Here is a 141004-nt window from a genome sequence, read left to right on the forward strand (position 1 = left end):
CTTAAAAAAAAAAAAAAAGTCTGAGGAAGAAAATCTAATCCTGAGAAATGAAAAGTGAAGTATATTATTAAATAAAAATTCTCTCTAGAAGAGCCAGCTGAGGGCAGCAGGTTTCCCATAAACTCTGATTTTATTTTCATGCTTCTTAGATATGTTTTTTTGTGGTCAGCCCAGGTTTCCCTGTACAGAATGAAAGGAGCTTGGCAAACAATCTGAACTTTTCTAGGAGTAAAGCTACACACACTCTAGGGATAAAAGCAAAACTGAAGCAGACCCATTGTAACAAAGCCTAAAAGCAAGCCTCAACAAGACAGCGTTATCTATTAGTAATTTAACTGCCTGCCAGAATAAAACATAACATTTTTATGGAAAGATACAATAATCCAGAACCTCTACAACATATTATTGCAATGTCCAACATACAACAAAAAATTACTGGACATGAAAAGAAGGAAAAATGTAACCAATAATCTGCAAATAAAGCAGTCAATAAAGCAACTTCTTTTTTTATTTGTAGCTACTCCAGACAGTTTCTAACTCCATGATACCCTACAGCTTCTTTTTATACTTTGAGTTACCACCTTAACAACTTTATACCTGGTTAACAGGGTTTTTTTTTTATTATTATTGAAGTATATTTGATATATAACATTATATTACTTTCAGGTGTACAATATAATGATTAGATATTTATATATATTGTGAAATGATCACCACAGTAAGTCTAGTTAACGTCTGTCACCACACATAGCTACAAAATTTTATCTCTTCATCCACTGATGGACATTTAGGTTGTTTCCACATTTGGCTATTGTAAATAATGCTGCAATCGCACACATACACACACACACCCCTTATCAGCCATGAAAAAGAAGGAAATCTTGCCATTTGCAACAACATGAATGGACCTTGAGGGTATTATGCTAAGTGAAATAAATCAGACAGAGAAAGACAAACACCATATGACCTCACTTACATGTGGAATCTAAAAAAAATCCCAAACACACACACAAAAAGAAACTCATAAATAAAGAGACAGATTGGTGATTGCCAGAAGCAGGGCATCGGTGAAATGGGTGAAGGTGATCAAAAGGTACAAACCTCCAGTTATAAAACTAATAAGTCATGGGGATGTCATGTACAGCATGTGACTATAGTTAATAGTACTGTTTTGCATATTCGAAAGTTTCTAAGAGAGTACATCTTAAAGTTCTCATTATAAGAAATATTTAATGAATTTCTAAGTGATAAGAAGTAATGACAAGATGGGCGCCTGGGTGGCTCAGTTGGTTAAGCGACTGCCTTCCGCTCAGGTCATGATCCTGAAGTCCCGGGATCGAGTCCCACATTGGGCTCCCTGCTCAGCGGGGAGTCTGCTTCTCCCTCTGACCCTCTTCCCTCTCGTGCTCTCTCTCATTCTCTCTCTCTCAAATAAATAAATAAAATCTTTAAAAAAAAAGAAGTAATGACAAGATGCTTAACATCATTAGCCATCTAGGAAACGCAAATCAAAATCACAGTGAGATACTGCCTCACACCCACTAGGATGCCTATTAGCAAAAAGACAGCCAATAATTACAAGTACTGGTGAGTATGTGGGAAAAGAAAAAGGGGGAACCCTCATACATTGTTGGTGGTAAGGCAAAATGTGCTGTTGCTTTGGAGAACAGTCTGGCAGCTCCTCAAAAGTTAAACATAGAATCACCATATAACCCAATAATTCCATTCATAGGTGTATACCTAGAGAAACAAAACTATATGTCCACACAAAAACTTGTACAGGAATGTTTCTAGCAGCATTATTTATAATAGCCAAAAAGCCAAAGAGTCAAAAAGTGGAATCAACCCAAACATCATTTGACCTATGAATGCATAGACAAAATGGTATATCCATACAGTGAATATTATTTGGTAAGAAAAAGAAAGGACGTACTCAAGAGGTATACAAATATCAAATCATTATGTTGTACATCTGAAACTAACATAATGTTCTATGTCAATTACATCTCAAAAAAAAAAAAAAAAAGGCAGTACAGGCATACCTCAGAGATATTGTGGATTTGGCTCCAGACCACCATGGTAAAGTGAATATTGTGATAAAATGAGTCAAATGAATTTTGGGGTCTCCTAGTGCATATAAAATTATGTTTACAGTTTTCTGTAGTCTAATAAGTGTGCAATAGCATTATGTCTAAAAAATGTACATACCTTAATTTTAAAATACTTTAATGCAAAGAAATGCTAACCATCATCTGAGCTTTCGGCAAGTTGTAATCTTTTGCTGGTGGAGGGTCTTGCTTTGATGTTGACAGCTGCTGACTGATGAAGGTTGGGGTGGTTGTGGCAATTTCTTAAAATAAGACAACAATGAAGTTTGCGCTGCATCAATTGACTCTTCCTGTCACAAATGATTTCTCCGTAGCGTGCGATGCTGTTTGAGAGCACTACCCACAACAGAACTTCTTTCAAAATTGTAATCAATCCTTTCAAACGCTGCTTTAACAACTAAGTTTATGCAATATTCCAAATCCTTTGTTGTCATTTTGACAATCTTCACCAGGAGTAGATTCCATCTCAGGAACCACTTTCTTTACTCATCCTTAAGAAGCAGCTCCTCACCTGTTCAAGGTATCGGAGATTGCAGCAGTTCGGTCCCATCTTTGGGCTCCACTTCTAATTCTCGTTCTCTTGCTATACCCACCATATCTGCAGTGACTTCCTCCACTGAAGTCTTGAGCCCCTCAGAGTCATCCATGAGGGTTGGAATCAACTTCCTCCAATATCATGTTGATATTTTGACCTCTTCCCATGAGTCACAAATGTGATGAATCCTTTCCAGAAGGTTTGCAATTTACTTTGCCCAGATTCATCAGAGGAATTGCTGTCTATGACAGCAAAAGCCTTACAAAATGTATTTTCTTAAATAATAAAGCTTGAGAGTTAAAATGACTCCTTCATCCACAGGCTGCAGAATGGATGTTGTGTTAACAAGCATGAAAACCACATTAATCTCATTGTACATCTCTACCAGAGCTCTTGGGTGACCAGAAGCCTGTCAATGAGCAGTAATATCTTGAAAGGAATCCTTTTTTCTGAGTAGGTCTCAATAGCAGGTTTAAAATATTCAGAACCATATTGTAAACAGATATGCTGTAATTCAAGATTCATTCCATTTACACAGCACAGGCTGAGTAGACTTAACATATTTCTTAAGGGCGGTAGGATTTTCAGAATGATAAATGAGCATTGGCTTCAACTCAAAGTCACCAGCTACATTAGCCCCTAATAAGAGAGTGAACCTGTCCTTTGAAGCTTTGAAGCCAGGCAGGGACTTCTCTCTAGCTCTGAAAGTCCTAGATGGCATCTTCCCAAATAAGACTGTTTAAAAAATAGTAATAATAAGGTTGTTTTGCCTACACTGAAAATCTGTGGTAGAGTGTAGCCATCTTCCTGAGCTGTCCTAGCTAGACCTTCTGGAGAACTCGCTGAAGCTTCCATATCAGCACTCGCTGCCACCTTGCACTTTTATATCATGGAGACGGCATCTTTCCCACGAGCCAGCCTCTGCTAGCCTCATATTTGTCTTCTGCAGCTTCCTCGCCTCTCTCAGCCTTCATGGAATTGAAGACACTTAGGGCCTCGCTCTGGATTTGGCTTAGGCTTAACGGAATGTCATGGCTGGTTTTATCTTCTATCCAGACTGCGAACCCTTTCTCCATATCAGCAATGAGGCTGTTTCACTCTTTATTCTGGTGTTCACTGGAGTAGCACTTTTAATTTCCTTCAAGAGCTTTCCCCTTGCGTTCACAACTTGGCTGCCTGGCACAAGAGGCCCGGCTTTCAGCCGGTCTCAGCTTTCGACACGCCTTCCTCGCTAAGCTTCATCATTCCTAGCTTTTGATTTAAAGTGCGAGACATGCGACCCTGCCACTCACTTAAACACTTAGAGGCCATGTAGGGTTTTTTAATTGGCCTGATCTCAATATTGTTGTGTCTAAGGGACTAGGGAGGCCCGAGGAGAGGCAGAGAGATGGGGACCAGCTGGTTGGTGGAGCAGGCCAGAGCACACACAGCATTTATGGATTAAGTTCGTTGTCTTATGTGGGTGCAGTTCATGATGCACCCAAACAAGTACAATGGTAACATCAAAGATCACTGATCACACATCACCGTAACAAACAAAATAACCGAAAAGTTTGGAACATTGCAAGAGTGCTCGCTTCGGCAGCACATATACTAAAATTGGAACATTGCAAGAATTACAAAAAAGTGACACAGAAACACAAAGTGAGCAAATGCTGTTGGGAAAATGGCACCATTGACTTGCTCAATACAGGGTTGCCACAAGCCTTCAATGTGAAAATGTGACGTCTACCGGGGTCGCTGGGTGGCTCAGTCGGTTGAGTGTGTGGCTCTTGATTTCGGCTCAGGTCATGAGCTCAGGGTCCTGGGATTGAGCCCCAAGTGGGGCTCTGTGCTCAGCGGGGAGTCTGCTTCAGGACTCTCTCTCCCTCTGCCCCTCCCCCCACTCGTGTGTTTTCTCTCTCTCAAATAAATACATATATATTTTTTATTTTATTTTTTAAAATGAATTCTTTTTATTGCAAACAAACGTCTTAAATTAATTTCTCCACCCACAAATGTGATGTCTACAAAGTGCAATAAAATGAAGTACGCCTGTACTGGTTCGTAATCTACAACATGAGCAGACCTTGAAAACATGATGCTAAGTGAGAGAAGCCAGTTATCAAAAGCCATATAGGGTATGATTCTATTTATATGGAATGTCTAGAATAGGCAAATCTATGGAGACAGGAAGAAAATTACTGGTTACCAGGAGCTGGGGGAAGGGAGCAATGGGGAGTGACCACTAATGGGGTTTCTGTGGGGGGAGGGATGAAAATGTTCTAAAATTAGGTTGTGGTGGTAGATGCTCAACTCTTGGATATACAAAAACCATGGGATTACACACTTCAAATGGGTGAATTTTATGGTATGAAATGATAAGTCTATGTGGTATGAAATGATAACACTATATTTCAGTAGTGTTACCCCCCCCCCAGAAAAAAGCAATCATGGCATTTTCCTTTCATGATAATATATGAAATAATGAAATAACACCTGATGTCATCTTAGCATTGATTAAACATGGTGTTTGGTTTCTTAATTATCAAAGCAATCCTGGGACTTAAGTATTAATATCCCTATCTCGTAGATGAGTGAACAGTCATTTTCCTGGATTTGAGGTCAGGTCTGTATGGTTCCCACACTCTGCCTGGGAAGAACTGGAGTGACTGCAAAGCCAGGGTCAGTGCCTGGCAGGAAGCGGGTTGCAGTCAGAGGAGCCAAGGTCAAGGCTGAGCTGACATGGAAAGTAGAGCTGATCTTGACCCCAGGGGTTCAGGTGGAGGAGAATTAGGCAGGTGCTGATTTTTCCTAGGCTGGACAAAACCATAGCTCCTGGTTATGGGACATGGGGAATGGGGCTGGCAGCAGAGCATAATTATCCTAAACTCAGTCATTTGCTAAAAACCTGCCCAGTGCTAACTCTTCTACCAAGTCAACAGTATGGGATCTTCTCCCCACCCTTAGTTCTTCCTGAGGCTCTGACTCTCCCTGGGAAGGTTTCACTCCTTCTGTTGGAACACTGCAGCCAGAAAGGTTCTGCCCTCTCCCTGGTGCAGGGGCTCTTTCCCTTAGGCAGGGTGTGGGTTCTGTCCCAGGGAGAAGCCTACAGATGCCCTCATAGGTCAGAGGTGCATGGCAAACTGCTGCATGGACAGTTTCTGGACCCTCATTTCAAGTGCTGGCTTGAGATTGGGTTAGAATTTTGGCTTCAGGAGCGCCTGGGTGGCTCAGTCAGTTAAGTGTCTGACTCGGTTTCAGCTCAGGTCATGATCTCGGGGTCATGAGATCAAGCCCTACGTCAGGCTCCGCACCCAGCATGGATTCGCCTTGAGATTCTCTCTCTCCCTCTGCGCCTCCCCCTCCAAATAAATAAAAATCTTAAAAAAAAAAAAAAAAAAGCTTCAGACTCAGGTAGCAAACCAGTCACAAAAGCCATCAGGGCAAAGAGGAGAGAAGAGAAGGTAGATGAGTTCAGTATTGCCTGTGAATATATGGTTTCATCCCCAGATGACGTCCAGGAAACGAGGACCCTCTGGGCAAGACCCTTATTCCTGCAGACTGACAGTAATATGGAAACCCATTCCGAGTCCCCTCTCTTTCCTGCCTTTTCTGGACGGGGTTTCCAGCTTTGACCAGTTTTCCTGTCTGGTCCCCCACCCGCAACTCCCCCCAAATTTGCTGTACCATCTTGTTTTCCTTTCCTGAGGCTCAGCAAGGGTAGATTCATCTGGAAACGGCCATTGCTGGCAGCGCTGCTCTGTCCTTGTTCTTCCCAGCCTGCAGGACCATCCGCTCAGAGCTCCCTGCCCACCTGCCCTTGCCCATTTAACTGTCAGGACTCCGCCACCAGCTGTCCTCATTCAGGCAGAGGTGGGGCTCTCCACCTAGGTTATTTGGTGGGGTTAGAAATAATAGGGTGGCTCAATCAGAGAAAGACATGTATCATATGACCTCACTGATATGAGGAATTCTTAATCTCAGGAACAAACTGAGGGTTGCTGGAGTGGTCGGGGGTGGGAGGGATGGGGTGGCTGGGTGATGGACATTGGGGAAGATATGTGCTATGGTGAGCGCTGTGAATTGTGTAAGACTGTTGAATCACAGATCTGTACTTCTGAAACAAATAACGCAACATATTTTAAGAAAAAAGAAAAAGAAGAAGATAGCAGGAGAGGAAGAATGAAGGGGAGTAAGTCAGAGGGGGAGATGAACCAGGAGAGACGATGGACTCTGAAAAACAAACTGAGGGTTCTGGAGGGGAGGAGGGTGGGGGCATGGGTTAGCCTGGTGATGGGTATTAAAGAGGGCACATTCTGCATGGAGCACTGGGTGTTATGAACAAACAATGAATCATGGAACAGTACACCAAAACAAATTATGTAATATATGGTGATTAACATAACAATAAAAAAATTAAAAAAAAGAAATAATAGGGTGGCTCACTCAGTCCCACAAATCTTGCAGACTCTGCTTTGTCACATCACCTGACTTAGCCTCCTTGGCTAACCTTCTGAAGTCTCAGATTTTCTCTCTCCAGCGGGCAGGGTCCTCCCCCTCCTTCCACAGCCATGTGACTGTATGTCCTGCCTCCGCAGCCAGCATGTCACCCTGTCTGCAGTCCTCCTGTGTCTGGCCCACACCACACACCCAGTCTCATCCTTAGGTAGCTCATCAGTGTCTTTCTTAAATGCTCTGTTAGAACACCTCCCTGTGGGCTCTGCCAGGAAGGACCACCCTAGAAGTTGTCAGCTTTGTATTGCCGATCATTGTCATCAATGTCTACAATTGCCCAAATCCAGGAGGCAAAGCTGGGGGTGAGGGGCCTGGGGGGTGGGGGAGGGCAAAAGAAGCACCAGGTTAGAGCCACCAGCCTCCCTCCTCAGATCTTTGTTACCTGCAAATTCCAGTAGCCCAGTCACCCAGAGGAGGAGGTGAGAGGAGAAACAGTGGAGTGAGGGGGTTAATTATGTGATTTGGGTCTCTTACAGACACGCTGGGCCTCTTCCCCAAACTCTCGATTAAACAGCTTATTTCAATTCAGAGACCAAACTGTCTGAAGTGTGTTCTGCTGGAAGCTGAGCCTTGGTTGTCTAGTTAGTTATCCCTTCCAGCTTTCCCTTGTTTAGGAGTCCAGGCCACCCTTCAGTGGCACCTGCTGCCTGGGGATGGCACCAGCCTAAGAGGGCCCCAGATGCTGCCTGCTGCTGGGCACTTTTTGCTCCAAAGATGTGCTCAGGAAATCAAAAAATGTGATGCAGTCCATCTAAGCATCCTTGACTGGTATGGCGCCCACGTCCCGTGCAGATGGAGAAGGAGTACCACCCTGAAAACACACCTCGGGGAGGCAAATAATGGATGCCCAAGGTATTTAAATCCTAATTCCTGGAACCTGTGAATAGTTATGTTACCTGATAAGGGGAATCAGAGTGCCAGATGGAATTAAAGTTCCTAACCAGCTGAATTTGAGATAAGGCAATTATCCCAGATAATCGTTCAAAAAGTTGGAAAAGGTTTGGCAACCTTTGTTGCCATCAAGTCCCCAGAATACCTTGACCGGTGCAGACGGCCTCCAGCCCTCCTTAGGGAAGAAGGGACCTGGGCTTCTGCCCTAGTCCTGTGCTTTCTTGTTTGTTTTTAAGTAGGCTCCACACCCAGTGGGGAGCCCAGTGAGGGGCCTGAACTCACAACCCTGAGATCGAGACCTGAGTTGAGATCAAGAGTTGGACACTCAATGAACTGAGCTACCCTGGGGTCTCTGCCCTAGCCCAGTCCTGTTTGTTACTGGAAGGGGTTAACGTCTGGGTAGAGGGGTGGTGTGAAGGCATCGGACCAACTCCAACCTAAACAGCACAGACCTTCGCAGGGGTTCTAAACCCACTTGGCCCTCCTGTTTGTCCACAGTAAATGCCAAAGCTGGCCGGGCGTCTTTGCTTGTTACAGCCCAGATCTTCTTTTTCTTTTTCATATCTTTTTTAAGATTTTCTTTTTAAGTAACTCTATACTCAACATGGGGCTCGAACTCACAACCCCAAGAACAAGAGTTGCGTGCTCTACCAACTAAGCCAGCCAGGCACCCCTACAGCCCAGATCTTTAAATTCTGTGTCCTTCTCGTGGCCCGATAATGAATTTCTCTCCTGGAAAAACCATCGATCTCTTCTTTGGAGACTTCTTGGCATAAATGCCAGGTCCTCATTGTCCTCAATTCAATTTGTTTCTTTTTCTCCCCTTTAGCCTGAAGGGCATTTACCTCGACCTGTATCTGGGCTTCTATTTTGGGGAGTTAGTTGCCCAGTAGCTGAAGTTTTCTGGATTTAATGGTCCCTGAAAATTGGTGCCAATTGAACAAACCAATCAATCTGACCCTGAACGACTATCTCATCATCCGGGAGCTTATGTTTTCCATTATAAATCCAGGCTGAAGTTACAGTGACCATAAGGGAAGTTATAGCTTCCCCTTATCGTTGCCCATGGGTACTTAACAGAGAGCTCCTCTTGGGCAGACCATTGTTTCATTGTTGAGGTAAAGACCCACTGGAGATCAGTGCCCTTCTAAGAGATCCAAGAGAGCTCCCTCACCCTCCCACCATGTGAGGACATCTGGAAGACGGCTGTCCTCACAACAGGAAGCTGGCTCTTACCAGACACCAAATCTGCAGGTGACTTGATCTGGGACTTCCCAACCTCCAGGACTGTGAACAATAAATCTCTGTGGTTTATAAGCCACACAGTCTATGATATTCTGTTATAGCAGCCCAGATGAATGAAGACATTAAGTTTTTGCCCAAAACCCTCCCCACTGTTCCTCCTTTCCCACTCACTTTAAGAGCAGACCTTAGAATGAGATCTTGTCATTTGCAACAACGTGGATGGAACTGGAGGGTGTTATGCTGAGCGAAATCAGTCAATCAGTGAAAGACATATATCATATGACCTCACTGATATGAGGAATTCTTAATCTCAGGAAACAAACGGAGGGTTGCTGGAGTGGTGGGGGGTGGGAGGGAGGGGGTGGCTGGGTGACAGACATTGGGGAGGGTATGTGCTATGGTGAGCGCTGTGAATTGTGCAAGACTGCCTGCTGCAGGCAGGCATCTGAAACAAATAATGCAATATATGTTAAGAAAAAAAAAAGAAGAAGAAGAAGATAGCAGGAGGGGAAGAATGAAGGGGGGGAAATCGGAGGGGGAGATGAACCATGAGAGACGATGGACTCTGAGAAACAAACTGAGGTTCTAGAGGGGAGGGGGGTGGGGGATGGGTTAGCCTGATGACGGGTATTAAAGAGGGCACGTTCTGTGTGGAGCACTGGGTGTTATGCACAAACAATGAATCATGGAACACTACATCCAAAACTAATGATGTAATGTATGGTGATTAACATAATAAAAAAAAGAAAAGAAAAGAAGAGCAGACCTTAGTACATCTCTGCACAAATGACTGTCCTTGACCCCAGGGAGTTTCTCCCGCGGTCACAGCCACAGGCGGGCGGGAGGTTCTGTTCTCCCGGTGGTGCAGAGGGGGCACAACCATGCTGTTCTTCTTAGCTTTATGGGATCTTCTCCCCTTCATCTGTAACTCTAGCCACCAACCCAAAACACAGGGGTCTGGGGGCAACCAAGGTCACTACCAAATGCTTTGGCAACCAGGGTCACTACCGTCCCAGCACCCTAATCCGTAGCTGCTTAGTTGAGCTGCAGGGTCACACCTATCTTTTTCCAAAAGGGCCTCCAGAAGAAGCGATGTTAAAATCCAGTATGACCAATGTGTCAGGGGCAGGTGGGCCAAGCCCCACATAGTATGGCCTCTGCGTGGGCTGAATGGCATCCCCCAGAAGATACGCCCACCCTGGACCTTAGAACGTGACCTTATTTGAAACCAGGGTCTTTGCAGATGTCTGTAAGGATCTCAAGATTACATCATCCTGGAGGAGGAAGGTCCAATAACGACAGTCTTCACCAGAGACAGGGAAATGGAGAAAGAGGCACAGAAAAGGAGGCAGAGATTGACCTGTCTCCAGGCTACGGCAGGCCAAGGACTGCTGTCGGCCACAAGCTAGAAAGAGAGGCCTAGGTCTGAGGGCCTCCAGAAGGCACTCAGCTGCTGACACTGTGATTTCAGACTTCTGGCCTTCAGAACTGTTGTTTTAAGCCACCAGGTTTGGGGCAACTGTTACAGCAGCCATAGGAAACTAATACAGACTCCTTCACGGCAGGACGAATGGGCCAACTTTGGCCAACTTTTGTCAAAAGTTACAAGTTTTGAATTACGAACACAGAATTTTTTAGTTTGTAAAAAAACGGCAGTTTTTCCTCAGCTGCCAGAGAAATTCATTGTTTTAAGACACTCTACTTGGCAAGCAGGCCCCGAGTCTTGTTGGGGCTTATTGGTCATAGTTTCTCCCGTTGGCAGGCAGCCAAGGCCACTAAGAATGAGATCTTTAACTTGCTAAACAACAAAACATCATTATAAAGACAAGAAATACCAAGCGTTGGGGAGGATGTGGCGAAAAGGGAACCCTCACACACTGCTGGTGGAAATGTAAATTGGTGCCGTCACTATGGAAAACAATGCAAAGTATCCTCAAAAAATTAAAAATAGATCTATCACATGATCTAGCAATTCCAATTCCACTTCTGGGTATTTACCCAAATAAAATGAACATGCTAACTCGAAAAGACCTGTGCACCCTTCTGTTCACTGCAACATTATTTACAACAGCCAAGATATGGAAGCAACTTACCTGTCCATCATTGATGGATGAATGGATAAAGATGTAGTCTATATACACAATGGAATATTATGCCGCCATTAAAAAAAAAAAATGAGATCTTGCCTTTTGTGACAACATGGATGGACCGTGAGGATGTTATGCTAAGTGAAATAAGTCAGAGAGAGAAAGACAAATACCATATGATTTCACTGTGGAATCTAAAAAGCAAAGCAAATGAACAAACAAAACTCAGACACACAGAGAATAGACTGGTGTTTATCAGAAGGGAAGGAGGATGGGGGTGGGCGCTAAGGGGTCTCAGGTCAACTCTACGGTGAGGAACGGTAACTCAACTTATTGTAGTGATCACTTTGCAGTGTGTGCACAAGTATCAATCCGCTGTATGTTACACCTGGAATTAACATAATGCTCGGTAAAAAATAAGATTACATAATTATGCATGCTTGTTATAGACAAATGGAACATATATAATGTATAATGAAAAAATAAAAACCTTCCTATGCCGAGATTAAAAAAAAAAGATATCATCACAGACCGAAAACCGTGGACCCCAGAGGAATTTTTTAGCAGTTCAAGCATGTGAGACATTTCAATGCCAATTACAACAGTTCATACAATAAATGCGCTGGACCCTTCACTTACAAAGTTATTTCATCTTTATCTCCAGCACCAGCACCACCACCCCCCCACCCTGCCCATGGCTTCCCTGCAAGTTTTTTGCCCAAACTCTATTAGGTGTTTTTTTTGTTTTGTTTTTTTTTTTTACAGAAACACAAACCAAGTAGTTTTAACGCAGGCATCACAGGGGGGTCTGTGTGGTAGCTGGACCGAGAGGGAGCAACTCACACCGGTCAGCACAGCTTTGCACTGCCTTTTGGTTTTAAGTGGCCATCAATTCAGCCTCAAACTCCTTTTTAAAGATTTTATTTATTTAAAAAGAGAGTGTGTGTGAGCAGGGGGAGGGGCAGAGGGAGACAGAGAATCTCAAGCAGACTCCACACTGAGCGTGGAGCCCAACTTGGGGCTTGATCCCACAACCCTGAGATCATGACCTGAGCCTAAATCAAGAGTCACACGTTCAACCGACTGCGCCACGCAGACGCCCCTCAAACTCACTTTTAACACCCGAAGGCACCAATCCTATCTCTACCCACTTACTGCCAAATGTTTATTAACAGGTGTAATCAACTATCAGGTTCCAGAAAATTCTATACACTAACCTGATCCATGACCCTCACAGTTCCCAAATAGGTAGGACGGCTGCCCTCTGGCCCACTATTTAGGTGACGGCTGCGCTACTAGATCCTGGGGCACATATATTATTAAGGGCACTGTACCTTCAGGGGCCCCACACTGGGCACCAAATCTGTCAAGTTCATGCACATATGACAAGCCAAGGCCAAAGCCAGTTCTAATTTGACCAGTAAAGATACAAAGAGCCGCTTGTGAATTTACCGTTGATTACTTACATGGATGGTCAAAAGAAGAATAAGGGTGTTCTAGCAAACCATCAGCTGAAACAGCTTGCATCTTGCTTCATAGGCACCAGTGAAGGTTTCTCTTGCAGAGATGGTAACTGGTTAGCTGTATTGTTAAAGGCACAGGTTCTAGAATCAAACGCTTTGTGGCTTTAGTAACATAACCTCTCTGATCTTCGGAGATCATCTTCATCTATAAAATGGGAGTCACATTCATTTTAGGGTTGTTAACAGCGAGGGTTAAACATTCCATCATGTAAGGCCTTTAATGCCTTCAGTGTGTGTTAAGAACACACTATTTATCTCAACAAACATTGACCATTATTAGCGAAGTATCCACAGGGCTTTATTCCCACGTGTAAGTCACCTTCATGATTTAGGAAACAAGGCAGGGAACAAACATTCACCTCCTATATAAAGCTTCCACCAAGACTGAAAAATCATGTCACAACATGTATCCAATTATTTGGGAAGACACAAGTAACAGCAACACTGAACCTAGCCTAATGGCTTTAACCCACCCGGATCCACGATAAAGCTATTTCAAACAAGATTGGGTTAAGTAGGGAAAAAGAGAAAAGATGTGGCAGGAGAGGAGGGAAAGGAGTGGAAAAAGAGAGAGCCTGGCGCCACTATTCTTAGCAAATACCCCCCACTGTTCCCGGTGGAAGGGAAGGCTTCACTCATCTGCTCGAGACCCAGGGCAGACATACAACCTAAGTGGGAGGGATGGGCCATTCTTCACGTGTCCCCTTTTCACGAGATTTCACAAGACCATCACTGGCACTGGGCCCATCTATTTACTCAACAGCTAACCTAGAATGTTTCTTCAAGCATAGTGTTGCCCAGGACCGCCATGTCATCTTTGAAAGACATGTCAGAGAGGAAAGGGCTGGACCGAGAATCAGGAGAGCCAAGTTAGGAGAGGAGGTTGTGTCCCACGGGGTTGTCCCTCCACCGACCTGACATTCAAAAAAGGAAAACAGGCAAGGGCAGGACCACGGTGATGACCAAAATCCAGGAGGAAGAAGCCATTTGCATAGTTCTTCTTAGGGCAGGTATCAGGAAGGGCAACCCCTCTTCCCCATTTTCCCAGCTGTGGCTGCTCTGCATTGTGATTTTGCAACGTTTTTTCCCTGTGGAGGCCTTATTCCAGCATGCAAAGGAAGCGAATAGCAAGGCACCACCTCCAAGCCACTCCTGTTGGCTGTCGGCTAATTTAAGAAAAATGCCTCATTTGTATTTAAGCGACTCTGGTCCCTGGGAACCAGGGCTCACACATCGAAGTCAGCCACTGAAGGTCAGTGCATCTCGGCTACCAGACCCTGAAAGCCCCCCCGGAGATACACACATATGCACACGCGCGCGCGCACTACACAGCTTTCCATAGAAGTTTCCTTTTATTTTGAAATTGAAACAGCAGAATGAAGTGGTTTATAGCTGAAACAACTTCACGGGAAAAGCTGGAGTGCTCATCCAGCAAAAGAACAAATTCGCAAAGTCTGAGCCACAGCTGCCCCACCTCCCCGGACAGAGTAAAGAACAGATGAAAGGGCAGGAGAAAGGGTACAACCAAAATCTGGTGGTGATGGCTGGCACGTGGCCAGCCAAGTACAATTTTCAAAGTGGCCACAATTACAGACCAGGAGGACAGTCACATGCAGGGGCCCCTCCAGCCCCCACCAGGATTCTTATCCGTAAAAACACACCTTCCACTCTCCTGAGTGAGTGGGGTCTCAGGACTGGAGACCAATTCACTTTGCCTCAGGGGAGAGGGCTCCTCTGACTTAGTCTGGTTTCCGGGACCAGGATGAAGATGCTGGAGAAAGGGGAGAATCCAAGTGGTGGTAGAGGATGTTTATTCATTACGCTAACTCATCATCTGCTGAAATTCATTTTGAACAGCTTTACATTGCAGTGGGTTACATAAAATTTACACAGAAGTGTTACAAGTGTTACAAGCGGCCCCCCAACCCCCACAGGGGGAAATGGTGAGTCGAGACGTAAGCACCCCAACACACACACAGTCTTTATTCTTGGCGGGGGGGGGGGCTGAAATCACCTGGCGGGGGGGGGTTTGGGGGGGGCACGGGGGGGCCTCACGGGGGGGGGAGGGGGGGGGGGGGGGGGGGGGGGGGGGGACGCAAGCCAGGGGGGCGCTGTGAAAGCTGTACCTGTTAGAATAGCACGTTATCTTAAACAAGTGGAGAAACTCGCCAAAGAGTGAAACTTATTTACGGGGGGAAAAAAAAAGAGAAAAGTTTGGGGAATTAAAACAATCCAGTGGTGACTGGAAAATGTCTCCCTCTTTTTTTTTTTAATTTTTAATTTTTTTTTTTTTTGGTTTTTTAAAATTTTTTGGAAAGTATTTTTAAGGTAATATTTTTTTTCCTTTGGAAAAAGAAATCTTTTTCCCCCCTAACCTAAGCAAGTGGAGTTGCCACTACCTAATTTCTCTCTATTGTCTTGCTAAGAGGTAGATAAAACAAAAGTGAAATGGGGCTTCTATGAGGTCCATTAGAGGGTGGGGAGGGGCTGGGGCCGCCCAGTGGACTCCCCGACTACAAACACGCCTGAGCGACCAGAGGACGGGGCCTTGGACTCTCTCAGGACAAAGGATCCTGCACCACCTCTTCTAGAGCCAACTGTCCCCGTGAAGACAGAGAAGGGGGTACAATGGAGGCAGAGCATCTCAAGAGAAACCCTGAAGAGGTCTGAACTCTGGCTTCCCCAGGCTTCCTGACGCTAGGGCTGAGTGATGGGTTCCAGGCCCACGCCCCGACTTCACCTCCAGCCAGCCTCTCTGGTCTAACAAGACAGAGCAAGTGGGGGCGGGGGGCAGGCTGAAGGGAAAGGGGTGACATTGGACCCCAGGGCAAGGAAGGCAGAAAGGGGGTACTTAATTGCCAGACCTCCCAGCCCCATTGACAGGAGTGGGGGGATCCTGGCAGGCCTGCCTGTTCCTCAAGAACAAACCTTTTCTGGCATAAGCCTCAACGCACTTCTCCTGGCTGGGATTCATACCCTCATGCACGAGTCCCCGCCCTTGGTTCCAATCTTATTGTAAGGATTGAGGTAGTTAATCCATTTCTACTCGTAGCATCCATCACCTGTGGTTACTCAAAACACGTGCTCCCGAGGAGCTTCCTGCTAGTTCATTTCAAAAAAAAAAAAAAAAAAAAATTCTTTCATGTCTTGTCAGTCCGGATTCAACCATACTAAAGGCACCCTACTAAGGGTGCCATCATCAGGCTGTGCCCCAAGGAGGTGCATGGGCCCGAGGGTCAAGGTTGGGATCTGGCCCTCACCCTCTACCTCCACCTTTGGTCACGAGGTCTCCTCCCGGCTCCATACCCCGATAGAGAAGCCTTCTGTGTCCAAAGGAAAGAAACCGAAGCTTTCAGCTGGTGTTACTCCAAGTCTGAATACAAGAGAAATGTTCTGCATCGAAGTCATCGAGGGTTTGGAAGGGAAATGGCTTTATGGCCCCCTGGCACTGAGGATATGTCTTCCATCTTCCTGCAATTTGTTAGGCTGTGCTGTCCTCCTTCTACTGGTTTTCAACAAACAGGCAAAATGGTGGCATGGTTTGAATGCCAAAGCCACTAGGATCTCCCCCCACCCCTGGATGGGAGGTGGGAGGAAAGGATTGACTAGAGGTGCCAGCTTCTTCACGAACTGGAAGCTCGGGCGGTCCCTCTGGGGCTCTGTGAGGTAGTTACGCAGCACTGCTGGTTCCCAGTTTGGCAGAGGGTATGTCTGGGGTGGGAGGAGGGGAAGGCACCCTTGAGAGCTAACTGAGGCCCCTCCTCGCTGCCAGTCTGCCAGGCCTGAAGGGAACCCGCCGTGCTATCTCTGCAGTGGGGGCAGGGGACGGAGAGCAGTCCCACGTGGAGGGGCCCCAAACCTTCCCCCCCGTTCCCCAAAGTGCAACCAGGAGCCAACGGACCCCTTTCTCAGCTCCCTACCCCTTGGCAAGTCCCGCCCCCACGTCCCCCAGGAGCCTCAGAAGGGAAGGGACGCGTCTTTAGCTCACACTGTCTCCAGGAGCCCCCCCCCCAGACAGCCCAAGTCTATGTTGAAAGATGGCTACTGCTTTGATTCAGAAGCGGCCTCTCTCAGCCTCTGTCTGTCTGTCTTTGGCACAGAGGAAAACGGACAAAGAGCCACCTGGAGTGTCCCCCCCCCCCCCCAGTGTTCTCTGGGCTTTACACGGGGTCTTTGCTGCAATAGCTCCCAACCGCCCCCCTGGAAGTGGAGAGCTCACGAGGAAAGGAATAAAGACTAACAAGGACCTGGGGTGTGTGTGGGGGGGAGTGGAGAGCAGCAGGGGATAAAATTCCCTGTCCCTCCACTCGGCTCTCTCCTACCCAGACCCCTCCGAGGAGCTGAGTCCACAATCCAAACTGCAAAAGGCAACCAGATCCTAGAGGGGATTAAAGCCATCGGGGTGTTAACTGTCAGATGCAGCTTCAAAGTTAGTGAATCAAACCATTTTGGTTTTTTGTGTGTTCCACAGAATTAAAAAATATTATCTCAAAGAGATGGTCCTTTCTTAAAAATATATATGTAGCGCACACACACACACACACATATATATATAATCTTCGAGTATAAGAAGTGGTTTTTTAAAAAGTCGCTTTTCTCAGATCATCCAAATCTCCCAAGTGCTTTTCACGTTGACTTCTCTCGCCAAGGATGGGGAAATGGAGGTGATGTTCGGGAGGACAAGGAACTGGCCCAAGACCTAGCCTAGCCTAGGGGTCAAAGGTGGGCCCACCAAGACAGGTCCTTATCTCCCCTAAACTTTAACCACCAAACCATATTCCTTCTGCTTCTGGTAGGGTAACTTTCACAACCTTCCTGCTGGGCAAATGTCAGCAATGAGTGGAGCCGTGCTAATTCAACTCATATTGGATAGTCCCTTGCCACACTTCCTGATCTCTTCTGAGAGCTGAACCAGCCAAAGGAAAAGGATGTGGGCTTAAGGTGTGAAGGGAGCAGGATTCCAAGGAAACTGAACACTGCAACAATCACATTTCAGGTACTGTGGGTGGTTTTTGTTTTTTTCCTGCTGGTAGTCTGAACCAGATATTAAAGCATGCTTGCTGTTGGAAATTCGCCTTAAATCACCAAATGGCCGATGTCTGAATGTTATCTGCTTCATTTTGGGATAAAGCAGAGAGAGCCAGAGATGGAAGTTAGGAGACCCCCCTTTTTTTTGTGGGTTAGGACAGGTGGGAAGCTCGTATTACCCCTAAACGCTCTCCTGCATCCTCCTCTCTTTGGGGTAGACCCTTCTGGAGGTTAAAAAGGAATGTCATGGGGACAAAGGGGTAAGACATGAGCGAGGCAGGAACCTGTCCCCAATCACATTCCCATACCTCCTACCCCTCGTGGCCACCCACCACCCTAAATTAGTAATTCCTTTAGTTTCGGTCCACTGTTAAAATCAATCAGATCAATCTAAAGAAGACAGAGGAGACGGGAGCAGTCATCCGAGTGTCTGTCTGCTCCTTGGTCTGTTGACATAGACCAAAAAAGAACAGCAAGATGGGACTGAAATGAAAATAACAAAAAAAAAAAAAAAAAGAAGAAGAAGGAAAAAGAAAAAGATTGCAATGACAAACCAGGTGGACCTCTCTGAAGGTGAGAGAGCAGCTTTGTCTCTCCCACCAATGGAATCTGGCTCCCATATTTCTAAACAGAGAAATAGAGGGTTGTTTTTTTTTTTAAATGGGTATATTTTTTAGTTACTATTTCACTCCTCGATAAAACGGAGGCAATATTTTTAAATATCTCAACAGCACCACTGGTGGGAAAAACTGGCTGGGATGCCCTTTAACCAAAAAGGGAGAGAGGGGGCGGACGTCAGGGGCCGGTTGCTAGGGACTGTTGTTTGCCCCTGGAGGCCTACAGCTCTGCTAGGTCTCTGAATCCCAACAGGCAGATCAGGAGAGAGGCCCCAGTGGCGTAGGAATCCGGGAGTCAGAGATCAGGGCCTCCCCCTGGGCTCTCTCAACCTCAGGACTGCGCGCTCAGCCCCAGCCTCCTCCCAAAGAGCCAGCCCCTCCTGCCTTGCCCACAGGGCCTGTTCTCTATAGAGAGATCCTAAAGGCTTACACTGGCTCGTGTTGTAAGAAATTATGAAACATAACTTTCTCGTTTTTTTTTCTTTTCATTAAAAAAATAAAATATTCAAGACTATCAGCTTCTCTTTTGCTTTGCTTTTCTTTTTTTATATAAAATATCAGCAAGCCGCAAAGAAAAAAAAAAGGTTAAAAAAAAAGGCGGGGGCAACAAAAAGGAAAGTAATTGCTGAGGTAACTTCATACCTTGAGGTAGTTTACTTCGCGCACAGCATTACCTGACTGACTCCGCCCACGTGTCATGGTTGTCTCGTTATTACTACTGTCGTTGTGGCAGTGTTGGAAGGAGGGGACTCCACGCATGGGCTTTTCCACATGCAGAGAGGCCTTCCTCCCTTCCCAGCACACTTGATAGCATTGTCCAAGGTAGCTAAAGTGCACCACCTGGCTAATATGCATTGACAATCAGTGTATTCGGAGGGGAGGCCTAACCTCATTTAACTGATGGCTGCCGTCTTCCATAAGAGCTGAACTTCCAACTGGATCTTATTGAGCCTAGTAAATTAATAAATTAAGGTTATTTACCCCTTTTGTGCATAATGCTGCTGGTATTTTGAATTTTGTTTTCAGGCACAACTTTGGTCATGCCAATGATTGACAGAGGCAGAAGCCATCGGTTAAATACGCCTCTAGGATAAAAACAGAAGCAAATACTCTCCAATTTACTGAATATTCGTAATACATGCCAGATGACGGGCTTCAGCTTTACCGGGAGCTCAGGGTTGGGTTCCACATCCCACCACCACCAAGGGAACAGTGCCGTGGGGGGGGAGTGCCCCGCAACCCCTGCCTCTGGGAACCAGCCCTTATAGGAGCACATGGGCTGGAGTGAGGGCACAGTGGCAGCCTTTGGGGCCACTCAAGTCCTCCATGGAACTGAGACTTTATCAAGGGGAGTCATGTCCCCTTCCCAGTGCTCATATCCAATCATTAAAATAGACTTTAAAAAAATATAAAATCTGCCTGAGAATGATGGGAATCAGGGACAGTACAGTGGTCATCCCCTATCCCGCTGAGCATTCAGTACCACCCATGTGCACCTAGATGGGTAGGAGGACGTGAATGGGGCAGGGAATCTTGGTGGGGATGTCCCGACAGAGCGGAGAAAATTTTAATTGCGCCAATTTTTCAAGATGGTGATCTGGACTAGATCAGCCGTAAGGGCACTCCTTTTAAACGTGGATTACTATATATTTTAATCATATTTCTCCCCCATTCTTTATTCCTTGCTGTTCCTATTGGTTGGTTAGGGACGGAGTGGGATAATAAACTACAGATGCTGGTGTGTCTGCTCCTTTGAATCAATAACGTAAGCAAAGCAATGCACTGGTTCCCACTTTTTCTGGTAGCAGTAACAGAACAATTCGTGTGAATATAGGAAGAGGCTATATAGGAAGAGGCTATGTCAGGGCACGAGAGTAGAGGTATTTTAATCAACGGACCAAGCAGGAGAAGGTTGGAAGGATTTTAGGGTCAAGAAGCAAACCATCCTTTGAGGCTGATTAAAACACCCCTCTGCATGATTGAAAAACCTGAAGGAAATTTTATTTCTCTTCCCACTGGGGTCTGACCCACCCTCTCGGTGGGACCTGGAGAACTTACTTAAACAATCCACGTTTAAAAGCACCCTGAGCTAGAAATTTCCATGGTGACACCCTGAGGGGTGGGCAGTGTCGGGCCAATTGGTTGGGCGTGTGGGGCCGAGGGATCAGGGTTCCTCACTGGAACGTCTTTTCTCAAGCAAGTGGGCAAACCTGATCTACATCCCGGCCCAAGTGTCCCTGATTCCCACTCATTCTCAGGCCTGCTGGGGAGAACGCGCTCTCGATTTCAGCCCGTTGTCCTTGAGTCGACGTGATGAGGAGGGGCTGGTCACTTCCTCCGTGCCTGGGCCTGGTTACTCTGTCCCTTTTGGTGCAGCTGTTTAACTTGGGCCAGGATGTCTCGTATTTTCCTCTGGGCCATCTGTGGGAGAACCAGAGAAGAGGCAAGAGTGAAGATCCCCAAAGGCAAGGAGAGAGACTGACCCCAGGGGAGAGAAGCCATCGGGACCTAGACACCAGCAACAAACACAACAGAGAGAGAGAGAATGAGTGGGACCTAAAGTTTGTCTGCCTCCCCGTGGGTCCTGAGCAGCCCCCACCACGGTGGGGAGGCGGGGAGCGGACGGAGTACAAACTCATTCACCAGAATTGAAAAATTGACAAACTTGCTACACAGGCTACTGAGCTCAAAATAAAACCCCTGGAGTTTCCAGGTGTATGTTTGGTCAGAGGATCATCAGGTAGGAGACCTCCTCACAAATCAGAACTCCCAGTGAAGGGGATGGAACGTCCAGACACAGACTTACAAACAAGCAGTGAAACCTAAGCTCCACCGTAAAACATGGACAAAATACCCAAGGATCTGTTTCTTTACTCTTTCCTTCTTAAAGGTTTCTTCGCTAAGGACGGAGTTCTGCAAGGGAAACCAACTGCAACAGTTAGGGTGCCCCTAACCGTTTTACCAGAATCGCTTCCTTCCATAAACGGAGTGCTTGGTTTCTTGGTTCAAGAGAAAGGTGGTGTAGGTGGGGGAAAAGCTGTGGACTCAGGATTTATATCACTTCCTACTCAGTCAGCCACAAGCGGACAGTTCCCAAAGATTTCCCTCTAATTCTCATTCTAACCCATGAAAAATACCACCACCACCACCACCACCCCACTTTGGTACTGAGAACATCCTGGCTCTGTGCATCCTTGGATCTATCCTTCACACTACCACACCCCTCATTTGTACAATGAGGTTGTCATGAGGATTAAATGAGCTAATATATGTGAACCACACAGAATGCTGCCTGGTATATCAGAAGCACCCATTAAGTCTTAGATACTATCGTGGCTCTTGTTGATACCTCTCCAAGGACTGTCACAGAAAGTTTCTTAGCCAAGGCCATACAGCAGAAAGGCCATGTGGGGTCTGAGTGCAAAGCCCTCTGCCTCCAAAACCCATTCCTGGCACTGTGTGGCCACCCCACACCGGGAGCCAAGAGCTGGGGTTCGGGGCTCCGGGATCCTGTACTGCCCTTGACCTCTTAGGCAGCATCTAGCTTTGGAAGTGTCTCCTCTGAAGAGAAGAGCTTGTGTCCAGGAGTCTCCATATCCCTTCCAGTCCCAACGCCGGATGATTTTAGGGAAACCTCACTACCTTTCAATCAACCTTTCTCTGACTTTTAAGATTCGGAGCATTTGAACCTGATATCCACCCTCTTTCCAGACTCTGGGGTCAGTCCCCATGCCAGGCAGTGCCGACTGGGCCCCTGGAGGTGGTGTGGGGCTGGTGAGTTCTGGAATGGGACAGTAGAACTGGAAGCAGGGATGGAGTAGTCATTGCGAGAAAGGCAAAGGGACTGCACTGGAAAAAGGCAATCCAGAATGCTGTTACCACTGTTATTATTCCACAAACAAGACTGGGTGGTGGGTAATGCCAATTTCCTTTCTTATCTGGTGCAAAAGGGTTGAGCGAAGGACTAAAATCAGACAACAGGAAAGACTTAACATACAGCAAGTAACACAGAAAAATACTAGTCACTATATAGAATATATACTATATATAGAAGTTCTCAAATCACTTTCCCTACAGTTCTAAGAGGGGATAAAACATCTACACACCACAGTCCTACACTTGGAAAAGAATGGCCCCGTCCAGAGGCAGGCAGAAGTCCACGGGACTGGTCAAAGCCATGGTCAAAGCTATGCAAATCAACATCTGGCCTCTTGCTTCTCCAACCCTTGGGCTCCTGCTATCTTCCCATGAGGTGGCAGCGGCGTGGGGGGGGTGGGGGAGGTTGTGCCACATGTACCTGGCTGGCATAAAAATGTCCGATGATCTTGACGATGACCTGGTCATTTTCATCCGGGGTCTGGTCTCTTGGCACCACCACCTCGGCTGCTGTCAAATTCTGCAACTCATTCACCTGGGGGAGGTGGGGGGCAGAGAGAAGTTCGGGGTGCTATCAAGAAAGCACGGAGGGGGTTGGAGGGAGGGGCAAGAGGCGAGTCCCTAGCAGGTAACTGGAGGACCCGGGAGCCGGGCTGGGGAGGAGAACTGGGTAAAGGAGAAAGTCGGGAGTCTTATTGTACGGGGTAGGGGAGTTAGGAGGCCAGGGCAGAGCTATGGGGTTTGAGGACTAAGATCTGGAAGGTTCATCCCTGGTCTGAAGGCTCACCGTTTTGCCGCCTTTGCCAATGACCCTGCCGGCAGCTGACGCCGGCACCCGGATGTGGGTCTCCAGCTTTACTTCCTCCTTGGGACCAAAGAAGTTCTCCTCCTTGAGTTTTCCATAAATTCTTCCCTGAGCCTGAGAGGAGGAGGTCCTTGTTAATCAGCGGGCCATACACATGACAAAAGGAAAGTGAGGTAAACGTGGAAATAGAGCCCCCAAGCTCCAACCCATCCTCTCTGGCCCCACAGGCCCAGCCCATGAGTGCATCAGCCATCTACACCAGGGGATATGAAAATGGCCAAGAGCAGTGACCTGTTCCTTCTGCTTACTTGCAATACTGGAGAGCCTGGGTAGAGTAACTGAACACATACTTCCCAGAAGTACAATTCATAAGCTACACAACCCTACAGGGTCTGGGATGATCCCATTTAGGTGAATAAGGCAGCTGATCAAGTCAGCCAGAGGACAGGCTGTCGGACAGCCCACACAGCCTCGAGAGCATCCCCTTCTCCATCCCTGCCTAGGTCAGCAGGAGCTACCTTAACTGTTAGCTCTCTGGCTCTGTGACCAGCAGTTCAGGGACCCAGCAATGCAGTAGGACATGAAAAAGAGAAGGGAACTGGGCATCAAAGATCTTCCTTCCTAACTAAGGCAGGGCACCAGAAAGAAGCCCTCAGCCTTCCTTCTGTCCCGTAGTTCTGTTCACTTTCAGAAGGAAGAGGGAAGAAGTCAACAAAAGTTGAGTTTGATGCCAAATTGAAAGCAGCATTGCAATGCTGTCCTCAGGCCCCCAGCTGGCTCAGTCAGAAGAGCATGAGACTCTTGCTCTTGGGGGTCATGGGTTCAAGCCCCACACTGGGTGTAGAGATTACTTAAATAAATAGATAAAAACTTTTTAAGGAAAGTGTTATGCAGATTTGCACTCCCACCCAACCTCGACTCCTTTTCTTTGGAAAAACAAAGATGAGAACCTTAAATTGGGCCTCTGGGGGTCCAGTGATGATGACCATACGAACTTTGGAGTCAGGAGTTTCAGGAGGAGCAATCTAGAAAGCAAAGATCTGGTCAAAGAGGTGCCCCCTACCTCCACCTCCTCCAAGCGCCCTGCCACCACCCCACTTCCACCACCTACTTCCGAGGGCTAGGAGAGGTGAGAACAAAGGCCCTGAGCCCCAAGGGCATTGCCCTTGCACCGAAAATGTGATGAGGACGTGGGTGCGTGTGGGACATTCCCTCCTCACCGCCCACCCTCCCAGCTTCCCGCCGAGGCCTCCATGGGGTCCTGCCCAGAGGGGGTAATAGACAAAATGCCCACGGCGAGGAGGGCAGGGAACCACACTTCAGCAGAAAAGAATCCCTGCGCCGGTCATGACCAAGTCCTTTAGGGCCACCGACACAACTGGATTTAGGCTTGTGAAACTCTCACGAGGACAAACTCTCCCTTCTCTCTGCGCTGGACCCCGGCCAAGGGGGGGCAAAAACACAGCTGGCATCTACCGCAAACCCCCAGCCCACCCCCCTGAGCGCCGGGCGCTGGCCGAGTGGGACACCGGCTGCGTCACTTCACGGCACTAGGACAATGATCGCAGTGACAAGGGAACAGTGGTTGAGGCTGACGGCCTTAGCTTAGGGGCTGTGGGCTGAACCCATGTCAGTCTGGACCAGAACCTAGGCGATCCTCCTATGCGGCAACTCCACCTCCTCCCTTGGCCAGAAGCCCAGGAGCGCCGAAGGCCCCGGGCAAGGTCATATGCAAAGGGGCCGACAATCTGTCAGAGAAACAGACCACACGAGAGCGGAAAGAAAGGTTGAGGGGTGGAAGCAGGGCGCTGCCCTCTTCCCAGGACCCGGAAGGAGGCAGAGCAGGTCACCTTAATGGAGGCACTGGCGAAGCGGGAGAGCTGTTTGATGTGCTGTCCCTTCTTCCCGATGATAGCACCCACTGCCTGCGCCGGGATGAACACCTGCACCATCTCCTGCTCTGGAGCCTGCTGCCGAGACAGGGCGTGTTACAACCAGGGGCGAGGGACACAGCCTGGAAGCCCTTCCACACCCCCAGGGCGTGCAGCCTCAAAGAGAAGGCGGCGGACACCTGGTGGCCAACGTGGGCGACCCACTCCTTGGCTCTCCCCAGGCCCCCAAGGACAAAGGGAGAGGGCTGCCGGCAACCCAGGCGGCATCTGAGACGCTGTGCACACGGCTGGGAGTACTGCCCAAGAGGGGCATCCCAGACCTCCCTTCCCTCTCTCTGCAAATTCCCAAGCATCAGGCTCCTGCAGGGGGCTGGACCCTAAGGGAGGCCATGGAAGGGCCCAGCCGCCCCCCCCGGCCCCGTGAGGAGATCTTGCACCTACCATAAAGGAGCTGTAGGGAGCAGCCCCAGTGACGCTGCTGGGAGGTGGCGGGACCGCACTGGACGAGGCTGGAAACAGACCTACAGCCGCCAAGTTCAGGCCGGGGATGAGGTGTGACTGCAGCTGGGGAAGGAAGGTAAGGAGGGAGAGGTCAGCTCGTGATGCAGGCTCTGGCTGAATCCAGAAGGCAGTGCTGGGGGGGGGGGGGGGGGGGGGGGTGCTTCTGCACAAAACCTGCCCGCCCTTCCGGTTCTCACGCACATACACTTAAGAGCGTGGAGCTGTGAGTGATGGGACATTGTTGCTGGACCAAGAACCAGCGACACCAACCAGAAGGGTCAACCAGAGCCTCAGATGTCCCATCTCTCTGGTGGTTTACTCCACTAACCCTGCCCTGGAACATTCCTACGAGAAGGCACAGCAGCAACAGATTTCCGTTGGACTCCAGGGCTCACCTTTTTTCCTGTTCTCCACATCCTCACTCCCTTTTAAAAATCAGATGAGAGGCGCCTGGGTGGCTCAGACGGTTCAGTGTCCGACTCTTTTCGGCTCAGGTCATGATCTCAGGGTTGTGGGATCGAGCCCCAAGTTGGGCTCCTCACTCAGTGCACAGTCGGCTTGTCCTTCTCTCTCCCTCTGCTCCTCCCCCACCCCACCCCCCGCCCCCGGCTCGCCCTGGCTCTCGTGCTCTCTATCTCTGAAGTAAGTAAATAAAATCTTAAAAAAACAAATCAGATGAAAATTACGGCCCCTCTCCTCACTGAAGGACACACAAACACCAATCTTATAGGAAGACCACAGACTTTGAAACCCAAGATGAAACCCAACCCCCACCTCGGGAATCAGATAAAGAATCTCTATTCATCAAACGTAAAAGATCTGGAAGATTGGAGATCCAAAGGCGTGTGGCCGGCCCACCCCACGTGGAGACACCCATCTGCGGTGCCCCAGGCTCAGAGCGTTAGGGTGCCTGGCCCTCTGGCACTCACACTCATGGCAGCCACGTCATTCTCGTAGGCCTCCCGAACTTTCTTCATGATCTCCTGCTCCGCCCTGCAGCAGTTCTCAATGGCCCCCTTCACAGTGATGGTCCTCTCGGGGTTATAGAGGGTGAGGTCCTGCAGCCTGGCGGGAGAGCAGAGCCACGTCATCCTCCCACCAGGAAGGGGCCACGGCTGGGAATCAGCCACAGAAACAGGTCCTGCAGGCTGTTTCACTTTCAGCAAACAGCTCCCCGTCTCTGGCCTTCAGTCTGTAACCCGGGCAGGGAGGGAGCAAAGTACAGGGAGAGGAGAACACCCAACTGAAACCCCTCGATTTGCGATGAGTCCAATCACAGGTTTTCATCACCGGTAAAGCAAGGAGGATGCTCAGGACTGGAAGTTTCTCCAGTGGTTCTAGGCAACCCATTTCCTGTACTTTTGGAACAGAGCGAGTCTGGGATGAAATGAAGAGGCACAGTGCTCACAGAAGAGTTAATCGATCTGCTTGGCTCTGGTTCTTCCAGGAGACAGGCCCCGACACCCAATCCTCAGACCAGGACCTGAGTCGGTCTGCTTCCCATGGACCGGCAAACATGCCTGAGACCCCGCCCTAGCTGCAGGCTCTCTGCGATGCAGGGGATAGGAGCGATGGGCAGGCCAGAGGACGGAAGGATGTGCTCCAGGAACCCCAGCCCTCACAGAGACAAACGCTCTTTGCCATGTCCCTGACCATTCTTCAATAGAGCAGAAAGTGCATCCAACTTACAGGGCCAAGCATGAAGGCCCAATAATGACACACTGCCGGCCCTGAGCCCGCGGGCACCCCACCGTAGACAGGTAACGGAGAGCCTTACGAGGAGATGGTGATCTTCGTCTCTGTGTCCTGTTCCACCTTCTTCAGGTTACGCCCTTCCTTGCCAATGAGACGCCCCACAAAGTTATTATGGGCCAGGATCTTCAGGGGAACCTCGTCGGCCCTTGGGAAGGAGAGAGGGACAGGAGCTGTTAAATGCTGGGCCACGCAGAGACACGGTCAGCATGCCACCGCAGATGTGGGGTTTCCGGGACAAAAGTACATTTTAAGAGATGACAAAAATCAACAGATTGGTGGTTGGTGGTTGCTTAGCGCTTGAGAAATGGGGAAGTGGGGGTGGGCCGCCAAGGGGCACGGGGACTACCAGAGTGATGGCCATGCTCGTTACCATCACCGTGGTGGTGGTGTTGCAGGTATGTGCATGTTAATACTCATTCGGTTGTATACTTTTAAATAGCCACACTACAGAATTCCACGCAGTTTTAGAAAGAATTGAGGTGGGTCAGTAATTACTGATCCATAAATGTGAAAAAAGCTAACTACAGAACACGTTCGTTACAGTCCTGTTTGTGCTAAAACATGCGCATGCACACCTGTGCACACGCCGTATACAGACACACACACACACGCCTGTCAGTGCACAGAACTGCTAAGAGGGTACACAGGGCGTTACTTGTGCGAAAGAGGACCTCGTGTCTCAGTTCGTGTCCTTTGTCACCTATTTATCCCTGCATTCTTGCGAAGAAAAAGTGTGTAGGAGCGGGGGAGGTGGCACTCCCCCCATTACGAGAAACGCTGAATGAGAGCCTTACGTTTTGGTGTCCTTTGCCTCCTTATGCATAATCTCCAAGATCATCTTACACGCAGACGAGCAGCCCTCAGGGGTCGAGTGGACGCTGATGGCCTTCTCTGCAGCGCCTGCATTCTCCTTCCTGTGCACATCTATCCTAAGGACCACAAGGTCAAGGATGGTTAGGGGTCCCTGGTGAAACCCAGAGTCTTCTTCACCCTCCTTACCACCTCTCCTCGACCAGAAGTACAGAAACGGCTCCTGCAACAAGTCCCAGTGCAGAACAGGGAAGGGCAGAGAAAAGGCCAGGGGAACCCAGGCCAGCCTGCTGCTCTGGATTCTGTCCCAGTCAGGAGGTGGGGGGGGTGGGGGGGGTGGGGACGGATGATGGTGGCATCTGGCATGGGAACACAGGGCTGGCAATCAGCAGCCCACAGGGCTCTAAAGCTGCATTCCCCTTAAATGCTGGATTCTCCCCCGTAAAACTATAAAGGGAAGGCACACTGTCCCAAATTAAAAGTAAATAACAAAGGATGCATTCGGAATAAGGACATGGTGCGACCTGTTCTTTTCCAGAGGAACCTGATTAGCTATAAAGATTAGAGAAGAGGGGTCACTATACACAAACAAAAAAAATAAAGCCAGGGGCGCCTGGGTGGCTCAGTCGTTAAGCGTCTGCCTTCAGCTCAGGTCGTGATCCCAGGGTCCTGGGATCGAGCCTCGCATCAGGCTCCCTGCTCGGCGGGAAGCCTGCTTCTCCCTCTCCCACTCCCCCTGCTTCTGTTCCCTCTCTCACTGTGTCTCTGTCAAATAAATAAATAAAATCTTTAAAAAAAAAAATAAAATAAAGTCAAATTTTAAAAGAGTTTAGAGGAGTTAACAGTAGCAGAACTGGAGATGGGGCAGGATGATGACCTATTACCGAGGGCTGGCTTTGGCCAAGCTGCCCAGCCCAGTGGCCACCAACAGGCAGTGCTAAACCCACAGTGCACCGGAGTGACTGACTCACCTAGACTAGGTTTGCTTGATGACACGTCCTACAAGAAATTCTAGAACCGTTCCTACTAATAACGGTCTGGCCCAGCCACTGCCACCAAATGGCACGCACCAGGCCCGTTCAAATTCCCCACCTTCCCAGGACGCTGCCATTGGAGCAGAAACCACCCCCATCTCCCAATGAAGAGAAATGGGAACACATCCCAGGCAACATTTCCTGAAACGTAAATACTGAGACTCCCCAGTGTGCTACCAGGTGGCACCCCAGCTCCCAGTGCCCAGCAGCCAAGACTCACTTGGACTGGGTCTGTTTCGTGATGTTTCGGATGGTGGCCCCCTCCTTGCCAATGATGGCACCCACATACTGGGTTGGCACCAGGAGCCGCAGGGGGATATCCACTTGCTGCTGCTTGGTTGGGGCGCCCGCTGCCACAGGGGAGCCCTGGCGGGGCTGACCCCGAGAGCCAAAGCCTCCGCGGCGCCCATTCTCAGGACCCTGTGCTATCTGCTCGTCAGGAATGTAGGAGACTTTTAAGGCGTGGTTCTCCAGCTGGTGGCCATTCAGCTTCATGATGGCTCTGAGGACAGAGGGAGAGTCTACTGGTCACGCCATGCCAACCACACCAAAGGCGTTCCGTGTGTAAAGCACTCTGGGTTACAACACGGAATCCACTAAAAACAAGGGAGATGACCACCTACCCACCACTCACTCCCACCTCCACCTCAAGAGAACTTGCCAGTCTAAACGGCTGAAGACATCAAAGGGAAACCTAAGTTAAGTTATTCCCAATGAATTTTGAATTGGTTTATTAATTCCAGCCAGAACTACGCATCTCATAAGATTAATGTGAGAATCACATGTGATTCATGATAAGTGAAAAAATATAATAAACACATGATAAAACAAGAGACTTGTTTTTACACCTGTTGAGTCTGGCACCTTCCGTGTTTGAGGAGACTGTAAAAAAAAAAAAAATAGGGTTGGAGATGGAATGTCTTGCTTACAGCTTGGAAGCAGGAGTTTAAGTCTATCTGGAATGTCTGCAAAGCAGGAGTGAATAACACTGTGGGAGGGGAGGAGGCAAGCTCCATCCAGTTCCACACCCGCTGATGCAGGTTAGAAATGTTAACAAGGCAGCTACAGGCAGTGGGGAGTAAGCCGAGTACTGACAAGACCTTTAGAGCCAGGCTAAGGACCACAGACTAGCCACAAGGGGCAGTAGGGACCTCCAGAAAATCCTGAGCCCAGAGAGCCACTTAAAAGAAAATGGGGGCAGGGCTCCTGGCGGGCTTGGTCAGTAGAGTGTGCTAAGTCTTGATCTCGGGATCCTGAGTTCGAGCACCACGTCGGGTGTAGAGAGAAGTTAAAAATAAACTTTTAAGGGCGCCTGGGTGGCTCCGATGGTTAAAGCGTCTGCCTTTGGCTCAGGTCATGATCCCAGGGTCCTGGGATTGAGCCCCGCATCGGGCTCCCTGCTCAGCGGGGAGCCTGCTTCTCCCTCTCCCTCTGCCTCTCCCTCTGCTCATACTCTATCTCTGTGTCTCGAATGAATAAATAAAATCTTTAAAATGTACCATCAACCCAGCTAGAGGCAGCATGCTGAAGGCACAAGAAAGCTGTCAAAAGCTAAATGTGGCAAAAAGCCTGTAGCGGGTGGGATATAAGTGGGTAAATGAACTAAGTGTACAAAGTCTGTCAGTACCAGTGGGTGAGACGTGTAGTTCCTCAACCAAAGGGCTTAAGGAGCTAGAAAGCGTAGGTGTGATGGGACTATAACACAATCGGGGCTCGTGGCATCACCGCAATAAAATGTCTGCCCCCGCCACATCAGAACGCGAACAAATCCCTTTTGTAAACCTCGCAGTTCCTCCTCACTAGCACTAGATGGCGCCGTCAACACAGCAAAGGACGCTGGCAGTGCTGGGGCACCTGGAGACCCAACGCAAAGCCCACTTTTTCTCCTACAGAGGATCTCCCACCTTTCCTGGGAGGGTCTTTGGATCCATGGATTTGCTACCAATCCTGATAAGTTTCTGAAACCTTGAGATCCCTGAACCTGAACCAAAGAGAGTCTGCGACTGATTATCCCAGTAACAGAAGGCGCTCTTGCCTGCCTGGACCCCAGCTATGGAGAAGCCCGTGCACCTGGCTCCCAACAACCCGCGAAGACCCACCCCGCCTCGCCTTCCAGCCCACTCACTGCCTGGTCTGTTCCCGGTTGGAATAGGTGACATTCACCACCGCGGTCTCACTCTCGGTGTTCACTGGGGGAGCAAAACAGAGGCCAAGGTTAGAGCAGCAAGATCTGGAGATGCCGCCAATGAGCTCCAAGTGTTAAAAGCTCATCCTTTCAGGTTACAAGGTTATGAGAAGTTACGTGTGTTGTAATAAGGAAATACCTGGAAGACAAGGCAAACTATTTGCCCTTTAGGCCCCTCTCTCCAGAATTCCTAGAAAATTCAAATTAACCTTTTTGCATTTTCCCTCCTGTGTCTTCTTTTGATCTCCCCTGGCCACCCCCCACCCCCACCCCCGGCCAAGAGAGCTGGGCGACAGAAGGGTGCTGAAGTCAGCATAGCAGTTAGGCGGCAGGGGGCGCACACACCAGGGCTGGGGGACAAATTTATTTTGGGGAAGCTAAACTAGTTAAAAATGCACACACCGTAAGATTAGCAATTTATAGAAGCAAACATCCCAACATGGTCTCCAAGAATACAGCGAAGAGACCCACTTCCACCGCAGAGCGTCCTCAAGGGTAGATGGACCACACGTGAGTGTATCATAGCCCAAGCTAAATGGGCTGAGAGGAGCAGCTACTGGGGAACCGAGGGGTGGCGATTTCCTGACTCAGTCTTCCAAACATCTTGGCAGTGGAAATGCACATTCAATCCATCATAAATCCATGGCACCTGCCATTATTCCCATCCAAGTCCTCCGTTCTTATCATGAAACCTCTTGGTCTTCATTGGATTTTGCCATATACTCTTTCCTACAGGGAGAGACTGGGCTGGACAACAGAATTCCAGGCGGTCTGGGGGCACACTTCTTAAATTAATAAAATTAACGTGTCTTGTGTCTTGTCTTTTGATCTGGGGTTCCCTAGGCCAGCTCAGCCCTGGGGTGGAGGACAGTGACAAAAACCAAGCCTCTGGCCCTATCATCCTGAGGAGAAGTCATCTAGCCACAGAGCCTCAGCACAGACCACTCTAAACCCCTCTGGCCTTCATCCAGAGCCCCCCCACCACAGTGGTGAGTAAAGGGAGATTCCGCCAAGAGCAATCTTTCCAGTTAAACTGAAACACAGTAATGAATGAAACCAGCCAAGGCTCTGCCTTCCTGGAGCTTCCGGGAGCAGACCACGCAAAGTACAATAAGCAAATTCTCTAACCTATCAGATGGGTTGATGATGGCCGTGGAGAAATGTAAAAATCAGGGCTAAAGGAGGTAGTGGGAAGGGGTGCGATTTTAAAGAGTGGACAGAAAGGACTTCACTTAGAAAGTGACACCAGAAGACTTTCTCTGTTGTCCAACAAAATCAAACATTTCCCACTGTGTTCTCTCCAGGGAACGGGTCTCCCCTCCTGATATGGTGTGTTACAGCTCCCGGGTGGGCCCCAGACAGATTTGAGCTATCGTGGACTCCTGCGGGGCCTCCCAGGGCGGCTCACAATGTGCTCCCAAGCCAGCACTCATTCTTGCTATTTGTCCAGGAGTACCTCAGTCATTAGTCTAACGCATGAGCAGTACCGGGCAATGGTTATCAGTGTGTCCTGGCATTTATGATAAAAAGGCAACCTACAGGATTAGAGCTGGAGAACCTGTTTGATGGACTCAGCACTTTACCTATGTGCAGGCAAGTATTTTAATCTAGAGTGATTTCTAGCTTGCACCTTTCCAAAGAAAATGGAGATGAGCATTGACATCTCGATGGGGTGATTCTTGACGCTTCTTGAAGATCTACAAACTCCACTTGTATCTTCTCGAATGGACAAGCTCTATCTTGTGTCAACCAAAACCATCCTTATTTTAGCTCATTTCCTCTGAAAATTATTTATAACTTGAAGCAATGGAGAAACCTCAGAAATCTTAGCAAATAGTTTACGACCCAGATTTCTTAGTATTTCTCCTGTGGGCCCACTCTTGCAAGACTGTGCCTGCCCATCACTATGTGCCCAGTAATAAAATCTCTGCTTTTTTTTTTTTTAATTGACCAAAGACATGTAGCTGACAATCAGGGCTTCTATAAAGAGATAACCAGTTGACTATTCCAGCCAAACATAGAGAATCATGAAGCTTTTAAAGAAAAGGGGCTGCAGATTTACTCAGGCTGAGTGCCCCATTTCCATGCTGCTAAACCCTTCAGACCTCTCTTTCGACCGTGACTGACCCCTAAGAGCTTGGGACCCCACGCTGGAAATGAGTGACTTTTGCTCATTAAACAGAGAAACCTGTTCCAGAGAGAAGCAACACAGCCAAAGCCGGGACGACATGCCCACGTCCCCCGTGTGTGTATCTCCCTTTGTGCCATATTCTGTCTGTCTGCCTTGTCTGCTTTGGGTAGGTATGCCAGGTGGATGTGGTCGTGGAAAACGAAGCAGAGCAGATCCCCCAAACTGCTCCAGCACCCACCCCCCACGTCCCCCCTGCCCACTGCCTCTGTACCCTTACCTTGCTCGCAGTTCTCCACTGTACCGTACTGAGCAAGCAGGCTGTCCAGCACCTAGGAGCATGGACGAGAGAAGAGAGGAAGGCTATTCTGAGCATCCCAGGAACTGTCACGAAGCCAGCCACCGGACACCCTCACCCCAAAGCATGGTGGCACAGCAGAGCCTTAGGTGGGGACTGAGTAGTATGACCTGTTTTAGCTTACTCCTTCTAGGGTACTGATAACTGCCAGTAACCTGTCAGGGCATCTTTGCAGGAATGTACTTGAGCACAACAAAAAAGCATCTAAGGGCCTTTTTGGAAGTAGGCTTGGGCCTCTGGGGTCTAAGTTCGGGGCTCAGGGAACACCCTACCCACCTTCCTAAGGCCTCTCATCACAGGGACAAGCCCAAAGGACTAACATGGGTAGTCCTGGGCTGAGGATGAGAACCAACCAACTCCCTCAGTACTAGCATCTCTGGCCGACCCCCAAACCACCAGTGGACCTCCCCAGTCATCTCTGCCAACTCAGACTGGCCCGGGCTTCCTTTCCAGTCTCCCCTTCCCCATGTCTCGAGTTTCCCCCAATCACTTACTTCCCAACGGAGCTGGGGTGGGATGTTTCGAATCTGAATTTTCCGACTCCTGAAATTAGAGGGAACAGGATTAATGACCGCTCTGGATGCTTCAGGGGCCTATGTATGACCTGGCAGTGTTTAATCCCTATGTCAGTCTGTATCTCCCTACCTTCTGTTCAACACCAAAGTCTGAGCATCCAAGAACGGTAACCTTTGGGAATGAAGATTTGGTGGAAGGGTGCCCCACTTCAAAGTGTAAACTGTCGGTGCTAGGGCCGTCAGGAAGACTGAGGTCCGAGACCCGAGGCACCAGGGTAACATAACGCCCCTCAAATCACCCCTGCCTTTTTTGTCCCTGTGCTCAGGTCTCGCCCTGCTCTTTCCTTCACTAACCACCTATTTTCCACCTCTTACCTCCCACCATGTTTCAGGCACTAGGAATACAACGCTGCTACAGAGACCTCATTCATTAATCCAATACCCATTTAACTGTTGCCTACTTCAGACCATACTTTGTTCTAGATACTGGGGACACGGTGACAAACAAAAGAGACAAAGTACCTGGCCTCAAGGTGCTCACAATTTATTGAGAGAGACACACATGCAAACAAATGACAGGAGGATAATAGTGCAGTAATTAAGTGTTTTTCATACAGGTATGGATTTAAATCTCTGTTCCACTTAACAGCACTGATCTTAAAATTATTTCACTTCTTTGAGGCTCACTTTCCTTCCTTGTAAAACAGGGATAATACCTATTCACAGGGTGGTTTCAGGTGATGTTAGATAATATTAGAGCTTAGCAAAGGGTTTCAAGTACTTCAAGTGTAGTAACAGACGCATTTGGAATACTAAGGTGGAAACGATTAACACACAACACAGCATCAGGACCGCCACCTTCCCTCCTTCCAAATGACTTCTCTTTCTCCTTCCCATCTTTCAAATACCTCTTAAAAGTGTAATTTTCCCCAGGAAGGCTTTCAGGTTCAAGGTTGATTCCCAGGGCAATTAACTGCTCACTACCCAAATCGATGCCCTAATCCCTGGGCTTACAACATTTCAATTGACTTGACTGTCATTGGTCAATTGTCATTTATGTCTCAGCATATCCTTGATCACAAACTTAGTTCAGGGACATGGTCCAATGAAATTCTAACAACATGAGGGAAAGCTGGCCTGGGAAGCAAGAAAATCCAGTTCTTGCTCTTAAACTACCCCTGATTGGGTCTTCATCTGACTAAGCCATGTAAGCTTCAGGCCTCAGTGTTCCTACCGGGCCCTTGTCAGCTCCTAGCTTGCTAGGGGAGGGGGGTGTTGAAAACACGTGAGGAAGAGATGCTAAGCTCTCACCGTAAGTGTTTCCCTCTTGGCTCTGTCCTAGGCCAGCTCACTCATTCCATCCCTGTGACCTTAAGTGTCTTACAGCTGCAAAATGGAAACTGGAGGGTCTCTAAGATCCCTTCTAATTGTGCAGCTCTGAGCAGGGAAAGTCTTTACTGATAAAATACACAAAGGAAACCTCTTCCTGGGACAAAATGACTTCATGTAAAAGGAGGATACGTGTTGAAGGGAATCTACATGTATGGCTCTCTACCTTGGGTGGTTCATGAACCTGATCTAAAGTCGTCAGACTACACTGCAGGACAAGAGAGCAAGGGTAAGAAACAAGTCCAGTCGTCAGACCCTACACCAGGCCACTCTCTTTGATTCCATTCATAGGCAAAAGAGGGGGCCCCATGGCATCTAGCCTAGTGAGGGATGTCCCATATAACACTCATTTTGTGTTTGGCCCAGCCAAACAGGCTGAGAAAATGCAGGAACCGTCACAATCAAAGTCCAACTGTTGGAGAATCGAGGAACAGATGGTTACACCATTGGAAGACTGAAGACACTGACCTAGCTTTGATGCCCCATGACAGGAGTCACTCCCTCTAGGGGCTGCCTGCCTGGGAATTCAAACCAGTAAGGGCTTAAAGCAACCCCCAGGCAGGAGGCTCAGTGTGAAGACAGCTCTTTCAAGATTGTCCCTTAGTGTAATCTCAGGTCGAAGATCAAAAATACCCTCCTCCTCCTCCTACTTCAAACTCCCAGATTTAGGGGCTTTCTTTTCAGGGTAGGGAAAAGTTGGGGAGGGGATGGGGTGAGGAAATCAAATCTCAGTTTGGGGTTTTAATCCATATCCTGAAAGCAATGGCAGTCTGGAATGTCTGGAATGTTCCAGGAGAAGGAGGGGGAGGAGGGCAGGGCCACACAACCAATGAAAGAAAAGACCTCCTCCCAGCCCTCTCCCACCCCCAAGAGGCAGAGACTCACCCACCCCTCTAGGACATGCACACCCAACCCTGGGGAACCCCTTCAGGCCTCCAAACCTCCTTTCCACAAGCCCCCAACCCTGACACACACACAACAGAAGCCCCGGAAGACCTTTTGTCTTTTAAGCCCTTGGCCTGGTTTCTATTACTTATGGTGCTACCCAAGTTCTTTCAGGCCCAAAGCACATGGGGCGATGTTGGGAACTGTACCCAGTCCTCCCTTCCCAGGACCCCCGGTGAACTCATCTGCCCCACAAACTATGGAAGGCCAGGTGCAAGCTAGACCCGGTTGGTATGCTGAGGGCTTGGGGGTCCAGAGAGAAGCTACAGCATTTGATGGGGTACTCCTTGGCTCATACCTTGTCTCTTCCTGTGGAAACTGACAGAGCTTTTGGGAGGACTTCAAGAGAAAAGCTGTGTGAATGAGGGCGCCTGACTTGGGAGTGGGTCCTCAGGAGCCTACAGGTATCCAGACGAGCACGGAGGAGACAGAAGGGCTGGAATGAGCGCTCTCACCGTGAGACGGTAACACCGTCGTTCACAATATTGAGACGTCACTGCTGCAGAAACAGTGGGGAAATACCAACGCCTACAGTCCCGCTCCCCTGCCTCCCTTGACAACTAAAGGGTTATGGTCTGGCCCAGGGCCCCAGTCCACACTCCAGTGCATCAGCTTCCACTAGGGTTGAGCAGTACCTTTGCCCTATAGGTAATAGGGCACTCTACTCTGAGCAGAGCCTGGAGTGCCTAAACCCCAACATCCCTCGTTCAGAAAAAGCAAGAGAATGCCTAGAGGTTCAAGAGCCACCACCTCTGCACCCTCAGGAGCGGATAAACCTGTTGCGTGATAGCCCCTGGCAATGAAAGCAATGGTTTCACCAACCTAATTCTTTCCTGGGTGCCAACGCCCAGTGGCTTCTGACCTCTTTGCATGCCCTGACCTGAAGGGCAGTTACCAAGCCCCGAGGCAGCTCCCAATACAGAGCAACCACAGGGGACCCATCTCTCTAATGCTGGCGGAAGGGGGGGGGGGCATGAAGGCCACAGAGACCAAGTGACCATTTTTCTCAAGCCCTGGGGAGATTTCAGGAGAGAACAGAGGGAGAGAGCACCCATGCAACAGCAGCAGGAGTTAAGGAGCAAACCAAGAATTTCAGGAAGCACAGGAGCTGGGTACCCGGAAAGGGATGTGGTCGGAGTTCTCCCTGGGAAGGAAGTTCCCGTCCTTTTCACCTTTTCAGAGAAGTGTCACTGGCTTAGACTGGGAAGGAAAACAGGTCAATTAGGGAAGGGCTTAACATTTGAGGAGTGCTTAACAGATGCCAAGCTGAAATTCAGCACTTGCTAGAAGACCCTCATTGCCCATGAGGGTGGGGCCCGCCACTCCGTTTTCCAGACCAGGACCCTGAGAATGGGAGATTGAGTATCTCTGCCAAGTACACAGCTACTAAAAGCCAGAGTCAGGCTTTGAACTCAAAACCTGTCTGGTTCCAGGCTCTGTGCGCTGTCCCCAGCGCTGCTGTTTTGATGGAAGAATGGCGACAAAAAGCCTTTGCCAAAATTCAGTCAAGTTAGGCCAAAGCACAATTAAAAATATTCAGAATTTGGGGCGCCTGGGTGGCTCAGTCGGTTCAGCAGTTGCCTTCAGCTCAGGTCATGATCTCAGGGTCCTGGGATCGAGCCCCGCATTGGGCTCCCTGCTCAGCGGGAAGCCTGCTTCTCCCTCTCCCTCTGCCCCTCCCCAGCTTGTGCTCTCTCGCTCACACTCTCTTCTCTCAAATAAAATAATAAAAAAATCTTTAAAGAAAAAAGTATTCAGAATTCATACAACATAGTGAACAGTGGGCCTGGCTAAGTGGGTGCTAGTCTCCAATAAATCAAAACGTCCCACCTGTAATTCCTTAAGCTAGTAACTTTTCCCAGCTGCATATTTCCATAAGTGGGTGAAGTGATTCTAATGGCATATTGAACACTGATTAGATACTGGATAACACTGTTAATTAAGAATCAATGATTTTGCAAGTTCTTATTTTTTTTTAAGTAGGCTCCATGCCCAGTGTGGAGCCCAATGCAGGTCTTGAACCCTCGACCCTGAGATCAGGACCTCAGCTGAGATCAAGAGTCAGATGCCTAACTGACTGAGCCACCCAGGTACCCCTCAAGTTCTTATATTTTTTAAAAAAAGAGACAGGGGTGCCTGGGTGGCTCAGTTGGTTAAGTGTCTGCCTTCGGTTCAGGTCATGATCCCAGGATCCTGGGATCGAGCCCGCATCAGGCTCCTTGCTCAGCGTGGAGCCTGCTTCTCCCCTCTGCCTGCCACTACTCCCCACCCCCGCTGTGCTCTCTCTCTCTGACAAATAAATAAATACAATCTTTTTGTTTTTAAAGAGCGAGACAAACAATTACAGATAAAATAAGGTGTCCAGGATTTGCTTCAAAATAATTAGAGGGTGAAGAAAAAATAAACACCGATTGGATGTGAGTTGGTATTTTTAAAACTAGGTGATAAGTACATGGGAGATTTATTAATTATCCTTTATCCTTCATACCTTTTCATTTACATTTTTTTCCATAATTAAAACTTTTGTTTTAAGCAGGGCTCAAACCCAGGACCATGAGATCAAGACCTGAGCCGATACTAAGAGTCGGACACTAAAGAGACTGGGCCACCCAGGTGCCCCTAAAATTGTTTTTCAGGGCACCTGGGTGGCTCAGTTGGTTAAGCGACTGCCTTCGGCTCAGGTCATGATCCTGGAGTCCCGGGATCGAGTCCCACATCGGGCTCCCTGCTCAGCGGGGAGTCTGCTTCTCCCTCTGACCCTCTCCCCTCTCATGCTCTCTATCTCATTCTCTCTCTCTCAAATAAATAAATAAATAAATAAAATAATCTTTAAAATTGTTTTTCAAATTATTCCAGCTTAGCTAGTTTTAAAGTCATAGCAGGTTCCAAATTAATGGATCTAACTAATGAGGTTTTCCACTTGGTGTTGTATCGGCAAGAATGTAAGCCTTGGTGATGAGCCCGCTGGGGACTGGAAGGGCGCAGGGGCCTGGGGTCCAGGGTAGAGAAGAGTGGATGCACAAATGATAGCCTTCAGAATGGGGCCTCCCTGCAGGGCAAAATGCACAGGAGGTACAAGGACTCCAGGTCTACTGGAAAAAGGCTGAAACCTGCCCCGGGGAGTGCTCTACTCCTCTTTCCACCCCCACAGCCCCAGGGGAAGGGAACTCATCCCCCGCCCCCCGCCCCCCAGGAGGAGTTCCTTTAAACCAGGGTGGGGTAAACCAGCGGAAGGTGAGGGGAGTGGGAGGGAAGCAGCAACAGGTTTTGGAAATCTTGTCAAGCTTGGGGCCCCTGATCAAGAGTCAAACCTGGACTTTCATCTCGGCAGAGAACCAGGATTAAACTGGGATTCCCAGATTAGATCCTGCACCTCCAGCCCTCCCCGAGGCTGTGATTTTCTGACAAGCAGGCTGTGTGGCCTTGGACAAGTCCAACCTTCAACTCTCTGGACCTCAGTTTCTCACATGTGGCAAACAAGGGCCAGGACTGGTCTGTTTTACAAGGTCTTGTGTTCCCAGGCAGGGGTCAGCCCTGTCTACCCACAGGGAAAGGCTTTCTTTCTTTCTTTTTTTTTTTTAAGATTTTATTTATTTGACAGCAAGAGAGGGAACACAAGCAGGGGGAGTGGGAGAGGGAGAAGCAGGCTTCCCGGGGAGCAGGCCGGGGAGCAGGGAGATTGATGTGGGGGCTCGATCCCAGGACCCTGGGACCATGACCTGAGCCGAAGGCAGACGCTTAACGACTGAGCCACTGAGACACCCAGGTGCCCCAGGAAAAGGCTTTCTTAATCTGAGGAATTTTCTATGGCCTAAAGGTTCTTAAATAAGTGGGTTTTTTTTTTTTTTTTAAGATTTTATTTATTTGGGACAGAGAGAGCGCACAAGCAGGGGGAGCGGCAGGCAGAGGGAGAGGGAGAAGCAGGCTTCCCGCCAAGCAGGGAGCTGATGCGGGGCTTGATCCCAGAATCCTGGGATCATGACCTGAGCCGAAGGCAGACACTTAACCGACTGAGCCACCCAAACGCCCCTTAAATAAGTGGTTCTTAACAGCCCCCCCCCACACACACCTTTGTTGATACTCCGTTCTCATTAGGAATGTGATAAAAAGCTAAGAACACTCTACACCAGAAAAGCGCCAACATTCTGCACACACTTTCAAGATCTCAGGAGTTCATGAAGACTCTGGAATCCACCCATAAGTCCACATTTAAGACATCCTCCCACACATCTACACATTGATGCCCCAGTCCTGGCTCAAGCCTGAGGGCAGCACCTCAAAAAGCTGGGAAGAAACTAACCCAAGGCGATGGGAACACAAGCCTGGCTGGGGACGGGCTGGAGCGGTTATCTGCATGTCAGACTAGAGTGAGCCACAAAGGTTGCAAACCTGCAGGCGCACCCTGCTTGCTTTCATTCTCATCCACAAACTCTCTACCATGACTTGCCCCAAGGTTTCTGTAGTCCGGCTGGTGCAGTCCTTCATTCCACAGATTTTCTTGGCACCTACTAAGCACTGGGACCCTGCTGTCCACACCACAGTAGCCACTAGTCACATGTAGCTTTTGAGCCACTAAATTGTGGCTACTGCAACTGACGAACAGAATGCTCGTTTTAGAGGTGTTTATATCATTTAACTTTTCCTTTGTAAAATTTGTAAAATCTAAATACTGATCGGGGGGCGCCTGGTTGGCTCGGTTGGCTGAGCATCCCACTCTACATTTCAGCTCAGGTCATGGTCTCAGGGTCTTGGGATCGAGCCCCGTCTTGGGATCGAGCCCCGCCTCGGGATCCATGTTCCGTGAGGAGTCTGCTTGGGATTCTCTCTCCCTCTCCCTCTGCCTCTGCAACTCCCTCCCCAGCTCCTGCACTCTCGCTCAATTTTCTCTATCAAATAAGTAAATAAAACCTTTATAAATTATAAAATGCTGATTGAATGTTTCCAATGCAAACTTAGCATCTGAATTGGAACAGGCTCTAAGTATAAAATACTACACACCGGATTCCCTATGACTTTGTACCCCCCTCCCAAAAAAATAAAACCTCATTATTACATTGATTCCATGTTGAATTAATAATACTTTGAATTTCTAAATTAATTTTAGAATTAATCTTTTACATTATTTTCCCTCTTTTCTGACATAGCTATTACACAATTTTAAAAAAGAATCTAAGCAAAAAAAAAAAAAAAAAGGAAATGTACTTACATACGTGGCTGTCAATGCATTTCTACCGGATGAGGCTGGGCACTGTGCTACAGTGCAGAGGATAAGGTGCTGGAGACAGGCATGCCTCCTGCTCTCAAGCAGCTGACAGTCCAGTAGGGGACCCCGTTTGGTTGGGGATGGGGGAAGGGAATGGACAAGGTTAACTGGGGAGTAGGGGGGGGCTGTCCACTGTATCCCTGGGTGATCCTGTTGACTCTTCAACAAGAGAGTCCCCGACCGCTGACGCTGATGTAGAAGCACCCTCCCGAAGCTGGCTCTCCTCCCAGTTTTTTCCAGCTGGAAATCACACATCAAACGCCCTAAAGTGCCAACCTCTGCCTTTTCCGTAAGATCACCACTGACCCAGTCCTTCCTCCCCACCCAGCCTCCTTATCCCTCTAGGGTGCAGAGGTGAAGAAAGTAATTGTCCAGGAAAGCCTCCGAAGGGGGTGGGCCTGGCACGCTCCAGGCACGGCGGTAGCTGAGAAAGGGGGCGGGGCCGGAGGGGGGGGGAGGAGCTGGCCCAATGCCCAGGGCTCCGTGCCAGGCTGATCCAGAGGCAGGGCAGCCAGACAGGCGGGCTGTCGGGTGGGCTGATGGGCAGGGTAGGGGCTGGAAAGGAAAACATGAACCTACTGAAAGGTACAGGACTAGGCAGAGCAGACACCACCGCCCAGGTGAAGGCCTGGGTGGAGGAGGGGCAATTGGAAGGCAGGGACACCCCTGCGATGTATCTGTGGTCCCGTGAACATGGTCTTTTAAATATATGTAGCACCCCTGCACTGTCCCACGTGTGTTCGGACTCCTGTGCTAATGGTGGGGACAAGCAGAAAGGAAAATCAAATCTCCAGGAGAGATTCTGGGATGAACCATACCCCTCCCCCACCTCTGGAAGGCTCTGTATCATGTTTAATATGCTTCCAGCCTACCTAGAGGCAGGAAAGCAGGTGGGGGGCAGGGAGGGGTCGCTAGGCTTCTTACATGACTAACGATGCACGCATGCGCACGCCCACACAAACATGAACCCAGCACCAGCAAGTTCCAGTCGAAGGAAATCAGATTCATACACTGAGGTGGGAGAGGGGTAAGCCCCTCAAGCCTGAGAGGTTCCTCAACAGTCACCTTCCTCTGACGCCTGGAGAAACCAGGGCTCAGAAAAAAGGAAATGAGCCTCTGGTGACACTAAGGTAGAACCGGAACTCAGCTCTCCTCCCAGGCTGGTTTATGCTCATCTCCACCAAACCTTGCCGCTTTCTCTCTGACAAGAAGTGTTAACACAGCAGAAGCTTGTATAGCCCCGATGTCAGCAGCAGGAAAAATGCCCATATTCTGTATGGCTAAGTGAATGCCAACTGGCTTTTACTGCATGCGGCTCTAATTTGGGCACAGGGTTTAACCCACACAAGAGCTAACTATACTATAACACGGCTGGATGACTGTCAGAGAAATGTTAGCAGTGTAAAAGGATAGTCACCAAAAATTCTTGCAAGATTTCGTGTATGTTTAGGGACAAGAAAGGAAGCAAAGGTGAGACGTGGAGCGGGGAAGGCGCTAACCGGTGTTAGCAAGCAAACCTCAAGGATGAATACTTCACTCAGTTCACTCATCTCGGAAATAAATGGTTTGACAAGAGAGCCCACGTTTTTTTTCTTGCCCATCTGGGCAGCACCAGAGAGGAAGCCAAAACAGAAGCTCTGAGACAGTGGAGCTCTTTCCAGACAAATCTCAAGTCGGCCTGGGCCAACTGCCTCTCCCCCTCCCTCCACCTTGCGCTCTGCCTCCGAATTGTGCTCTTTCACCTGAGTGGTTCCTAAGAGTGGGAGCTGGCCACGTGAGCTCTGCAGGGTGAAGTGGGAGGAAGCAGAATCTGGGTATGGGGACGTGTGGAGAAGCCTTCAGCATAAACCTAACTTGTGGGGACAAATGATAAAGAGGTGACCCAAACGTGAGCAGCGCAGCCTTCCCGGTGGAGGCAGCGATGATGTGGCATCAGAAATGAACTGCTGCAGACATCATTCGCCATCCTCCTCAGGCTGGCAATGAGAAGCATTTCCAGCATCTTCACTGGGGGGTGGGGTGGGGAAGCTAATATACTCTGAGAGGAAAAGGCAGAAGGGGGACTAGAAAGACTATTCCTGCCCCAACCTCACCAGAGATGTTGGTTGAACTCTCACCCCCCAGTGGAGATGTCAGCATTTCTCCAGAAAGCTTACGAGCCAAAAGGTCTGGCCCTCTGTGGAAAGCCTCATGGGGGCACGCCTCGGAACTAGAGAAAGGCTGAGTCTCTCCCTCAGGAGGGAACGGCAAGCTTGGAGAGCCCAGTTCAAGACAGGATTTTGCGGTGAAGCTCTCAGAAGCAAGGGTAAGGAAACTAGACCAGCCTCAAGAGAAATCAGTCTTCAACAACTCAACTCCCCACCGAGAAAACGACCCTATGGGACTTAGCATAATTCTTGGAGTCGGCAGTGTTTCCCGCGAAAGGACGCGAATGTATCCCGGTAAACATTAAAAATAATAACTGATCATCCTATTAGTGGAAAGGAGTGCTGGTTGTGTCCCTCCTGCATGAGGTTAACCACCTCAAGGCATGGCTCCCCTCCAGCTGCCCGCAAAGACCTGGTGGTAGTCAGAAACTTCAGGAGGCTGGTGTCTTGTCTCTTCCTAGTGGGGTGGGGAGTTATCACAACAACTCTCCTCGGACGCGGACACCCATCCCGACTTCTGCCCTGCCTTCCGGCAGGCACAGATGCCCTTTTGGTAGGTCCTTCTTCCCAGCCCAGGGATGGCGTCCAGGAGCTGCACCAGCACCTTCCAAGATGGTGCAGCAAGCAAGGTCTCAGACATGCCAGGAGACCCAGGGTGGCGGGCAGGGCCTTCCGCCGCGGAGGGCCGCCAAAGCGGGGGCAGGCAGGGCAACGGAGGAGAAAGAGGTGCCTGGGAAGGGCGGCAGCAGCTGAGGGTGGGGGAGGGCTGGCAGCAGCTGGGGGGAGGAGGGGAGCCCTCATGAACGGGCAATTGAGAAGGCCTGAGCAGCTGAGCGGCCGCGCTGGCGTCGCCGGGCCTGCGCCCCACGCGGGCGGCCCCTTCCCCCAGCCCCTCACCTCGCCCAGGGAAAGCTGAGCGCGCGGCCTCCCACCCCAGCCGCTGGGTGGGCCGCGTCGGCAGGGCTCCGGGAGGGGGGGCAGGGCTCCGGGAGGGGGCAGGCGATGCCCCCCGGGTCCCCGCCCCCCTTCTCTGCCGCAGCCTCGGCAGTCTAGAATGTTCTGCCGCCAGAACCCCCTCGGTACTCCGACTCATTCGGGGCCGGTCCCGCCCGGCCCAGGGGGCCCTGGGCTCCCCGGCGGGGCCCAGGAGGGGGAGGGGACAAGCGCCCCCGGGCTGCCGGGTGGGGGTGGGGACAGGACTTTGCCCTTTGTCTCTCTCTCTCTCCAGAGCCACCGGCCGAAACCCGACCCCATGAGCGAGCCAGGCAGCCAGCGAGGGGCAGGCTCCCCCTCCGGGGTCCTTTAGTAAATCCAGACCCGACCTCCCTGTGGTCAGGGCTGTGACTGAGGTGGTCCTGTGGGGGAGGGGGCTTCCCGCCTGCAAACAGGCCTGCAAGCATTTAAGTGGGAACCGGCTGGGGGTAGGGGGCCGAGAGAGGGCTGGAAGTGGGGCCGCAGAAGCTGGAGGGGAGAAAATGGCCCGGGAGGCGGCATTCCTTAGAGACCTCGGCCGGGCTGCGGGGAGGAGGCAGGACCAGGCCAGGGAGGCCTCCCACTGCGAAGGCAGGAACTGAGGCCCGGCAGTGGGCTGGGCTGGGGGCACGGGCCGCAAGGGCCTTCCGGGCCTGAAGAAAAAAGACCCTGTTCCCGAGACGTCCCGGGAGCCTCCTCAGAAAAGCTACAATCCAAGAGCCATCTTCCGCACCCCTATGCAGAGTAGGGCATTTGTCTGGGGGTGAGAAGGCCCTTCTTTGTTCTCTTGGGGTGTCATCAGTTAATGATAATCATTAATAACTCACATTTGCACGGACTTTAGAGTTTACAAAGTCCTTCTTTACACCCGCACCTCCTATGAACCTAGGACAGTGTCAAGAGGTTGATTTGAGCCTCTGAACCACCAAAGAATGATAGTATTTTTTATTTACATTCTGCGGTTCAAAAAAAAAACCGGCTCAGAGAGGTTAAGTGACTAACCCAAGGTGACACTAGCCAGCAGGCGTGGCTACACCATGAAGCCGGCCTGCTCCTCCTGCTTCTCAGCAAAAAGAAGATACCTGGGTTCTTGCTCCTCAAAAGCATACATAAGGGCGCCTGGGTGGCTCAGTTAGTTGGTTGGGCGACTGCCTTCGGCTCAGGTCATGATCCTGGAGTCCCGGGATCGAGTCCCGCGTCGGGCTCCCTGCTCGGCGGGGAGTCTGCTTCTCCCTCTGACCTTCCCCCCCCCATGTACTCTCTCTCTCTCATTTTCTCTCTCTCAAATAAATAAATAAAATTTAAAAAAAAAAGCATACATAAGCTATGAATTATGGTTCTGTAGGCTTTGCAACAAAGGTGAATTCTTTGTCCCTTCCTGCTAAGAGGGGGAGGGGGTGGGTGGGAGAAGCATCTCAATCCCTGCCCCTCCCCCCAGCCTCCCATGTTCCCTGGGGGTTGAACCCACACAAAGTGGGGGGGGGAGATACCAGCCAAAGGCTCCAGCCCTGGTGCCTATCAGAATGCCAAAGGATGGATGGAGGCCCTTAAAACTCAAAATACCTAGCTCATTTTTCCTGGGGTTTCTGGAGATGGGGATGTTGAAGATGAGGAAATGAGGCCCAGGAAAAGATAGGGACCCCGGATCCCACAGTTTACCCATCCGGAGAAATAGCAAGCTGAGGCTGATACCTGAACTTGAACCCCACTCAAGTCCTTCTCCACTTCACTCAGCTCCCTCTCTGTGGGTCTTTTTCTATCTAAAAACAGAATCGCCATTTCGCATCTTAGCTGTCCAGACAAGAGGAGAATTTTCTCGGTTTTTTTTAACCACTGAAGATTGCCTGAAAATCCCAACAGTGAGAGGAAAATAAAATGCAAAGCAGGTATAAAACACCTGGGGAAGAAGGAGGCTCAGAACAGGGTGAAATTCATGTTGGGCATGTTTTTTATTTGCTAAGCTTACTTATGCACTCCCCCCAGAAAAGCTCAAGATTCAATTTCCTCGAACTTTAGAGGATCACCTGTTCCCACCTTCTAAGAGAGCTCAGCCTTAGAGGTGGAAAGGCTTGGGTTTGAATCCCAGCACTACCACACCTATTCAAGGTGCTGACCCCGGCTAAGTTACTTTACCCGCTCAGAGCTTCAGCTTCTTCTGCAGAAGGAAATCACTTGCACAGGGCTCTTTATGAGGATTCAGGAATGTGACGAGATACCCAATAAATGCTCATCTTTTGACCTGAGTCACCTCGAACAGAGCGCTGGAGCCAAGATGATGCTCTATAAGGGAAATAAACGGGGATATCTGCCCTAGCTGCCTGAGGGCCTCACGACAATGCCACCCCTCTCTTCTAGATGAACTGTCTTCCCGTCAACATCTCCCTGTCAATCCATCATGCTCTCCTTAATCCACTCCTATTTTGTCTGCCTATCCTCCAAAACACAGCTTAGCTCCCTCAAAGCCTCCCTCCTCTATTTTAGTCCCTGAGGTTGTGTGCCTCCTATTTTAATACATAGTCTAGTCTAGTCTCTTGGCCTCTGCTGTCCCACAGCTCTTCCTAGCTCTAAAGTGAAAATGCTGGAGGGCAGGGATTTTTATCTTGTACCTCTCTTGTGCAGCTCCCTCTCTCAACCCTTGTCTCTCTCCCCCACTCTGAAAAAGACCCAATAGTGCTAAATAAAAACCCAACAAATAGTGTTAATGCAAGAGAGGGGTCAGGCAAAGACTCCCGTATCTATGGAAGGATGAAGAGGTGACCACCATGTAGGAAGGAAAAAGAAAAACTGGCAATGGTTCTAATACCACTAGAGGGAGGAGGGGGATGGGGGAGTTCGTTTACTGGGTACAGTTTCGGTCCTGCAAGATGAAAAGAGTTCTAGAGATGAATGCAGGTGTTGGCTGCATGACAGCGTGAATGTTCTCCATAACCCAGCTGTGCAACTTAATGCTTACAGTAGTAAATGTCATGTTATGTATGCCTCACCACGTAAAATTATTTAGATATTTAAGAGGTATTTAATTAACTGAAATTATTTTAAAATACTTAAAACTGTTTTTTTTTAAGATTTTATTTATTTGACAGAGAAGGAGAGAGTTCGTTCACAAGCAGGGGGAGAGACAGAGGAAGAGGGAGAAGCAGACTTCCCGCTGAGCAGGGAGCCCGATGAAGGGCTCAATCCCAGGACCCTGGGATCATGACCTGAGCTGAAGGCAGCCGCTTAACTGACTGAGCCACCCAGGTGCCCCTAAAATACTTAAAATTATTTTTAACTTAGGGGCGCCTGCCTGGCTCAGTGGGTAGAGCACGCAGTTCGACCTTGGGGGTTGTTACGTCAGAGCCAGAGGTTGGGCAAAGAAATTACTTAAAAATAAAATCTTATAAATTAATAAGTAAGTAGATAAGATAAACAAATAATTTTTAACTTAAAAATTTTAAAAACATTTTATTTAAAATTCTCTTAAAATACCAAGGAGCAAGTTAAAAATCTAAAAGCTCTTGGAGGAAAATGAACTGAGAAGTTGTATTTCCTTCCATCTCTAATACTAGTCTTTCACTTGTCATTCACTGTATTTCTAATACCTAGCAGAGGCGTGGCACGCAGTAGAAGACTCTGAATACCTAAAAACGAGCGGATGAACGTACCCGGGAGTGAGTGAACCCACTGTGAGAGGCACCAAACTTCACAGCAAAATGCTAGTGATCACACCAGGCTGTACCAACTTTTTAAATATTTTCTTATGTGGAATTTGGTTGTAAATGTGTTATTTTTAAAATCTCTCCTCCCCCCTGCAAAAATGGCTAATGTCTGAGTGGCAAAGTCGTCGTCCCCCACCCCACCACACAAACCCAAGCTAAAGTTGCTGACCAGGGGATGTTTTGAAGAGAGCAAAGGAACCTGAGCCTAGACAGACTCCATTCTTCCTCTAGTTAGAAGTTTAAATTTAGCAAACTACTCATTCAAGATAGTCAGTGAGGGACAAGCGTAGGAAAGTGAAAGAAAGATTATCTCATAGAGACATAGGATGTTTGTGAAGATCGTCATATTCCCCCTGCCTGCCTCCAACTTATTCTGGGTAGGTATCACTCTACCCTTTTCTAAAAAGCCAGCAGCAGCAGCTCTGAATCAAATGTGATAACCATAGCAGGAAAACCCTCTAGACCAAGTAACTACAGTGAGCTAGATTTTCCCTTCCTTTCAACAAAAAGTTGCTGGTGTGGACACTCGACATAAGGAGTCAAGAGAGTATCTTCAGAATCCCGCTGTTTCCCCCCCAAAGCCAACATCCTCTGTCTAGTCCCTGCCCAGAGCACACTGGCTGCAGGCACCAACAGCCTGGTCTGCGAAGGATCATCTCTACTCTTTAATTTCGGGGTCTGTCTCCAAATCCTGCCAAAACCAACTGCTCTATTACAGTCGGACTTCTCCTCCCAAGAAACTCAGAGACCTGGAGGAGGAAGTAGAATAAATATTTCTAGCCCTGAACAGACATCCTCACCAAGTTTACTTCACCCAGACAGCCCCCACTTTAGTTCCTGCCTCCCCTCATTTTGTCCTCTTCAGCTTCAGAATACCTCATGGGAAGTTGAGGAGCCCCAAGCAATCCCAGATGCCACTCCAGAAAAGAGGCAACACACATCATTCCACATAAACTAATTGTAAAACCCTTTATAGTAACTGATTAAAGTCACAAGCCTGTTAAATGGCCAAAAGCCACATCCGGATTGGAAGCCCTTCCTCTCCCCACCCCACTGAGAAGGTTCAATCCTCAGTCCCTAGCCTGAGATTTCGAAAGGGGCAATAGGTCTGTGCGTGTGCGAGTGGGTGTTGTGTGCACCCTTTCAACAGGGAGGCCCAGAGAGAGGGACTGGGTGGCAAGACGGGCTCTCCTTCCAGTCCGTGGGGCCAGGGCAAGCGAGGCCGCTGGGGCTGTGCCCTGTATAAGGGGAACAATGTATGTGGTCACTTCCTGGGCATCCAGGGATCCCCAACTCCTGAAAGGCTACTTTGTTAGCTTACCAAGAGCTGAACATCAACGCAAACATGCCCATCTCCCACCAGGTGGGAGAAGCTGCTCTCATTTCTTCCTTCCTCTGACCCCCAAGGACTCAAAGTCCCCTTCATCCTGAATCCTTATAACACTTACCTCATTTCCAGAATTAAGGCGGTTCTTCTCTCACCAATGTCCCTGCCCTACATGCACCTCTGACAGTAGCCCCCAAGTATGAAATTTCATCTGGCCTGGGTTCATGGCATCAACAACAGAATATACGGCCCACTCCCCTAAAGAACAATCAGCAGGAGCATTCTCCACCATCTCTTCAAGTCTCTTGTCTGACAGGATGGGGTCCATAATGCAGGGGGTCTGGGAGGACTGCCCTGGTGACCTTCATCTCCCTCTACCAAAAGGTGGCTTTTCCTTTCAGCATGCAGGTTATCAAAGCACCCTACACATAAGTCCCCTTCAATATGCCTATCCATCACTATTCCATATAAAATAACATGCCAAAGTCACAGAAGGATAAACACCCTACCTACTGCCTTAGATTATGCCCCAAGCTGCCACAGTCCAAAGACAGGAGGCAGAGAGGTCCGTATCTAAAACAAATAATAGCAATAATAATAGTTAATGTGTAATAACACCAGTTCACAGTTACAGAAATCGAGGCTTAAGAAGATTAACTTCTGCAGTTTCAGTCACCGCCTGGCTCCAAAGCTCTTGTTTTTAAACACTGAGCTCTCCTGAAAGACCTTTCCTCCATAGTCCTAAAGAGGGTAGAAGGAGGCACCTAGAGTAGGTCAGGAGACTCTGACCCCATAGAGCGTCCTCTCTCCTTGAGCCTCAGGAGTTCAGAATGATTCCTGTCCACCCAACTCCTGCTGCCAAAGAACTCAGACCCCACAAACAACCTTTACACGGAACAACTTCTTCCTGAATCCTGATTTCTCCTCTTGGAGATTCTAACTACATCCAATCAACTCAACTATTCAATCAAATTTCACTCAGACTTAACATTTTCCATTTCAAGTGGTCAAAACATCTGGATGAAGGACTAATTTTTCAACTGAAACTAACTCAACATGAATGAAAATTGAAGTTTTCCTCACCCTCTTTTCCTACAGAAATATGCAGAGGGCTGACTAGAATCCACCGAACAGACACGGTGTGGGAAAGAGGTCCTCCATTTCTGCCGTCTCCTCTCAAAGAGAGATGTCTGCACACCCTTCCCCTCAACTATAAGCAGAATTCACACCCATCCATCCTGACTGGTCCCTTATGTGCCTCTAGCCACCAAAATGCCACTTGTCTAATAATCAGACTTGTCTGTAGAGGTCTTGCAAACACCTTGACACAGCAGTCAAAAATTCTTATCATCCAGCTATTTGCTCTGTATTTCATTCAAAAGCAGTTTTACTAATGGTTCACCATGCTCTGTGCTCTCTGCCATACAACCAGAACATCAAATCCTGGGAAGACTGGACTTCGGCGATAGGACTGCATTTCTGGCGGGGGTGGGGATGGCGGGGGGGTTCTGTACACAGCCACATTTCAGTGTTTTGCAATCAGGTTTTCTCCAACTGCATTAAAATGATGAGGCCCAGACCCACTTTTCTCCTGTGACTTGCCCATAATCCACATACATTGTATTTCAGTGGTCTGTGTTTAGGGTAAAAGCTTGTTGGAGCCTGTTGTGCCTTCGTTTTCCAACTATTTACTGCAAACCTACTAGCTGCAAACAGGCCTTACAAAGCTGGCTCAGCCTGTTCCATACTAGGATGACCCCTCCCACTCACTAAAAAAGGACAGAGCCCCCTCTGAACACAATCTGAGGGGACACCCAAGCTCTTCTACTGGAATGGAGTTAGCAAACTGGGGGCTGAGCATCTTCCTGTTGGCAGTGTCCCCCTCCGGATGGTATGTTATCACAGATGCTCCCCCGGTTGGATCTTTTGCTAGCCAAATCAAACTTTTATCAGTAACCAAAAGAGCATGTACTGTCTTGAGTGCATGTTTTTTGAGACCTTTTCTTGCTTTTGTTTTGACAGGCATTTTAAAAGGTGTGGGCGAGGAGAGGAAATGTGCTCAGCACAGGTGGAAATGGTGTGCAAATCTGACCGTTCACATGGGAGTCAAACACTGGCTGGGACCCTAAGAAAAGTCTTGCAAGCCCAGTCAGTGGCCCACGGGAGGACCTGTTGTTCTCTCTTTCACCACTCGAATAAAACCCACCCTAGAACCTCTGGTGACTCTTCCCCCCCTTTGTTATGGTTTCAATCTGCCTTTGGGACATGGAGACTGGCCATTTTCTAAAGATTACTGGACCCTGTTAACTCTTCCAGCTCTATACCCCGTTGCCAAGGGGCCTCAGCTCCGGGGAGAGGGCGACCACTATGTGCACCTCCATTTTCTCTCCACCTCTCGTCCTCTTCCCTCCTTACCCCTTCCTTTCTCCCCACCCTCCTCACCCAGCCCTCCTCACTCCGCCTTGGCCTTTAGCTTTTGCCTTCGAATGGAAAGGTCTGCAGGCAGCCGGGGCGGGAATGGAAAGGTCTGCAGGCAGCCCGGGCGCTGCAAAGGGGCTGCGTCCGCAGCGGGGGACCGCTGCACGTGGGCGAGGTCGGGCATCTGGGGCTCTCGGGAGCGGGGTGAGGCGGTCTGCCGGCGCGCCGCGGCCGGGGGTCTCGGGGACCCCGGGAAAGGCAGCCCTGCGGGGAGCCCCGGGCCCGCGGGGGCGCGGGCAAGGATTGCGGGGCCGCCGGGGGCCGCAGCGGGCCGGGAAGGGTCAGGGCAGCGGGGCGGGCGCGGGCTCTCCAGGAAGCGCCTCCAGCGCCGCCGCGACTTTCTCTGCTTTTTTGAAAAGAGGAAGGGAAGGCAGGCAACTCTGCCAGCCGAAGGAGCCTTGCCCTACGCCCAGTCTCCCACCCGTCTTCCAAAGCTGCTGTCTGCGACCCCCTCTCCCGTGGGTCGCTGTGCGCCTCCAGCCGCTTCTCTTTAAAAGGGAAGCGGGAACTCCACCCAACCCCCATCTCTCTCTCTCTCTCTCTCTCTCTCTCTCTGTCTTCCCCGTCTGGAATTTCCAACCCAGGACTAACTCGTCTGATTTCTCCAGTCTCCCCTGCTGCTTTTTTTCTTCCTCTTTTCTCTCCCTAACACTCCCATCCCAAATTCTAAGCTGCACTTTCTGGAAGGCATTAGCCACATTTTAAGAACCTTTAAAGAGGATGGGGAGCGAACAAGACGGAATTCAAATCCTAACAGCCGACAAAATGTCTGTTCTTCCAACGTCTCTGGTTCATACATTTATTCTAATGACACCACCACCACCACCACCACCAAAAACCAACAGAGATATATAACCAATGTCTATCCTCAACAAAAAGATCCCCAAATTTCACACACCACTTGGTCTCCCCCCTTTTCACTCAACTAAACCAGATCTGAAATTTTTAAAAATAATTTAAAATTGTATACCACTAGCCTATCTCAGTAGTATCTTTGTCAACTGGCTGTTACACATTAAAGTTTAGAATAAACCCTTAAAAAATAAGCCTTAAAAGTACCCAAACACATAAACAAGACGCAAATGACCTGTATTAAGGTAATTTAAAAAGATCAGAAGCTCAGAACCCTTGAATCAAGATTCTTCCAACGGCTAATGGTCATGTATTTCATCTCTAAAACATGATTATAATAATGTTTTGCTCCTTTTCCACCAAAAGCTGTGCCATTAAAACTTTACATTTGGGGGGCGCCTGGGTGGCTCAGTTGGTTAAGCGACTGCCTTCGGCTCAGGTCATGATCCTGGAGTCCCGGGATCGAGTCCCGGGATCGAGTCCCGCATCGGGCTCCCTGCTCAGCGGGGAGTCTGCTTCTCCCTCTGACCCTCCCTCCTCTCATGTGCTCTCTCTCTTTCTCTCTCTCAAATAAATAAAATCTTTAAAAAAAAAACTTTACATTTGGAGCAGTTAACTATACTTTGAATAAATCGGTGATGGGAATTACAATTCTTCCCCTTCTTTCCCCCAAGGTTCTCCATCTGAGAAAGCATCAGAGTAAAATTTCATCTTTCTACTGTCGGTCAGAAAATAAAGGGTTCTAGGAACCTACCATGCTCCCAATGGACAAATACCACTGTCCTTTAGGAAAGCATCTTGAAATACTGTGCACTAAATGATAACAGATTCTCTAGCAGTGAAGAAAACAATGAATTTGTAAGATCTACTTTCTAGGTGGAAACTAAAATGTTGAGTGAACTGATTTCCACTTTCCCTCCAAACAGTGCAGAAAAATGTAAGAATCAACCATTTTTAAATTTATTTAAAAGCAAAAAAACTAACCTATTATTACTAAGAAAACCTTTTACTGAAAGTGTCATAAACTGTTTCTACTTTAATCTTACTAGGTGAATACAGGTCAGATGTATCTTTCAACTATAACCACTGAAGTAAAAGTGCCTGAAAATCCTCCCACTCTAGTACTTTTTACTCCTTTGTTGTTTTTTTAAGACATTCCCTTGCTTCTTAACCCCCTTGTTATAATTCATTTTCAGCCCCTCAGAACAATTTTCATTAAAGACAAGTCCATTTCTGAAGGCAAAATCTTTTTGCTTGTTTTGAAAACGTTTAGTGATCCAATTACTTCAGAGCGAATCATTTAAAATTAAAAATACTATTTTTGCCACTTACAAGACATCCCTTCACACAGATTTTCAAAACTGCTAACTTTAGGAAATCAAACTGTAAAGTCTGAATAAAGTTTAAGCACTTTCTGAGAGTTCTCACACTTCAATGGCTCTGATACCAATTTCTTTTTTTTTTAATACTTGGAAAATCAAGGTAAAGTGTTTAGCCCACCTCATTTTAAGTCAGCTTAGAGAAAAGAACAACCATTAACTTGCCTAAGAAAATCAGTCTTTTAAGTTGAACACATTTCATGCAGAGAAATGCAGTACATCTCTTGCATTTTTTTCTTAACAGCAACACCTTTTATTTTGATGACAGCAGTTGACAGTAGGTATGCTATCTTTAGGTCACATTCCTCTAGAAAAAGGCACACACAGTGGCAAATGAAACACAAGCTTAATTCCTTTAAAAAGCAAGTCAATTCTCAAAATAAACAAGTCTAAAATGGGACCCCCCCTTACCTTAACTACTCTTATGTCTCTCAAAATAAAACACACGTACAAACCCCTTCCACAACTGTTTTAAAAATGCTTTAGGCTTTTCTCCTTTGTCCTAATATTTGACAGTGAATATATACAAATTCTCAACAAAAAGCCAAAACTGTTAGCCAAAATTCCAACACTGTCTAAGAAAGGGTTTGGGAAGGTGGAAGAAATTTAATATCATCCATTTTAAAATTTCAAATTAATGTTTTCAGTTTAAATGCATAGTGCTCAGTCTCTTGGGTTCTTAAAAAGGTACAAATAGTATATCTATCAAATAGATACAAAGTTAGAACAAAATTAATACTTCAAAAATCAGAGGATGCTAAGGTAACTGCTGTAATATTACTTTTTTGATTCCCCCCTCTAAGAAACAAAAAACAACCAAACAAAAACCAGGAACACTTAGGTTGTTAGATTTTTATGAATCTCTTAGAAATGTTTAAAGTTATAACTCATTTGGAACTGAGTGCATCAGGAAGTTACTTCTTTTCTATTTTTTTAAACAGTGGAAACAAGAGTATATACATACAAAATACACATGCACAGTCATTCATTTTGCTTAAAATACATTAGTTATATTTAATTAACTAGTTCCTGTTCTATACATCCATGAGATTGAAAAAGCCAGTAACAGACCAACTGAATAGTTTTCAGACAGACTAAAAACACATACCACAAAATGCTTCCTTCAAAGAACACAAAATGATAGAGCAAACTTACTTCATGCAAACAAACTCTTTTTTTTAAATCCTAAAACTTCAAAAATTGATTCATTCTAGAAAAATGAAGTGCCTTCTCAACCACCCCACAAACACACACACACACACACACACACACACACACACACACACACACACACCTGTTTGTGCTCAAAAAATTATTTCAGGGAAGGGGAGAACACACACACAAAAGATGGAATTTAATATGGATGTGGAAAGGAAGATTTTGTACCCACTCTTCTCACAAACCCCACCCCTTCCCAACTCAAAAGCGCCCTAAGTAATGCATTTTGGAGGGAACAAGAAGGAGCCTAAAAATGGCTTGAAAGCAAGCAGATGGCTTAGGGGGAAAGATCCATAAATACAGAGCACCATGGAAATTAAAATATAAATGTTTTGGGTCCCTTCTCATCACATTTTGCTATTTCTCTTGCTTTCACTTCATTCCCTTTAAAATTTAAACCATCCATAAGAGCAAAAGGAAAAAAAATCCCACGTATGTCAGAATTCCAATTATTCTGGACATTTCTCATCAACATGTTTCAAACACTCAGCTTTCAGGTCAAATATCCACAATCTTCTCAATAAATCTACTGGTGTCAGTATCTTTCTCTCAGGCCCATCTCCAGGAAATGTTTCAAAATAATAAATAAGACTTTTTTTTCTTCCTTCTGATTTTATTGCCTCTTTACTCCTAACTCTAATTGCCTTTCCAATAAGAGTATCTGAAGCACTTGAGGTTAAATCACAGGCTCTATAAACATAGTTACAAGCCATATTGATCATCTATAGATACAATAGTTTAAGTTACTTAAAATATCTTAAGCTAAACCCACTGAACAGATTTTTATCTCACTTAAACTTTACAGTTAAACTTCACAAGCTCAAAAACAAAACAAAACAAAACAAAAAAACTATACAGAGCCACCCACCTCCACCTTCCCACCCACAAAAGGCCAGGATTATTCTAAATGCAGCAAGTTTCCAGTTGAAATAAAGGGGAGAACACACCTAGGGAGGGGAGGGGGTAACAAGAGGATCAAAGATTTCCTGGGGGCTGCAACATGAGGGAAAATTCTGCACTGTCAACATGTTTAAGTGAGAAAGCAGAGAGACTCTGCCCCTATACTTTGCAGCCCAGGGTTCAATGAAAGATCTGAAATCCACCATGAATCAGATTTGGGGATAACATGATAGAGGTACCCCACTTTGCTTAAATGAGAATAGAAAGGTATTGGGACACACACACACACACACACACACACACTCTCTCTCTCTCTCTCTCTCTCTCACTCACACTCTCTCTCTCTCACTATTCATCCAGGGAGTTCTAGACCCTCCAAAGAGCCCCAGCTCACAGCCTGAACACAAAGCTCTCACCCCAGATGGTCCCCTCGTAACAATGGACTGAAGGAGTGGGGGTGGGGGGGCTCGGAAAGGGATAGCACAGCCAAAGCATATTCTTTGCAAAATCCAGTTGGGAGGGGAGGACGTGTGATGTGAGGGACTAGGGGTAGGTGTCTAGAAAAAAAATGCCCTTGCCTGTTGCAGAAATATATATAAAGCACAAGCAAAAGGGAATTCTTTTGGGGACAGGAACTCATTCCACTTCCCCTTGGATGTCGAAGGGGAGCCCCCCCAATCCACTTAAGAATTATGGGATGGGTGGGGGGAATAAAAGAGAAAAGGGAGGCCTGCTAGAAGTTGCAGAGATGTCCAGGAGTTGGAACTCTTCAAAGATTTTTAGCTTCCTCACAAAAATGGCCCCACACACACCTTGAATAAATCCACAAGGTTTCTCTCCTATTGATTTTTTCCCTTTTACTTCTCCAAATACCATCTCTCAGCCCACCCCAGCCCCGGCTTATTTTTTACAAGCTGTAAACCACCCATTACAAGATCTTAGCCAATCTTCCCTCCCTGCCCCCAACATCCGGAGTGGGGGGTGGGAAGGCCCGTAATGGGTTTCTTCCACTGGAGACACTATGGACCCCTTAACACAGCCTCTAAGCGCCCCCAGGTTGCCTCCCTGCTCAAAGAGCCCTTTCCTACCTTTGTTTTTTGGGGACTGAGTGTTCAATCTCTAGGCGTTTTCCTTGCAATTCGACTTTCCCTAAAGATTAAAAAAAAAAAAAAAAGGCAATATAAGAGCTGCAACAGGGGTGTGGGGTGGGAAAAGGACGGAGAGGATAATTCAGGAGTTACTGGGATCGGAGATCTGCCTAGAAATCCAGGCAGTGGGTTCCGTGGCCAGACGCGAAACGGTCGCTCTGGGAATGGTGGAAATCTATAAATTCGTTATTGTGTTTTGTTAATTTTCGTTTTGTTCTGTTCTCTGAGGCTGGTTGGGTAGTGGATCGCTCTGGGAGCCCGATCTGGGAATGGGGCGACCAGGGCGTTTGTGTGGGCGGGCTTGCCTACTCGGCTCCCAGAGCTGGGGAGCTAGGGCCGGGAGAGAAAGGGCTCCCCGTTGCTCCCAAAGTGTGTTGCGGGGGAGGGGTGCAGAATGAAACTTTAGTTTTCGGTCGAGGCGCGGAGCAGGGCTCCGGGCGGCGGGGCGCTCACCTGTCGGGGCCGGGGGCGAGCAGAGGCCCTGGGGGAGCGGAGCGGGGCCCCGCGGGCAGGGTTCCCCGCGGCCGCGGCGCGCGCCTCTCGGCCCAGCCTGGGCGTCTCGGGAAGCAGCATGGCGACCCGGCGCCGCCGCCGCCGCCGCGCCACCCCGCTCACGCCCCACTTTCAAATCAAAATGGCTCAAGCCCAGGCCCTGGGCGGGAGGCGGGACCCCCTTCCTCTCCGGCCCTGCCCGAAGGCTGCCGTGCCCACTGGGCACCCGGGAGATCGGGGACGGAGCGGGGACCTCTTCCCCGCCTGGAAAGGCCTAGGGTGGAGAAAAGGGAGCTGGGGGTGTTCGCGCTGCAGGGCTGGGGGGGGAGGAGGGGGTCCAGCCTCGAATAGGGAGGGGCGGGCATGGAAATAAGGCCCAGACGGGAGCTGCCTGAGTGGGGACCCCCCCCCACACACTGCCAAACAGGGCCCCCGCCCCGTCGGCGGGGGGTAGGGGCGGCCTTACTAAAGCCTCCAGCTTCTGCTCTGGGGCTGGGAGGAAGGGGTGAGGGGGTCCAGGATATTTCCGCGCGAGGGGCGAGTGGGGGGATGGAGGGGGCGTCGAAGTAGGTGGGCGGAGGGTCGATGCCGAGGCCAAGCCCCGCAGGCCGGAGCAAGAGGGCAGTTGGCGGGCAAGGAGAGAAGAGGAGCAGGTCTCCGTTGTTGGGGGTATTTCGTTGTGGCTTTTCCGGGGAGGTGGGCGCACTCTTACCGGAGAAAGTTTCGATGGCTTTCATCGCCCAGTGCTCGTCGGGGCAGTCCACGAAGGCATAGCCGGACTTGACCAAGAACTGGCCGCTGTAGGAGATCTTGTGCTCCGCAAACACTTTCTCCAAGTCCGCGGGGGTCACGCTCTCGTTGAGGTTGCCGATGTACAGCTTGTTCATGGTGGCGGTCTCCGGGCGGGACGCGGTCCCTGGCAAGGCCGAGCGGGCGGGCGCGGGCGGCGAGCCTCCTAGGCCGAGAGGCGGGAGGCCGGCGGCAGCAGCCGCAAACTTTCTTTGCACCCCACCCCTGAAGTTGTCCGGAGCCCGCGGCGGGGAGGGTGGCCTGAGGGCGCGCAGAGGTCGCGGGAGAGTTCGGGGAGGCCGGGGAGAAGTGCCCGCGGCGCGCTGGGAGGCGGACGACGCGGCGCTGCTCCTTTCCCTTCTGTCCGAAACCCCTCCGAGCGGGCTGGTGTGTCACGTTTCTCCGCGGCCGCCCTGGCGCCGCCTCTAAATAAAATCGACTTGAAAAAAAATGGAGCGGAAAAAAAAAAAAAAGGCGAAGCCACGTGGTGAAAGCCCCCACCCACCCTTCTCGGGAAGACCCCCGAAGCCTCTGGGCCCATCGGCCCTCCAGCCCAGCCCAGCCCACCAATCTCCAGGCCTGGGGGGGGGGGCATTCAGCTCACCCCCCGGGGGAAACAGGGCGGTGGGGGCTGCGTTCCCGAAGCTCTACTTGCCCCCTCCCCCTTGGCAAGAATCTGGCCCCAAGGGAGGCGCCCCGCCCCCACCCATCCCCCTACCCCGGCCCCGGCTGGGGGAGGGTGGTCGGGCCCAGAATCTCCCACCTCTTTATGGGTAAAACGTACGGTTATTTTTTATTCGTGCGGTGGCTGGGGGGAGAGTTTGCCCACCCTACCCCGGTTAACTGCTAGCGACTGACAGGCGGGGGACGGCCGAGATAGACAAAGAGAAGCTGAGGACTCTGGGGTCTTCAGGAGGGGGTCGCGCGAGCCGGTGATTTTAAAAGAAAGGCGCTTTTCCCCTAGATTTTTAAGTGAGGGGTCTCGGCCTTCCCGGCCGTAGCCCTAGGAGACTCCTCCGCCTCCGGGCAATCCAGGACCCAGGGACCCTGCGAGCGCGGGACCGGGAAGCTAGGAACACGGGGGACCGCGGCTGGGAACGAGGGGTCCGCAGGAAATCATGTTTCGGGATTCCCACGGGAGAAGGGTGGCTCGCACCCGGCTTCGGCCGCCGAACGAGACCGTCTCGGGGTCCAGGGGGGAACGCGCGGCTCCGGCCCAAGCTGACCCCAGGAGAGAGGGAGGGGTGGAGAGGAGGAAGAGGAGTGGTAGCGTGAGCAGACCCGAGCGAACCGAAGGGGGAGGTCTCAGGGAGGGAGTGACCGGGTGGAGATCCGAACGCTCCCCTCCTCCCTCCCTGACGCGGGGGCAGACAGGTGGAGTCCCCTCCGCCCGCCCCACCCAGGCCGGCGACCGCAGCTTTCCCAGCGCCGGGTTCGAGTCTCGGAACTTTGTTTGGGGTGCAGCGTTCGGATCCTGGCGGGAAGGCGGGAGAGGGGCCGGGGGCGGGGGGCCGAGGGCTGAAGCCCCGCCCACGTCCCCAGGTCAGACCCGCGGGGGGAGGGGGTAATTTCCGCTCGGCGCTCGGGGAAGCGAGGGGCGGGAGCTGCGAGGAGGGGGCGGCGGCCCCTCCCCCCTCCCGTTCCTGGGGAGGGGGAAGCGGATCCGCCCTGGTCCCTTTCCTCGCCTTTGACCAACTCGCTCCGGATCCTCCGGCCCCGGGAGCCCGAGGGACGGACCCGACTGGGCAAGGGGCGACACGTGGGCGGTCGCACCCCGTCTCGGCGGTGGGGGAGGGGGCAGTTCGCCGCGCGTTTCGGAGTACAGGATAGGCGGCGGAGAGCGGGACGCGCGGTCCACGCGCAACCGGGATCCCGGGCCGAGTGGCGGGCGAGGGCAACGAGTTTCCAGCGGAGGGGGCTGGGACGGCGCCGGGGCTTGGAGGGTGGCGGAGAGCGCAGCCCGGGGACCCCGGAGCCCCCCTGGCCCGGGGACCGGGAAAAGAGGGGGTGGACCCCCAGTAATGCCAGACTCTCCCTGAACTGGGCGGAAGCTCGGGTTTTGCTCGGGGTTCTGCGGATGGGAGAAACAATTTTGTCGGGGGCACGCGTGCTGCGAGGGCAGGTGAGGAAGGGGGTCACTCTCCCTTTCCCCGTCCCCGACCCCATTGTCTCAGTCGCCTGCGGCCCGGGCCGACTCCGCAACACGTGTTGGCTGCACTGATAGGAATGCCTTGGATTTTTTTTTTCTTGTTATTATTTTTTATTTGCAGAGTCAGTGAACTGACTCCCGACTTGGGCGCACCTCTCTTCTGCCAGACGATTTTAGACCGTTCAAAAAGTCGGGAGTTAAAAGACCACACGCCGCACCTTTGTCCCCCTCCCGGTTTTCCCCGCGCGCTGCAAAGAAATGGGGCTTTGGGCGTGGGGGGAGGGCTTCCAACTCGGTTTCTCCATCTCCACCACCTTCAAAACCCACTCTCCAAATCCGCGTTTTGTTCTAGCCAGCCACGTGTTTGTCGGATTTGGGGGTTTGTGATTTTTTTCTTTGCATGGGGCGACAGAAAATACTATGAGCTGTTAGTTGCTGAGTAGAAAAAGAATGTTTTCTAGGCAAGAAGGTGGGCGACGTCTGTATCCTATCCCCCCACACCTCCGGCCCTCCCCCCTCCCCCACCGTTTCTGACTCTTAATATTTAGTCAGCTCTTTGACCATAATTTTCACACACACCAACGAGCTGGAAACGGTGTCTGCCACATAGTAGGCATTCAATAAACATTTTTAAAATAAAAAAAAAAACAGCTAATACAAACTGCAGGGCAAAGAGAATTCAGAGAAAAATTGAGAGTCCAGGGGGGGAAAAAAAAAATCTTGCCAGAATGTGTGTCTGTTGCCCGGGGACTTTCTTGGTGATGTGTGTGGACTTTTGAAAGGGCTCAAAGATGGGTCTCAGAAAGGCTGTTGTATTCCTTGGCCTCTTCCTAAAAAGGAGCCCCAATCTCCTGAAATCCTTTCTGTTACATTGGGGAACAAGAAAGAGGGTCCTAGGCAGGGCACTGCAGTTCCCAGAAACTTTAAGTGCTGTTTCCTTCATTTAATTTAAATCTCTAAGAATTAATAGAAGCACCTCTCAGGGTTTCTCCCTGGGGAACATGCCTACTACTCTATCTCTTTATTCCTAAAACAAAAGCAAGTTACACCCCACAAAAATTTCCATCCAGACCTCTAAATTCCTGTAAAATGCAGCCCACCTTTTGCTATCCTAGATTCAAAGGGAAACAAAAATTGTAAAAGTAATAATTGAATTCAGTTCACTTTTAGATTTTTTTTTTCCATGTAAAAAATACAATAGAAGTCTAAATGTTAGTTGAATTTAGTTTCTTTTACATGTTTTAAAATGACAGGAGGGGAGAAAATAACACATTTGGGAAAATAAAAATTTACCAACTATTACTAAATTGAAACTGATTAGTTCTTTTTAAAAATCAGATGTTTCAGTGAATTCTAATCCTCCCCCCTGCCCCCACCAAGGGCTTCTGTGTATAGTCAGAGGCTGCAAGAACACAAGAGAGCGGAGACAGCTGGGGTGAGATGCAGACCTTTTTAGCCCCCAAATCAGTTTTGCCTCAGTGATCTGGCTATTTTAGGCTGGGGTTGGGGGCACTGAATGATGTTGACTGGTGCTTCATCTCCCCTCTGAGTGAGCCCAGCACTAAAATTAACCTGAGGGTAGGGTTATTTCTTGTCAAGACTCACATTCCTAGGAGAGGGATAGGAATGGGCCAACGTGGAATGCCATGCCACAATTTATCATTCCCCTTTTCTGTCCTTTTCTTTTGTTATTAAAGACAACCAATAAACATTGTATTTGTTTTCCTTTTTTTTTCTACACAGCTTCTTTGAGAAAGATTAATCATCAGTGCAGTATCAAACTTTGTAAGAATTAAAAATATAGCTGCAGGATAAATTATTTTCTTTAATAACATTATTTTTATTTTTATTATTTTATTCCACTTATTTACTATCATTGGGATTTTTTTGTTTTGTTTTGTTTTGTTTGTTCTCCTCTTCCTCTCTCTCCCTCTTCATTTTTCCTGGAGAAGTGTTTGGTCTAGTTAACAGGATTCAATTCTCTGATTCCAGAAACACTGAAACTTGACTCCATTTTAAAGATGGGATTCTGATCTATTTTCCTTCAATGTGGACATACAAATTCAGAGAGGAAAAAAAAAAAACCCAAAGGCAGAAAACAACTTTTTTAACAAAGTGGGAATATGATATGAGAAAATCAGCAATTCCCTTGTCCTACAGTATTAATTTTATTTTTAAATGTTTCTTCCCAATATTTGTCCATCGCTAATAGTTTGAGATTTTGTCATCTTATTTGTATATCTTCATTTTTCACTTGCTGTTCTACCAGAAGTAGTGCCCATTGCTGCCTCAAAATTTTCATAACTGTCATTTTTCACCAACATGTAACATTCAATCCAGTAGATGTGAGTTAATCATTAATCGTTATTTTTAGATATATAAGTTACATCGATTTTTTTTAAACTTTTGTAAGTACTGAATAGTTATTTGGGGACATACAACTTTTTCTTCTCTTAAATTAGCTTAGTTGAATAAATCCCCAGAATATAAATTTCTTTTTTAATCTTATATTTGTCTATGACTTCCTATTTTAAAAGTTCAGCACATTTTATAAAAGGGAGGACACAAAAAATTGGAAAGCACTTAGGAGGGAAATATATTAAAATAGAACTTTTCTGTGTTTTATTTTCTAATGAATACTAATCAATTTTGAAATAGAATTAATGGTTTCTATGAAATATAGAAAAAGAAAGAATTCACATTTATTGAGACAGGGCTACTTAGACTTCACAGTTCTTGGAGGAATTTGTTTCTTGTTTGCTCGGGTTTTATTTATTTTTCTGTTGTTTGCTTGTTTTTTCCTTGTTACTGCCTTGGGATATTTTGTTTCTGCCAGCAACTTGAAGTCTTGGTGTGGTTCTTTTAAATGCCCATAAACTTTGAAAAAGTGTAAATGAGTCCCAATTTAAAAGCACATGAAGCATTTTCTCCTATCAAATAAATAAGGATAATTATGTGTTTAAGATAACTCATAAAATGTAAGGGAATTGTAAGCAGCAAAGGAAAATTTCCTCCTTCAAATTATTATTGAAAAGTGTTCCATGTTGAAGACCTTAAAAAGAAATGTGTTTAAAAAGACTCAAAGACAAAAAAGAACTTTAAGAACAATCATCTGTTTTTCTATGGGTCACACAGCCTGTGTGACAAAACTGCTCAGTGTTTTGTTTTGACTCAGGTTGGCGATGTAGAAACCTCCAGATAAGGAAGGGAATCGTTTATTTTGTTAACTTTTGGAAAACAGATGGTTCCAAATTCAGTTTGTGAGTAAATTAAACTACACCACACTAGCCCTATTGACAAACGTACAAGAAAATGGTCAATAACATTCCTCACACTACATGACTGCTGCCTTTTGCATTTTTTTTGACTCTAAAATCACTTGGTTAAAAGATAACGAACAATTTTGTGTAGTCCCTATATGGCACAAAATGCAAAATAAGTCACAGGTTAATTTGGGGGAAGATTGTAGAATTCAAGAAAAGACAAGGAAATGTTATTTTTCAAAATAAAACAAATTGTAAAAAGCAACAAAAGAGAGAAAATCCATACCTCAATATTATTGAAAGTGGAAAAAGTAATAAGACAGTTAGGTACTTGACATCCACATAGCTTCTAAGTATGCAAATGATTTTAATTCAAAATGCATCAGTACAACATCAAACTGCATGGAGTTAATTCAGTTTTAGCTACATAACATCTATGCTTTTTAAGACTAAAAGAGTGTTTCTATCTAGAAAGCAAATTATTTTTGTTTGCTTTAAAATTTTATTCCTGATGATAAGATTAATTGCTTTTACTCCTGTTGCTAGTTAGGATTTTTTTTTTTTCAGGAGCTATCTCAAATATTTCAGAATGCTTAAGAGGGAATGCTACTGTGATTTTTTATATTTAGGTTTAAAAATTATATGCACATACTATTTCACTAATATCTCATCACCAAAATACTCATTAAAAACACTTCATCTGTCTCTGTAAAACGAATCAGTTTTACTAAAGAAAAGGGACCCAGCCTACTAGAATGTTATTTTGGTTGTTTAACTAAGCTGAGATATAATTCTAAAAAATGATTTCTGATTTTCATGGGTCAACTATCTAGAAAGAGTTTTGGTCCACATACCTCTCCCAAAAACACTCTCAATTTTTTAAAAATTATTAACACAACTTAATTTCCATTTTTAAACATAACCTGAAAGTATTTGGTAAGCATTTATATGCTAAATTGTTCAATACATTTTTCTGATTTTCTTTTCACTTCTAAAATGTGTTTATAAAGTGTGTAGAAAACAAATATTAGAGTTATTTCTAAATTGCTTTGAAATGAGGTTCATGATGTCCTTCCCTATCTTCCTCTTCCTCCCTGCCCCTCCCCCCGCCCCTCCCCTTTCTCCCCCCTTTTGTTCCTCCATTTTTCTTCCTACTCCCGACACTGTCAATTCCTTTCCTCCTCCCCCTTTCTCTTTACCCTCTTTTTAATTTTTCTTTTTTCTTTGTTACTTCTCTTCCCCTTTTTATTATTCTTTGGCTCCTCTGCCCCCAACTCATTTCTTTCCTCTTTTTAATCAATAAACCTATCCCAACTTTCTATACTTTACTTCATTCCTTCCCTTTTCCTTTTTCCTGTCCCTCTATCACTAACTTGCTATCATTCAAGCTGTTACTTCTGGTGAAGTGGAAGGCTACAGAGATGCTTATTTTATACACCAAAACAAAAAGCTCGTTACATTTTTGAGGTGAACATCAATTGATTCAGACCACAGAGCTCCCTGTTCTCCCAGCATTTATTGTGTGAACATTCACTAGACACTTTTACTTCTTTGTATCATTTTTCCTGTGTCTTATGTTGCTTTTAACTGATTTTTTATTAGCATTTTATGTATCAAATCCTTGAGAGCACAACCTATATATCTCCCAAGGAATTCCAACACAATGCTGACAGGTGTCCAAAAATACATAGTAGGTATCTTTTGATACTATCTGGAAAGACATGGTCAGTGTGATCAAACAAAATGCTCTGTTCAGCCTGTAATGCTTTTTCTTTTTCCTTTTTTCTTTCTTTCTTCCTTCCTTTCTTTCTCTTTCTTTCTTTCTTTCTTTCTTTCTTTCTTTCTTTCTTTCTTTCTTTTTTTCCTTGTTTTAATTTTTGTAAATACAATACTCCACAGTTCTCAGATTAAATACAGGTAAATTCAGTCATTCAAAAGGCTGGCTGGTCTACATCAAGAACAGCAACCAAGAGGTATCTTTCAGCTTCTCACTCCCTAGTTTTGTACCCATGACTGTCCTATGCCTGATGTCCACTGATGAGCATCCTCTTCACCTTGTGTCTGGTTAAGTAGCCTTGGAGTTCTTCTCAACTCAAGGCTTCAGGCAGTCAATGTCAACCATCAGAGTTAGTTGGCACAACCCTTTGCCATCCTTATCTCCTTGATGCCATCCAACCAGGATGACAATCAAGGGACAGTCCACATGCACTTCCTGCCAACAGGTCTCTTAGGGTCTTCTTTTTTTTTTAAGATTTTATTTATTTATTTGAGAGAGAGAGAATGAGAGATAGCACAAGAGGGATAGAGGGTCCGAGGGAGAAGCAGACTCCCCGCTGAGCAGGGAGCCCAACGCGGGACTCGATCCCGGGACTCCAGGATCATGACCTGAGCCGAAGGCAGTCGCTTAACCAACTGAGCCACCCAGACGCCCTAGGATCTTCTTTCTGGGAATGTAGCCAGCACCCCATTAACCATGTAAAGATTTATTATTTTGTATGTCATCCAAAGCAAAAATGTCACCCCCAGACAGCTGCCCATCTCAGTGATTCCCAGGATGTCTGGTACAGTCACTTCCCATAATAGATGTTTATTGAATACCTACCTATCAATACAGCTATGAACACGAAGGAGAGGCAAACCAATTTTTATAACAGTCTAAATTAAAGCCAAATTTAAGCAGGTCATGAAAATAGCAAAGTGCTTTGTTTTGTTTCTAATTTATAATACTCATTACTAGCAAGAATATAGTGAAATAAAACATTCCATATGGCTGTGTGGGAGAACGATTTTAAGGCAACAAAAACCTTTAAAAATTCATAGTGTTTGACTTAGAAGTTGCACTTTTGAGAATTTTTCTAACAAAAATCTGGTATATAGAACATTTTATTCAGCCTTAAAAAAGAAGGAAATTCTGATACCTGCTACAACATAGAGGAACCTTAAAAACATTATGCTAAGTAAAATAAGCCAAGTACAAAGGATAAATATGTATGAGATACCTAGAATAGTCAGATTCATAGAGGCAGAGAGTGGAATAATGCTTACCAGGGCCTGGGAGGAGTGGGTGAAGTGGGGAGTTAGTGTATGGAGTTTCAACTTGAGAGAAGAAAGTTCTGGAGATGGATACTGGGATGGTTGCACAACAATGTAAATATACTTAATGCCCCTGAATCTTAAAACACTTAAAAATAGCTAAAATTTAAAGAAAAATTTTAAAGATTTTATTTATTTGACAGAGAGACACAGCGAGAGAGGGAACACAAGCAGGGGGAGTGGGAGAGGGAGAAGCAGGCTTCCCGCTGAGCAGGGACCTGGATTTGGGGCTCGATCCCAGAACCCTGGGATCATGACCCCAGCCGAAGGCAGAAGCTTAACGACTGAACCACCCAGGTGCCCCTAAAATTAAAAATTGTAAGTATTTATTTTTAAAGATTTATTTATTTGCGAGAGAGAGAGCAAGCAGGAGGGGCAGAGGGAGAGGGAGAAAGAAGAATCCCAAGCAGACTCCCCGCTGTGCACAGAACCGGACCTCGGGGCTCCATCCCAGGACCCCGAGATCACAACCTGAGCTGAAATCAAGAGTCAGCAGGTCAAACAACTGAGCCACCCACGCGCCCCTGTGTTATGTATACTTTACCGTTTTTTAAAGATTTTATTTATTTATTAGAGAGAGAAAACAAGCACGCTTGCAACTGGGGGGGCAGAGGGAGAAGCGGGACTCCCCACTGAGCAGGGAGCCCGACCTTTGCCATGATTTTTTTTAATACCATGATTTTTAAAAACAAAAATTTTAGCCTTTTCTAAATGTCACAACAAAAAAACTGAACAAAGATGTTATTTATCACTGTTAAGGAAAAAAAAACTGTTAGCAATATGAATGCTTACAAATAGGGAAATCTTCAAATAACTTCAGACATAGGGGCACCTGGGTGGCTCAGTCATTAAGCATCTGCCTTCGGCTCAGGTCATGGTCCCAGGGTCCTGGGATCGAGCCCCGCATCAGGCTCCCTGCTCCGCAGGAAGCCTGCTTCTCCCTCTCCCACTCCACCTGCTTATGTTCCCTCTCTCAGTGTCTCTCTCTGTCAAATAAATAAATAAAATCTTAAAAAAAAAAAAATTATGTCCAGGGACACCGGGGTGGCTCAGTTGGTTAAGTGTCTGCCTTCGGCTCAGGTCGTGATCCTGGGGTCCTGGGATCAAGCCCCTCATCGAGCTCCCTGCTCAGTGGGGAACCTGCTTCTCCCTCTCTCTCTGCCCCTCCCCCCACTTGTGCACAAGCACGCTCTCTCTCGCTCTCTCTCGCAAAAGTAAATAAATAGATAAAAATCCTTAAAAAAAATTATGTCCGAAAGGGGTTTAGAAAAACTTAGGGGAAGTTTATAAAAAAAAAAAATGCACGTCACAAAATTTAGTATTTGTGCTCATATAGTCTGTATGATTGGAACAATCTTAACAACAATGACAAAAGCTACATGTACATTAAAGGCTAGAAATTACCTTACAGAAACTCTTGCATATGGATACCCAGAATGTGTACAAGAATATTCATAGCAGCATTGCTTACAATAACAAAACCTAGAAACCCTACAAATGTCCATCTCCAAGGAGAATGGATAAGCAAAGCTGGGTATCGTCCTACAGTGGAATTTGGGGGCAATCACAATAAAGGAACTTCTGCAATGTGTATCAACGTGAGTGAATTTCACAATTCTGACCAATAAACAAAAAGAAAAACCCAGAGACTGAAGAATATGCACATAATGGTTCTGCTTATAGAAGTTCAAGAATATGCAAAAGTAGGCGCCTGGGTGGCTCAGATGGTTAAGCGTCTGCCTTCGGCTCAGGTCATGATCCCAGGGTCCTGGGATCGAGTCCCGCATCGGGCTCCCTGCTCCTTGGGAGCCTGCTTCTCCTTCTGCTTCTCTCCCTCTCTCTCTCCCTCTGTCTCTCATGAATAAATAAATAAAATCTTAAAAAAAAAAAGAATATGCAAAAGTAACATTGTGTTGTTTAGGGACGCATCCAGAAGTTGAACTTTAAAGAAAAGAGCCCTGCAACTGCTAGGCAGCTTTTTAACCACCTTGGAGCCCTATCCCAAACCATGGACCAAATGGAAACAATAAAGCTTTCCGCAGAAAAAAGGAAAGGAAAAGAAAGGACAAGTATGATAAACAAAATTCCAGAATGTGGTTAATTCTGGGAAGTAGCATAGGGATGATTGTGGAGGGGCTCACAGGGCACTTCAAAGACACTGGGGTTGGATGTTCTAGTTCTCAATCTGAGCAGTAGCTACACAAGTGTTTTATTATTTATTCTTTTAAACTGTACATGTATGGTTTACATTATCTTTCTTAAATATACATATTTCATAACAAAAATTAATTGAAATAATAAAAAGTCTGGAAAACACTGTTAATAATAACTCTCTGATTTTGAGAAGATTAGTGGATTTCCCTCTATTCCTGTCTGTTTCTCTCTCCCTTTCTCTCTCCCCATTTCTCTCTCTCTTGACTCTACTATATTTTTCAAGATTTCTAGACTATTATGTTTTTATAACACTTAAAAAAAAGTCAAATGGATATTCAAATGAGTCATCCTGGAATACCTTTACAAACCACATAGGGAATAGTTTTGGATCATCCATTCTTCCAAGATTTGAGGCAGCCAGAAATCTCCTTCCATTAGTGACCAGGGTTGAGGGTTAACTGCAACTCACCCTGATCAATCACGGATGTGGCTTGACTTTAGCTAAAGGTCTGATTAATTATACATGTATTCATAATAAACTGAGATGGTGTGTACTGAAACTCAGGACCAGCATGGTAAACAGGAACCAAGCACTCAGATTCACACCTGCCCAGTCTGTCCGGGATCTTGCAGATATTCTGCTCCTTTCAACTCCCATGCATGAGCATTTTTGTTTTCATGCACATTCACTGGAAACCTCTAAGGTTGCAGCCCATTTCTGCCTCATCAGTCTGGGAGTTTCTTGTGAGATCACGCCTTTCAGCACACTGGAAACCTCAGGGCAGAATCCATGTTGTTTCCTTTCTCGAAGTGAGCCGTTTCCATTATGTTCATCAACTCAGATCTCCTTTATTATTTTTCCATGAGCCCAGTGTTTTGAAAAATGTTGCCTATCAAAAAATTCCAATGACCAAGTAATAAATTGTTCTCAGAGTGAGTGGCTAAGCAGAGCTTCTACATAAGTGGCAAGAAGTTATACTATTCCCACCAAAAGTAAAGGGACTTGGAATTGGAATTTGTCCATACAGCCTTGCCTGGAGCAGGTGTCTGATTTGCATGAGATATCCTAACTGACTGAAAATAGTTTATGGATACTACTGTGCCCATTACACCTTCTTTCCTTCCTTCTTAGATCCCGGATCTGGGGAGCCTAGGGTTAGAGAAACATTCCTTAGGACCAGCTTTCCCGGTTCCAGCGCTATGCCCAGGAGAAGAGCAGAAAAGAAAAGAAAAGAAAAGAGAGAGGATGTTGTAAAATGTGGTAAACACCTAAGGTGGGTAGCTTCATGGTTTCTACTTTGTAGTCAACTATGCCACGGATAAGCAGCAAAACCAGGATTCCAGCCTGATTGTCCTGGATCCCAAGTCCTTGTTCCTGCCCTTATATAAGTGCAGCATTTAAAAATCCTAGTGCATGGAGCGCCTGGCTGGCTTGGTCCATGGAGCATGCAACTCTTGATCTTCTTAAAACATAAATAAATAAAAATTCTAGTACAACCCACACATATATCACAATCTATTTATTTATTTAGACTTTTTATTTTATTTTTTTATTTATTTGACAGAGAGAGAGAGCAAGCACAAGCAGGGGGAGCAACAGAGGGAGAGGGAGAAGCAGGCTTCCAGCTGAGCAGGGAGCCCGACATGGGGCTCAATCCCAGGACCTTGGGATCATGACCTGAGCGGAAGGCAGATGCTTAACCTACTGAGCCACCCAGGAGCCCCACAATTTAATTTTTTTTAAGATTTATTTATTTATTTGAGAGAGAGATAGCAGGGGGAGGTGCAGAGGGAGAGAGAGAATCTCAAGCAGACTCCTCGCTGAGTGCAGAGCCCAACATAGGGCTCAATCCCAGGACCCTGAGATCATGACCTGAGCAAATCAAGAGTCAGACACTTAACCGCCTGAGCCACCCAGGCGCCCCTATCACAATTTATTTTATGCAGAGGTGTAAAGATAACTCAACAGAGAAAGGATACTCTTTTCAACAAATACTGTTGAAACAATTGGATATTTAAATGCAAAAAATAAATTTCCTTCCACATCCCATCCTATATACAAAAATTAACTCAATCATGTACTTTAATCATTTGAGTCATATAACTAACTGTAAAGCCAAAAGCTATAAGGCTTCTAGGAGAAAACCTTTGTGACCTTGAGTTAGGCAAAGATATCTTAGATATGCCACCAAAAGCAAAATTCAAAAAGCCAAATTGATTAATAGGACTTTATCAAAATTTCAAAAAGAACAAAAAAAAAAACCCCTCTTGCCTCTAGAAGGTAACCATTAAGAGAATGAAAAGATGAGCCACAGACTGGGAGAAAAGTATTTTGTAAATCATGCATCTCATAAAGGACTTTTATCCAAAATATGTAAAGAACTCTCAAAATTCAATATCAAGGGCGCCTGGGTGGCTCAGTTGGTTAAGCGACTGCCTTCGGCTCAGGTCATGATCCCAGAGTCCTGGGATCGAGTCCCACATCAGGCTCCCAGCTCAGTGGGGAGCCTGCTTCTCCCTCTGACTCTCTCCCCTCTCATGCTGTTTCTCTCTTGCTCTCTCTCTAATAAATAAATTTTAAAAATCTTAAAAAAAAATTCAATATCAAGAACACAAACAAGCCTCTACCCCCGAAATGGGTGAAAAATGTGAACAAACATTTCACACGTCAAATGTTATAACCACTTCAGAAAACAGTTTGGCAGTGTTCACTGCAGCTGTGCATACATTAAAATTGGAATGATACTGGGGCGCCTGGGGGGCTCAGTCGTTCAGCGTCTGCCTTCGGCTCAGGCCATGGTCCCACGGTCCTGGGATCGAGCCCCGCATCGGGCTCCCTGCTCGGCGGGAAGCCTGCTTCTCCCTCTCCCACTCCCCCTGCTTGTGTTCCCTCTCTCACTGTGTCTCTCTCTGTCAAATAAATAAATAAAATATTTTTAAAAAATTGGAATGATGCAGAAGAGATTAGCACGGCTCCTGCATGAAGGTGACACACAAATTCGTGAAGCGTTCCCTATTTTTGATGCAGTTGATGTGTGATAACGTGGACTTGTGAACATTAACAGTGGACGTCAACTGTCACATTGTACAAAATCTCTGAAGTATAATTAAAAGTTTTTATTGAGCCCCTGGGAAAAAAAGAAAAGAAAACAGTTTGGCAGTTTCTTAAGAAGTTAAACATATCCCAATCCTCAGTATTTACTCAAGAAAAAGGAAAGCATATGTCCATAAAACAACTTGTCCACAAATGTTCACAGCAGCTTTATTTGTAATAGCAAAAACTTGAACAACCTAAATGTCCATCAACAGGTAAATTGATAAGCAAACTGTAATATATTCATATGATAGAAGAATCTTTCTCAGCAATAAAAAAAGAACAGACTATTGCTCATGCTACAACTGAATCTCAAAATCAGTATGCTGAATGAAAGAAACCAGACAAAAAAGAATACATACTGTATGATTCCATTTGTATAAAAGTTTAGAAAATACAAACTAATCTATAGTAACAGAAAGCAGGTCAGCGGTTGGAAGAGGTGAGCAGGAGAGAAAGGGCTCAAGGAAATTTCGGGGGATGGTAGATATGTTCACTACTTTATTTTTTAATTTTTTTTTTTAAGTAGGCACAGAGCTTGAAATCACAGCCCTAAGATCAAGACCTGAGCAGAGAGCAAGACTCGGTCACTCAATGACTGCATAACCCAGGTGCCCCAATTTTTTTAAGTAAGCTCTCTGCCCAACATGGGGCTTGAACTCACTACCCCAAGATCAGGAGGTGCATGCTCTACCTGCTGAGCTAGTCAGGTGTCTCAATATTCGCTACTTTGATTGTAATGATGGTTTCATGGGAGAAGACATATGTTAAAACATCAATTATACACTTTACATTAAATATGTGCAGTTAATTATGTGTCAGTTATACCTTGATAATGCTGTTTTTAAAAAACTCTAGGGGCACCTGGGTGGCTCAGTCGTTAAGCGTCTGCCTTCGGCTCAGGTCATGATCCCAGGGTCCTGGGATCGAGCCCCACATCGGGCTCCTTGCTCAGCAGGAAGTCTGCTTCTCCCTCTCCCTCTCCCACTCCTGCTTATGTTCCCTCTCTCGCTGTGTCTCTCTCTGTCAAATAAATAAATAAATCTTTAAAAAATAAAATAAAATAAAAACCTTTATACCGTGGAGGGAGTGGTGAATTGGAAAATAACCATTTTCCATCATCGTAGTGAAGACGGGTTCACTTCTTCAAGCAAGAATCAATGGTCATGAGGAGCCTGGGTGGCTCAGTCAGTTAAGTGTCTGCCTTCAGCCCAGGTCTTGATATCGGGGTCCTGGGATTCAGCCCGTTGGCCTCCCTGCTCTGCCGGGAGTCTGCTTCTCCCTCTCCCTCTGCCTCTCCCCCTACTCCCGTGCTCATGCTCTCTCTCTCTCTCTCTGAAATAAATAAACAAAATCTTTAAAAAAAAAGGATCAATGGTTATTAAATAAATCTGAGGATGGGGAAGTCTGATGAGGAAGGGGGTATTTACATTGTCTTAAAGTGTCTCCCTGTCAATTGCTTATTAATTAAAGGAGAAAAATAGTAACTATACAGTAGAAAAATCCAACAAAACTTTGGGTAGCCAAAATTATCATCAATCATGGGCAGGTAGACATCTTGTGCCTCCAGGTGCAATACCTTGAAAAGGACACACTAATTTTTATATGGTATTCTGGCCACCAGGCAAAACCTGAATGTAATAGGGAAGAAAGAGCAGACCAAGCCAAATTAAGAAACATTCGATAACATAACTGGCCTGTACCCTCAAAAATGTCAATGTAGGGGCCCCTGGGTGGCTCAGTCAGCTAAACATCTGCCTTTGACTCAGGTCATGATCTCAGGGTCTTGGGATCCTGCACTGGGCTCCCTGCTCAGTGGGGAGTCTGCTTCTTCTTCCTCTGCCCCTCCCTGCCCCTCTGCTCATGCTCTCTCTCTCCCTCTCTCTCAAACAAATAGTCTTTTATTTTTTTAAGTCAGTATCATGCAAGACAAAGAAAGGCTGAGAGAGAAACTGTTAAAGGAAAATAAGAGACATGACAAATGCAATACGTGGTCCTGGACTGAATCTGATAAAGAAGGGGAAATACCCCAAAAGAAATTATTGGGACAATTGAAAAACTTGTAATATGGACTATATGCTTTATATCAATGTTAAACTTCTTGAATTTCATCATTGTACTTATTGCGGTTATGTGTGTGAATCTCCCTGTTCTTAGGAAATATACATGGGGCAGCAGCTCTTTCTGCCCATTGGTCCCGTCCCTGTGCTTTAATAAAATCACCTTTCTGCACACACGCACACACAAAAGGAAATATACATGAAAATATGAAGTGGTAAAGGAACATAATGCATATAATTGACTTGCATGTGTTTATAAGATAATGGAATGATAGAACAAAGTGGCAAAATGCTAAAAATCGGTGTATCTGTGGGTAATTGGTGTATCTGTATTACTTTTGCAAGTTCCCTGTAAGTTTTAAATTATTTTATTTATTTATTTATTTATTTATTTATTTATTTATTTTTTTAAGATTTTATTTATTTATTTGACAGAGAGAGACACAGCGAGAGAGGGAACACAAGCAGGAGGTGTGGGAGGGGGAGAAGCAAGCTCCTGCAGAGCAGGGAGCCCGATGCGGGGCTCAATCCCAGGACCCTGGGAACATGACCTGAGCCGAAGGCAGCCGCTTAACCGACTGAGCCACCCAGTCGCCCTTATTTATTTTTTTTAAAGATTTTTTATTTATTTGAGAGAGAGAGAATGAGAGATAGAGAGCACGAGAGGGAAGAGGGTCAGAGGGAGAAGCAGACTCCCTGCTGAGCAGGGAGCCCGATGCGGGACTCGATCCCGGGACCCTGGGATCATGACCTGAGCCGAAGGCCGTCGCTTAACCAACTGAGCCACCCAGGTGCCCAGTTTTAAATTATTTTAAAATGAAAGCTTTAAAAAATCTCCAGGCTAATGACATCAGAGTCTCTGGGAATGGTGCTGAGGCACTGGGATTTTATTTTATTTTATTTTATTTTATTTTATTTTATTTTTAAGTAGGCACCACTCCCAATGTGGGGCTCAAACTCACAACCCTGAGATCAAGAGTCGCATGCTCTACTTACTGAGCCAGTCAGGTACCCCAAACCATTGGGGATTTTAAAAAGCTTTCCAGGCCAGGGTGCCAGATATGGCAAGTAACAGTACAAGATGTGCAGTTAAATTTGAATTTCAGATAAACAACAAGTTAAAAACATTTTTTAAAAGATTTTATTTATGAGAGAGAGAAAGAGAATGACCAGAGGAGGGGCAAGGGAGGGGGAAAAGCAGACTCCACTGAGTGTAGTCTGACAACAGGAGTGGGGGGGCTGGGTCCTAGTACCTCCAGATCATGACTTGAGTCAGATGCTTAACTGACTGAGCCACCCAGGTGCCCCTAAAAACATTTTTTTTTTTTTTTTTTTTTAGTATAAGTATGCCGCATGCAGTATTTTCTGCCTAACTAGCAAGGACTGTCTTAGAATACAACTCATTTTGATATCTGTACTCTGCTGGTCTTTGTAGAATATTAGAGAAATTTCTTGCTTTATCTGTCTTCTGTATACAAAATCGTCTCAATTCTCACTCGTGCAGAGAGAAGGGGACTGAAATAAATATAAGTAGATATTAAATGACCAGAGTTCATGGCGATGAACAGAAATGTCTCATGAATCTAGCACCTTCTGTAATAATAACAATAATGGTCACTATTTTTTAGGGCGGATTATGTATATGGTAGCCAACCTCTAAGGTGGCCCCCAATGATCCCTACCTCCTGGTATTCACAGCCTTGTACAGTCCCTCCCACATCATACCAGGGTTGGTCTATGTGACCAATAGCATAAAGCTGAAGGGATGGTATGTCATTCCTGAATTTCACTTACACTTTCATCTTAGGTGCATGACTTTGCTCTGAGGGAAGAAGTGTGGAGAGGTCCACATGGTGAGGAACTGAAGCCTTCAGCCTACAGTCGTGGAAACAAGGTTGGAAGGTGATCTATAGCCCCAGGCTTCTGAGATTGCAACTCGGCCAACAGCTGACTTCAGCTTCGTGAAGACCCTGAGCTAGAAGCATCCAACTAAGCCACTGGCCAGATTCCCAATCCTCAGAAACTGTGTGAGAGAGTGAATGCTCTGTTGCTTTACACTGCTAAAGTTTGGAGTGATTTGTTACCGAGGGAAAGATCACTAATGTATCAAGATACAATGTAACACAATGTATCTGCTCAGTATACTTGTTTCCCAAACCAATTCTATCTCTCTTTATCTGAGGGGGGGGGCATGAGCATGAATAGGGGGAGGGTAAGAAGGAGAGGGAGAAGTAGAGTCCCCACTGAGCAGGGAACCTGACTCAGGGCTCGATCCCAGGACCCTGAGATCATGACCTGAGCCAAAGGCAGCCACTTAACTGACTGAGCCACCCAGGTGCCCCCCAAATCAATTCTTTGTTGTAGGAACTTTGCACTCCCATTTTACAGAAATGGGAACCGCAGCACAGAAAGAGCAGGTTGCTCTAAATCACCCGCCCCGCTGGTAGCATCAGCGGGTCTGTCTGCACAGCCCTCAGCCCTAACAGGGAATTTCACGAGCCTTCCCCGTACCAGGTAAGGGGCAGAGTCAGCCTGGGTTTGTTTTTTTTTTTTTTTTTAAAGAGAGAGAGAGAGAGAGCACATGAGCATGAGTAGGGGGAGAGGGAAGGGCAAGGGAGAAGCAGACTCCCGGCTGAGCAGGTAGCTGGCTCGCGGGGCTTGGCCCCAGGACCCCAAAATCATGACCTGAGCCTAAGGCAGACGCTTAACCGACTGAGCCACCCAGGTGTCCTAGCCTGGCTTTGTTTTTTCATCTTACCGAATGCTCACCATAGAGTGAGGTGGAGGAGATCATTGTAGAGAATACCCCCCGCCAACACTGGTAGGATGCCTTCAAGTTAACATGACATTATGTCACACTTACCTATGAGGTAGGGAGGACTGATTCTGGTTTTTTTTGGGGGGAAGGGGGAGGCTGTTTGTTTGTTTTTTAAATAGGCTCCATACCCTACGTGGGGCTTGAACTCACCACCTTGAGATCAAGCATCGCATGAGCCAGCCAGATGCCCCCAGATTCTGTTTTCTTATCTCCAATTCAGAGATGGGCAAACTCAAAGCTCAGAGTGGATAAGGGCTTTGCCCAAATCCAAACCTCACCTGGCAGTGGCTGGCGGGAGGAGCTGGGGCTTGAACACCTCCTCCTCCTCCACCCCACAGGCTACTGCCTAGTCTCCTTAAAGAAGGGTGTGGTTGCTGAGGTTGCAGAAGGTCCTCCCCATACCCATTACAGGAAGGGGTGTGTGGTGGGGGGCCTCACTGGGGACCCTGGAAGCTGTCCCCATGCAGGGAAAAGGAAGGGGAAACCCTCTTTTCTCACCCCACCCCTCGTTCCCCTAGGAGGTGCTCCCACAGGACAAAGAAAGGGTCAGGAACGCTACTTTCTCTGGGACGCCCGGCCCTTTGGCCTTTCACCCTAAATGCACCACTAGCTCTTGCCCTCTCTGGAAGTGAGAGCCGTGTGGCCACCCCTCCCGGTTCTGACATTGCCCACAGTTCTCTTCCCATGGATTAGGTCGCATTTACTAACTGCTGAGCTCTTTTCTTGACGAACAAAAGTGGACAAAATATGGACTTTGAACACAGCAAGAGGGTTTGGGGTTAGAACTGAGAGGGGACTTCCAAACTGATTCCTTATAGCAGATGGCCAAGTGAGGTTGTAGGTAGTACCTTCCCGGTTTTTAGTGGAGCGTTTTATTTCTTTATTTTAATTGAAGTGTAGTTGACATATTATATTCGTTGGGGGTAAGTCACATCGTGATTTGACAATTATATACGTTGCAAAATGCTCGCCACCATAAATGTAGTTACCATCTGTCACCATACAAAGTTAGTATAATCTTACTGACTAAGTATATTCTTTCTTAAAGATCCCTCTGAACAGTATCTTGGTCTGAGGGGTATTGGGGCTGATGTGGGCAAAAATGTTTGGGACCACGACTGGGTTTGCGACATGACTGGGGAGGAAAGCTGGAGGTGACCCTTCTAGGAATCCAGGATAGACCCGATGACTCAGCAACGTTTGTCCCTCTGTCTCCCCTGCAGGAGAAGAGTATAAATCTGCCACCTGGTGTAGGAGAGCCCAGAGAGGGATGTCTGCCTTCTGAGTCAGCCGGGGAGCTTGAAGACCAAGTGAACCTCCGAAGCAGAGTCCTCCCCCCCCCCCCCTGCTGCAGCCGGCCCTCTGAGTCACCCTTGCCTGGCGGTGAAGCCGCTGGGCCTGGAATGTCTGCGGTGGCCCTCGGGCTGTGGCGGGGGTGGTGAGTCACCGCTGGGAGCTGGCAGTCAGCAAGCCCCACAGGCTCTTCTGCTGCGCCAGTTCTCATCCTGGAGCCCCGGTCAGAAGTCGGGAGGGTCTGGGAAGCAGGACCCCGGGGTTCTCGGGCAACAATACTGCCATCGTCCCTTCCTGGGCTGCCTTCCACGTGTCCTGGACGCCCCTTGTGCACCCCCACTCTCTCCACCTGTCTGGGCCACTGGCCTTTGTATCTAGGCTTCCTCTTGGTTTCCCACCCCCTGGGACCTCTCTGACCCTTCACATCCTGGAAATCCGCCCCAGTGGACTGAGGGTCTACCAGAGCCCCCTCCCTGTCCCCACCCCTGCACACTAGGGCACTTCTCATGGTGCAGACAGGCTGGTGGAGTTGCCAGTGGATTTACTGAACTATTTTGATCAAGTCCAGCAGGCCCTTCCGATCCCTAGAAACTTCAGAAGGCCGTCTTTTCCATTCCCCAGCCTCCTGAGACGCTCTGGGGGTGGGGGCTGTGGGCTCCCCTGAGCATCTGGCATCTTCTCTGATCTCCTCCCCTGACCCTCCCCACATTCCTTCCTCTCCCCGGGCCCAGGCTACATTTTCCCTGGTGTGTCCACCGCAGGGCCTGAGAGCCAAAGATCAGAGGGAAACAGGTTGGGGGGCTGCTGAAAGGTCCACTCCAAGAGGGGGTGGGCTGAGAATTTGAAGCAACAAAACTGGCCTTCAGAGCAGCCTGCCCCCAAAACAAATCCCCAGAGCACCAGACAGGCACTCAGGGACCCATTCCAGAACCTTCTTGACTCTGGTCTGGCATCAGACCTAGGGTTTCCAGGGAATGATGTACACCCTTCTTGGATAACCTTGTGCCTCCAGGCAGGGGTGCCCAGGTCTTGACACAAACACTTCTAAGCCCATTAACTGTTGCTCAACAGGAAGCAGGATCACAAACACCCCCGCATCCCGTTTGGAGGCCAAATCTGAAATGACGTCTAATCACTGCCCGTGGATAGCCAGGAGATGGAATTTGGAGAGCTTGCCCGGAGAGAAGTTTTTCTAGACGGTGAAAAATGGGTGGTGGGCGGGCGAGGTTTCTAGGAAGCAGAGGTGAATTGCCCCCCTGATCCAGCGACCTCTCATCCCACACAAGCACTTAATTTCATGCTGGAGCTGCTTCCTGGCCCCAGAGTTCACCTGGTAAGTGGACTTTATTAGACCCTGGAGCTAATAAGCAGAGCATGAGCTTGGTTGTTGCTGGTTCAGAGTACTCCGGTGAGTGGAGAACGAAGAGCCTGGGAAGGCGGCCTTGGGGGTCAGCCCAAAGTGCAGCTTCCGCCCTGCCCCTTCTAGACTGAGCCCTGAGGACAGAGGCGTGTACTAAGCGCTTGGACAAAGGCAGACGCAGTACTTTGAGGAGTCTCCAGTCTAAGGGACAGACATGGCTCTTAGCCTCCAGAAGCTTACGTAGGATGGGGAACGATAGCCCCCCTGGTTCACACTCCTGATCTCAGAGAGCCCCCAGTCTGATCCGGGAGACAAAGCCCCCATGCTGGAGAGCCCCCAGCCTGAGAGGCACAGCATGACCTCAGGGTCCCCCAGTCCATTGGCACAGACAAGTCCACATTGGGTGTCATAAACCTTTACAGATAGAATTGTAGCTGCCCACCTTCCTTCGAGTTCCCCAGGGGTAAGTACTTCTTCCCCCCGCTCTATCCTGCCCCTATGCAGAAAGGCAGCTTGACTGCAAGTTCTCGGTTCCCAGCTACCCCAGGAAACACCCGTCCTTCATGGTCCCTCAACCCTCTCACTCCCCAGCCCTTTCCCCAGCCGGCTGGGATACCCCCCCCCCCAGATTTCGCAGTGGGGACATCGCCTCAGTGCCAAAGCTGTGGGCCACTGTCCCGAGCTGGGTTTCCAATGACTGTGCCTCACTCTTCGGACCCAGGGGCAGCCCCTTGCCTGTGGGAGCAGTCCTACCCCAGCTAGGGCCACCCGATCTAAGGCACCCTTTCTAACTGAGGACACCTCTAAAGGAAGTAGGGCTAGAAGAATCCGGGGCCCCATGCTCAGAAGGGAGGAGGGGGGGAGAAGAAAGGGGACACTTAAAGTGGCCTACCCCCCGGGCAACTGGAGATACCCAAATGTTAATCATCGATTAGCACAGTTCAGGTGGAAAGGGCAACTTTATTACGCGTAAAATGGACTTAACGTGGCGGGAGCTGTGGACCTAATTTCTTGAGATAAGGTGCTTTTAGGCTAATCAGCAGGCCTGTGATGCCTGGATATAAAGGAGCTACAGCAGACTTTCTTGAGACAGGCTCCAAAGGACCAGAAGGTAGGAGGAAGAAACCCCTGCCCTGTCCTTCTGGAAGAGCCGGAAAGGAAGCCGGGTAAGGGAGAGGCTGGGACAGAGGACGGCTGGAGGGGATACTGGAGAGCCAATCTGCGTGAGAAATAAGAAGGCAGCTCTCAGCATTCCTGTAACACCCGGGTGACAAAGGCAGGAGGACAAACGAGGTCTGGGCCCATTTCATCACCCCAGGGGGTCTTCAGTAGGGGTGAAGAGCAGTAAGGAACCCTCCTCCCAAGCCCTGAACACCAAAGCTAGACCTAGACATGTTTGGGCTGCCGGACCTCGTCTTCCCGCAGGGGCACCCTGGAAAGAGCCTCCCTGAGTAGAGAGAGTGAGGCCCGAGAAGGAGAGGATGGAATGGTCTTACTTGTGGCTTTCACTTGGGGCAAGAGGACTGTGATGGTTTAGGTGACCTCCAGTCCGACAGCTGGAAGGCGGGCTGCTATGGACCCTGGAGGCTCTAAGGGGAGACTCGCCAAACCACATGCCGGTGAGGTCCAGCCACCGGAGCCGGGAAGGGGGCTGGCAGGCCCACGGGTCTTGGCTGCTTTCTTCTGCCTGGGCCCTTCCCCCCACTGCCCTCGTCCAGAGCTCAGGGCCCCCAGCTTGCAGAACCCACACATGCTCTGAGGCGTCAGCGGGACACGGCCGGCCATGCTGACTATCCATGAGAACGGGGCTTCCCTCAGCCCGGTCCCTTTTCTCTCTTTGCTCAGGAAATCACCCTTGGAAGATGGTGGCCGGGAAGATCTTCGGTCTCCTGCTGGCGTCCCTGCTCCTGGCAGTGGTGCTAGGAGAGAAGGCGGAGGGTCACTCCAGGTAGGGCTGCAGGAGAGGGGTCGGGCACAAGGGAGGATGACCTGGTTCTGGTTCTCCAGGGGAGAGGTGGGAAAGGGAGGGGTCCCAGGCCAAGGGGAAAGAAGGCGGAGGGGAAAACCGGCCAGCGCCTGTGTGCAGAGTGAGGGCCGAACCCGAGAGCATTTATTATGAGCTACTGTTGCCACAGGAGAGACTGTGGTTAGATCTCTGGAAGGACTTCTCAGTGGCTAAGTGTCTGAAGTAGATGACAGTATCTCCCTTCCTAAGGAAAGCCTTAACCATTCATTCCTGTGTGCATTCGATCAAATTGTGGAGAGGGCCCCCTGCGCGCCAGCCACAGGAGATACATTAGTGCTGAGTGGTCCACATGTTCCTCGTGGAACACATGGGCCCAGGGGAAAACAAAGAACCACCTAGGCGAGTTGCAAACTGTCCTGAGCACTTTGGATTTGGGGGGAGCGAGCAGAGTGTCATGAACACATGGAGCAGGGGGCTCTGTGCTCTGGAGGGCCGAGAGAGACTTGTCTGAGTAAAGATCTGCCCTGTTGGATGCAGGAACCAGCCATGTGGTCCATCCCTTGCATCCTGTAGATGGGAGGCACGGCCGTCAGACGGGTACGAAGAAGGGCAACATCTTGTAGAGGTTGCGAACTTAGACCTGGGCCCGGACCGCCTGAGGTTAAATCCTGGATCTGCCACCTAAGAGATGTGCTAGATGAATCTCTCTGCCCCTTAGTTTCCTTGATCACAAAAAGGGTGTAGAAATAGTGTCTACTTCCTAGGGGTGACTAGGGTCAAATGAGTCTGTCTGTCTAGTAAAGGGCTTACAGAGAACCTGCCACACAGTGAGGGCCATTATGGAGGAGTTCACTCTTTTTTTTTTAATAATTTTTTATTGTTATGTTAATCACCATACATTACATCATTAGTTTTTGATGTAGTGTTCCATGATTCATTGTTTGTGCATAACACCCAGTGCTCCATGCAGAACGTGCCCTCTTTAATACCCATCACCAGGATAACCCATCCCCCCACCCCCCTCCCCTCTAGAACCCTCAGTTTGTTTTTCAGAGTCCATCGTCTCTAATGGTTTGTCTCCAGAGGAGCTCACTCTTGTTCCTATCGACTGGGAACAAAGCCTTGAATCGGGGTGGGCCAGGCAAGAGAAGCAAAGGAGGGAACTGAGATCAGTCCTTCGGGATGAGGGGGACCCCTGATCCCTCTTTGCCCTGAAGCCAGAGTCACACTCACCAAGGATGCAGGAAGAGGGTTCTAGAGCTGAGGATAAAGTCCCAGGGCCTTGATGGATAGACAAGAGGGGTCTGCATAAAAACGGACTCCCAAGAAACAGGGGCGTTTTTCTCTGACACTGGCCTCCTGTCGGTGACAATCATTTGCCCCTGCACTGTGATTCCCCTCACCCTCTGCCCCTCCTGCATTGTCCTGGCTTCTCTCTCTCTCTCCTCTCCCTGCCCCTCAGAGGCCACGCTAAGGTCAGTGGCTCCCGACCTCGAGGCCCCAGGTATGCTGAGGGGACCTTCATCAGTGACTACAGTATCGCCATGGACAAGGTCCGCCAACAAGACTTTGTGAACTGGCTGCTGGCGCAGAAGGGGAAGAAGAACAAGTGAGTTGAAGCACACGCTCCCTCCTGAGCCCGGGGCTGGCTGTACCTCCGTGCACACTGGAGGCGACGCAGGCCACGCGGGCCGGCGCCTCCCAGCCCCACATGGTGCCTTTCACTGAGGCACTGATGGTGAGCTGGGCGACACGGTGGCCCTGATTGGGGCTCAGGCAACTGCTCGGTGGGGGGGGGGGGCAAGGCAATTTTCCACTCCTTTTCTTCTAAGGAGAGGGATCAGGGAAGAGGTAGGGGCTCCCAGAGGAGCCCCACGGGGCTGGAGACGAAGGCAGAGGGAACTGAGATGCTGCTGGCAGTGGTGGCCACTGCGGACTTGGTCCTTCTTCCTTCTCTCGGCCAAGTCTCTTACCTCGCGCTGGCTGCTCGGTCGGCATGGTGGTAGATGCTGAAAGGGCGGACAGTGGCAGCTGAGGACAAGCAGTGGGGCTGTTGAATGGAGAAAGAGGTTCGCTCTGCAGCTTGGGTTAAGGTCCCGAAAGATCAGAGCCTTTGGACTGGAGAACATCTGGAACCTCCCCAGTCCCACCTACTCCCGCGTCTTTACCTTACCAGCTGGAAACACAACATCACCCAGAGGGAGGCCGCTGGGGCCCTGGAGCTGGCCCATCAATCTAACAGGAAGGAGGAGGCGAGGGAGCAGCAGGGGTGAGTCAGCCCACAAGGGAAGGGGTGGGGGCAGGGCCTCATTGTTCCCTCTCCCAGACCCCAGAGCAGGGCAAGGCCCCAGATAAGCATCCCCCTCCACTCCCAGTTCAGAGAGGGGTCTTTGAGAAACTCCTGGAGGCCAGCCCAGGCTGAAGGGAGAAGCCGAGGAGGAACAGGGGCTGGGGTCCTAGGAGGGGTTTGGGACCAGAGTCCCTAAGATTGATGACTTTAGCGTGAAGAATCACAGAGTCAAGGAGAGGGGCAGCGAAAGAGACGTCAGGGAGACCTCAGGAACTGGCTTCCCCACTTCTCCCCGACAGACCTCAGGAAGGATGTTTGAGGAACAGGGACCCTTTGAAGGCCAGTCCCTTGGCATCAGTTACCCCCTATCTGAGGAAGCTGAGGAATCTGTGGACCATTCTAAAGAGTGAATGTCCGCAAAGTAATCTCCTGGGTTTGGGGGGATGCATTCGGGGATGCTCGCAGAGGTGGACGGGTGGGGGTTCTCCCACCTGAATTCTGTTCCGCGTTGCCTGTGCTGAAGAGCCCCTGTTCCCCTGGCCCATAGATCGGGGTGGAGCTCTGCAAGCTGAGATAAGGAGAGGCAGCTGTGTTGACTCCCTCCCCCCAACCCAGCTGCCCTGTGGAGTCCCAGGCCCTGTATTTACTCACTCCGGGTGGGGCCCAGGCTCAAACAGCCGGCCTGAGGCTTTCTCCTTGGCAGCTCTCTACCCAGGAAGGCCAGTGATGAAGATTTGCTCAAGGATTTACTGATTCGAGAGCTGCTGGCCTGGATGGTGGATCAGATGGAAGTCAGCAGGCTCAGGTGGGGCTGTCTGGTGGCTTTGGGTGTCTTGCGTAGTGCTTACAAGCTTGAGCTTTGGGGCTGGACATGGGTTCGGATCGGCACCCCAGCACGTGCTAGCAAACTAATAAGCCTCTCTGAACCTCAGTGTTGTCATGAAAACAAGGCTTATTCAGACCACTTCGTGGGATTGTTGTCAGGTTTAAATAAGATAATCCGAGGAAAGAGCTGAGAGCAACCCGGGAGGAGTGAGTTCAGTAATGTCGGCCGTTGTCATTACTGCTTGCACTTGGGTCTCCTCAGCCGGGTGGGAGGCTGCACTCACCTCCCTTGCCCACCTGAGCTAAGCTGCCCATCTTGGTCTCAGCTCTCCCTCTGTACCCTTGTCCCATGGCCCCTGGAGCTGGAGGTATGTTGCCCGTCTATAGCCATCATTGGTCTCATTGGTCCTGGAATCCATCTCACCAGCCAGGAAGCCCTTTAATCTATTATGTCCCAGAAACAAGGGATGGCTAAATACCACGAAGGGGTCCATCTACCTAAAGGGGGAAACAGAACACTCATTCAAGATGCAGACACCAAGGCTTGGAAACCAAAACACATTTTCAGACTTTGCTGCAGGCGAGCTAGGGAGGGATGGAGGGAGCAGATCTGGGACGGCTTCCTGCAGAGAGTGGGAAGGGAAAGAGGAACGTGGCCAGAACCATGGAGGAGAGTATGAGAAATTCTCCATAGACAGGTGGGTGCTTTTCAGAATTATTTTGCTTACTTATAATTAAAAAGGTAATTGGGAGGTAGGAGCAGCTGAACCATGGCTGGGCGCCAGGATGAGTTTACTTTGCTGATTCCAAGTAGATAATGACTCTCCTCTCCAACCACTTCCCCTCCTCTTTCCACTCTCCCCAGATTTCAGTGACTCAGACCAAACCCAGCTGGGGCCTGGACTCTGCCCTTCGCTCACTCAGGACTCAGCTCCATTCCAGGGTACCTAAGAGAAGCCAAACCAATCAAGTTTAAGCTGAAATAAATCCTTGTGCCCATTGTCAAAACTTGCTCAAATGTCTATTTGAGCACTGTTAATGTACGTGTGTCTGTGTGTTTGCATGCCACCCAACGAAAACGAGATATGGCTCCTACCTGCATCTGTAATTCATCTATTTACAAACACTTATTGGAAAGTTAACATGGGCAGGGGCTGTGCTAACTACTGGGAATACGGCGGTCAAGGAAATGGGCACAGTCCCTCTCCCCGAGGAATTCATAGTCCCATGATAGAGACAGACCTTAACTTAAACACACACACACACACACACACACACACACACACACACACACACATACACATTAATAATCATGTAACATGCTGGGGCGCCTGGATGGCTCAGTCCGTTAAGCCTCCAAATCTTGATTTCCGCTCAGGTCAAGGTCTCAGGGTCATGAGATCAAGCCCTGCCTCTGGCTCTGCATTGGGCATGGAGCCTGCTTAAGATTCTCTCCCTCTCCCTCTGCTTCCCCCCCCCCACAAAAGAAGAATCACATCACATGCTAAGCCATGTGAAGAAAGCCTAGAGAGCTAGGAGAACAGAGCAGCCTCATCGAGATGGAGTGGGGGGGTCTCAGGGCCTCTTGGAGAAAGTGCCATCCAAGCTGAGTGAGATGGCGAGGACAAGACAGCCAAGGGACCGGGGGGCCTCCATGAGTATTACCTCGGTGCTATTCTTACAAAGGAAGCAGGCAATGGGGAGATCAGAACAAACAGAGGCTGGACAGGTGGGCAGAGAAAGGATCTTAAAGGCCGTGTTAAAACTTTTCGGATTTTATCCTCAGAACAGGGGCAGGTTTGAAGAGCTATTTCGTTCCCAAACCATCATGAGTGAGGGTTATATCCCGAGATGAACAGGGATGACAATGGAAAAGGAAGACCAGTTAAGAGAATCCTCCTGCAGGATTCCAGGCTTACCCTAGGGTGGTGGGAGTGGGAGTGAAGGGAAAGGGGCCAACTCAGTTTGTCCAAAAGTCAACACCTTTATCTTCCAGTGTTCAAAGCTCTCCCTCTCCCCTCAGTCCACTGCCTTCTCCCAATGCCTGGTATCCATAGAAGGCAATGTCTCCTCCCCCTTCATGTGGGCTACCTTGCCTAGAATGTCCTCTCTCCCCTTGATCTGGTCATACTTTAGTTGACACGAGTCAAACACACCTCGATTCAAAGACTCAAATCACTTACTAGGTCTGTGACTTGGCAAGTTAGTTCCTCTCTCTGAGTGGGTTTCCTGTCTGTGAAAAGATTTGGAAGTACCTGACTCATAGGGTTGAAGGAAGTATTAATTAAGATAGTGCCTGGCACAAAGTAAATGGTCAATAAAAGTTAACTTTGCTTATCATTTACCCACCTAAACCTCAATTTAAAAATACAAGGGTATTCGTGTTCAATCGGGGAGTGGCAAGCTGGATTGGCTGAAGGGCTGGGCCAGTGGCATAACTGAGCAGAGTGGGGAGGGTATAAGACAATGGGAAGGATCGGGGACTGTGAAAATGGAAGAGACATGCTTTCTGCTGACCGAACAAAACACTTTTGAGAACTGAATTTGCCCGAAGGCTGCCCGTGTGCAATCTCTTCCAGCTCTGACATTTTAGGTTTCCTCTCCTCTAAACTCCTTGCGTTTGGAGAGTGTGTACCACACAATTTAGACCATGCCTTTGCTCAGAAGATAGAGTTTGGCGATTCTCTATGGTGGGACCAGTTGTCTCAGGGATAGTTGGCTCTCTATTTCTGGAGTCTTGGGTGTCTCTGGGGGTGAGCGAATCAGAAAGGGTTATTTAGAATAAATTTGTACAATGTTCTTATTACGGGCCAGGCATTATGCTCAGCTCTTTATAAAGCTCATCTAAAACCTCATCACAGCATTTTAACATACTAGCTGTTAACCACGCACTACACTGCCTCCATGAGGTAGAGAATTAAAGTCCTATGCTCTTAGCCACCCTGTGCCTAAGGCCAGTGAGTCACTTAAAGCAAGTGACAGCATGTGTGATGGTCTGCATTCAGGGTATCCTGGAGCTGAGCGCTTCTGAGAGCCATTGTGAAATTGTCAGGAATTTTGTGAGAAGGTCATAAAATCATTGTTAGCTTGAAATTGGCCATGGCCAGAGTACACCATGGAAACTGACAAATGCTATAAATCAGAGCTCCTCCTTCCCAGCCCAGAGAGGGGGTTGTTAAACATTTACCAGCTCATTACTGGTCAACATACTTTCTCTAAAATTATGAAAGAGAACAAATGTGTCTGAATAAGGGAATGAGCGTGTCTGCTTGAGTGTGGTAACCAGGTGTGTCTCCGGCCAATGTTTGCACCTATAAGAGTGAGTGTGTGTGCATTTGAGGGTATGAATAAATTTGAAGCCATGAGTGTGAGGGATCAGTGCATGTGAGTCAAAGAGTGAGAAATGAGGCAGGTGTGTCTATGTGTGTCAGTCAGGAAAAGACCAGATTTTTGTGTTAGGGAGTGGTGTAGTAAGAATATGAGAATAGGAAGTAAATGTGTATATAAGGGGCCACTTGTTGTTTTGCAGAAAGGCGTGGGTAGGTATATTGAAGGTCAGTGTTTTAGGAGAGGGTGTCTGAAAAGGCTAGTATGAGTTGGAGGAGCAAATTTGTGTCTGGGGAAGTTTGTTTCTAAGGGGACTTAGACTATCTGAACTCAGTGTCTAAGGGTGTATCTGAGGGTGAATCTGAAATAAGACTACAAAAAGAGGAATGATTATTTTAGCCTTGGTCCTTGCATCCGCTAACATTAGATTCTGCTTCAAATAACAGAAAAACACCTGTGTTTTGGTAAGCCAACAGTGGCTTTGGTAAGACAACATTATTTCTTTCTTATAAGCATCCAGAGGCAGGTAGCTCAAGGCTGGTGTACAGCTCTGCTCCATGAAATCCTCAGGTCAGGGACCTGGATCATGGCTCGATAATCCCTCAAGGTCCAAAATGGTGGCTAAATATCCCTGTCACCAATCTCTGATCATATCTTCTTCTAATCCTTTTACTTGAAACCTCTGGTAACATTATTCACATTCGTGCTTTCACCTTGCTGACGATTCTGGATCTGTAGCTCTGCCCAGCTCTTTATGTAGATCGTTATACTAATACATCCAAATGACCGGTGGTCATCTCTCTTGTGATGTCACAGAGACCTCAATTTCAACATGTTCAAAATCACTGTTAATTATTTCCCCAGCTTCATCTTGTGGTCTCAGTCCCTGTTCCCCCACCCCCTTCTCCAAATGGCACAGCCCTGTTTCCCAAGACAGAAAACCAAGCACTTTTTCCTACCCACTCTGTCTCCATCTTACCAGTTTTACCATTCTGCACTCCAAGTATCTTCTGCAACTGTTAATTTCTCTCTACCTCATGGCCACTATCTTAGTTCTAGCTTGCATCATTTCTAGGTTGCTTTGCTATGACTGACTTAAGTCTAGGTTGTCACTTTTTTTTTTTTAAGATTTTATTTATTTGACAAAGAGAGAGGGGGAGAGAGAGAGCGAGAGAGCACAAGTAGGGGGAGCAGCGGAGGGAGAGGGAGAGGGAGAGGGAGAAGCACCCGCCCTGCTGAGCAGGGAGCCCTAATCCTGGCTCCATCCCAGGACGCTGAGATCATGATCTGAGCTGAGAGCAGACGCTTAACGGAATGTGCCATCCAGGCTCCCCATTTGTCACTAACTTTTCTAAAACAAGAATTTGATCTAACAAGTAACAACTTCCTGACTTAAGAATCCTTCATCAGCTCCTTTGTTAGGCTCAATGCTATAGAAAGCACCTATGGAGCTTTCTAAACACACAGATGGCTGATCCCACTCCAAATCTGATGAGTAACAATCATAGCTGACGTTTACTTCTATGTCAGGCACTGCACTAGATGCTACGTTATAGATTTTCTCACTTCATCCCCACAACAACTTCATGAGTAGGTATTACTCTATACCAACTGTGGACACTAGAACACAAGAGATTCAGGATTTTGCCTGAAGTTACTGGACCAGATGCAGTGGAAGTGAGCTATGGAGCCAGGCTATCTAATTCCAAAGTCCAGGTTCTTAAAGTAAGGTCTGGCCTAGTCAGAATCTCAGCGTGTGACTCCAACAGGTAGGCTCCATTAGAGCTGATGGGTTGTGTTTCATGCTCAATTTGGAAGCTTTGCGGCCGACTCAGCGCCTGGCCCAGAGCACGCGGCCGTGAGCACTGGCTGGGAGCCGGAGTTTGGGTGCCGGCGGGCGGCAGCCGCGCTAACACGCGAGGGTCCGAGGCGCCCACGTGGGTGGGGAGCGCGCCGCCGACAACGAGGCCGCGGCTCCGCGTCCGCGCTCGCCCGTCCTCCCGGCCGCAGGGCTTCGCCGAGCTTCTCCACACCCGGCCACCAGAGGAAGGCGGGGCTGCTCTGCCCCGCGGCAGGAAGTCGGCGCGTAGCTTCCGGCGCGCGGAGATGACGCGCGACTGGCGCTTCCGCGTTGGGACCCGGCGGCGGATCCCGGGACGCGGAGACCCGGGGTCCCGGCAGCGGGGCGGCCCCTGGGCCCAGGGCGGGGATGCATCGCCGCGGGGTGGGAGCCGGCGCCATCGCCAAGAAGAAGCTTGCCGAGGTGAGGGGAAGAAGGCCGACCCACAGTCATCCCCGACCCGAGAGAGACCGAAAGTCTCGGAGCAGAGCTCTGTACCCGCAAATCGCGCCCCATCAGAATCTGACACGGGCTCCTCGGGTCCCGGGGAACGGAGTTTCTTCAGCTTCCGGTGGATTGGGATGTCAGCATCCCCAGATCCACCCGCCCTTTCCCCCGCGTCCCCAAATATGACTGCAGACGAGCCGTCTGTTTTACTTCCTCATCCCTCTCCCTAAGAAAAACCATTTAAGAGAGATCCTCCTCTTTTCATACTTCGTCCGAGGCAGTACAAGTGGGAGCCCCCAGCGCCCACCCTCAACTCACGCTGGTCTCTTTGTCTGACAGGCCAAGTATAAGGAGCGAGGCACTGTCTTGGCTGAGGACCAGCTGGCCCAGGTGAGTCGGTTGGAGGGCTCCAGGCAGGAAGGGAGACACGACGAGGCTGGACAGGACACCTTTGATGTAAAGTAGATTGTTTGGATTGAACTAAAAATAGGGTATTTGGCACATCTCGATTTCTGGGCTGCCCAGATCTTTTATGGGGACTTGCTAATAACAGTGATAGCTAACATCTTTTGAGTCATTCCATGCTTATATCGTACTAGGCACGTGTCCATTTTCTTTACATGCACTATCTTGTTCATCTTGACGATCCTACCAGGAGGGAACTCTATTCTTCCCAGTTTAGAAGTGAGGACATTCAGGTGGTTTATCCAAGATTACGTGGGTAGTAGGTGGTAGAGCGGTTTGATTTACGTCTTTGGGGGCTTTCACTTGAAGTGCCTAAGAATAAGATGAAAATACTGCTTAACCTGTGTGGCCCATCACCACCACCGGTACATCCAGGTGTGTACCAGAAGTGTGTGTCAGTGATGGGATGCCGGGCCTGCGGTTTCCTTTTCTGTACGTGCCCTGAGTTTACGCAGTTACTGGGACTGGTAAAGAAGAGGAGGAAACAAGCAAGGAAATGGAGCCTTGTACTGAGGAAAGATAGTAGACACAGGCAGTGCTCTTCAAAAGCTCCCACTCAGGGGTGTCTGAGTCTTGGTTTCGGCTCAGGTCGTGATCTCATGGTGGTGGGATTGAGCCCGGTGTTGGGCTTCTCGATCAGCGGGGAGTGTGCTTGAGATTCTCTCTGTGCCCTTCCTGCTTGTGCTCTCTCTCTCTCTCCCCACTCCTCTCTAAAATAAATAAATATTGGGGCGCCTGGGTGGCTCAGTCGTTAAGCATCTGCCTTCGGGTCAGGTCATGGTCCCGGGGTCCTGGGATCGAGCCCCACATCGGGCTCCCTGCTCCTCGGGAAGCCTGCTTCTCCCTCTCCCACTCCCCCTGCTTGTGTTCCCTCTCTCGCTGTGTCTCTCTCTGTCAAAGAAATAAAATCTTAAAAAAATATATATTTATTTATTTAAAAAAAATCTCCCACTCGTAGGGGAGGTGACATACAGGAATCATCTGGAAATGGTGATTATAATGTTTAAGTTTATAATATGTAGCAGAAGAGGAGATGTTGGGCCAGGAGTGGTTACTCTTGGTGGGTGGAACATAGGCTTTGTTAATTAGGGAAGGAGAAGGAATACTACAAGTAAGTCAGAAAATCCCCAAACTATTTGTATTTAGCTTTGGAATATAATCTGGTAGATCCACCCCTACCTTTGGGATTCTTTATTTGGAGTTAATTCCCAAGAAGGTCCATGACTGAAAGATTCAACAGTCACTGCGCACCTAATTCATACCAGGCTTCCTTTTTCTCCTATGTAACCTTTCTGTCAGTGGCTGAAGATTTCTTTTTTTCTGAATGCTGCATTTTCTCATTTTTTTTAAGACCAAATGGATTCTGGGGTGCACCTTCAATCTAGTAACAGTTTCTCTGGGGGAAAAAAAAAGTATCACATTAGATATGCATGCTGATTGTTAGATGCATCCTGACTTTAGAACAGGAACATGTGAGGGAAAAAAAAATGTGTGCTTTATTTTTTATTATCTTTAAAAGATTTTATTTATGTTTTAAAGATTTATTTATTTTAGAGAGAGAGAGGGTGCAGGTGGGAAAGGGTAGAGAGAGAGGGAGAGAGAGTCTTAAGTGGACTCCAAGGTGAGTGCAGAGCCTGAGGTGGGGCTCAATCTCACAAGCCCGAGAGCATGACCTGAGCTGAAACCAAGAGGACGCTTAACCTACTGAGCCACTCAAGTGCCCCCAAAGATTTTTATTTATTTATTTATTTGTTTGTTTATTTTAAAGATTCTATTTATTTTTTGACAGAGAGAGACACAGTGAGAGAGGGAACACAAGCAGGGGGAGTGGGAGAGGGAGAAGCAGGCTTCCCGCCGAGCAGGGAGCCCGACGTAGGGCTCAATCCCAGGACCCTGGGACCGTGACCTGAGCCGAAGGCAGATGCTTAACGACTGAGCCACCCACGCGCCCCCAGAGATTTTATTTTTAAGTAATCTCTATACCCAACATGGGGCTCAAACTCAAAACCCTGAGATCAAGAGTTGCATGCTCTACCACCGACTGAACAAGCCAAGTGCCCCCAAAAATGTGTGTGGTTTTTTTTTTTTTTAAGATTTTATTTATTTATTTGAGAGAGAGAGAGCACAAGAGGGAAGAGGGTCAGAGGGAGAAGCAGACCCCCCGCTGAGCAGGGAGCCCGACGCGGGACTCGATCCCGGGACTCCAGGATCATGACCTGAGCCGAAGGCAGTCACTTAACCAACTGAGCCACCCAGGCGCCCCCCAAAATGTGTGTTTTAGAATTGAGGAAACATTATGGCATCCCAACCCAGCTGACAACAGAACCATGAAGAACAGTTAGGGATAAAAAGAGAGGGAACAATAGGGTGCCCGGGTGGTTCAGTTGTTTGGGTGTCCGACTCTTGGTTTTGGCTCAGGTTGTGATCTCATCACGCCCCCAGTCGGGTTTGGTGCTCAGCGGAGGGTCTTCTTGAAGATCTCTCCCTCTGCCCCTCCCCCCACTCGTGCATGTGCGTTCTCTCTTTCTCTCTAATAGATAAATAAATCTTAAAAAACAAAAAAAAAAACCCAAAAAAAACCTAAACTAAAGGGAACAAGAAAGAGCATCATGGTAGGCCTGGAGGAGATAGGTTATTTCAGCCCTTGCCCTGCCACTGGGCCAGGAACTTAATTTTTGGCATCGGATTATCACTTGGCCGGGCTGCCCCTAATCTCCCCCTGGTCCACCTTACAGATGTCGAAGCAGTTGGACATGTTCAAGAGCAACCTGGAGGAATTTGCCAGCAAGCACAAGCAGGAGATCCGGAAGAATCCCGAGTTCCGGGTGCAGTTCCAGGACATGTGTGCCACCATTGGGGTGGACCCTCTGGCCTGTAAGGAGCTGTCCGCAGGGCTGTGGTGTTCTCGTAGGGCTCCAGAGGGGCGGAAGCTCATCTGGCCGTCATCACTGTGGCTAGGGCCCCTTCCAGAAGGCCCTTCTAGAAGGGCCTGCAGGGAGAGCCAGTGGCTGTTGTTGCCAGGGAGTGCCCAGCAGGATGGCTGAGTGCGCCCGGGGATGGGGAAGCTGGAGACACAGGCCTTGGGCTAGTAGCCAGGGTGGGTACGGGCCTTCCCGTGAGGGACCTCCAGTGGAGTTTCTGAACGGATATTTCTCCCTTTATTAAAAAGATAATTTAGTTTTAATGAAAGTAGCATGTAATCATGGAGTCAGTCAATAAAGGAGGAAAAAGAGAAAGTACAAATCTCCTGACCCTGTCCCATAGTGGCAGACATAAATATTAACAGTCTAAGATAGCTTTCTGGACACCTTCATCCTATTTATAAACTTTTTTTTTTTTTAACATATCGGATTATGCTATAATTACTACTCTGTAACCTGCATTTTTTTTACCCAGGCAGCTGTTGTCTTCAGTTGATTTTTGAATGCCCGGTCTGCATATTGTTTCTCTCAGCCTTGTCTAGATCCTGTGTCCCATTATATTTCACTGTATAATTTGGGAAAGGAAGGCTCATTTTTATAGTGTCCTGAGCCAGAATTCGCCAAATAGAAATGCCTTTTAGATTGCCCACCTGTCCGAGCCTGGTTTTTAGGAGGAATTTCCAAGACTTCAACTGTCTTGAGGATCCTGAGTAGTAAATGGAGCCCCAGGACTTAGGCTAGGCAGGGAAGGCTTCCCACAGGATAGATGTTTTATTTAGCTTTGAAAGAAAAGAAAGGATAGAAAATAACCTATAACCTGCTTTTGTTTTTCTGTCTTTCAGCTGGAAAAGGCTTTTGGTCTGAGATGCTAGGTGTGGGGGATTTCTATTATGAGCTGGGTGTCCAGATTATCGAAGTGTGCCTGGCCCTGAAGCACCGGAATGGAGGTGAGGCTGGCTAAGTCCTGCACACTGGGCTTTGGACTTCTCAGAGGGAGAAAACCTTGAAAGGTGATCTTTTCCGTCCTGCAGTCTGCGGGCCAATAAGATCTTGAGAACCTGTTAGGTCTTCAGAAACATCTTAGTGGCTTCATGTGGTTGAAAAATGGAATTACCTGAATGATTGTCTCTGTTCCCTAGAGATCTTCGCCCAGGAAGGTCTTAGCCCCTGGTTATTACAGAAAATAATAGGGAGGTAGGAAATAGGCCTTTTCCCCTGATATACAACACGTCCAGGTTATGATTTTATCATTAGTAACTATGTATCCTGGCGCTCCAAGGTGGGGTGGTGCCACGTTTCTAGGCTCCCCAAAACGTGACCTAAAAATGGTCATCCAGTGGTGTCATCTTAATAAAGCACTTCGAATGGTCTGTGTTGAAGTTAGAAAGAAAACTTAAAACCAGTTATAAATCACTGGTCGTAGATAGATATGGCCTTGATGTTAAGAGCACCTTTATAGTTTTTCAGAGATGATGCTGCCCGTTTTTTATATTTTTGTTTTGGGTTGGTTTGGCTTAGCCATGAAGGTAATCCTCCGTCTGCTTTCCTCCCCGCCCCCCCAGGTCTGATAACTCTGGAGGAACTGCATCAACAGGTGTTAAGAGGAAGGGGCAAGTTCGCGCAGGACGTCAGCCAGTAGGTCTTGCCTTCCAACCCCTTGGAAGGAGTACAGAAAGGTCTTTAAACATCAGATGGAAATCTTTTCTCTTTACTGCTCGCATGTCTAGGCTACTTTCGGGATCATTTTCGTTTCTCTTTATGATCAGAAAACATGTTTTTTAGAAAACTGAAAATACAGAGATATAAAGAACCAGAAGCCACCCGTTAATTTCTCAGCTGAGAGATTACAACTGTTGACATTTTGGCGTATTTTCTTCTAAGCATTTTTTTTTTCATGTGTACGCATGTATTGTTACTATTTTTTTTTTTTAAACATACTTGGGGCTTAATCTTCAGATTATTTGAGGTCAAGGAGATTAGCGCAGGCACTGAGAAAGGCTGGGGAACAGGGTAGGGGGCCAGAAGATGGGGTACAAATTGATCTGGTTCACCAGCCTCTTTGTGTGACTTCAATTTGAGAAAAGGTTAAAAACAAAGGCTGTCAGTATGTGGGCTGGGTATAGGGTCTACACACTGTCTTGTGGGTTTTCTTTTTCCCTAATTCGAGATAGTTGTTAACCGGAAACCAGATAATCCGGCAGGACTGGGCCTGAATTTCCAAATGGCAATAATCAGCTGGGTTGCCCTCTGTAACATGGATAAGCATTTTCTGTTTTGCCATAGTTCACACTGCTCCCTGTCTCTTGCATTTAAGCTCATTCATTCACATTCCCTGACAGGCTCCCGTGAGCAGACTTTTGACCTCTGTCCGGGGTCAGAAAGGTTTGCTGAGCGGAGAGCCCCGTACCTGTACCCTCTGCCGTGAGCGTCCCAGCACCATCTGGTGCCCCTTGGCCCTACCTTTTTACTGATGTCACCGACTGGTGTGCAGCCTTTTGAGTCCTCTGTCAGGGTGTCCTGGCCCGGGGCAGAGCTGAGATACTGCGTCGTGGCTGGGTCTGGTGTGCCAGAGGTCTGTAAGCAGCTCTCCCTCACCGCAGAGACGACCTGATCAGGGCCATCAAGAAACTGAAGGCGCTGGGCACGGGCTTCGGCATCATCCCTGTGGGCGGCACCTACCTCATTCAGTCTGTTCCGGCTGAGCTCAACATGGATCACACGGTGGTGCTGCAGCTGGCCGAGGTACTGGTCTGCCTGCTGGGGGCAGGGGGGACAGTCGGAGTGACTCCAGTCTTTCGCTGAGACTGTCCAGCGGATGCACGACTCAGACCTGTGCTTGTTTAGAAGCCGTTTATTGAGCAGCTACAGCACGAAGCAGCGCCCGGGCTGTGGGGGTGGAATGACGGGCACTGTACAGCCCCTGCTCTCGGGGAGCTTACAGTCTAGAGGGGCAGACGGACATGCACACAGCGAACCGCATTTTCTTGGGTAGACAGATTCTTTGAGGTCTTCGGAATACTACTTTCTGTATGGGCTCTTCAATACAAAGGTTCCCTCCTGTTTGCCATTCCCATTACTCAGCATGCCTTAAGCATATCCCCTCTTCCCCCAAGTCCATATCCTGGGTGTAGGGAAGACATGTTCAGTTTTCTTAATTCGATAACGTAGAACAAAACTAAATAAGGAGGGGCTTTTCTCATTGGGGGCTGAGTAAGGTGAGGCAGGGAACTGCCACCATTTCTTCCTGTCAGTTAATTATTCTGAATCTTGTCATATTCTGAAGTTCTCTGAGAAGGTCTAACTTAATATTTTAGTACCAGGGACCCCACTTTTTAAGACTGAACCCGCCCTCCCCCCCCACTTCTGTCACCCTAAAGTCGCTTCTCTGTCTTTGCTGGGACTTCTAAACATTCTTTTTCTATGCTTTTACGCTTGAAGCGTAAAAGCATAGAAAAGTTCTTCCTCCTGTCTGGGGTCAGTCCGTTGTTGCCGGGCAGGTGCTGGGTTCTCAGGGAAAGTCCACTGTTAACTGACCCCCCCCGCTTCCTCCTTCCTTCAGAAAAATGGCTACGTGACCGTCAGTGATATCAAAGCCAGCCTTAAATGGGAGACCGAGCGAGCGCGGCAAGTGCTGGTATGTGAATTTTGGAATGGCCCAGAAGAGATGGCCCCAAGATGGTTGGAGGTGGGTGGGTAGATAGCACTCCGGCAGAAACTTCAGCCTTGCTCTGCTGGCCACTTGCCTTGAAGGCTGCTGTCACCACAGAGAAGCAAGCCCCGCATTCCCCTGAAGGTGCCACTGAGGTCCCAACTCAGAGGCAGGCTTCTAACTCTGCTGTAGGCAAGTCACCAAAACCCCTTCTCTCCCCCGACCTGTGGAGCCTGGTCAGACAGTTCCTACAGTTTGTATCGGAAGTAACACTGTTAACCCAGAGTGAAGGGAACTGTTACCTGCTTAATTACATATCCATAATTATAAGCTATTATACTGTATATGAGATAGCGTTTTATATATACAGATGTCATGGTACGAAGGAAAGGTTGATGTGAAGAAGGAGTAGCAGGAGAATGTAACCCTGGCTTTCAATACCTTCTTCCTTATCCGGGCAATTAAACTATACACTTAGGTGTATAGCAGGGTCACGTAAACGTCTCTTTAATGCTACTGGGCACAAGCAGCCCATCGTGAGCATGTTTCCAGCTGCAGGAATTGCGAGTCCCTTCTAGACTAATAGAGTCCTTCCGGTAATTTCTCCATAAAGGTTCACCCACAAGTTAACGGGAAACCTAATGACAACAGTGGTCTCCGTTTTGCTTCAGGGAAATGGGACCGGGGCCTTGCTTCGGGCCATGGGGTGGACATCTCTGCAGCCCCACGTCCCTCCTGCGACGCCCCCCATGCCTTGTCTTTACCCTCTTTCCTAGCGGCATAGGTTAAGTGATTCGGTGGCATTTTTTACACCTCAGGCCAAGCTCAGGGCCAAGGAGAACCCGGAATTCCAGTTGGGTTGTGTAACTACGTGAAGGCACTCGTGTAGATTTAGTCTGAAAACCCCACTGAAGCCAAAATGGTTTGTCCGCCCCACAGGAACTCCGTCTTCATAAATGACTGCCTCCTTTTCCCTCCAGGAACACCTGCTGAAGGAAGGGCTGGCCTGGCTGGACCTGCAGGCCCCAGGGGAGGCCCACTACTGGCTGCCGGCTCTCTTCACTGACCTCTACTCCCAGGAGATTACAGCCGAGGAGGCCAGAGAAGCTCTCCCCTGACTCCACGAGTGCAGAAGGGGCCCCCACGGCAGGCAGGGACAGGGTGGAGCTGCTGGTGAATAAAACCTGAATCACTTTTTTCTTTTTTGAAAAGAAAGAAAAAGTTCCAAGTTTTTTCTCTCCTCAAGACTCTTCACCCATGATTTTATTTTAAAGTGCCTTCACATTGCATCTTTATTGGAGAAAACCTCATTTTATCCAGTAAGGATAACCTGAGTAACAGAGAACAGTGAGCGTGTACGAAATGACGAAATGACCTGCACAGGTCATCTACAAGTTCATGGTAGAGCTGGGTCTACAACGAAGGTGGTCTGTCTCCTGGCTAGACAGTCTAGTTTCTCTGTAGCCCTGGGATGTACATTATAGCCCGCTAATTCAAACCTTGTCCTTATAAAAATGTTTATCTCAAACGAGCAGACCCTGATGGACCAGTAATAGCCACTCGTTCAGTCTCCTCCAGCTTCCTCTAGAACTTCCAGGTTCTGACAGACTTGGCCGAGTGTGAAGGAAATAGAGGTCAAAATTAGGTGGTGGTTAGAGGAAAGAATCTATGGAACCTGGGGGAGTGGCCCAGCAGTAGACACAGTCGTCGAGTTCCGCACCAGCTCCCCTCCTGTGCTGATCGCTAGGTCCCCCTGGCCTTAGCGGCGGGAAGGGCATCATTTACTGAACACCTACCCTGGACCATCTTCTCGACCCTTAATCCTCACGGCCACTTTCACCGGTTCAGGGAGTAGGTTCTTACTGTCTTGGGTGAGGAACTGAAGTAGTTCACCGGGGGCCACCAGCTTCGGAAGCAAAGCGAAGAGCCAGAGCCTAAGTCCACTGCCGCGTGGGCCTTCACTTTCCTACATCCCGGCTGGCCCAGCACAGGCTGGCCGGGTATCTCGGACTGTCTTCCTAGCCGCGGGGTCAGCCAAGAGGAAAAGAAAAGCCTCGGCGCCTGAAAGCCAGAGCCCTTCTTTAGCAAGTAGGGAAGGAAGGTGGCTGTATGAAGCTGTCTTCGTGGTCTGAGTGCTGAATTCCTAAGAGCTGGTTTAGAAGCAGAAATCTGAAAACCCAGTAGGGTTTGGATTATCCAGGACTTAAAGACGCCCTTTCCTTACCCAGAGATACAGTCTAGATCTGCCTGTCCTTGGAGGACATGCTCCCTTCCCAGTTTGTGAAGAAGGCGCTCTTTGGAAGCAACTAAGACCAAGATGGCATTCCTCTCCTTGACTGCCAGAGGTGGTCTCAAAAAAGGCCCTTCTACTTCTGGTTGGCGGGACACTCGGCCCCAGCAGCCCTGCTTCCACCCGTGTCCTGTAACCGGAGTTTCCAGCCTCCAGACAATGCATCGAACACTTTCTCCCTGACAGTTTCAGACCTAGGTGAGAGGTGTGGTTGTTGAGAATCCCAGTCTCCCTTGACACAAACCCTCCCACACCCACAGGCGCTTCCTCCTTCTGCCAAAACAAACTTTATTGCACCAAAAAGAAAAAAAAAAAAACTTCATTTATGTACAGTCAGATATAAAGACATCTCTTTTGACTCCTGTGCATATATTTCCTCAACTCAAGATTAGGGCATAAAAGTCAGGCAGGTATGCCAGACATGCTCTGCCCATGGCAGGGCCAAGGAGAGGATTGTCACTTGAAAGTGGGAACACTTAAATGGATGACAGACAACCACTGGACCAACAGACCAAGGGCATTCTCCTAAGCCCTGTGCTTGCTCTGGGAATGGAAGAGGGAAATTGGAAGCAGGGTCCCTTTTTGAGTCTCCTTGTTAGGAGGCCCAGCCTTAGGTATCTGAGATAAACTTCCGTTCCCCAAGCCTACTTCCTGTCCAGTTTGTTTGCTTCCTGCCCTCCCAAGTCGGACATTCTCCTTTGTGCCCAACCCCTTCCGAACTCCCCCCGGGAAGCCCCACGACCCACAGGCAGAGGCCTCCATAGCAGCGGGCAGGGCAGGCCCAAGTCCTCCTCTCCCGGACACTGGCCCGATACTGACTGAGGCCCTGCGGCACATGGATCGCCAACACCCCACTGGGAGCCACAACAATAAGAATCTGGAAAGTATGGGGAGAACACACCAGAAAGGGGAAGGCTGGATTCCCTCAGTGCCCAGGACCACAGGGCTTTGCCTAAAGCACATTTTTTCTGAGCCAACCAGCTAAAGGATCACTGCAGCTAGATACAGAGAGAGAAGCAACACAGCCAGGCAAGCGCCCATCCGAGCCGGTGACAGAGCAGCTGGGAGGGCGGGGAGGGGGAGAGGCAAGAGAAGCGGAGGAGCCCAGAGTCCCAGCCCCGGCCCCTCTGCCACTGGCCAACCCTTGCTCCCCACAAGTTCCTGGGCACTGAAGTGAGGGGGAGGGGTGGGAGTGACTAGAGGCCGGGGTGAAAATACACAAGGACAGCCAAACAAAACACAACAGCACTAGCATCAGTCTCCCACTGCACCCCGCCCCCAGGAGAAATAGCCTCATCGTGGCTAGCATTCAGGAACATCTGTAAGAGACTATTCTATGTAGTGGCTCTTATCCCCCACACACAGTAGCTGGCTGCGGTGGGAACTTTTCAAATCAGTGATTGTGGGAACAAAATCGGCTTCTCATGGTGCCTGTGCGGCTTTACCAGGACCTTGGTTCAGTCCCAGTCACGTTTACCTTCTGTCTTAAATCTAGAAATGGGCGAGGGAATGAGGGGGCAGAGGAGAAAGGTGCTCAGGTGCTAGGTAAAGCTTACTGATCAGCAGCCCAGACTCCACCACTGTTCCTTCTCTTTGGTCTGTCTAGAACAGTGACTATAAATTAGGAAAAACAAAATTATGCTGGCCCATGGGAAGTAATGGGAGAAGAGGCAGGGAGGAAAAGGGCATTGGGAAGCCCTGCTTCAAGACTGAAGACAGACAGACAACCACCCAGACTGCTTAAGTGTCACAGACAGCCCCCCACCCAAAGCTCCCTTCCAGATATCCCCATCAGTCATTTGGGCACACTCCCTCTTGGAATTACAGTTTGTCTCCCACCTACCCCTAAGGGGCTGACCCTGTGGAGAGGTGTGTCGGTTGGTTGGTTTTTGCCAGAGGCCCCTTGCCCTAGGTGCTCCTGCATAGGTACCTTGGCCCCTGCTATGGGATGAACACAGCCCCAGATGCTCGAGAGCCAGGGAGGTCGGATCAGGAACAGCCTCCCCACTCCCACACCCTGGGATCCGAGCTTGCTTGGTTCTTGCCATCTTGCAGGATGACGTCACGTTTGGAGGGAGATACACAGTGCCTCTCCGTCCCTGGGGTGGGGGGGAAGGGACTTTGCTGGGACTCTTGAGTGGGGGGAGGGGAGAAGGGAGCAGGGTCTAAACCCTCAGGCTCCCGTGCAGGTCTGTCTCTGTCCCAGACGAACTGCTATCAGAGTCCATTTCGGCGTTCTCATTATGGAGCCTCTCCAGCACTTTCTGACGAATCAGTCCCAGGCGCATCAAGAGGGACTGGTAGTCAAAGTGGCCACGCTTCTCTCCAAAAGGGTCCTGTGGGGGAAAGGAGACAAGCGGGATGGAAGATTCGAGTCTGGGTGGCTCACCCTAGAGAGAGCAGCTTCGGGCCCATGTTGGACGCACGCTCCACTTCCGAGCCGCGGGAGTAGAGAGGAGAGCGCTGACAGATTCCTGCGGCAGACAGCACACCCTCCGCTCAGGAGTAGTGTGGCGCGTCAACCACCCAGGCGGGTCTGGCTTGGGCCAACATTAAAATGTGTTTTTGTTCCCTGCGAGCAAGGCCACTATGCAGGTGAGGGTCACGGTAAAGGCGAGGCAGGCAAGAAGCAGAAATCCAAGACCAGAACTGTGCCTGTATCTTCAATTAACTTCATAAAAACCACGTAAGGGAAGTATCACCCTTCTTCCCCTATATTCAAAAAGGAAAATTTGCTTTTCCCACCTGACAGGCGTGTAGGAACTCAGGAGTTCTGACTTCCCAATAAGCACCCGTACGCTCTTCCCAAGAGACCTGCCACCACCTTCCTGTCCGGTTTGTAGCTGTCACTCCGGGGCCACCAGCCTTGGTCCCAGTCCTTGTCACCCTACAGCAAACGTCTCCAAACGTTTTGTGCTAACTGTCCTCAAAATCTCAAGAATAACCAGGGCTGGAGTGGAGGGCATAAACACAAGGAACGTACAATGCTATACAGAGGACATGGCAGCAAAGGGGCACACGGCCAGGGTTTGGACAAGTGAAGACCTCTTGAGTCACAAAAAGGTACACGACTTTGCCCTCTCATATTCTGCTTCTCCCACATAAACTCTTTTTTTTTTTTTTTAAGATTTTATTTATTTTTCAACAGAGAGAGGGAACACGAGCAGGGGCAGTGGGAGAGGGAGAAGCAGGCTCCCCGCTGAGCAGGGAGCCCGATGCGGGGCTCGATCCCAGGACCCTGGGACCATGACCTGGGCCGAAGGCAGATGCTTAACGACTGAGCCACCCAGGCACCCTCCCACATAAACTCCTGCCACGCTTCTGCCCACACATCAGCCTCACGATCAGGGACCAGTGAACACAAGTCAGTCACTGTGACTACAGCCCACGCTTTTCGCTTCCGAGGGTTATGTTCCCCACCGGCTGAACTCCACACTTACTCTGGAGCTGTCAATTTTTCAAATCTTCCTTTTCTCATCCTTGGCTCCATTTCCACCCACTTCCCTCCTCCCCAGACGCTGCTCTTCCCTTTCCTTCTCTCATCACGAGTCATTTTTCCTCCACAGAGTGAATATTGGAAACGCTTTTGAATACCAGCAATGAGAATTCCTGGGGAATGAACCATGGCAGGCATCACGGACTCTGCAAAAGGGGTCAGGAACAAGTTAATGCTGAGCCGGCCTTGCCCTTTGAGGTTTTGTTTTTATTTTTTTTAAAGCAATCTCCAGACCCAATATGGGGCTCAAACTTCCAACCCTGGGATCAATAGTCACATGCTCTTCCAACGGAGCCAGCCAGGCGCCCCTGCCCTTTGAGTTTTACTGTGGCAGATGGGTGGGAAGTCCTTGAAGGGAGGACAGGGAAACTACCATTTCTAAGCAGCGGCTGAGGAAAGAAGACATTTATGCCTACTGCTGCTACTGGGGCCTGGGTGGGGGAAGCGGCTCAGGAAGAGCTGGAGAGAACCTTCCTCAGGCGTTCATCCAAGTCAGCACGATTCTAAGCAAGACCACCAGTAAATGATCCAAAAGACACAACAACTGGTCCTTCAGGACAGGGGGAGTCTCACCCTCTTACCAACCAGGTCTTTTATATTTAAGCCCATTTACAATTTGGTTTAGTAAAAATCTTTTTTTTTTTTTTTTTAAGTAGGCTCCATGCCCAAGGTGGGGCTTGAACTCACGACCCTGAGATCAAGAGTCACACGCTCTACTGACTGAGCCAGCCAGGTACCCCAAGAATCTCCTCTTTAAAACAAGCCTAGGGCGCCTGGGTAGCTCAGCTGGTTGGGCGACTGCCTTCGGCTCAGGTCATGATCCTGGAGTCCTGGGATCGAGTCCCACATCGGGCTCCCTGCTCGGCAGGGAGTCTGCTTCTCCCTCTGACCCTCCCCCTCCATGGGCTTTCTCTCTTTCTCATTCTCTCTCAAATAAATAAAATCTTTAAAAATAAAAAAGAAATAAAACAAGCCTAAATCCTGCATTCCTACTGAAAGTGGAAGCACATTTCTCCAGTGGAGGCAGAGAGTAAACAACTGCTTACTGTCTTTGTGACAGGAATCTTTCAACATATACCACCACACACCCAGTGTTTCCCTAGCCTCGTTCTCTGAGCACTTACCCCTCGGAGCTAGGGACCGAACTCAATAGAGGACTCACCCTTATCATCACTAAGATTCTGAGAGGGCTGAATGTTCTTGGTTGGAAAAGACTACTAAGAAGGGAAGGCATTCCAGGTTAGAAAGCAGGACGGTTCAGACTCTACTCATGAGCATCTAAGTTTATGGCAAGATTGAGAAGCAACTCCACATGAGTTAGGCAAGTCGGTCTCCTCTCTGGGCTGCAGTGACTTAAATGAACCAAGTTCCTTTTGGCTCTGAATTCTCTGAGAGATGCAGATGCTCTCCCTTGGGGGGATTTTACGTGATCTGCTGTGAGGCCTCTGAGTCAGTGGCAGGGGCTGCATTACCTGCATAGTCTGGCCTTGAAGGTGCAGGCGATCTTTGCAAGCCACCTCATAGAAGTCGTAATACTCCAGGAAGGACTTCTCCATCACCCCTCTGGAAAACAAGCAGCGAAGCTTAAGTTAGGAATGTGGTGGGGAAGGGATCAACCCTTCACCATCTAACCTTTCTGCCCAATTAGAGTTCCCAAGCCCAGATTTGGTATCTCACAAAGACTTTTTTTTTTTTAATGATTTCAGACAGAGTGAGAGAGCACGAGGGGCAAAGGGAGAGCAAATCTCAAGCAGACTCTATGCTGAGTGCGGAGCCCAACTCGGGGCTCGACCTCACGACCTGAGCTGAAACCAAGAGTCGGACGCTCTACTGACTGGGTCACCCATGTGCCCCCCTCACAAAGATCTTTCAATGGAAAATGTAAAAAAGAACAGCTGACAGCCCAAGGCTGATTTCTCTTACACCTTAGGGATTATTAAAGGAGGGTGACTGTTAATACAGATCATTCGAATCCCAACTTCAACTCATGACTCAATCTCATTTGTTTTCCATAAGCCATCCCTAATCCCAGACCTTACTCAAAATTCTTCCAGAAGTTTGGTTCAATAACTTTGACTTTGTTTATCTAGTTTGAACACTTACAAATAAACTCGAACACTGAGAAGTGGATTCATTATGAAGGGCTCTACACCTCATTTGGCTATAGAACAAATAAGGATCTTCAATAGGTCCAGGCTCTTACCAAACTAGGGCTCCCTAAGGGTATGGACTATGTCTTTCCCACTAGGCTTGGCACTCTCCTAGAACAGCAGCTCTCTGAACTTCCTCGAGAGACCCTCAGCCACCACTCTTGGAAAGCACGAACCACAGCTTTCATTTTTCTGTATCTCCCCTGGCGCCCAACAGTGGATTTTGCCCCAAAGGTTCTCAAAGGTATGAACCAGCTAAGTCTCCAACAGCAACACCAAGTGCCAAGTGGGTGCTCTTGGCACACACATACCGTAAGGGCTCAGGGCAGGGACACTTTCCTTCCATCATGTCACAGACCGCCACTCTGATGGTCTCATGCCGGATACATTCATTGTAATTTTTGCTGTCTCCTGGATGTCTCTCCTGTAATATAACAGACACCAGAGTGTCCAAGTACAAAATTTAGGCAAAGAGAAAAGTCAACAGGAGGAGACTTCAGGATTAATATGGGGCACATGACCCAAGTAAACAAACCGGGAAGATACCTATCCAACTACCGCAGATCCATGAAGTGCAACTGAGTTTTTCTTTTTGAGATCATTAACCTCCTCCCACGCAAGCCAATACCCATCCTCTGTTACAAGTCAGGTCACCCATATTGTAAGCAGCAAACTAGAAATTTTTTTCCTAAGGCTGAACTGAGAGGCCTCTGAGGTAAAGATTGGATGGCAAAGAGCCAAATGTTAAGAATGGTGGTGGGACAAAACGGTACACATCACATTAGGAGTCTCACTTAAAAACCCTGTAAATATCTGGATGCTTCCCAGCTAACTCCTTTTTATGTCTGCAGGGTTCCACCATCACTGAAAGAAATTACTATGAATCTATCAGAAGTAGAACTTGAAGTTTCCAAAAGAAAACTCCCATGCTGATTGAGAAAGCCATTATGAAAGTGGGGTACAGACGGAAGGGAGTACAGACTTCCATCCTTTAAGCCCTCCTTTTCTCTTCAATGCTCCTCCTACCACCAACCCGGCAACCAGAACCTTGGCCTCTGATTAAAACACATCATGAACAGAAAAGACATACATACCCTCAGTCTACTACCATGGTCTCCAAAATGCACCACCGTGAGATCACAGGGGTGCTGTGGGATACGTTAAACTTTTTGAAGAAAACCACAGTATTCACCACCTGTCAAACATCACGCAAACTAACAAGCTTGAGCTCAGTGGGTCAGTTCTGACGTTAAACTGCATTATAGTCCGTTCGATGACACATTATCTTTGTGAAGCCGGACTGTCAATCACTACTTTGATAAATAGCAAGCAGCATATGAAAACAGTGGGGCAGAGAGATGAGGGTGGTGGATCCAATCAGATCCCACGATCTTCAAAGTTGTGTGGTGCCCGACAAGTGTACTCTTTCTGTCATTAAGCCATTTTAGTTATTTAAGGAAGAAGTGAGTTGTCTGGACCTAACTGCTTAAGAAACGAACAGCTGGGCACTTCCTTCTGCCTGGGGAGCTGTGAAAAAGCCACCGACATACCAGGGACTTTGAACCAATAATGTTTGGGAGTATTAAGAATAAAAATCACATCTCTTGAATTGCCAAACAAAGGAAAGACCTTAAAATCAGCTCCTTGGTTAGCCAATGAGGCCCTTTTCCATTTCTACCTAATCCTAAAATCAAATATACTGTTTGTTTGGAAAGGTGGTTTTGGGAATAACTTCTGTTCACTCTCAAAGGGTATTTCCCATTGTTCCTGTCTATAAATGAACCATCAACGTTAGCATTATCTCAGAAAGTTTCAAAATGAGTTAAACTGTTTTAATCACCTAGACAGAATTGTTACCTTTGGGGATTATCAGTGGAACTCTTTCCCTGTACTTCTGAGTAATCCTGGAAGGCATTTTGGAACAATGGAAAAACTCTCCGCTCCAGGGCAAATATTGGATTCCACCATTATCTATGTATCTTTGTGAAAGTTAATTAACCTCTCCATGTCACCATTACCTCATCTGAAAATGGGGATAATATTTACCCCAAGATGGTAATCTCCGCACCCAACATGGGGCTCGAACTCACGACCCCAAGATCAAGAGCTGCCTGCTCTTCAGACTGAGCCAGCCAGGCGCCCCTACCCAAGTTAGCGTAAAGGTTAAATGAGATATTATATATATGAAAATTTGGCAGTGGCTGGCATACAGCATAACCCCTGGAAAATGCAACTTTCCTCTCCCTTCTCTTTGGCAGCGTTGACTAAAATATTCTTGCCCTACTAGCTAATGACCAGCTCCTCTGGCTGTTCAAGTTAACAGTACTTTGTAACTCTGGAAGAACCCCCGGCTGGGCAGCAGTCACTTTAGGAAGTACCTTAGGGGATTACTGGGAGAATGGACACAGACAGAAGAACCCACTGGTTGCGACAGCCCCCAAAATCAGGCTTTGAATTAATTTCCAGATGACTCCACTGATTCCCACCTTGTAGATTAACCCAAGTCAAATGGAAATAACCTGACAGTGTTATTGTAACTTACGAGGAAAAAGTCATTTTTAAGGAACACACATACCAGCTCCTTTTTTCTCCTATGGTGACATTAAACAACCAACCAAACAAACAGGACCCTTAAGCAGACCTATCAGAGCTTTTCAAACTCAGTATTCCACCCCCAGCTGGCCCCCTGGCCTTACCTGCTCAAAGCCAGGCTCATTGTGATAGGGGTTCTCAGTCATTAGGGACTGGATGGAGATGAGCACGGAAGAGATGCTCTGGGCTGGGCTCCAGGCGGGGCCAGTCCACGTACTGCAAAACACAGCAGAGGAAGGGCAGAGGGTGAGGCCCCGAGCGATGGTGAAGGCCGCCACAGTGCACCAGCACCCTGGGGCCTAGCAGCACCCCCGTCAGTGAGTCAACTTTCTCTTTCACTATTAATGCTCTGGAATTTCCCAGCCTGTCTCACCCTCATTCACCAGAAATCAGTCAACTGCCTAATCCTCTTATCAAGTGGGACAAAAGAAAGGAGGGTAAAGCAAGCAAGATAACTTTGAAGGGATTTTCATTGGCCTAGGAAAGAAACAGTAGCTAGGGAAGGTTCCATTCATCAAAATGGAAGAAATAAGGTAAGAAAACCACACCAAAGGCAGTCTAAGTGTTAACCTCAGCGGATCCCGGAGCTTGCTTATTTACGGGTGGTGAAGGAGTTAGTGGGGGGACAGAAGCTGAGCACAGAGGTGCAAGGGAGCCTGAAGCCATCTGGTTAGAGGCCATGTGGCGGGGCTGACGTTCAGGGATCCTGCTCTGTAGCCCGCCCCCAAAGAGTGTCAGATTCTCTGAAGACTACAGAACTCTGCCAAAGGACAGGAAGGGAGTATATGGAAATAATATATAGAAACCATCCTGAATAAAAGAGAAACACCAGAATTGCTCCTCTCTTCCATATAGCCGACCGAGTCCTGGGAGGAGGAGTGCAGCTTGGACATTAAAGACATTTTAGCTCAATTAATTGAAGAGATGGCACCTGATCTGGAAGCTGAACACAACCTAGGCCAAGACTGACTTGCTCAAGTTCACTGGCCAATTCCCTTTCCCTGCTACACTCGAGGAGAGTTCAGTTAAGCAAGCTCATCATCATCATCATCATCATCATCATCATCATCAAGGCTTGCTCTTCCGAGCCTCTCCGCCTGCTCCCCTCAGCTCTGCTCCTCCAGGAACGCCAGACTCTGCGCTAAGACTTCACCTATTCGGGGAGGCAAGCCAGCAAGACAAGGTACATTTTTACTACATTTCTTTTGTCAGTAAGGCAGCCCCAATCTTTTTTTCTAGGTAGGGAGGAAAGGACTGAGGCTGACAGAGCAAACAGTCAACTAAGAACACACGGGAATCTTCTACCCTGTGATTCCTCATGGTCAAAATTCAACTTGAGGGTAGCTTCTCCTTTTCCACCCAACACGCTTCTGCCACTTTTACCCCACCATCTTACTTCCCCTGGTTCTACTGTGAGCTGATGTTTGTTCGAAATAGTTTTATCCTGGCCTAATGGGAACCTAGAACAAAAACACCATCGCGCAGGGGTGTCCTACTACAGAAACAAGTGAGTATCCTCACCGCTGTGGGCTACATATACTGCTGTCCTACCAGCAGAGACCAAGACCCTAACAACATAAAGGACCTCTTTAAGAACAACCTCCTTCGAAGGACTTCCTCACTGCCACCATCGCAGAACATATCCCTGGATCAGAGAGATTAAGAAAATAAATAAATAAAATAAATCATGCCTCCAGTTGGGTCTGCTGCCTTCCCCCCCCCCCCCCCCCCACATACTCGGAAACATGCTGGACAAGAAAGAAAACAGCACCACCAGTTTGGGCGACTTTCCCAACTTCAACCTGCACTTGTTCTCTGCTCCGGGGCAATTCAGACCACACGAACAAGACAGATCCAGAAAACGTAAGAAGACATTTCCATTCTGAATTTTTAACCCCCAAAGGAAATTAAAAGGGAACGAATGAGAACCACATGAAGCACGATCTTCGGTAGCACCCAGACACAAAATGTACTTGAAACCCATGTTTCTTATCTGATGTGATTTCCAACCTTAGACATTTTTCATTCAGTTGTTAAAATATCATAATCATCTTCATCACCACCACCGCCTCCAAAGCTACTCATTGAGAGACACAGAAACAAGACACCCACAATCTTAAATGGCACAGATCTGCAGCCTTTCTCAACCTGTTCGGGAGAGAATTAAGCCCTGATGCCCTGAGGAAGGGGTTCTCAAGCTGGAGTGTGCGCCAGCAGCACCTGGAGGGTTTGTAAGACACAGATTGCTGGGGCCTACCCCTAGAGTTTCTGATACAGGAAGTCTAGGGTGGAACCCCAGAATCTGCAGGGCTACAAGCTCCCGGCTGCTGTTGCTGCTCAGGGAGAATCACTTCACTAAGGCATCCATTGTAGGTCATAAATGAACCTCTCTCTTCTGCACCTAGAATGGTACCAGTCGCGTACCACCCTGGGGAGAACTGAGGAAACAGTCACCCCAACCGTTTTCTGTGCTTCTGATGATGAACGCTGGTTGACAAAGGCTGGCCTGGAGCAGAGTTATTTGCTAACAACCAACGTGGCCCCTTAGAAGAGTCTCCTCTTACCCTAGAATACTCAAGCAGACTTTCCCATTGCGGTAGAAGTTGGGGTTAAACCTCACTGTGTTATTGCCCGTTGTCATCAGTTTGACCCGAGGTGGGTGGATGGGATAGTCGGGCGGACACCGAAACACGAACAGGAAGAAACCCCCTTCATAAGGAGTGTCAAATGGGCCTGTGATCAATGCATGAATCTGCAAAATAAAACCCCATCTCAAAATTGTGAGGTGATGTCCCATCCCAACCCCTCCTGGCTTCCACGGGTTACCCACACCAGAAGCAGGACCTTCAGCCGGCATTCATATTCCAGATCTTCACCATGCAGGATAAAAAGCCTGCACGCACTCATACTGGTACATATGCTTGGAATTTTAAGAAATCCCATTACGGTGGAGTGGCATCTTACTCGGGGGTTACATTCTAAAGTTAGAGCCCAAGGTGAAAATTGAATCTAATCAAAAATCACCCTTGAGTGTCCCTTAAAACTCCCCGACAGCATGGTTTTTTCTTTAGATTTCCCTCATCCATGGTTTTTTCTTTAGATTTCCCTCATCCATGTTTTATATATATATATATATATACACACACACACACATACACACACACATATAACAAATCTACATGGAACACCACTGCGCAAATTAAAATATGCACCTGTAAAATATTATCCTAGCATGTTTAATTTGAAGAAACGAATACATATTTTTACTGAGCACGTCTGTTTGGATGTGCCTAGGTCACACACGCCTATGATGTGTATGTGGCACAAAGGGGAACTAAGATGAACGGAAAAGAGCAAAGGGATTGGAGGCCACCCCAGCAGTGCCAGGAAAAGTGCAGAGCTGAGGGGCCTGATGGAGGCCCTGGGTGTCTGCTGCCTCCGCAGAGGATCAAACCTACTGCTGTATCAAAGATATAAAGAAAAACGGGAAAACTCAGGGTCCATTTGAGGCCCTTAAACCATCCTCAGAAATTTCCCCAACACTGTTGGTTAACTTAAAAAAAAAAAAAAAAAAAAAAACCGGCAGCATTGAAAACAGAACGCTAAACTCTTTTCCTCCAGCCACGATTACTGAGCAAGCTTTCCCTTCCTGAAAGGAGGAAAACCTCAACTGTTATATTTCTTCTCCTACAAAGGCTGCGAGGCACTCCAGTCTGCTCAGAATTTAAACAGCAAGACGAAAAAGGACCTGCAATCCAATGCCTCAGTCCCTACTTTGCCCTGGTGGCACCCCGGACTATCTTTTAGCCCTCAGTCTTCTGGAACGGCAAGCTCAAATGGCATCACAGGACATCAATTCTGGGACCCTCGGAACTAGCATATTAACACTGATGCTTGATTGAGGACAAAATGTCCCAGGAAAAACATTTCCAACCACATAAAAAAGAAAAAAAAATCAATTTACAGGGAAACTTATTTGAAGCAAAACAGATATACCAACAATACAATGTCTGAACTTTTACTGTAAGAAACTTTAAACTATGGAGAGTTTTCATTTAAACAATATTAGATTTATGAAATCTGATTTCTTCCCAACATCAGTTTAAGTGAAAATTCACTTCCATGGGTACAGCACTCAATGACAGAGAAGCCTAGGTATCTAAGCCAGGGGAATTTCAACTTCTCTGTGTTTGTGTGTGGAGGACAAGACAGGAATGGTTTTGGGGGTGGAAAGGATATTCAAAAGCAACCAGTAAAGACAGGAGCCTGAACAAGGCCCTTTGAGTATAAACTCTGTTCATTCCGGTCTGCCCCATCCCCAATCTTCGCTGCATTTGATTTACAGCACCATACTTAAAGAGTCCAGAGTGACAGGATGAGGGAAGAATTGGGTAGTAAAGTGAATAGGATGACTATCATTTATCGGCCTAACTGGAGCAGTTTTAAGAGTGAAAGAGTGGCCTGGTACTAGTTAAGCTGGGACAAGACGCATAAATGGGGATTTTCCAAGTCAACCAGATCTACTGGCACCAGAATAAAAGACACCTGTTCAACGCTCTGCTCCACCTCACTGTGTGACCTTGGGCAAGCCACTTATTCTCTTGGGATCTTGATTTATCCATTTATATTATCAGAGATGTGAGCTGGATAATCTTTTAGGATCTTCCAACTTTCTGGGCCCAATCTCCCAATAGCCCCCACCCCACTCCAAGTTACATACCTTAGTCATGTCAACAGTATCAGGTACAACGAACATTCCTGGAGGAGGCTCCTTATAAATGGACATGATATCCCTGTATAACACCAAGAGGAGGTGGGGAAGGGAGTGAGGGAGAGGAGAAAAAAGGGAAATCCCTTGAGCAGGACAGTTGTTATCACCTCAGTGAGGCCAGGGTTTGAGAAAGTGGTGCTTGGTACCACAAATGTCTTCACTATCTTGTTGGCTGAGAAATCTCAGCTGAGTACTTGTCAGGCAAGCAGAGAGCAAATTATTATCAAAAGGGCATTGTTTCCTCAGGGGGAGGGGGAAAAAATCAGAGATCCCAATGGCATCAGATGTCACCCTGGAAAAGCCACATCCCATTTACTCTCTCTTCCTCCCACAGGGCAATTCATTCACTCCCCACCTCCGAGATTCCCAGGTACTACGACTGAATGCTAAATGAAGACTGTTCAGTAACTGGGAAGACATAATCGCCTCCACTAAAAAAGCGAATCCCATAAACAGTGGACCGTTGTTGGCAAGGGGATTCTATGAAGCAAGTGAGCTAGCAAGGAGCAATCAGGGTCTTCCTGCCCATGGCACCAACAGGATAGAGATCTCTTCAGATTGGAGAGGGTACCCTCTGACATTGCTGAAGAGTCTCACATTTGAAAGATGACATGCAGCGGCTACTACAAATGAAAGGATTTGTAGGTTGTATCGCACAATCTAGAATGCATCCATTGTGAACGAGGGTCTAAAGAACATTCTACGTAGAAAAAGACCTGGTAGGGTACATAGAGATGTAAAGTGCAAACAAGTGATTGGCAGAACTCAAAGGTAAAAGCCAGGACTGACAGACTGAAGGGGATGGAGGACAGGAGCAGAGGGGAGCGCTGAGGTTCTGAAGTCAGAGGTGGCGACCCTGATGGACCCTAACGGAGCTGGTGTCTGTGTCAGGCACTGGGCCGCGTAATTTACATACAATGAGCTGTTTAATTCAACGAGCGGTTTAATTGCTACTACAATCTTGAAAGGTAGGTAGAGACATGTGAAGGGACTTGGAGTCTGGGTGGGCGGGAGGGTGAGATTACCTAGATGAGGGTGGCTGCAGCAGAGGGGCACAGGGAGAAGCAGAGACGGGTCATCAGGAAACCGTTTTCAGGATTAGTAGCAGCTAAAAAGCATTACTCTTTTCCTATGCAATAGGTACTGCGCTAAGCATTTTTGCAGAAACATTATCTATTAAATGATAGGATCTAAGATCAGTCGCCCAAGAAATAAGCACAGAAAGGACTTGGGCCTTTGTTCCTATATTTGAATTAGGTATATTTACTTCAGCAAACTAAACCAAATGACCGAGAGAAAAGAATACAAAAGTGTTGAGTGGGATAATACAAACCAGAGTGAGACTGGGGGGAGAAAGCCTGCATTCCTGGAACAGGTGTGAGAGTGGAGAGCTTTAGGGTTCTGAAGAAGTGGTTCAAGGGGAGACTGCGGGTATGTGAGGGAAGCGATCTAGACTTGGGGAGAAGGCTTGAGGATATGGGGAATAAAAAGAAAGGTTGGCCTCGACTCTGAAGCGACGAAAAGCAAGCTCTACGTGTGTTACAAACGGGGCCCTGGAGGAGACGACGCGGGGGGGGGGGGGGAATGGGGGGGGCCTCCGGGCAGCATCTCGCAAGGCTGGGGGGGGGAAGGGGGGAAGAGAGGCGGCGCGGAAGGCGGGAGGGGGTGTTGCTGAAGCGCGAAAGGGTCGGGTTTCGGGCGGGAGGTATGGGGGAGGGTGTCGGGCACCGAGACGGAGGGCTCAAGGGAGGTAGCCGAGGGGCGGGGTCGGACCTGGGCACGCGAGGAGGGCTTTGGTGCGTGTGGAGCTGCGGGCGGGGGGGGGGGGGGGGGAACGGGGGGCTGGGATCGCGACGCTTCGGGCTGGCAAGACGTGGGCCTTGGAGCTGGGCCTCCGCGAGGGAAGCGCGGAGGCAGCGGGCGGGAGGGGGTGTAGTGGGAAAGGGGGGGCGGGGAAGGTCGAGCCCCGGAGCTCGGGGCTGGGGGAGGAAAAACCCCGGCTCACCGCTTGATCCGAAGTAGACACTGCGGCGCGGTTCGTTCGCCGTCCCAGTCGGAGCTGAGTGTGGGGTCCCAGTGGCTAAGCAGCGCGGCCCCGTGGGCAGCGGCCGAGGGCGGGAGCCCGGGCAGCGGAGCCAGGCCGCTCCCCGGCCCCCCGGCCCCGCCCGCCGCCGCCGCCGCCGCCCACACATCCGGCAGGAAAGGCGGCCCGAACCCGCTGCCGCTAACGCCAACAACACCGGTGACACCGCTCGCCCCGGGGCCCGCCGCCCCGGCGCCCGCCGTCGCCGTCGCCGCCTCCTCAGTTGGACTCTCCGCCATCGCTGCTTCGCTTCCGGGACTGCTCGGCAGCACGTCCGCCGACCAGAGCGGCCGCTGCTCCCTCCAGCTCCCGCACCACCGAGAGCCGGGCCAGAGTGTCCCCACCCTCGGCTTCCACAGCCCGGGCGGCGCTGGCTCCGCCCACCCCCGCCCGACCAGCGAGAGGCGTTCTTGCAAGAGCGTCCACCCACGGTCCTCCAGGGCGAGAGGGGGCGGGAACTAGCCGGCGGAGCCAGGGCCCTGGGCCCGCGTTGGCCCCCGCTTTGCCGGAGGAGGCTCTGAAGCGTGCCGGGTAGCCGAGGTGCGGCTGAGAGCCCAGAGCCGTGCAATATTTTATTTTCAAGTGTGGCAAGGAGAGGAAGGAAGGATTATATCCCCACCCTTAACGAGAGAGACCCTCTTCAGTCATGTCCAAGGGATAGGATTGGGGATCGAGCTTCCCACTTGGGGGAGGTTCCGATAGATGAGTCGACTTGCTCAGGACTCTTTCCTGTCTGAAAACCTCTGTAATTTATTTTTGTTCCCCGCACCGTCACCCACGGAGGGCAGGCTGCCATTGCCCCCTGCCTGCAACAGGACCAAGAGGAAGGAATCAGAACCCGCGAGTGAAAAACGACCTCATTTTAGAGTTTATTCAATACACATTTATGAAGGGGCTACTAAATGCCAGGCACTGTTGCTAGGCGTTGCCATAGGGATAATGAAACAGACCTAGAGAAGCTTAGTAAAAGGAAGAAAATCAGGCCTCCTGACTCCAAGCTCAGTTTTTTCTTCCCACAAGTCCTTGAATATACAGGAATCAAGGGGCTGTGAGTTTTAAATCCTGGGAGGATTCCTCAGGGCTTTCCTGGGATTTGTAAGGTGATATAGCATACTATGGACTAAGAAAAACAGAAGCCTCCTCTAAAAAAGGCTTTCTCTTTTCTCTCTAGCAAGAACACAGGCTCATAATCTTGTCCGGAAACTCTTGACCAGATGCATTTCAGAATTGAGAGTAACACTCCCAATAAGGTCTGGGGCAGCTCCCAGTAACCCAACATTGATATTTCGACAGCAAAGTGTATGAATATTCATGTTAATTTGGGTACATTTATGAATATTCAAACCACATCAAACAAATAACCTCACTCTGTGTTATATTTTGCTGCCCAAACTGGTTTTTAGAAGAAAATTCCAGTTTACACTGCTTCCTGAATTTTTCAATAAGGGACCGTGGACTTGAATGGGTAATAGCCAACACTTATTGAGGCTAAAAATTTGTTTCTTTAGCTGTCATTTATTGAGTGCTTAATATGTGCCACTTTGTATACTTTGTCTTATTTATTCCTTTCAATGACACTATGAAGTAAGTACTATTATTAGTCCATTCTGACAGATGGAAAAACAGAAGCTTACAGAGGTTATGTCACTTAACCCGGGTCACACTGAGAGCAAGCAACAGATTTGGGGCTGTAAGCCAAATCTGTCTTGACTCCAGAGAAAAAGTTCTGACCACTGTGTGATACTGTCGCAGCCTGGAGCTCGCCCATACTTACTGAATTTTACTTCATGTAGTCCTTCGTTACCTGTTGCTCCCAACCCCTATCCCACAACACACAGACACACAGACACACACACACACTGTTGGGGCTCTTGAGCATGTACTGTCTGTGAATCCAGCAGAGGGCCTGGTACAGTTGAGGTGCTTAACATGAAGTAAAATGAATCAACACAATGTTTTATATAGATTTCATGTTTTGTTGGTATAGCGTTCTACTACTCTATAATAAGGACACCAGAATATCTATGAAAGGATACACAAAAAACTGGTAATAGTGGTTGCCTCTGGATGGTTTGATCGCTGACAAGGTGGGCCAAAGGGTGTGTATGTACGTGTACCTTTTTAATATTGTACTGTGCATCTATTGCCTATTCAGACTAGGTTTTATTCATTTTTAAAGGATTCTGGAATTTTGTTTGGGTATTATTTATTTAGTAAGGTGGTCAAAAGTCAATTCACTGATAACCTCACACAAAGAACACTGTTCCATTGCTCCTCCACGGCTCTAGTCTGCAGAGGCCCAAAGATGGCCCATGGGGGAGAGGAATTCTCCGTGTGGTCCTCCCCTTACTACTGGACTATTGTTTTCAGTGGACATAAAACACTTACCTTGGATCCAGAAGAGTTTCCAGCTTTTGATCTGTACCACTCTACAAATAGCCTCTTTGAGCCTATTTCTGCATCCACAGAATGGTGCTAATTCTTACCTCTTAGGGTTTTTCTGAGGATTAAGTGTGACAATTCCACAAGTGCTTTGTAGAGTGGCAAGCACTGTCCAAATAATTGGCATCCCACTTGCCCATGTACTGTCTCTCCTCCAGGCCTTTGCTCTTTCTCTACCTGGAATACTCTTTCCCTCTACTCTACCAGGGGAAATCCTAGTTACCGGAACTCTGAGCCTCTATTCCTCATCAGTAATATTGGTAAAACAAAAGTAGCTATAAAGAAGAGCTAACGTGGGGCGCCTGGGTGGCTGTCGGTTAAGCGGCCAGCTCTTGATTTCGGCTCAGGTCATGATCTTGGGGTCCTGGATCGAGCCCCACGTTGGGCTCCACACTCAGCAGGAAGTCTTCTTCGGCATTCTTCCTCCCTTTCCCTCTGCCCCTCCCCCCAACTCACGTGCTCTCTCTAAAGAGAGATCTAAATAAATGAATCTTTTTTAAAAAGAGAGAGAATGTGATAATGAATGTGTACAATACCTGGTCAGAGTAAATGTTCAATAATTATTAACTCTTATTATTCCTACTCATCTTCAAGGCAGGCTGAAATACTACCTTCTCTGCCAAGTCGTAGCACCTCCAGGTGTATTCTTATTATTACTATTAATTAGTCATTTAATTTACTCCATCCTCGAATAATTCATACCTTTATTGTAGCACATACTACTTTTTATTTTACTGGTTTGGTTACTCATCTGTCTAGCTACTACGTGCGATATACTCTAGGGCAGAAAACCTGGAGCACCAATCTTGTATCTCTAGGAACTGACATTCAGTGAGTGCCGCAGACATGGTGAACAGAGCGGAAATGAGGACGTGGTAGCCAGTTGTCCTTCCCCTGGCCATGGATCTCTAGAATTTCAGCTCCTCCTCCTCCTCAGACATGCCTGTTTTTCTTTCCAAAGGGCTGAGCCAGGCTTGCACAAGGAATCTGCAAGTCAAGGCCCGAAGGGCCGTAGAGCACGGCAGCTGCTGAAAGGACCAGCTCACCACCTTCCAAGGGAGCTCCAGGAAGCCTCTAAGCCGGGAAGAGGAAGGGCCAAGGAGAGGCTAGCAGCGGAGTGTTATAAGCTGGCATTACTTAGTCCAGTGTTTACTGACTTTTTCAAGGCAACACCTGGCTGCTTTTCTGGCCGCTTGGCTAGAGAGCAAGAGTGTGCCTTCTGGAGCCTCTCCCATGTCCTCTGGGGATGGATGACACAACTAGGCAGTCTTCCTACAGGAATTTGGATCCAAGCCTCTCTCTCCTCCACAGCACTGGACTGCCCTGCATTGAGCCATCTCTTAGTGCAACCAAGTTTGGTAGCACCTTGCTCACGGCAACTAGGCAAGTGTCCTCCCCCAAGGACAGAGGCCAGCAAGTGTCCTAGAGTTCAGGTCACTGCTGTGCCCCAACTCTCTCTAAAATGAGAAATCACGAAGATCTTTTTCCCCCTTCCCCAAAGTTCTGTGTCCCTCAGGAGCAGTCCTTCCCCTACAAGGCCCAGCCTTTTGTCCTGGGCTCAATGCCAGGGATAGATGAAGAGTTCCCATCCAGGTCATAACTCCTGGACTGAAAGGAAAAATCAGAACTTGGACTGGGGTTTTGCGGCTTCTGAGTGCAAGTAATAATAGCTATATTAAAGAAAATTTTTAAAAAGATTGAATTTCTTTCATCTCCACACCCAACGTGGGGCTCAAACTCACAACCCAAGATTCAAGTTGCACGCTCTTCCAACTGAGCCAGCCAGGTACTCCCTTAAAAATTTTAGTCACATACGTGTTATTACATCTCTCTGAATACATTCTAACGTTGCTTGTATCTCATTAATACCACAGTGCATATACTGCATGTATTATCATTATTTGCATATATTTACCTATCATGTCATTTTGTTGTCCCAACCACTTAAGTTGTTTTTATCCCCATTTTAGAGATGAGAAACTCGAGTCTCAGGGGAGAGAATTACCCAGGTAGTAAGTGGCAGGGATGGCGTTTACATTCCCCTCTGTGCTCCTTGCTACCATGCTGAACTCCTAAGGAGGGGTTACTAAATTCTTTTTGGTCACTACCTCTGAGAATATAATGAAAACAATGGATCCTCGCCTAAGAATAATACACTCTGTATCCAGTCATAAGTATTTTGCACTAGCAAGATGGTTCTACCCTCTACTGTAGACCCTAAAGAATCTCAATGGTAATGGACTAACTAGCCCTGTTGGGGGTGGGGCAGCATTCTCCCCTGACTCTCTAGGGTTCCCTAGGCCCAACCACATTCCCAACCTTGCTGATTTGGATTTTAAGTCCAGCAATTCCAAGGCTGTTTGGCGCTCGTGATCAAGGGAAATTCTTCCCAGCCCCTTGGCAAAAACTAGGCTCCTGGAGCTTCACAGGAAATAAAGGGAATCACCTTCCCTGGAGGCTGCTCCTTGATTTACCATTAGAGGGGAGTGACCCAGCAAGGATGCCAGCCTGACATCCCAAAGGGTACCACATTCCGTTTTCATAACTTTACTGTTAATCCATTGCTCCCTTGGAGATACCTCAGTTCCAAGTTCCATTCTTTTCTCTTTGGCCCTAAGATTCCTGGGCTCTGCTTCAGGTTCTACCACTGCCTTACTGTGGACAACTTTGAGAATTACTTAGGGTAAAGAGGACAAGCAGCAGATTATGGTAGACCAGTAGTTCTAAACTGGAAGTGATTTTTTTTTTCCCCCAGCCAGGAGACATCTGGTGTTTGGAAATTGGTTGTCACAACTTGGGGGTGGGGAGGTGGCTACCGGCATCTAGTATAGATGCTGCCCAGGGATGCTGCCTAACACCATACAATGCACAGCACAACCCACCACAATGGACTATCTAGCTCCAGATGTGCCAAGGTTGAAAAATCCTGTGGTACAAGACCATGATTGTTGAATGAATGTTAGATGGACTTGGGGACTGGAATTGTTGGCCTGCTGTGTGCTATCGGGCATGTCAGTGAACTTGTGCGAAGCTTACGTGAGTCAGCAGTGATAAGAACACAGGTTCTGGAGTTTGAATTCCAGCTTTACTCATCAGCTGTGTGACCTTCATAGGTTGCCTCACCTCTCTGAGTCTCTTTTTCCTTGACTATAAAATGACTTACTTCACAGGGATGTTGGAAGCTATTCACAGAAAATGCTTAGCACTGTGTCTGACCCACAAGTGCTCAAGTGTTAGCTGAGGTTATTACCACACTGACTTGCTTCTCCTCACCTACAGCACATAGTTTTTGTACCCACATATTCAATTTGTGACACTGTTCAAGGTTTCCGCTCCCTTAATGCCCCAAACTCCTTAAGGGCAGGATCCTAGATTTCTTTGCCTTCCCCAAGACTACTAGGAGGATTCTTAGCACCTAAGTACTTGCAGACTGCCCTTACGTTGCATGTAAATTCAATCCATTCTTATTAACTCACAGTTTTTGGTGTTTTAACCCTCTTTGCTAGCTTCCCTTCAGCTGGATAGGAATATTCTTAGTTTCACAAGGTATAAGGATTTCACAAAATGGGTCCCACTTTTACTCCTTTTGAAACCATCCAATTTGAGACAGAGCGTGTTAACCAGCACCTCTGTGTTCATTTTGTCATGGTTTACTGGTGCTAGGGCTTAGAGAAGCAGCGGCTGTGGATGTATCCGCCTAGCACTCTCTTCTCTGGGTTACCAGTCGCACGATAGCCAAGTTGGGGAAGCCTGCTGGGCACAGACCGAGACCACAAGGAAGATGTTGTGCAAGGCTCTCTACGCAGCTCACTAGTTGGTTCAACCAAAAAAAACTCACTCTTTTTATCCCTAGCAAGGCTAAGATTGTAAATTCTCCAAGAGCAGGAACTGTACCTCATCTGCTTTATTCAGGAACATTTAGACACTCTAAAAAAGTGTCTTTCATTCCTTCATCTAAGAATAAAAATGAAACTTACAAGTGGGGCTAAATGCAGGCAGATGGGAAGCCCACCTCCATTTCCAACCGGCTACATCACTTCTCTGAGACTGTTTCCCTACCTGTGCCACCCTATTTGTGGGGCCACCACAGCAGTTAACGGGTTAGGCTGGCCTGAGGTGGAATCCCCAATTCTTCCACTTCCCAGCTCTGTGATGGTGGGCAAGTTATTTTGCTGCCCTAAGCCTTGGTCTCCTCATTTGCAAAATGGGTATAAACCATTGTATTCCTAGTTCATAAGGTTGTTGAAATATGAGCCCCTTAAGAAGGGCACATTATTATTATATTAAATTCGAAGGGGAAAAAAGCACCAATTATCATTACTTAGACAAATCCATGCTCCCTCTGGGAAATAAAGGGAGCCCTCCATGTTCTCAGTGCTACTTCCCAGCCCCGAGGAGTTCCAAACCATGGCTGACCCATTCCCACTTGCCTTGTCCCACCTTTCCACCAAGGCCCTCCGCAGGGGCAAAGGACAGAGGCACAGGCATATGGGTTTAGAGAAACGTTGTGTTTAATGGTAAAGCTTAGCACACTCCAGCACCAGGCATGGCCTGAAGTCGAAGCAGCAGGGACGGGTAGGTGACCCTCATGGAACCTCACATGGCGAAGAGGATGAGGAAGGCGACCATCAAACAGAAGAGCCCCATGGCCTCAGACAGGGCAAAGCCCAGAATGGCATAGGAGAAGAGCTGCTGCTTGAGAGACGGGTTCCTGCCAGGGACAGAGATTGATGCCAGCCGGGGGAAAGGAAGGGGTGAGGAAATGGGTGGTGGAGGGGACACAGGTAGGTTGTCAGTGGGGGGTATGAGGGGGTGCTGAAACCGGGAGAGGGCCTAACCTACGTATATCCTGGGGATTTCGACAGGTAAGCAGAGTACCAACATGGTTAAGTTTAAGTGAGCCAGGTTGAAAACACACTTAAATAATGATTCAGGGATCACGGGAGAAATCAAGAGGTCGATGAAATCAACCCCAAGCTAGTGGGACCTCCTGCTGAGGCTTCTCCCAAATGGGGTGGAATTTATGGTAGGAGATACTCTAGGCCACCCCCAAACTTACCTGGCATAGCCAATGATCAAGCTGCCAAACACTGTTCCAATGCCAGCCCCTGAACCAGCCACACCAACCGTGGCAGCCCCAGCGCCAATAAACTTGGCTGCTGTGTCAATGTCCCGGGAGACGACACTGGTCTGGAACTCCCGCCGGGCCACCTGGAGCGGGGCGCTGCTGCAGGATGGCTGGAAAGGCAAGTAGGGAAGGAGAGGTAGTGAGGCATAAGGACAGGCGGCCGACTCCCATCCCCTCACCCAACCCACCTGGGCTCCCAAACCCCTGGCAAATCGCCTGGCAGGTAGAGAATGCTCAGATTGCAGAGAAGGCTGGGAATTAGTCCTCGGGCCCATTTTCTGACAGGGCCAGGGAAATTTTGTGGGTGAGGGAAACCTCACTTTTGCAAACTTCTCACCTACAATGTTCACCTTGGGGTACTTAGAGCTATTAAAGCATAATAGGTTCTCTAACTGTCCTCCCACTCTGGCCTACAGGTCACTATTTGAAGAACCCCTCCCTGGGGAAATGAATTAATTAATTTTTAAGATTTTTACTTTTAAGTAATAAATCTACACCGGATGCGGGGCTCAAGCTTACAACTCCGTGATCAAGAGTTGCATGCTCTACGGACTGAGCCAGCCAGGTGTCCCTGGGGAAATGTACAGGAGGGCCCACATTCCTTTACCTGTTTAGCTGGGATCTCTGGCCTACTCAAGAGAGAGGCAGACACAGGCCTGATCAGATCCCTGGTACAACAGCGAATCTGTCAAATCAGAAAGATACATTCCTCCAAATCAAGCAAGGGACAGGAAAACCTAGATGCTGAACTTCTGTCAAAAATGACAAGATTATAAACAAAAAAAGCCCATGTGTTTCAAGGTCAATTAATGCATTCCTGTTTCTACCAGATAGGCCTGCACAAGAGACAGCCGTCCAAGACCCAGACGTAGTTAGCAGTGGCAACTTTCCCATTTAAACCCACGTACCAAAGTTCATTTCTACGGGCACAGCCCTTATCAGTATCCCAGAATGGAAGAACCCACACTAACATCAAACCGGGTACAGGAGGGGTTTGTACCCAGATCACCCAAAGAATAAGAGGTAAATCTTTTGTTAGCATGTACTCACTGGTACACGCCCCGAATGGACTGGGCCAGTAAGCCTGGTGAGGCTCCTCGAACAACCATCTAAGCAGAGCCCCCTGTAACCTGGCTTTCTTGAAACATGTCAACATAATGCAGTGATTCTCAAACATGGCTGAACATTGGAATCACCTGAAGAGTTCCAGCCAAGCTTGAGAATGACTACTTCAGTGGGCTGTCTGGCTACGGCCAAGCCAGACTCGTGTAACAAGATCCTATCCCGACTCTGACCACATTCCAAAGCCAAGAAAGCTTGGTTTACAGGTCTAAATAAACAGGGGGTAACTGCATCACTACAGCCTCCCCAAAGAGCCAACAGCATCTGGATGCCAAGCTCCTCTGAGTTCATTCATTAAACACTGACAGCTCCCACATCTGGCACTACGGATCACCCCGGAGCCGCAGCTTACCAGAGCCGGAGAAATGAGTAGTGCCCCGGTGGTCTGCATTTTCTCAGTCTGCAGAGGAAAAAAAAGATCCACTCACAGCCTAGTCGTTTGCTTATAGTGGCGACCTTCGGTCGTCCCCTTCACCCCGCCCGCCCTCCCTGGACCACGTTCTTCCTTGCACCGTGCCCCAGCTGAGGAGGGCATTAGAGGTCAGAGGCACAGCGCGAAAGGGTCTGCAAAGGAAGGTCACGGAGATCTTCAGTAGAGGAAGGAGGCCAAAACCCCAGGAAGGAAATGTTGCTGAAGAGTATGGTCTCCAGGGAAGACTTTTGGAGGTAGATACTGGGTCAGTGCCGGCCAGAGTCCTAACCATTTTACACAGCTGTCCCCGGCCCGCCTCCGTGGGGACAGTTAATCGTTCATTACCGTTGGTAATTAACATTAATTGTTAAGGATATAGGCACCCATCGCTTCTCCCGGCCCGGAGGACAAATGCCCCTCCACACAGCCCAGCCTACACCCCTGCCCATTGCTGGCTTCCGGCCCCGAGTCACCTGCACTCCCACTGCCCCGCTGCCCCTACTCGGACCACAGCGCTTGCCCCGCTCAAGGTGACTGACTCACCTCCCGGCTTTAGCTCTAGGTCTCAGCGCTCCGCTCCCCCACCCACGTGTCCCGGGATCACCTCACTCTCATTGGCCGCAATCCCCTCGCACCCTCATTGGCTAACGTCCTCAAGTCCTCCTTTCTTATTGGCTTTCCGCAGCTTCTTCCTCTCTCTCCACAGGAGCTTCGTGGCAGTTCCCGCCTCCATGAGGGTGAAGGCGGGGTTTTCCTCCGAGATCTGGCTTCCGATTGGTCGATCCCTGAAATGCTCAACCATAGAGTCGGCGGGGCTCAGAGGTTCCAGAACCTCCCGCACAAAATGGCGGCCAAGGTGGAAGCCGCAGAAAAAGGCGTAGGAGAGACGACCGTACGCCTTACGCAGACAGACACATGACCCTGGACCTGCGCCTTCATTCGGGCGCTTGGGCCTTCAGGCGCGTTGTATGTCGGGATTTGTAGTCGGGTCGAAGGCCCCCCCCCCCCAAGGACGGCTGAGATCCCGCGAGACGTTCCACCCGAGGCCGGGAGAGCCAACGCCTTTGCAGCAATTCGCGCCCTCGTGATTCGTGAAAGCCTTCCTTCCGCCTTGGCGAATAAAGGCCGCTCGCTAGCCTTAAAAGTTAAGCAGTGGGCGAGCGCGGCTTTGTGGGCCTTAACCGGAGTTCAGCAGCCCTGGACTACCAGCCAGATTTCTGTTTTTTTTGTATTGTAGAAAACAAATTCTAAGGATAAAACACTTAATACTCCTGTAGAATAACGAGCAAAGGAATAGGAACAGGCAGTCCGCTAAAGAAGAAATAGAAATTAAAGGAAATAATATTTAACTTCGCTGATCAAAGAATAGAAATTTAATTGTATCATTTGGCATTTATCAAAAGAGCAGAGTTCTTTTTTTTTTTTCCTTTCCATTTCCCCCCCCTTTTGGGCAACCTCTGTTCCACTGAGGGGGTGCACTGTTCCTGGAAGTATTGCAATACCAGGTCTATGCGTGAAGTGGATGGAGCAAGGTCCTATTCTATCTCCTAGTTCCAAAAATCCATTTAATATATTGTCCTCGGATAGAGGACATATCAAATGTTAAACTAAACAGATACTACACTTGATCTTAGCTAAAAGGCCTAAAAGTGATCAGAATATTTTTTATTAGTATTAGCCAGACACTATCCTATACTATTGCTGGTGAAAGTATGCGTTAGGAAACCTTTCCAGAAAGCAATGTGGATTGGAAGAAAATAGAATATTAATAGTTAATTCTGGGTAGTGTAGTAAGGTTGATTTATATTTTTATGAGTCTAAAATAGAAAAGATTAAAAATTATACTAATCTGGAAGGTTAGACCTCTGGACTCTTAGAAAAAATATTTTAAGATGGAGATGTAAGATAGCTTGCCAGCCTGGTATAATGGAAGGAGTGTGGAGTTTTGAGATAACACAGACTTGAGTTCCTATCTTGGCTCTGCCATGTAACTGGATATGCATATCTCTGAGATTACCAAATCTCTCTTGGATTTAGTGTTATAAGCTACCATTGGTTGAGGCCTCATCATATGGCAAGCACTGTATTAAGTTCATTCAACTCTTAGATGATTTAATCTTAGAACAACCCTTTAAGTAGTTATTATTATCCCCATTTTACAGATTACCTCATTTCACAGAACGTCTTTCTCCAGTTTGACATTTGGTTAAGAGGTAAAGTCAGTATTTGAACCCAAGTGTGTGTGGGTCCAAAGCAGAAGCTCTTAACCTAAAGGCTATGGAGGTTCTTGGGCCTCCTAAAACTGAGGAACATGTAAAACAGGGTTAATACTACTTGCCTTATAAAAATATGAAATAAAATAAATGTGAGGCATAGGTCGGTGGTTGGTGAATGTTCTCTTTCTGTTCCTACTCTAAGAAAAGTTATATTTTCGGGACGCCTGGGTGGCTCAGTCGGTTAAGTGTCTGCCCTGGGCTCAGGTTATGATCCCAGGGTCCTGGGATCGAGCCCCACAACCGACTCCCAGCTTAGCGGGAAGTCTGCTTCTTCATTTGCCTGCTTCTGCCCCTGCTTGTGCTCTCTCTATCTCTCTGTCAAATAAATAAATAAAATCTTAAAAAAAAAGAAAAGTTATATTTTCATGTGGATTATCTCTTTGTCTACATGTATTAATTTTTTTCACATACAGATTTGTCATATGGCTCTCCTCCTAGCATACACTCGAAGTTGTCAAGTTTATCCTGTGACCTACTGGAATTCAGGCTGTTCAATGTGAATTTTGGAGTCAAACTAGCAGGTTTCAAATCCTGGCACTACCACTTACTAGTATGTGATTTGGGCAAGGTTCTTAATCTCTTCAAGACTCAGTCTTCATCTATAAAAGGGAGATATTCCTTTTACAACAGGATTGTTATAAGGAATAAATGAGATAGTGTATGTGGAGGTGGTCTTTAATTATTGAAATAAAAAGTACTAGTAAACCAGGAGTGGGTGTGAAGTCAAAGGTAGTTGGGAAACCTCAAATCTGGACCTGGCATCTTGGGTTAGACTAAACTATCTTGGAGGAGGCCAAAAAACTGTGGGAACTCAGATAATTGCTGTGTAGGCAGAAATGCTATTGACGAAGGTGGCAAAGAGGAAACTTGTGGATAATAAGCCAGGAGGGCCCTCTTTCCAAAGGCATTTCTTCTGAATCTTCAAAATCCTCCTTTCCCATCTAGAGTCTTATCGCAAGGTCTTCTCTTTCTTCCTTTAAGCCCAGTTCCTCACTAGAAATTCAACTCAACAAATATTTTTGAGCATAGATGAATAATACCAGTTTCCACCCCAGACAAACTCAAAACTGGCAGAAAAATAATTATGCAAACGAACCATTAAAACTAATAATCTTAATGGGCACCACAAGAAAACTGCCTACAAAATACAAAGAAGGGAGAGACTAACTTCATTTGGAGAGAACCAAGGAAGTTCTTTTTGAAAAAAAAAATTCTGGGCTGAGTTTTGAGGATAAATATAAGTTAGCTAGATATGTCAGGGGAGAGGGTGAGAATGGATGAGGCTATTCCAGGCGGAGTGAACAACATGTATAAAAACACAGGAGAGGTGGTATATCCAATCTTAGACCAGTCAGCCATGGCCAGGACACAGCACAAATGTGACTGTTGACTTCCATTTCTGGCAATATGGCTAAATTAAATATTCTGAAAGTCCTCCTGCCACAACACCTAAAGATGCTACCTAAAGATAAAATATAACAAATATATTTTTAAATGCATGGCCTTGTTTTTGACAACTAAAATAAAATGTGTTCTCTATTATATTAAATTACCAATTTTGCACAGTCCGAAAAAACACCTCCTCTACTAAATGACCCAGCTGGTGATGATATATTCTGGGACAACAATAGTAACAAATATAAAAGGAGGGATTTTTTTTTTTTTTGGTGGGGGGAGAAGGGGAGAGATGACTCATGGTGATAAATGCTAGCTTTTAAATGCATAGCTGGGCTCACAAGAAAGTAAGGAAAGTCCTTAGGGACCCAAAACAAAGAAAGAACATAAAACCAGAGCAGTAAACATGTAATATTAAACTGAAGCAGCCATGGCTGGGAATATGGTGGGATAGAGAAAGAAGTATCTGTTGCAGGAATTAAGTGGCTTGAGTTTTAATCCTCCATGAGGACAGAAGGGTTTGGGGCCTGTGTGAGAAAGGTAGTTGGAATTGAAATTTCCAAATAAAGCTAAGATCCTCAAAAGGCTACACCCTTTGAAGGGTGGACTTAAAAAAAAAAATCCATCCACAGGGAGGCAACAAAGAAGTTTATCTACCTATTCCTGGCTCTGGGTGAAAAAAATCACAAACACAAAACTTTCCTAAGAATTTGTAACTACAGGACAATATTTTATGTTGATTCTGAATCCAAATCTAGACCCTGTTGGGCACCTGGCTGGCTCAGTTGGTAGAGCATGCAACTCAACCTCAGGGTGGAGAATTCAAGCCACATATTGGGTGTAGGGATTACTTAAATAAATAAATAAATAAATAAATAAATAAATAAATAAAACCACATTATAGAAAAAAAATCTATACTCTGTTGTTCAGGAATGTCCAAGATAAGGAATTGGCACTAAAAGTGGTTCTGGATTAGGGATGCCCTTGAGCTGAAACAGCGTAAAACTCCTCCTCTGGACCCATTCAGGATTCCCACAATAACTGAAAAAGTGATCTTCATAAAGAAATAATCCACAATGAGCAAAGATGAGCAAACACAGAGAACAGCAAGATTTCAGATAACACAATTTTTCAGATGACAATTCAACTATAAAAGAGGCAGTAAGGTACAGTGGTTCAAATAAGTTCTAAAGTCACACTGCCTGGATTCCAGTTCAAATGCTCTACTTACTATTCAGGTGATCTTGGGTAAGTTGATTAGCTTCTCTGTGCTCCATTTCCTTATTACAGGGCTGTTATGAAAATTAAATGAATTAATATAGAACAGTGCTTGGCACGTAGTGTCACTGATGCATTTGTTATTATGTATTATTTTTAAAGATTTTATTTATTTGACAGTGAGAGTGAGAGAACACAAGCAGGTGGAGTGGCAGAGGGAGAAGAAGAAGCAGGCTCCCCACTGAGCAGAGAGCCTGATGTGGGGCTCCATCCCAGGATCCTGGGATCATGACCTGAGCTGAAGGCAGACACTTAATCGATTGAGCCACCCAGGCACCCCACATTTGCTATTATTTGAAATTGAATAAGTTTACAGGGTTTCTGGTAGCTCTGTTGGCTCAGTGGGGACCCTGCTTCTCCCTCTGCCTGCCGCTCCCCCTGCTTGTGCTCTCTCTCCCTCTGATAAATAAATATAAATAAATAAATAAATAAATAAATAAATAAATAAATAAATAAATATTTAAAAAAATAAAGGTAGAGTCAATGTGTAGTAACTGTTAATGGATGATGAGGATGAGAGAATGAGAGAAGTTAAAGATTCTGTGACTTCTAACCTGAATAGCTGGGATGATGGATTTGCCATCAAATGGGATGAGTCTTAGGGCGCCTGAGGGGCTCAGTCATTAAGCCTCTGCCTCTGGCTCAGGTCATGATCCCAGGGTCCTGGGATTGAGCCCCACATCAGGCTCCCTGCTCGGCGGGAAGCTTGCTTCTCCCTCTCCCACTCCCCCTGTTTGTGTTCCCTCTCTCATTGTGTCTCTCTCTGTCAAATAAATAGATAAAATCTTTAAAAAAAATGGGATGAGTCTTAACTGTGATGAGAGCAGATTGTTTTTTGTTTTGTTTTTGTCTTTTGAAAGTGGGATTAGGATTTCAATTTGCCATATTAACTTTGTGGTAACTGTTAGACATTCAAGTGAGAATGACAAGTAGGCTTTTGAATAAATGAGTCTGGGTCCTGGAGAAGTCTGGGTTTGAAATATATATCTGGGAGTCATCTGTAAATAGTTGGCATATAACATTCTGAGACTGGATGAGATCATCAAAGAAAGAGTATATCACACATAGACACATCATAGCCAAACTGTGAAAAGACCTAGACAGAGAGAGAATCTTGAAAGCAGCAAGAGAAAAGCAACTCATCATGGGCAAGCACTCCTCAATAAGATTTATAGCGAATTTCTCACCAGAAACTATGGAGGCCAGAAAACAGTGGGATGACAAATTCAAAGTGCTGAAAGAAAAGGACTGTTAGTCAAGAAATCTATGTCTAGCAAAACTATCCTTCAAAAACTATAGTAGAAATTAATCACTAGCCGAACTGAGCTAAAAGAAATATTAAAGGGAGTCCTTCAGGCTGAAATGACAGGACACTAGACAGTAACAAATCCACATGAAGAAGCCATCCAGGTGCCCCTTCTTCTATCTGATTTAAAAGACAATTACATAAAGAGATAATTATAAAGCTGTGTTAATGGGGTTTATAATATCTAAAGACATAATTTGTATGACAATAATAGTACAAAGGAGAGTGGGGGAATTAGGCTATATTGGAGTAAAGTTTTTGTATACTATTGAAATTAAGTTAGGGGTGCCTGGGTGGCTCAGATGGTTAAGCATCTGCCTTCAGCTCCGGTCATGATCCCAGGGTCCTGGGATCGAGCCCCACATCTGGCTCTTGGCTCAGTGGGGAGCCTGCTTCTCTCTCTGCCTCTCCCCCTGCTCATGCTCTCTCTCTCTCTGTATCTCTGTGTCTCGAATGAATAAATAAAATCTTAAAAAAAAGAAAGAAATTAAGTTAGCATTAATTTGAAGTAGAGTGTTTTAAGTTAAGCTGCTAATTGAAATCCCCACCGCAGCCATTAAGTAATAACTCAAAAAAATACAGAAAAAGAAAAAAGGGAATTAAAATGACATACTAGAAATATCTATTTGACACAAAAGAAAAAATTCACAAGTATGTGGAAATTAAATGATATGCTCCTAGATAGCCAATGGGTCAAAGGAGAATCATGAGGGAAATTAGAAAATATTTTAAGATAAATGAAAATGAAAACATATGTACAAAGCTTTATAAGATGCAGCTAAAGTTGTGCTTAGGGGTAAATTTATAGCTGTTAACACCTATATTAAAAAAGAGGGATGATCTCAAATGAATAACCCACTCTTCTACCTTAAGAAACTAGAAAAAAAGGGGCGCCCGGGTGGCTCAGTCGTTAAGCGTCTGCCTTTGGCTCAGGTCATGATCCCAGGGTCCTGGGATTGAGCCTCACATAGGGCTCCCTGCTCGGTGGGGAGCCTGCTTCTCCCTCTCCCACTCACCCTGCTTGTGTCCCCTCTCTCGCTGTGTCTCTATGTGTCAAATAAATAAATAAAATCTTTAAAAAATATACTAGAAAAAAGAGGAGAAAACTAAACCCAGAACAAGCAGAAGGAAGGAAATAATAAAGATAACATGAAAATAAATGAAATAGAAAATAGATGGTAGAGAAAATCAACAAAACTAAAAGTTGATTCTTTGACAAGATTAACTATGTTTTTTATTTATTTTGTTTTTTTTAAAGATTTTATTTATTTGTTGGGGGGGCACAAGCAGGGGGAGCAGCAGGCAGAGGGAGGAACAGGCTCCCTGCTGAGCAAGGAGCCCAAAGTGGGACTCGATCCCAGGACCCTGGGATCATGACCTGAGCCAAAAGCAAATGCTTAACCGACCAAGCCACCCAGGCCTCCCCAAGATTAACTATATTGACAAACCTTTAGGTAGAGTAACCAAGAAAACCAGAAGACTCAAATTACTAAAATTAAGAGTGAAAGAGGAAATATTACAACGGACCTTATAGAAATAAAATGGATTATAAGGGAATACTATGAACAATTACATTCCAACAAATTAGATAACTTAGATGACATGGACAAATTCCTAGAAAGACAAAAACTGTTGAAACTGACTTAAGAAGAAATAGAAAATCTTGGGGCATCTGGCTGGCTCAGTTGGAAGAGCATGGGACTCATGATCTTGGGGTTGTGAGTTCGAGTCCCACACTGGATGTAGAGATTACTTAAATAAATAAAAAGAAACTTTAAAAAAGAAGAAATAGAAAATCTCAACAGATGTATAAAAAACTAAAGAGACTGAATCAGTAATAGAAAAAACTCCCCAAAAGAAAAGCCCAGGTCCAGATGGCTTCACCCATGAATTCTACCAAACACTTAATGAAGAACTAAACATCAGTCCTTTACAAACTCTTAAAAAAATAGAAGAGCATAGGAGACAGCACTTCTCAACTCATTCTATTCAACCTGTAGTACACTGCTACCAAAGCCAGATAATAAGATCACAAGAAAACCACAGGCCAAATATCTTTTATGAATATGGATGCAAGGGCCCTAAGCAAAATACAAGCAAACCAAAATCCAGCAACATATAAAAAGGATTATATGCCATTACTGAATGGGATTTATCCCAGGAATGCAAGGTTGGTTTAACATACAAAAACAATTAATACAATATAGCATATTAATATAATAAAAAGCAAAAATCCCACGACCATCTCCATAAATACAGAAAAAGCATTGACAAAATGCCACATACTTTCATGATAAAAACACTCAAAAAACCAGGAATAGAAGGGAATTTTTGCAGTAAGGATTCAATACAATCCCTATCAAAATCCCAGCTGGCTTCTTTGCAGAAATTGAAGAGCTATGGGGCACCTGAGTGGCTCATTCAGTTAAGCAGCTGCCTTTGGCTCAGGTGGTGATCCCGGGGTCCTGGGATCAAGCCCTGTGTTGGGCTCCCTGCTCAGTGGGGAGTCTGCTTCTCCCTCTCCCTCTGCTCCTCCCCCCTGCTCATGCTCTCTCTCTCTCATTCTCGCTCTGCACTCTCTCTCAAATAAAAATCTTAAAAAAAGAAAAGAAATTGAAGAGCTGATGCTAAAATTCAAATGAAAATTCAAGGCACCCATAACAGCAAAAACCATCTTGAAAAAGAAAGACAAAGTTGGAGAACTCATACCTTCCAATTTCAAAACTTACTGCAAACTATAGTACTCGGGACAGTGTGGTACTAACATAAGGAGAGATGACAGATCAATGTAAAAGAAGGAAGAGTCCAGAAATGAATCCTTACGTTTATAGTCAACTCATTTGCAACAGGGGTCCTAAGACAGCTCAATGGAAGAAAGAATACTAATGTCAACAAATGGTGCTGGGGAAACTGGATATCCACACGCAGAAGGATAAAGCTGGATCCCTACCTCACATCAGGTACAAAAACTACTTTAAGATGCATGACAGACCTAAACGTAAGAGCTAAAACTATAATACTCTTAGAAGAAAAACAGGTATAAATCCTCCTGACCTTGGATTAGGCTATATTTCCTTAGGTATGACACCAAAAGCACAGGTGACAAAAGAAAAAAATAGATAAATTGGACCTAATTAAACCCTTTTGTGTTTCAAAGGATCCCATCAAGATAGTGAGAAGACAACCCACAAGAGAATTGTAAATCATATATATAGTAAGGGACTTAAGTCTAAAATATATGAAGAACTCTTATAACTCAGTAAAAAAACAAAACAAAACAAAACAAAACAAAAACAAACCCAATTTAAAAATAGGCAAAACGTCTGAAGAGACATTTCCCTTTCAAAAACATACAAATGGCCAGGGGCGCCTGGTGGCTCAGTCAGTTAAGCGTCTGCCTTCAGCTCAGGTCATGATCTCAGGGTCTTGGGATCAAGCCCCACATCAGGCTCCCTGCTCATCGGGGAGTCTGCTTCTCCCTCTCCCTTTGCCTCTGCCCCTCCCTCCACTTGTGCTCTCTCACTCTCTCTCAAGTAAATAAATAAATAAAATCTTTAAAAACAGGGGCGCCTGGGTGGCTCAGTTGGTTAAGCGACTGCCTTCAGCTCAGGTCATGATCCTGGAGTCCCCGGATCGAGTCCCGCATCGGGCTCCCTGCTCAGCTGGGAGTCTGCTTCTCCCTCTGACTCTCCCCCCCCCCATACTCTCTCTTTCTATCTCATTCTCTCTCTCAAATAAATAAATAAAATCTTTAAAAAAAATCTTTAAAAATGTAGATATACAAGTGGTCAATAAGCACATGAAAAGATGATCAGTTATTAGCAATTGGGGAAATTCAAATAAAAACTGCAATGAATAAGAAAACCTGCAATGAGATACCACTTCACACCCACTAGGATGGCTATACTCAAAAAAGACAAATAATGGGGCACCCGGGTAGCTCAGTCATTGGGCATCTGCCTTCGGCTCGGGTCATGATCCCAGGGTCCTGGGATCGAGCCCCACATTGGGCTCCCTGCTCTGCGGGAAGCCTGCTTCTCCCTCTCCCACTCCCCCTGCTTGTGTTCCCTGTCTTGCGTTCTCTCTCCCTGTCAAATCAATAAAATCTTAAAAAAAAAAAAGGACAAATAATAACCAGTGTTGGTGAAAACATGGAGAAATCAGAACACTCATGCACTGCTGGTAGGAATATAAAAGAGTGCAGCCACTTTGGAAAATAGTTTGGCAGTATCTGCAAATGTTAAACATAGAATCACTATATAACTTAGCAATTCCATTTTAGGTATATACCCAGAAATGAAAGTGTTTGTCTATGGAAAAATTTATACACAAATGTTCATAACAGCTGTATTTATAATAGCCATAAAATGGAAATAACACAAATTTCCATCAACCGATAAATGAATAAACAAAATGTGGCATATCCAAACCATGGAATAGTGTTTGGTCATAAAAAAGAATGAAGTACTAATAAACTTTACAACCCAGAGGAATCTTGAAAACATTATGCTTAGTGAGAGGAGCCTGATACAAAGTCGCATATTGTGTGATTCCATTTACATGGAATTTGTCCAGAATAGGCAAATCTATAGAAACAGAAAGAGATTAGCAGTTACCAGGGGCTGAGGGGGAAGGGGGAGTGACTGCTAAGGGGTTTGGTGTTTCTGTTTTTTTTTTTTTTAAGATTTTATTTATTTATTTGACAGAGAGAGAGACAGTGAGAGAGGGAACACAAGCAGGGGGAGTGGGAAAGGGAGAAGCAGGCTTCCTGCCGAGCAGGGAGCCCGATGCGGGGCTTGATCCCAGGACCCCGGGATCAAGACCAGAGCCGAAGGGAGACACTTAACTGACTGAGCCACCCAGGCATCCCTGGGGTTTCTGTTTAAAGTGATGAAATGTTCTAAACTTGACTGTGGTGCTGATTTCACAACTCCGTGAATATACTAAAAACCCTTGAACTGTAAATTTCAAATGGGTGAATTATATGTTATGTGAATTATGAAAACTTTTAGAGATTTAAAAATATATTTTTAAGTCGCACAACCATGTAAATGTACTTAATTCCACTAATTTGTACACTTAAAAATGGTTAAAATGGTAAATTTGTTATGTATATTTTACTACAATTAAAAATATATACATGTATATCCAACATACATACAAACACACACACACTACAATATGGAGGAAAATATATCCAAGTGATATGTAAATACTTTTTAATGGCATGTCACAACTCCTAGACAGAGAGAGAGAGAAACAAAAATCTGAAAGATACATCTATTAACAATGGTTTCCTGGGGCGCTTGGGTGTCTCAGTCGATTAAGCATCTGCCTTTGGCTCAGGTCGTGGTCTCAGGGTCCTGGGATCGAGTCCCACATCAGACTCCCTTCTCAGTGGGGAGTCTGCTTCTCCCTCTCCCTCTGCCCACCCCCTCCTCATGTTCTTTCTCTCTCTCAAATAAATAAATAAATAGATAAAAATCTTTTTAAAAAAACAATGATTTCCTGTGGGTTTTTAGGTTATAAAGTAACAGATGCTTTAATTAATCTATTTTTTACTTTTTTGCATTTCTAAGTTGTACAGAATAATATATATTACACATTTACTTTGAAAAATCAAATATATAAGTTAGTGATAGAAACGTAACTTTTGGGTGAACATAGCATAATGTATAGAGATGTTGAATCACTATGTTGTACACCTGAAATTAGTGTAACATTGTGTGTCAATTATACTCAAATAACAAAAATTAAATTTATAGGGGCGCCTGGGCGGCTCAGTTGGTTAAGTGGCTGCCTTTGGCTCAGGTCATGATCCCAGGGTCCTAGGGTTGAGGACCCCGTGTAGGGCTCCCTGCTCAGTGTGGAGCCTGCTTTTCCCTCTCCCACTCCCCCTGCTTGTGCTCACACTCTCTCTGTGTCAAATAAGTAAATAAAATCTTTAAGAAAAATAAATAAATAAATAAATAAATAAATAAATAAATGGCATACAGATTCAGAAAAAAACATACTTTTTGCTTCAAGGTTAAAAAAAAGAATGAGTGTAGATAGAGAAGTTCAAGGAGGGAGCTTTGGGCACCCCAATATTGAGAGGTCAGGGAAAAGAGAACTAGCAAAGGAGGCTGAGAAGGAACGGTTAGTGAATTAGGAGGATAATTGAGGCAGAGTGATGTCTTGAAAGTCAAATGAGAGAGTGTTTTAAGGAGGGAGTGATCAGGGCACCTGGGTGGCTCAGTTGGTTAAGCGTCTGCCTCTGGCTCTGGTCATGATCCGGAAGTCCTGGGATCAAGTCTCATACTGGGCTCCCTGCTCATCAGGGAGTCTGCTTCTCTCTCACCCTCTGCCGCTCCCCCTGCTTGTGCTCTCTCTCGCTCGCTCTTTCTCTCTCTCAAATAAATAGATAAAATCTTAAAAAATAAAAAGAAAAGAAAGGAGGGAGTGATTAACTAGATGAGGTCTAGACTTGACCTCTGAATGTAGAAGCCTAGAGGTCATTGGCGAACTTCATAAGAGAAATTTTGTGGATCCCCGGGTGTGAAAAGTGACTGGAGTGAGTTTAAGAACATAGTTATTTGGGGGCACCTGGATGGCTCAGTCAGTTAAGCATCTGCTTTCAGCTCAGGTCATGATCTCAGGGTCCTGGGATCGAGGAGCTGGCCTTAGATGACTATATTAACATCAGGCACAGTATCCTGTAAAGCAAAAAACACTACTATAGACCAGAGGATCATATACATATTAATAAAGGGTTCAATTCATAAAGAGACTATAATAGTTCTAAACTGTACACATCTAAAAATACGCATGTAATGTGAATGCTGACAGAATTATAAGGAGAAATTCAGAAATTCATCAGCAGGGTGGGAGATTTAACACATCTCTGTAATAGACAGATCTAGCAGACCAGTAATTAACTAGGGTATAGAAGATTTGAATGGCATAATGAGCTACCTTCATTTATTGAATTTACATAGAACTCTGCATTCAGTCATTAGAGAGTATGCATTCTTTTCAAGCACACATGGAACACTTATAAAAATTGACCACTTACTAAGCCACAAAATAAGCTTCAATAAATACCAAAGAATCAATGTCACACAAACCACATTCTCAGACCACAATGCAATTAAATAAGAAGTCAAGACATTAAAATCTATGCATTTAGACATTAAAAAAAACCCTTTCAAATATGATTTGGAGTCATACCAAGTATCGAGGGGCTGTATCTGGAAAAGGGTAAGTGAAGAGGCCTAATGAAGAAGACACCCCAAAAGGTCTTCACTATTTTCCAGGCCATGTTGTCTAGTTCATGTGTGCACATGTGTGCAAACACACACACATACACACACACACACCTTTCTTCCAATACAGCCCAAGATGAGCCCACTAAGCATGACGTAATCACCTCAAGGACAACTACAACTCATCTTCCCAAAGTTAAAATCATCCACATCCCGCTAATTTCCAGAGGCACCATGATGAGGTGGCTATTCCCCAAGTACATAACCTACGAATGTCTTGTAGTTCAGGCTCAATCTCACCTCAGTATGACTCCACATCACCTTGTCATCTACAGACTAAGCAATAAGTATAACATCCACTTGCCCCACCCTATGCTCATGTAGGGGCCAAGGGCAGGCCACCCCAAGATGGCCACTTTGGCATGAAGATTATTCTGAAGGCAATGGAGACCCTATGAGCTCAATAGAAACTTTTGCCCCTCCCTTAACTGCATAGAAGAATCTAAACTGGAGGGTCTTTCCAGAATAAGGGTTATTTGCAGAAATGAATATTATCCGTGTAACCCATCTACGGCAGGGCACACATTTGTTCACCAAACATTGACCCTTTTCCGCCCTCCTGTGAATTGCATTCCTTCCCTCTGAAGTCCCAGACCCCTATCCCTTCTCCTTAGTTTAGAATGACATGTAGACCTCATTTTGCCTAACTGTCTTTGGAAGTTCCAGGTCTGTGTGGATTCCCCACACCATACACTATTAAATTTGATTTTCTCCTGTTAATCTGTCTCAGGTCAATTTGATTGTTAGCCCAGCTAGAGGGACCCTTGCAGGGGACAGGAGTTCTTGCTCCCTGATGCTCACGTGGGCTTCCTGCCATGCAGCAAAGCTCTCTGCTGGTGCAAAGTGTCAGGACAGACTCATGGACACTTGTTCCTTTGTGCAGGTGTAGGGCCAAGTCCTTTTGGAGCACCTGGGTTTATTGTATTTCATTTTATCCACAACTTACACCTTCATCAGTCGTTATCTTTGCACGAACTTCTTCCAAGTTCCAGCCCAGTTCCTCCCTCTCTCATGATTTCAAATGTCAGATGAGGGGCGCCTGGGTGGCTCAGTCGGTTAAGCGTCTGCCTTTGGCTCGGGTCATGATCTCAGGGTCCTGGGATTGAGCCCCACATCGGGCTCCTTGCTCAGCGGGGAGCCTGTTTCTCCCTCTCCCTCTGCCTCCTGCTCCCCTGCTTGTGCTCTCTTTCTGTGTCAAATAAATAAATAAAATAAAGTAAAATAATAAAAAATGTCAGATGGTACAATCTATGGAGTTTTGCAACTCCAGCATGTTGCTGATCAAGATCCATTCATCTATTTTTTTGAAAAATTTTTATTGTGTTAAAATACACATAACAGGGGCGCCTGGGTGGTTCAGGTGGTTAAGCATCTGCCTTTGGCTCAGGTCATGATATCCAGGTCCTGGGATCAAGCCCCACGTTGGGCTCAGCGGAGAGTCCGCTTCTCCCTCTCCCTCTGCCTCTCCTCTTGCTCATGTTCTCTCTCTCTGTATCTGTCTGTCTCAATGAAGAAATAAAAATCTTAAAAAAATACACATAACGTAAAATTTACCATCTTAGCCATTTTTAATCCAGTCTCTTCATCTTAACCATTTTTTAAAAAGATTTATTTATTTTAGAGAAAGAAAGAGAGAGAGAGAGAGAGAGAGCACATGTGAGCGGGGGGAGGGGCAGAGGGAGAGGAAATTTTAAGCACTCTCCGCACTGATCGAGGAGACTGATGCAGGGCTTAATCCCACAATGCTGAGATCAGGACCTGAGCCAATACAAAGAGCTAGATGCTTAACCAACTGAGCCACCCAGGTGCACCTCCATCTTAACCATTTTTAAGTGTACAGTTCAAGGGTATTAAATACATTCACATTGTTGTGTGACCATCACTGGTGTTCATCTAATTTTCTTGAATTTTTCCTGACAACAAAATATTCCTCAACATCCACGCTCACATGAATGTCAGTTATAAGGTACATTTCCCTCTGTATTACCAACCATAACAAAATTCCAATTTTAGTTCTGATTAGAAGCACCTACCATTAATCATTACTCCTGTACAGGAGTGGGAAAGAAAAAAAGAAAAGAAAAGGACAATCATAATACCTACCCTTAAGCAAAGGGTCTAGTGGGAAGGCTCTATGAAAGCATGGTACTTGGCCATCGGTTTAGAAGCTGTGCTGTATCTTGCTGAACAAGTCCGTACAGGTAAATGACAGAACCAGCAAATCTCACGGGTGCCGTTCGTGTAACTAACTCTCTGGGCAGTGGAGTGAATTCCTCGGTGCCTATGATCTACCTGCTTGGAGGACTGCTCTTGTATAACTGGCATCCTTCGAGGCTGTCCCAAAGAAGACCAGTGGGTAGGGTCTGCTACAGGGAGTTGTGAGGATTGTGCCATTCATTTCCTACTATTGCTGGGCTGGTGCCCTTTTTATGTGCTTTGGGACAGAGTCTTCCAGCAACATCAGTTAAAGAAAATCTCAGGCCTCTGCTTGCCAGCATTGTATATATATTTTTCTGGTGCTACAATTCCCATAAAACCTTGCTTGCCTGAGCATTTT

At 47.5% G+C, this 141004-nt stretch overlaps 5 protein-coding genes and 2 non-coding genes across 15 annotated transcripts; 3 read left to right on the top strand and 4 right to left on the bottom strand.

The window, feature by feature from the left end:
- Window positions 1-20545: 20545 nt before the first annotated feature.
- IGF2BP1 (insulin like growth factor 2 mRNA binding protein 1) lies at window positions 20546-59485 on the bottom strand. 4 transcript variants are annotated; one of them, XM_073883746.1, is made up of 15 exons: window positions 59311-59485; window positions 58047-58107; window positions 34370-34418; window positions 33798-33849; window positions 31330-31393; window positions 29425-29706; window positions 28155-28289; window positions 27383-27505; window positions 26535-26670; window positions 25546-25668; window positions 25063-25179; window positions 24163-24237; window positions 23195-23326; window positions 22829-22942; window positions 20546-20952 (listed from the first exon to the last, which is right to left on the bottom strand). In XM_073883746.1, the coding sequence occupies exons 1-15, from the start codon at window positions 59483-59485 to the stop codon at window positions 20860-20862; spliced, it is 1731 nt and encodes a 576-aa protein (XP_073739847.1). In that variant the 3' UTR covers window positions 20546-20859. The 4 variants fall into 4 exon arrangements, with proteins under 4 accessions (XP_073739847.1, XP_025715178.1, XP_073739848.1 ...); XM_025859393.2 differs by having other exon boundaries at window positions 25063-25182; XM_073883747.1 differs by having other exon boundaries at window positions 58047-58101; window positions 59305-59485.
- Window positions 59486-72964: 13479 nt separating this feature from the next.
- LOC112814148 (U6 spliceosomal RNA) lies at window positions 72965-73067 on the top strand. Its single transcript, XR_003205685.1, has one exon. It is a non-coding gene; the product is annotated as a U6 spliceosomal RNA (small nuclear RNA).
- An 8702-nt stretch (window positions 73068-81769) lies between these two features.
- Window positions 81770-86838, top strand: GIP (gastric inhibitory polypeptide). 4 transcript variants are annotated; one of them, XM_073883905.1, is made up of 7 exons: window positions 81770-81837; window positions 82517-82619; window positions 83175-83234; window positions 84100-84246; window positions 84814-84906; window positions 85631-85732; window positions 86618-86838. In XM_073883905.1, the coding sequence occupies exons 2-7, from the start codon at window positions 82534-82536 to the stop codon at window positions 86625-86627; spliced, it is 498 nt and encodes a 165-aa protein (XP_073740006.1). In that variant the 5' UTR covers window positions 81770-81837; window positions 82517-82533; the 3' UTR covers window positions 86628-86838. The 4 variants fall into 4 exon arrangements, with proteins under 4 accessions (XP_073740006.1, XP_025714972.1, XP_073740007.1 ...); XM_073883906.1 differs by lacking the exon at window positions 81770-81837 and adding an exon at window positions 81842-81964; XM_025859187.2 differs by lacking the exon at window positions 83175-83234.
- A 4354-nt stretch (window positions 86839-91192) lies between these two features.
- Window positions 91193-101049, top strand: SNF8 (SNF8 subunit of ESCRT-II). The gene is made up of 8 exons (XM_025859146.2): window positions 91193-91342; window positions 91706-91756; window positions 94567-94705; window positions 95595-95699; window positions 96315-96387; window positions 97353-97494; window positions 98312-98386; window positions 99382-101049. Exons 1-8 carry the CDS (start codon window positions 91289-91291, stop codon window positions 99517-99519), a joined length of 777 nt encoding a protein of 258 aa, XP_025714931.1. The 5' UTR covers window positions 91193-91288; the 3' UTR covers window positions 99520-101049.
- UBE2Z (ubiquitin conjugating enzyme E2 Z) lies at window positions 99663-116147 on the bottom strand. Its single transcript, XM_025859147.2, has 7 exons — window positions 115706-116147; window positions 113650-113722; window positions 111494-111681; window positions 109034-109145; window positions 106649-106761; window positions 105660-105750; window positions 99663-103027 (listed from the first exon to the last, which is right to left on the bottom strand). Exons 1-7 carry the CDS (start codon window positions 116020-116022, stop codon window positions 102857-102859), a joined length of 1065 nt encoding a protein of 354 aa, XP_025714932.1. The 5' UTR covers window positions 116023-116147; the 3' UTR covers window positions 99663-102856.
- A 6571-nt stretch (window positions 116148-122718) lies between these two features.
- On the bottom strand, window positions 122719-125545 carry ATP5MC1 (ATP synthase membrane subunit c locus 1). 3 transcript variants are annotated; one of them, XM_073883791.1, is made up of 5 exons: window positions 125523-125545; window positions 124828-124875; window positions 123961-124038; window positions 123285-123463; window positions 122719-122936 (listed from the first exon to the last, which is right to left on the bottom strand). In XM_073883791.1, the coding sequence occupies exons 1-5, from the start codon at window positions 125526-125528 to the stop codon at window positions 122822-122824; spliced, it is 426 nt and encodes a 141-aa protein (XP_073739892.1). In that variant the 5' UTR covers window positions 125529-125545; the 3' UTR covers window positions 122719-122821. The 3 variants fall into 3 exon arrangements, with proteins under 3 accessions (XP_073739892.1, XP_025715191.1, XP_025715192.1); XM_025859406.2 differs by having other exon boundaries at window positions 125431-125535; XM_025859407.2 differs by lacking the exon at window positions 125523-125545 and adding an exon at window positions 125361-125460.
- An 810-nt stretch (window positions 125546-126355) lies between these two features.
- On the bottom strand, window positions 126356-126541 carry LOC112814155 (U2 spliceosomal RNA). The gene has a single exon (XR_003205690.1). It is a non-coding gene; the product is annotated as a U2 spliceosomal RNA (small nuclear RNA).
- Between the last annotated feature and the right edge of the window lie 14463 nt (window positions 126542-141004).

The sequence above is a fragment of the Callorhinus ursinus genome, unplaced genomic scaffold (assembly GCF_003265705.2).
Source record: "Callorhinus ursinus isolate GAN/ISIS: 27379988/994484 unplaced genomic scaffold, GSC_fseal_2.0 scaffold52, whole genome shotgun sequence".
NCBI classification, from domain to species: domain Eukaryota; kingdom Metazoa; phylum Chordata; class Mammalia; order Carnivora; family Otariidae; genus Callorhinus; species Callorhinus ursinus.

Coding starts and splice junctions, on each gene's coding strand:
- IGF2BP1 (XM_025859393.2), bottom strand. CDS start 59,485: ATGAACAAGCTGTACATCGGCAACCTCAACGAGAGCGTGACCCCCGCG. Junction 25,669..26,534: donor ATGACGTGGCTGCCATGAGT/GTGAGTGCCAGA, acceptor TTCCTTCCCCAG/CTGCAGTCACACCTCATCCC. Junction 24,238..25,062: donor TCGCCAGTGCCTCCATTAAG/GTGACCTGCTCT, acceptor TTTGCTTTCTAG/ATTGCTCCTCCTGAAACTCC.
- GIP (XM_073883905.1), top strand. CDS start 82,534: ATGGTGGCCGGGAAGATCTTCGGTCTCCTGCTGGCGTCCCTGCTCCTG. Junction 83,235..84,099: donor GAGGCACGGCCGTCAGACGG/GTACGAAGAAGG, acceptor CCTGCCCCTCAG/AGGCCACGCTAAGGTCAGTG. Junction 84,907..85,630: donor GAGGCGAGGGAGCAGCAGGG/GTGAGTCAGCCC, acceptor TCTCCTTGGCAG/CTCTCTACCCAGGAAGGCCA.
- SNF8 (XM_025859146.2), top strand. CDS start 91,289: ATGCATCGCCGCGGGGTGGGAGCCGGCGCCATCGCCAAGAAGAAGCTT. Junction 91,343..91,705: donor CCAAGAAGAAGCTTGCCGAG/GTGAGGGGAAGA, acceptor TTTGTCTGACAG/GCCAAGTATAAGGAGCGAGG. Junction 94,706..95,594: donor TGGGGTGGACCCTCTGGCCT/GTAAGGAGCTGT, acceptor TCTGTCTTTCAG/CTGGAAAAGGCTTTTGGTCT.
- UBE2Z (XM_025859147.2), bottom strand. CDS start 116,022: ATGGCGGAGAGTCCAACTGAGGAGGCGGCGACGGCGACGGCGGGCGCC. Junction 106,762..109,033: donor ATGAGCCTGGCTTTGAGCAG/GTAAGGCCAGGG, acceptor GTTATATTACAG/GAGAGACATCCAGGAGACAG. Junction 103,028..105,659: donor TTCAAGGCCAGACTATGCAG/GTAATGCAGCCC, acceptor TTTCCCCCACAG/GACCCTTTTGGAGAGAAGCG.
- ATP5MC1 (XM_073883791.1), bottom strand. Junction 124,039..124,827: donor TACTCATTTCTCCGGCTCTG/GTAAGCTGCGGC, acceptor CTGATTTGACAG/ATTCGCTGTTGTACCAGGGA. Junction 123,464..123,960: donor CAGAGATCCCAGCTAAACAG/GTAAAGGAATGT, acceptor TTGCCTTTCCAG/CCATCCTGCAGCAGCGCCCC.